Raw genomic sequence first — 144,179 nt, forward strand, 5'->3', positions numbered from 1 at the left:
TTTTTATCTGGAAACAAAATTCATTGTCAAAAATCTCTCTCTCTCTTAATTACACTACTCCTGAGATTTTTAGCTTTATTTAATGTAATAAAGTCTTACCTAATGTAAGGAAAATGTACTTTACTAAGGGGGTGGTGGCTATGTGAAACAGCCTCCCAATAGAAGAAGCTTAAGGTCCAAAGAAGCCCAGAGTATTTCATAATATAAGGGGCATTTGATGGGCGTTTTCCAGCAGTAACTGAAGTAACTTAAGGTCCACAAAACCATTTAGATTTTTCCTGTCCTTATCATTGCACCTCTCTATCTAGTGATCTGAGATAGGATTTTTTAGTATAGATATGTCTGGCCTTGCAATGGAAACTTTTTTCTCTGCTGTATGTAACCTTTTGCACCCTGTCCTTGGCAGTGTACATTTGCTAATACTTAATAAGCAGCACCTATTAGATTTATTGGACTTTGGATGCTTAACAAGTGTATCCACTTTTAACCTTGACCACATTTTTGCCGCCAAAACTTTTAATCTGGAGAAACTAGCTTCTGTGGTTGTGCCATTGTATTTTTTGTTTTATGAATAAAGTAAGTCTATATGTTTGCAAAATAATGATTTATCCATCCTGCATCATTTTGGCTGTACAACTGGATTATCTATTTAGACTGAAAGTTATTGCAATGAGCCAGCTTCGAAAATAACACTGTTTTATTCAAATTCGATTAGAGGCTTCACACAAAAGCATCAAACTACAAGAAGTACAAAGTATATTCAGAAGTAACGATAACTTTAAAATAGTGACCTCGTTGTGCCTACCAGATTTAGTCTGATACTGTAGGAAGGTCTTTTGAAGTGGATTGGTAATCTACTATTCGGATTTCATGTTAATATATATATATACATATATATATATATATATATATATATATATATATATATATATATATATATATATACATATGTATATATATATATATATATATATATATATATATATACATATGTATATATATATATATATATATATATATATATATATATACATACATACATACATAAACAACCTGTTATTTATAATCAATCTTTCCAGAGTTGGTAAAACAATAATTTATATTTCATTTCTATAATTCATTTATTTTCAATACAATAGTCAAATCGTTAGATTTGAATAAAAAGAGGTTTATTTTCTATAACAGTATTTGAGAAGGTATAACTCAATTTTATCTTCTTTTGTAGAAATTGTTTCATTAACCTTGGCAACAAATCAATAGATCTTGTATTCAAGATAAACAGCTAAAGATTCAGAAAAGGTGGATTATTACAAAGATAAAAACGTTTTGCGAATCTGGCTGGCAGATTTATTCACCCGAAAAAGAAGAAAAAATACTGAACATTAACTTAACTTTAAATTAATGATTTTTCTTGAACCGATGCATAGAGGGATTCAGTAGAACCCCATGTGTGTGTTTGCTCCATTTCTCTACCCCCAGCTGCACTGCAAGAGGTGTATTAGGCCAAGTACACTAGCGCTCATCGCCAGGCAGTTTTAGCTGTCTCATATGAGAGTTCCAGGGAGTACCTCGATTTCAAAGGGAGAGCTTTCCTACTAATGATTGGACGTTATCATGAATAGCAGAGTACAAAGGGTGTGGTATGCTATGGCTCTGGAGCTACAGTATCTTGTAGAGGTAAGTGTGCTTCTTTGTTGGTGGGCAGCATGTGAATGTAGCATTAAATCAACACAAAATTAATAGTAGGAATACAATTAGAACATGTGTAGGTGCCTGTAAAATGCACATTTTGTTTCTGCTGCACCAATAAGACTTTTTAATCGCGTGTCACTGGATAGGGCTCTAACAGTTGAGTTCTGTGCACCCCGTTATAACTGAATACTCAATGAGAACAAGAGATTTGTTAGATTTCAGAATAAGAAGAATTCATCTCTGGGGTCATGCTTTGAAGTAGGTGTGGAGTGAAACAGCTTTTAATACAGTCATTCATTCTAGTTTGTAATACATTCCTTTTCAGTCCCTTTTGATGAGAGAATAAAAACCCAGAAATTGGACATTGGGAAAAGATCTAGTTTTACATATTGTAAATTGGTAAATCTCAGGTAATAGACTTTTCATTACTATGTCTGTCTAATGTGTGCTGACATTGTGAAATGTGAGTTTTAAGCTATTATTTTAAGATGTCAGTATTTCTATTTTTATTTATTTAAAAGCAACAGAGGTCAACAGAGTCTGAAACATAATCTATAATCTAAGAGATCTAAAAAGTAGCCAATTGTCACAATGTTATACTATAAAATATTATATATAACATATATAGTCATTTGCAAGGATGATGCCCGTGGGTGCCAGCATGGCCAGAGTGGGCCCTGACTGGGCTCCCGAGTAGGGCCAGGCTTTTTTGGTGCCAGTTTTGGTAAATTGGGGGTGGGGTTTAGTGGAAGATTACTTAAGGGGTTGTGACACAAGTTTTAGGGACATTTTGTAGTCACCTTATCTTGTGTTGTTTGTCCCGTTCTCCCTCCCTGTTTATTGGGGTATGTTGGGGTATTTGTATTATGTTGGGGTACTTATGCTGTCACAGCCGCGTGGGTATCTTACCAGGCATCTAGGGGGTGTGAATGCTCTGGGGGAGAGCATTTGATGGGAGGTTCCCGGTAGGTGGTGCTGGGAGCCTCAGGTTTGGGCATCTTGGTATGTCCGTCTCTGTGTGGTGGTTCCTAGTTTGCCTGGTAGGCTTTATGGTCTTTGTTAATTATTTATGTTTATGGATGTTATTTATTATATTTACATGTTAATTTGGTAGTCTTTGCCCTGTTAACGCAACAAGGTGTTGGGCCTAAGGTTGCGTGGCATTGACTTGGTTAATAAATAAAATTGGCTGTGGCCTTTTTAACCCAAGTTTCATGTGTCTGTCGTTATTGGGTTAGAGTAAATTGGGTGGGGGGCCTGGCCCGGGAGATCGAGGGTACTTCGGTCATGGATTTACAATTGGGCCAAAGGGCCAAACATGTGCTGTTTATATGCTGCTGTGTCACATATTGGTGATATAGTGGCCTAGAAATGGTGCAGATGCTACATGAATCAGAGACGGTAGAGTGAGTGAGAGTAATGACACTGTTAAAAATTAGTTCATATGTGAATATCTCCAAACAAAGTGAACCCTGTTCAAATAGAAGGATGTATAAACTAGAATAATATCAAGGAAATGTCATCTGGAGATCTGGTAATATAATAGGAATCCTATGTCCATGTTTAATCCAGTGTTCTGCAGAATAGCCCCATGCATTTACAAAATGAACAACACAAAGTTTATAGCGACCATGCCTATGTTGGCTGGGTGTCTCTTTGGGCATTCCTATTCTGAATATACTGTAAGACAAGAACAAGGACTTATGAAGGTTTGATTCTTTAAGATGCAAATATTCTGTAGGGTTATTATAATTTATAAAAAAAAAAACACAAGAAAAGCAAACACACACCACTGGTGTAAATAAACAAACAATACTTTTCCCAATTAGGCTGCAGCACCCAAATAAGCGCTCCTCCAACAATTAATAATGAATACAACTATTCCAAATGGGGCACATTTGTGGATGTGCGCCCCATTTGGAAGAGTTATTATAATTTATTAATGGATGTGGGTGTGGATCTGGTGGCCGTGGTTTTGTTGGATGTTAGGGGCAGCATTTCAGCCTTGGACCTAGGCAGCACTATATAGGAAGCAATAGGTTAAATATTATTGCTGCCTGAATTATGCAAGCCCTGTATTTTTTACTATAAAAGCAAATACTTCTTTTCTACAGTATTACAGCTGTTACAAAGGAACTTGGTGGAATTTTCTGAAAACTCTTAAAGGTCAATGTGAAAGAATATTTAACTTTTTGGCAAATCTCCTGGAGCTCATTCTATAATAACTATGCTTCAGTACTTTTCCATGATGTGTAGGAATCATGTACCATATAAAATAAAATAAAATGCACCATATAAAATAAAGGACTGTAGTCAAAGATTCGAAAATGATATAGTAAAAAAGAAATACATAATAATCAGTGCAATACTAAAATTTTACAAATGACATACAAGCTAGTGTTATTATAACTGAGAGTGCAAAACATCTTTGTCAGATTATTGTTCACAAATAGTATGACATCACTTTGTAAAAGATGACATGTAGTTTTAAACCAAGAAAGTTTCCTTCCACGTAGTATAAAAATGTTAGATCCGAAGCCATGAGTTGAAAATTAGACGATGGCTCTCAACATTTTGAGTGTCAACTATGAGTCAACTATGTCTCTGTTTCTGGTGTCAGAATATATCAATATATCATATTAAACCTGTTCCATCACCAGCTTCAACATCAGTGTCTAAGGGTGTGTTGCAATCATGTAACAAATGCAGCACAAAACCATACAATGAAGCACTAGGAGTGCCAATTTTGTTAATTTGTACACTCTGTCATGCTCTCTCTCACTATCTCCCTACCTGACAGGTGCATAGTTGTCAGGGGTGAAGAAGGAAGGTACCGTGGAGTCTGGAATACAGGACACAAGATAGCCAGAGTCAAAGCACAGGAATAAGAGAGAGCTACTTGGTAGCCAGGGTCAGGTTCAAGAGGTTGGTGAAGTCCAGGTGAGGTCAGCGAGTCCAAGGGAATAGCCAGGTTCGGTACACGGGAATACAGTAAGAGAGAAGTCGCAAACGAAATAGCAATACTCGGCACAATAGCTGAGCACTGCTCAGTGCTGGGTTTTAAACTTGCCGCTTGGTGGACATCCTGCCTCCATGCATGACATCACCCAAGTGCGTTCCCTGCCGTCTCTATTTGGGGACGCATAAAGTTTGTTGAGGGCGCGCGCATGCAGTCACGTTGGATTCAGAGGAGGAAGCTGGAGGCGTGACGCTGGATTCGGTGGCCCTTTGAGGAACACCGAAACCTTAATATAACCCCCCAATAAGACACGGACACCAGAATATGATGGAAAATTATTTATAGGTTCACAGCTTTAACAATAGTTTTTAAAGTCAGTGTCATACAAAATAGACAATAATTTAACAAACATAACAATAAAGTGCCAAAAACTCCCATTCTACTCTCCCAATTTGCCTCTCCACCCCCGTTGCTGTGACAAAACAGGGAAACCCCCACCCCCCTCCATAGACTTAAAATAGGGAGGGAAGGAGGGACAACAACAGGTTTGAGAAAAACTGATTAAAATGTGTTTACCTAAAATGGCTACCCGTTATTTATACCCTTAGTCCATACCATAGACAAATAATAAAATTAAATAAAACCCGTCTTAGGCCCACCGCCTAGCTCTGTTAGGGCCCCCTCTACTAAGCTGTGCGTGCTCCAAGGGTTTCATTCTCAACCAACCACTTCAGTGTCCTCATCTACTTTTCCGCAGCTCCACTTCTTTTCTTGCTTTTTCTACTTTAGCAGATGTTCTTCAAGAGACCAGAATAATGCAGACAGATTCGCGGAGAAAGAGGGGTGCTGAAAACCTTTTTTGTCTCCCTGCAGATCTGTCTGCATTAATCTGACCTCTTGGAGTATTTCAATTAAACGGCATTTTAAGCATGTCAAGCAACACGGGTCAGCCTCTCCCCCATTCCTACAATCGGGGAAGAGGGTGTGTGCAGAGGTTCTGCCCTATGGCAAAGAACAAGAAGAGGCAAGACAAGAAGATGAACTTTAGAAAATTAGATGTGACATGGAAGCAGTTGGTGGAGAAGGGACAGTTTGAGAGAGTGAGAAAGAATAAGTGTGTGAGATAGTGAGAATGTGAGAAATAGGGAGAGTGTGAGAAAGAGGGAGAGAGTGTGTGAGAGAGTACAAGTCCTCAAGATTCCATCCAAGCTGAAAATGTCAGGAAATGAAATCCGTTGTACGCAAAACAAATTTACAGGAATTCTACTAGATTCGATCAAAATTATTATTTTTTTTTTTCAAAATTATTTTGGTTTGCATCCCATCATAAAAATGGTAAAGGGTATGTGTAAACTGGTTCAAGGTTAATGTCTTGTGATTATTTGTATGGCTTACACACCTAATTGGCTGCTTTGACCCTTTCTCCCTATTGAATCTCTGTTTCACCATGTGACACAGCGTTCCTTAATAATCCCTCTTTTAGAGTATTTTATGCCCAATAATGGAGTTTTGCTGTAACACTGGGTGTACTGTATGTTTGGCATTTTAGATCATTGTGTGTTACTTTACCTTTGCTTAGTTTACAGACTTTTCCTCTGGTTTTGGTGTTTTGACTGGTATTGTTGTGCTTAACCCTAGCTACCTTTGAATATGAGCGTCTTTCCAGTTGTCATAGAACCTCCTCAACTCTATGTCTCCAGTGTGTCAAAGATCCTACTGGCATTCGAGTACCCTGAAGCTCAACCGGAGTCGAAAGGTGGCTATCATTAGCCCCGGAGACCCAGAATTAGTATTTTACAACATCCATGGTTCATCCTTTATGAGAACAGCAATGTAATGAGGGGAAAAGAATGAAAACCTCCATAATATTTAAGGTTTTTTTTTAGTAACATTCATTACTGCCAAGTAGTTTTTTAGAAGCAGTTTCTGGTGATTAATATAATCAGTTTTTCGTCTGTCTTTTTCTCTTATATTTATGTGTTTTTATTTATTGTAACATGTCATAGATTAATAATATGAAAAATCTATTTAAAGACACACTTGATAACAAAATGTTGCAGTGGATATTAGGCTGCCATGGTAACCATATAGTAAGTGTTTGAAACACAAATCTAAGTGTATTATGCAGAATACATTATCTCTGTAAATACATAAATTAAATAGCTACGTAAACTGTTTTGCTAGGGTGGCTTGAGATGATATGTACTAGAAGATTTTATCAGCTTTTATTGGATCTCAGTCTTAAAGGACCAATATCATTTGAATGGAAATGCTTAATATGAATAAGGGTTTATTCAGGGGTAGGCACCAAGAATGTTTATGGAGGACATTTACTATGGTCTGTGGTGGACAATTTAATAATGTTCTATGGACCTTTATAAACCTTGCCACAGACACCTGTGTCCTTGTATGGACACTTTGCCTATCCCTGGATTTATTAAAATTTCACACAGGATAACTTTAAAATACAGAACAAGCCATAGTTAAGATAAAGGGACAGAGCTACCATCACAAAGAGGTGGAACTAGAAGAACATAGGGTTTAGGCATTAAAAGGGGCAGGAAGTGGATGGAACCTGTGGGGGGAATAGAATAGACCAAATGCTACTCCCCCCCCCCGCTCTGAGATTAAACACACTGATATGGAGGCCTGCTAATCACCTCTGATTTCCAAAGCCTCCAGGTGAAACCCAGAGAGTTCCGGTCCAGTCCGGTTCAGGCCAGAAGGTCCCTTTCTAAACAATTTCGAACCGGTCTGAGGAGACAGGAATAAGAGGTTGTTACGGCACTGCACACATACATTCCCATGCGGACACTAACATACAGAAACACGCTAGAATACCCAGGCAAACACACATTAACATTCCCAAGCAGACATGCATGCGTACTGTGTACAAAAACACATTTAGAAACTGAGGTGTCCATTTGCTGGATTACTGGATGCAGTTATCCCTTGTCAAAAACTAAATTGTAAAATTATATATTCTTACTAAAACAAATTCCAAGCTTGTAAAATGAAAAAGGCCCAAATTATCCAAGATTTTAATCTGCTATTTGTATCTGAGTTTGACAGATAATTAGAAAGACAGGAAATCAAATGTTTATGGGAACCTATTAGTACGTGTGAGAACTGCTCTAAGATGATATTTTCTGACTTCATTATAGTTGAAGAGATCCCTTCTGAGAAGTACAGCAATCATGGCTTGTCAGAAACACCATATTGAATAGATGGAACATTTAACAATTTTCTCATTTATTCGATGAACTAAATCTACAATGTCATTTTGAAAAGGTACATTGGAGCTGATATTAAGTTAAAACATTGTGCTCTGCATTTAAAAATTGTCTCACAATATAAATATATTTAAATGCCTGTTAGCTTTGCAATGGCCATCACAGTGTTATATTACAATTTCAACAAAAGCAAGAATATTTTTTCTAGATTAAAATAGAAAATCTAATAATAAAATAAGCAAAATACAAGTTACAAAAAAGTGTTAAACTGGTCTTAGTTATACATATTAACTATATGGAATGAAGAAATTTAAAGCTGGGTGAGGAAAACCTCTGAGTTGCCTCAACTTCAATGCCCTCAACAAGACATGAAAATGAGGCCTTTCTTCCTAGGGGGTTATGTTGAAAGTAGCCATAGCCACGATACAAGACACACATTTCAGTCAAGGGGCCTGCCCACAGCTTGCTAATCAAAAATAGGGAAAAGAAAAAGTGTCGGTGCGCTAAGCTAGTCTCAGGCTCAAATAATACAAATGTGTAATACGAGGCCTACCAAACAGGTGTAAGCATGCTGCAAGAAACAGTGTATTGGCTGTACAATGTATACAAGAAACAAAAACTGTCTGCGCTTCTTACCCTAATAAAGTTGGCAACAAATATATAAACATAATATAAATGAGAGGTTTTGGTTATATGAATTGGCCAAAGCATAATTAATCAAAAATACACTGGGCTTTTTTAGCAATTCACATCAGTTAAAGACTAAATGGGTAGTTATGTTATTAGCATGTTTCATGAAGTTCTCCCTTATTGATCAGAAGAAAGACAATGAGGGGAGTTAAAAAGGACAACTTGAAATCCATTAAGGTCACTCTCATTTGCGTTTATGCTAATCATAATACAGGTGCTCTTCTCCTTTTCTGTCAGATCAAATGCCCTTGCCTTGTAGGCTATGAGCATCAGACGCCTACTGCAGAAACTGCAGCTGGTTGACTAAGAGAACGATTATATACGTACTAGCAGGATGACCGTTTAGACAGGGAGTCCTGCAATGCTTTTAAGTCTTCTGTTTCGGAGCCAGACTTAGAGTGGGCACATAAATAAACTCCTGTAAGCAGGAGCCTTGGACCTGACTGGTTCACCATAACATAGTATAAACTCTTTCCTGAGCTAATATCACACCACTTCTTGATGGCCTTAAATTCTCTCTTTGGAAGGTACCGGATGCCCCAGTAGGCTCTTGAAGCCATCATTACAGTGCTAGCTAAAACCAGAAAAGGCCCTATAATAAGGGAGAGTAATAGACCAGTGTCCCTTCTAAATAATGATGTTAATTTATATATATTCCCAGGATTTTGCAAAAGTGGAAGTGGATGTGATGACTTCCTGCCACTGGATCAGTAAGACACAGCGTGCAGGGAAGGTTGCCAGCAGTTAATTTGCAGCTCTCACATTTCATAAAAGCTTAACTGTGCCCAGATTTTCTGGTAACTTTACCAAAACCCCACAATTACCGTATGTTAGGCTTTAAAATGTAACAGCTGCTTATTAACTACTGGCAATGCGCCCAGTAAATGGGAGAGAGAGGGACAGAGAGTACTGAGCTACAGGAGATGAAGAAAGCAAATGAAATAAAACTAAACATGTTGAGCCTTTCAACTGTTTTCATTTTTTCATTGGGGTCCCGGCTTGTTTTTGGAGATTCTTAAAAATTAACAACTCCAGCTGCACTTGTTAAAACTTAAATGGGTGTGTAATCACATAAGCTCATCTTAAAGGCAAGACAGGAGGCTTCATATTTGCATTATCTTCCTTTACTGTCACCTTAGCAGCAAGGATAAAAAAAGAACAGATCACAACCAATCAATAAAAAGATTAACATGATATAGTAGAAAGAATCCCCTCCTTCCTTCTCTTTCTTTGCTTCTCACCATTGAAGCAAGGTCAGCTCTGTTATTTATATTTATATTATTTATTTCCTTAAGGGTATATCTATATATCGTTTCCCTAATATTTTATTTTCTCCACCAATGAGTATTTTTGCTTTATTGTCCTTTTTTGACTTTTGATGTATTGATCGTTGTTCATTTTATTGTGATTTGGTTTTCCTACTTCTTTCTATTCCATCTCACTTTGCTTTCTTTTATCTCTATCCGGATAGCATATGATACCTCTGTTTTTTTCTTGTTTTTTCTTACCTTATTCTTTCCTGTTGCGTAATTCCCTTCATCCTTCTGAGCCCCTGTTTGTCAGGTTTGTTCTCCGTTTACCAATAAAAAAAACAAAAAAACAAAAAAAAAGTGACTCCTTTTTCCTTTGTATTTTATTCTGCAGGGTGAGCCCCTGTAGTTTAGTTTTTTGGGTGACGTTTACTTTATTATTATTTTATTATTAACCCCTGAGAGCCTTTCTACTGAAAATAAATAAATAAATATATACACATATATATATATATATATATATATATATAATTTTTAACTTCTATTGTTGTTGTAAGCCTCCTGGGAACCTTCCAAGGTATCCCTCATCATGTCACGGGTGAGCCCTGTTTACAAAACATTGCATATTATGGCTTGAGGAGAAGTTTTCCTCTTCAATTCCTGAACCAGTCTGTTCAGACTGCTGCGGCTTCCGGCCCTTCTCAATTAGTCAAAGACACATCTGATTATGACTCTGATTATGATAAATCTGAGGAATCTAAGACCTCCAAACGTCCCTGGAAAGGGAGTAGCGTTTCAGCCGGTAAGGGTAAAGGCCCTGCTAAACACCCTAGAAAAGATGTGAATTCTCCACAAGTTCAGGAGGCTAATTCGGAGAATGTTTGCCAATTATTGGATGAATGGCATGCGGCATCTTCAGATGATTCGCAACAGGCTGATTTCCTGGTGTCGTCCAGGAACAGTGAATCTTGGTTCATACATGGGTGCGCATCACCATTCAGTGGTTAATGCACCATCTGCTTCACTTCAGCCTTCTCCTGTGGATGCCCCAGTTGTAGACCCTGCTGGGACAGTGCTGTTTGAACCTCATAATATGCGTCACCCTAGAGCCACAGAATGGGCTTCTCCTTCCATTTAAGCCTTTATCTGCAGAAATGGCTCAGACGTTCTCGCCCCAGTGATCCCGGGGAAAGTGGTAGTCATCTCGGAGTTTTGACCCTAATGTGGTCTCTCTTCTTTCCCAAAAGGGTCGCGGCCCTCTTAAGGGTCTGGAACAGGGTCTTAAATCGACCCAAGATAAATTACTAGATATCATAGAACTGGCACTCGAATTTTATCATTTAGCAGGCCGCTCATATTTACAGGGTTCTTCTCTAGACCCTCAGGGACACTAATGTTGCTGTCTCTACTGAGCGCAGAAAAGCAGCTCTGATCAGAATGGATCATGGAGTTAGGCTCTAAGGAGCTGGGCATGACAGCTAATGGCCTACTCTTCGGAGATTCCTTTGTCAAGGAACTAAACCACCATGTTTCCGTGATGACTTCATGGACAAACGCGAAGACCTGGATGAGAACAGTGTTTCCTCAAGATACTCGTTTTTTCAGGGCTGGATGACCGAGGGGCCGGGTCTCCAGCCATTTTTACCCACCAGGCACTCGTCCATACCAGAGCCAGCCTTCCATGGCTCAATTGGGGCAGAATCTACTAACTACAGAAGAGGTTCAAGAGGCAAAGGTTCTGCAGTTTTCTCCAGAGGACGTTCCAATGCCGGTAAGTTCTGTTGTTTATTACCCTGCTTCCCTTCCTCCTGTGGCAAGCCGGATATCCTCCAAACTGTCCAGGGTTATCTCATTGACTTCATTTTTACCCCTTATCTGTCTCGGTTTCCTCTTCAAGTTTACAGGACAGCTGCGGATCAAGAACTCATAGACAAGGAATTGACTTCTTTATGGCAAAAAGCGGCAATAGAGAGAGCTCCATTTTTCTCATCAAGAAAAAAACAGGAGACTTACATCCAGTTATCAACCTTCGCGCTCTCAATGCATTCGTAATGTATCAACATTTCAAGATGGAAGGGATCCATCTTTTACGGGATCTCATGAAACACGTTTTCTTCAGTTTATATGGGGTCATCAACTATGACAATTCAAATGCATTCCATTTTGGCCTCCGTCCCTTGGTGCTTTACCAAGCTGCTCAAGCCAGTAATGGCTTTCTTCAGATCCAGGGGTGTCAGATCAATTATTTATCTCAAGAGTTACAGTGGTGGCTAGTCCACATGCAAGCTTGGAACGGCCAGGCAATCTTGCAAAAGATCAGTCAGACAGTTGTTACGAATGGACAATTTTTCTGTGGTTTGTTACATCAACCGCTTGGGTGGGGCCAAGTCCAAACATTTGACCGAATTGACGAAGCAGATTTACCAGTTCTGTTTCAACCGCAACATTTCTCTTCTTGCGGAATACGTTCCTGGAGTGGAAAATCAGGGAGCAGATTGGTTCTCCAGACATTTGGAGGGATTCCAGCGATTGGATGTTTAACAAGGACGTTTTCTGCGATCTCAACCATCACAGGGGTCAATTAAGGCTAGACATCTTTGCATCCCATACAAACAATCAAATTTCACAATTTTTCAGTTGGCTACCAGACTTAGAAGCTCTAGGAGCAGATGCTTTTTTAGAAACATGGCCAAGGTTGGGAGCTTATGCCTTCCTGCCTTTCACTCTTATTCCCAGGGTCATTGAACATCTTCTCAAGGCTCAAGTGAATTTGTTCCTGGTTACCCCTTATGGCCCTCTCAACCTTGGTTTCCAGCCCTTCTGGAGCTTTCCGTTCAGGATCCATTGGCACTACCGACGTTCCCATCTCTTCTTCTAGACCCGGAAGGTCATTTCCATCCTCTCATCCTAGACGGCTGCCTCTCTTTAGTTGCCTGGATGATTTCGGGGGATCTTTCTCTGTCCTTGACATATCGCAGGATGCTTGAGATTTGCTCAGAGATTCATGGGCTTCAGGTACCTACAAATCTTATCAGTCAGCATGGAAATCATTGTCTGCTTGGTGTATGGGACAACAGGTGGATCCCCATACAGCTCCTATAACGTTCCTCTAACAAATTTTGGCAGAGCTGTTTTCGTCCGGGAAATCATACCATTCAATTAATGTTTTTCGCTCGGCTATTTGCAGCGGTCTGGAAAATTGCAAATATGAAGCCTTCTGTCTTGCCTTAAAATGTATCAATTATTCTAGTCTTGATGTAGAATAATTTGAATTTTAATAGAGACAGGAGGCAAATATTTCCCTCCCTTCCCATTGTTTTATATAGTGTTTTATTACCCTTTTCATTGCATATTTATATGTATTTGATTGTTGAACTGTTTTATTCAAATGTATTTATTGTTACTCAGATTATCTTATTTTCAGTTTGCTTGCACTTTGCTGTAATGTATCTGTCTTCTTTGTTCACTGTAGTTCCTTTTGGGATCCGTTTCTTCGGTTCCAGTGCCATACTCTGTTGACTGTTGGAGATCCAGGCTACAGGTCCAGTTTCCTCATTTGAGATCTGTTTGATGAGTCAAGTTTCCTATTTCTTCTGGTTCATGTGCAGCAAAAAGAGGAGGAAGGAGGGGCTTATTTCTACTATATTATGTTAATCTTTTTATTGATTGGTTGTGATCTGTTGTGATATTTTTATCCTTGCTGCTAAGGTGCTAACAAAATCATTATTAGCCTTTGTAAAAAAAGATCTGTAGGTTTCATCAGATAAATCAACAGACGTTTCACTCAAAATCTATTTTTTTCACTCAGCTCTACCTATATGTGAATAATAAAATCTCTTTTTTTCATATTCCAAGTATACCCATGTGTAAATAGGCCAAAAATTCTTGCCCCATTCGTTTTCTGGCAATGAATTCTGTTTCCTGCCTATTCGTTTCGGATAAAGTTTGATACCACTTCAGCTTCAGTGTCTGACATCTTTTTGTTCTCTATCTTCTTGTTCTCCTTTCTCCTCTATTATATCTTTTCCTTTCTGTCTTCTTTCATCTCTGCACACATAACTTTCAGGTGAACTTCAGCCCAAATTGCAGAGCTTGCGGTGATGTCCTCTCCCCTTGGTCCTCCAATCGGGGGACTGAACCAGAAGCTCTGCCATTTAGGGGGAAGTTCACACAAGGTTATTGCAGTGCAAAATGGCACAAAATAGCCGAGCTTCACTTAACATTCTTTCCCCAATTCTCAGGGAAAAACAAGCCTTCTGGCTTGTCTGTAGATGAGTGTTTAATAATGTGTCTACTACCCCCAAAATTTTAAGTGGAAGGGTTTTCCTTCACCTTTACCCACCATAACTTATGTAAGGGTAACTTCTACTAGAGAACACAAAGTTAGCCTTTTTATTTCCCATTAAATTAGCTCCATTTTGTCCATTGAAAGTCTCTATAAAATGCACTATTTTTCCCAGAATGGAAGATATAAAAAACAGTGTATTTGCCTTGGCAAATAAATAATTAGCATAAACAATAATTTTATAGCAATAATAAGTAGTCTCAGATGTAATCTGAGACTACTAAAATATTAAATAGAAATAAATAGCACTGTCACAAGTAACACATAAAAGTGAATTGTGTCTACACTTGTAGATGAAATAAAACCAAAGATTCTAATTTTATGTGAGTGCTTTCATTATTTTATTTAAATGATTAAAATCTCAATTTGCCTATTTTGCAATATGATATTACTTTTCTAAAAAACAGACAGAATATATTCCTGACACTAATTTTTAACCATGACAAAATTGGTACAATAAAATTAAATATCTGAGATCCATAAATACTTGGACAGTGAACCAATTTTCATAATTTTGGCTTTGTAGACTGCCACAATGGATTTGAAATGAAGCAATTAGGATGTGATTATAGTGCAGACTTAATTCAAGAGTTTAACAAAAATATCATATGAACCATTAAGAATTACAGCAATTTTTATACGTAGTTCCCTCATTTGCAGATGCTCAAAAGTCAATTGGACAAATTAACATATTAATAAACAAAATTATTATTCTTAAACTTGGTTGAAAATCCTTAGCAGTGAATGACTGACTGAAGTCTGGAACCTATAGACATCACCAAATTCTGTGTTTCTCTCTAGTAATGCTTTGCCAGGCCTTTAATATGGCGGCCTCAAGTTGCTGCTTGTTTGTGGCTCTTTCTGCCTTCACTTTTGTCTTCAGCAAGTGCTTGGGTTGACTTAGCCATTCAAGAATATTCCACTTATTTGCCTTGAAAAGCTCTTTGGTTGCTCTCTCAGTCTGTTTTGGGTCATTGTCCATCTGTGCTGTGAGGCAATTAGTATTTGGCATTTTGATCCTCCTGCTACTGCAATCATATCATTATCATAATCACTAATGACACAGTTCCATTGGAAACCTTATATGCCCATGCCATAACACTGCCTCTACCACTTTTCACTGGTGATGTGGTGTTCTTCGGATCATGAACCATTTCTTCCCTTGTCCTCATATCATTCTGGTATATCCAAAAAATATTGTTCCAGAACTGGGCAGGTATTTTTGTCTAATCTGGCCTTTTTATTCCTGAGGCTTACCAGTGGTTTACACCTTATCTTGATTCTAGATTTAGACAATGATACATGTACCTCCTGGAGTGTGTTCTTGACATGACTAGATGTTTTGAAGTGTTTTTTCTTCCCCAAGAAAATATTTCTGCAAACATCCACTATAGTTGTCTTTCGTTGTCGTCCAGGCCTTTCAGCATGGATGAACTCAACAGTGCATTCCTTTTTTTTTTTTTTAGAATATACCAAATTGTTTATTTAGCTACTCCCCATGCTTCGGCTATGTCCCTCTGAATTTGTTTTTTCAGCTTAACGATGGCCTGCTTTACTCCCATCGACAGCTCTTTGGATATCATATTGAGAGTTGACAGCAACAGCTTCCACATGCAAAATACACAGTGGCTATCAAATCCTGACTTTTTAATGATTAATTAAATAAAGAGTTAACAGCCCACTCCTGGCCCTTAAACAACATCTAAGTCAATTGTCCAATTACTTTTGGTCCCTTGAAAAGGAGGGGACTACAAATAACAAGTGCTGATATTCTAAACCATTAACGAAATGTGTAAATACCCTCAAATTACAGCTGAAAGTCTGCTCTTTAATACATTTGGTTGCTTTATTTCAAATCCATTGTGGTGGTGTACAGAGCCAAAATGATGAACATTGTGTCACTGCCTCAAAAGTTATGGTTCTGATTGTACGGTATATTGCTAGGCTTCAAATATTGTTCATAGATATACATCTAGGGTTGCCACCTTTTCCTAAAAAAAATTAAAATGCCCATAGTTGTGGGTCAGTGAGGGCGGATTTACAATAGGGACTTTAACGATTGGAGCCACATGCAATGTACTAGAAGTAGTAAATATTTACATAGAGAACAGGATTACTGTCTGTCCGCTTGTGACACTGACACTTCTGGAGACTAAGACAGAGACTGCGCGCCCCTCCTCTGATGTTGGTTGCACACCTGCTCTCACCTTCTACAGCCATTTTCTGGTCTCCTCTGATCTCTCCTTGTAGAAGCAGATACCATGCTAACAGGAGAGGGGAGGAGGGGGTCAGTATGTGAGATAGTGTCCTGCTGCAGAGAAAAAATGACAGAAGAAAGGGGATTGTAATGTACTCAGTGCCTGCCCTAAATTATAATATGACACTTGTCTGTAGAGGTAAATTCTTACAGGCATTGAAATAATTTTTAGTATTTAAGCCTGTCTGACCTGTTTTGGCAACCATCCCATAAACCCCTTCGAACACTGTTGGGATGAACTGGAACAGAGATTGCGAGCCTGACCTTCTGATCCCACACCAGTCCCCGACCTTACAAATGCTCTACTGGATGAAAGGGAAAAAATTTGCACAGAAACACATGAAAATCTTGTGGAATTAAGAATGTGTCTAGAATGCTATGTCATAAAAAATCCCTTTTAAAGTAAGGGTGTCAGTATGGGGCCTGACACTTAAACTAGTATTTGTCACCATACTTATGCAGGGCTATTTGTTATTGTATATATATATATACATATATATATATATATATATATATATATATATATATATATATATATACACACACACACACATATACACATATATATATGTGTGTGTGTGTGTGTGTGAAATAACCAGATTAAATCATACATACTGTCTCAATGGAAAGTATTATCTGACCAACATGACACATACATTGCTCACAATGTTCTTAATTTCCATCATTGAGATTAAATTGGATGAGGGAATTATATACCCTTTCCTTCACCTCAAAATGTACATACATTTTTATTAGTGCTCAAAATACTTGGAAGTCTCTTCATATGAAAACTAGATATTTACTAGACTTGGGCACCGGCCAACTCTTCATGTTCATCTTCATGTTCATCTTCGTGGGGGGGGGGGGAGACTCCGCGAATATTTGCCCGTTCCTGTGCTCGGTTAGGAGGAATATCCGTGTACATTCTTCGTGTTCGGTTTTTTCTTTGTTGTTTGCTGCTTTTTGTAGAAGGGGTTAATACGGGATTAACGCGGTACGCACTACGCAGCAGCTTTGGCGCCACGATTTGGCACCTGCACTTCATTGGTTGATGGCAGACGTGCCCCCTGCTGGCGACCAATAGAGTCGCTCGTACAGATTTTCAAAATCCTGGTGCCATAACTTGCAGCGTCAGGAGCTAAAGGGCCATGCAAGTGATTCTATTGGTCACCTGCAGGGGCCTGCTCTGGCCTCAACCAATTGGTTGAGGCCAGAGGAGGCCCCTGCAGGCGACCAATAGACTCACTCGCACAGCCCTTTAACTCCTGACGGCGAACCTACCAATTAACCCCTGCGTAGCTGCGATGCTGTGTAGATAAGGTAGGCTAGATGGGGAAGGGCCAGGGAGAATAGTAGATGTCTTTGTATACGTTTTGTGTCTTCGTATACGTTTTGCCTGCACCATGTTCATATGCTCGGTATTTGGGCTGAACAACGATAGTGCACCCTTCGTGTTCGTTTTCATGCTCGCTTTCATGTTAGCCCGAATACATATGCACAAGTCTAATATTTACTGTGCTAAAGAGTTAACAAGATATTGTATGTTAACCCCATCCTATTTCCACTCATACTCTACTTTATAGACCAGTTGTTATCTTATTGATCACAATAAAAAATAGAATATTTTCAAGAGCTTATATAGGGTGCCTAGCAATCATGTTATTTATCTACTTTGCTGTGACTCATCCAAGTACTTTAAGTTAGTTATTACTGATAGATAAGATGTTTTCACCTAATTTGTCATGTCCTTTCTACACACCTCAAGATGCTGATCAAAGGATTTGAGTCAGCAGCTCTGATATTAATGTAAATACAAGTAACTGCTTACAGTTTAATGAATAGACCTTTTTGTAGTTTATATTACGGGATGATTTCTACTACAAATGTACATATTCCCAAGAAGTGACCCAAAGCGTAATTATGAGGGGACATATCATGTCATCAGGGAGGAAATTATTTTTTTAGTGATAGACTATAACATTTCTCGTACTCTTTGTTAAAGTAGACAAAACATTTTTTAAAAGCCCCCTGATGATGTCTACTCGAGCTTGCGATCCCATTATCAAGGTCAAATTTCATTGAGTTCTTATTTGGCTTGCAGATAAAAATCAGAATCCTGTTAAGTAATACCTGTCCCCTTTCTGTCAGCAATGAAAATAAACTGAATAATCTCTGGCATACTAGTTGATACGCTTTAGCTGAACCTCTTATAATCGCTCAACACACAGTTCAATTTACTGAATGAGCAGAGAGTACAAGCTTTCATCTTTACCTTTTTCTTATTAAGAATACAAAGTTATCATTCTAAAAAAGGAATCATTTAGAGAAAAGCTATTTCAAAATAACAAACTAGGAGCCAGAGGATGTGTTGATGTGATTGATGATATGATGACATACAATTTAGTTAGCAGAATTTTGAGTCAAGCTTGTTGACAGTTGTCTCCTGTGGGAGTCATGGGGACATGATAGTTTTCCACAGTTAGGGGTGTTATGCTGCCAGTTGATTATAACATACTTACATTTTTTTTAAAATGTCATAAATAGTTCAATATACAGTTCCACAGTTTTTAAAATATCTGTAGTTTTAGACAAAAACAGTTGTCTTCTGTAAGTAAATCATTTTTATTTGTATGTCTTTGGTCTACAGTTTTCTATTCATAGATGTGTCTGTTTTAAATTTTTGATACGCACTTGAAAACTTAAGGAATACCTTTGTATGTCATCAAATGTGGCTGCAGAATCTTAAAATTGTTGCAAACATATTTTTACTAAATTGTTTTTTTTATTGGCACAATTTTATCCTTTAAGAATACCATCATCCAGTCTTACTTTTTTCACCAAGCCCAGTGTTACCATAGCAATTCCTAGGACCAAGAAATGTATGCGATTAGCTTCTGCATATACAAGACCATATACAAGACCCCCCCCCGGGTCTCCCTCACCTTTCTTGAAGGAGACAGGAGAGAGAGAGATGTCTGTGATAAGGAACAGTGTTAACCAGGTCTAGGGATGGGGCTGTGCTAGAGCCAATAAGTCTTTGGGGTGCTAGGATGAACCAGGAATGAGCTTATCCTGTTTATGAGTCGGATGAACCTGTCAAGCATATCCACTTGCACTCAACAACAGATTTAGCCCTTTACAGACAAAGCAAATATAAAAATTAGATATAATTAGAGAGCAGCAAATATACAGATATGTAGAAAAATAGTATGAGCCTACCTGTATCTGGGTGGTCTGGAACTCTTTTTTGCAAATCCTCACAGGGCAGTCATATGTCTGGCTGCTCAACCACCTTCCCTGAACTAGCCCTGTAGCTAACTGGAGGTGAGTATATCGCATGCATGTAGATACGTTCAGCGAATGTATTTCCTGCATGGCATTTAGATGTCAATTATGGCAAATGCATATGCAGAATCACATGCACTTGCAAAACAGACAAGTGCGCAATGCTGCCTACTGCTCAATGACACGGTGAGCTGGGGCACGCCGGCGCAGTGATTGCAAAGTATCAATCAATGGTCATTCAATGATGGGTACCACTCTTGCAATTTTTGGAGACGTGTAGTGCACATGGCAGGGCCTTTTCACGGTGGATTTAAGAAAATATACTCCATTAAATGTAGGTTTCGGAACACACAAGTCTTACTTAATGCTAAAGCGGAGAAGGTAGATAGACAGTGAGAGTGTATGGCAAAGAGTGTGGGAGAGTAAGACCATTGAGAGAGAGTGTTATGGAACCAAGTTATGTCTATATATCCCAGCAAGAAACGCTTTTAGCTTTAATGAATATAAGCTGGCTCTGACCAGTGTAAAGGGTCAAACCTCACGCAAGTATGCGAGAGACGCAAGTAGCAGTAGTTTAGGACATTTGGTACAAGTTACATAAACACGTACTCTATATTTTACTAACCGCAAGATATCCGGCTGGCATTTTGTTCTAGATACCAGGAAATTACCCAAGTATCGCCTGATGTTTGTTTGTAACGGTTTTTCTGCCTATATCCGCATAGTTTTAAGGAATTAACCAATTAAGATGTTTTATGTGTTAAGACGTCCTCCTTTATTGGACACTATATAACCTATATCCGGATCGTAATAAAACAGAGGGATTTTGGACCAGACCCAAACTGTGTCATGTGTCTCATTTCTCTCTCCGTGCACGTACATTTATAATCATATAATTTGGAGCAGTTCAACAACTGAAGAAAGCTTTTATTGAAAGACATCCAAAAGAGTTGGCGCCCAACGTGGGGCTCGAGGAAGTCGTACCCTTCGGGGGTCCCTCCCGGGGAGAATTCGCACTGTGAGCTGACGATTGGACCCTGGGACTGCAGCCCAGTTACAAGGTAAGATTGTTTATCTACCTTGTGTGTCACTCGTTACTCACGTGTGTATTCGGAGGAGGGAACTCAGGTGGTTAACGCACCCTCGAGTGGCAATAAAAGAACCCCATGTAAATATACTGTTGTAGCACTTGTTGAACTGTGGTGCCTCCCTCTTTCTGGCAAACACACTGTGGTGGGAAGAAATCGGTAAAGTGTTACACTTCTGCACCCGATCAATCCATATATTTTGATCCCGGATGGTGCCATAAGCCTAACTGTACTTTGGACTGCCCCATTCGCCTGTCCCCAGTTATTTTGGGCAGCCTAGTCGCCTGCCCCCAGTGTATATTAGTACTGCAGTGTGTGTGTGCCTCGTATCAGAAGGTTTCGAACGGTTGCGGACAAGGTTACGATACCATTGCGAAATGGGGAACGTTAATAGTGTCCCGAGTGGGTACTGTACGCCCTCCCAAATAGTTGCGAACAGACAAGGGAAAAACTACATTAAACAATTGCCTAAGTTGGTAAAGCGATATAAAATACCTAAAGGAGGTACATTATCAATTGATGTCTGGCAAACCCTCCTAAATGATATGGCTGGGAAATTGAGCGATGGAGGGTTGAAAGATACTGTCAGAATTTGGTGGATTGTAGCAAAGAATTTAAATCGCTAAGTGGTGAAGAAATGTATGATGAGAAACAGTCAAGATATTTGTGTAAGATTGCAGTATCGCAAGCGCCACCGCCCTATGATGGCGCCGAGTTGGCGGATAGTGGGTGGAGTTGTCCAGCCTGTAATACAGTGACATCAGGTCCTCTTTGTCAGTACTGTCAGGCGCCCCGCCCCCTTCCTGATTTGTACATAAAGAGGTTAGAGAGCATGTGAGATATAGTGAGGGAGTGTGACAGAATGAGTATGAGTGAGTGAAAAACAACAAAATGCAAACAAAATTTCTGAAGCTCTGCTTCATTTTTGTTTATTTGTTTGGGGATTCTTCCTAGTTTCAAGACATTCATAGGAAAATACATCTATGAATGTGTAAGAAATTTCTAACAATTTGGAGCGACAGAAAATTAACCAACATTTTAAAAATAGTATGGATTGGCTTAATTTATATTAACCAAGCTGCAGATATTTTCACTTTAAGGTCAGTTATCGCTTCACAGATGTTTAATGTGCACACTGCCCTTATCTGAACAAAGTACCAGTCAGCAAAGCTGCAATCCAGATATTTTGTAACATCATATTCACATTTTAAAAATGTAAAAGAACATTACAAGGAATTGCGATTAAATAAAATCATGGCGATATTGTCATGATAAACTTCCTCGTTTTAGAAATCCAAAAAGACAAGCTGGACAAAACAATTCTTTAAAAAAAGCCATAAGTTATAGTTTAGCTTTTACTGCAACGATAGTCAAAAATAAGGTCCCCAGCTTTTACTGATGTACTCTTGTGCATGGTTAGGCAGCAAACGGCTTTGTGACACACATTTCAATTAATGTCCTGAAGTCATAAATGACTTCTAAGGCTGAATGGCAGAGGTTTGTAGGAGTTCTGGTTTTATAAACGCTAATGATCCATACTGATACTTAGGAAGTTTGCCAAAGTGTTCATATTTTTTTCAGTTTAGGGTAAAGCTACAATACACTACTTCCCTGGACTGTAAGGCTTTCTGGACTGTAAGGCTTATTTAATCATTGTCATACCCATACTACTGTGCTAGTCTATTTTTTTGCATTCCAGCTTTATAGGAAAACAATCATGAAATCCAGTGTTTACTAACAGTAAATTAGTAAATTACCAACAATAAGAATAGGTGACACATGTATTGCAACAACACAACTTACATCACCATGTGTGCCATTTACAGCCACAAAGTCAAACCTTTTCGTGAAATAGTGTTGTAAACAGAAAATGTCTTTTTTAACCAGCTAAAGTATTTAGTACTTGATACATTTTTGTGGTATTTGGCTTGAAATGTTAAATCCGCTGACCATTCCATCTCCATCATGAAGTTTTTTTCTAATACTTTACTCTGAAACTAAAATGTTGTTAAATTATAGCAAGTTAAACATGGTTACCCTTGACTTAAGAATTTTCTCAATAGACAAAGTCTGATTATAACACCACACCCCCTTTGAGCTAAATGTCTGATGCTAATAATGTACATTTATACAGCACGAGTTCTATGGTCTTACAGCAATGATCTTTCCATTCAAATGGTGAAATGTTGCTTTTGTGGTTTTAGAATAACTAAATTGGAAAGTGACTATAGCTTGTGTTTTTGTTTGTAAGTGTAATGTGCCAAGAATCCTACACAGGTGCTGTTCACCCTACATTAAGTTACACTTATTTATATAGAGCCAGCAGATTCCATAGCTCTTTACAATCATTGGTCGGTAGGACTAATTTAACCCCTTAAGGACAATGGGCGGTCCCTAAACCCATTGAAAACAATGCATTTTGAGCCCGTACATGTACAGGCTTTGTCATTAAGGGGTTAAAATAACAAACTGGTACAAAAGCAAAAGAGGGCTCCTGCAAACTTACAATCTAGTTGGTTGAGGAAAAGGGAAAAATTAAGCCTTAGGAAATTAAACTCAGAACCTCAAGAATCCAAGTCTAACACCTAAATCATTTCACTACAGAGACTGATGATAGATAATCTATCCTTTAGTTTTCAACTGAATGCAGTCCTGTATCTCTGGCTTCGTGTTGTGGTTAAGGTGTTGGACTTCCACCCCGTTGCCTGTAAGTTCGAATACGGTTACTGCCGGCTTGTTTCCACGCCAGTAATGTTGGGCATAAACTCTCCAAAAGTGGTGGTAATTTTTAACCATGTTGTAATTACCTTGGTGCCCATAATTCCAAGTAAAAAGAAAAAATAAGAAAAAAAAATTGTTGCGCATTATTCATAAAGAATAATAAATTGGTATGCAATATGATACCTTTTTCTGTAACACCACACATCAATCAGGAGGCTAGGGCTGAGGGAAAACTGCTGATTGGCTGAGCCTAGTCAGCTGACTCCAGCAACCAATCAGAGGCCGGCCCAGGTTCACCTATCTCTGATTTATCAGCCCTGGTCAGGTGACACCACCCACCAATCAGAAGGCTAGGGCTGAGGGGCAGCTGCTGATTGGCTGAGCTTAGTCAGCTGACTCCAGCAACCAATCAGCAGCCGGTCCAGATTCACCTCTCTGATTGGTCAGCCCTGGTCAGGTGACACTTTCCACCAATCAGGAGGCTAGGGCTGAGGAACAGCTGATTGGCTGAGCTTAGTCAGCTGACTCCAGCAACCAATCAGCAGCCGGCCCAGGTCCACCTCTCTCTGATTATGGGTGATGTCCTGGTCAGATGACACCACCCACCAATTAGAAAGCTAGGACTGAGGGGCAGCTGCTGATTGGCTGAGCCTAGTCAGCTGATTCCAGCAACCAATCAGCAGCCGGCCCAGGCTCACCTCTCTCTGATTGGTCAGCCCTGGTCAGGTGACACTATCCACCAATCAGGGGGCTAGGGCTGAGGTGCAGCTGATGATTGGCTGAGCTTAGTCAGCTGACTCCAGCAACCAATCAGAGGCCGGCCCAGGTTCACCTCTCTGATTGGGCAGCCCTGGTCAGGTGACACCACCCACCAATCAGAAGGCTAGGACTGAGGGGCAGCTGCTGATTGGCTGAGCCTAGTCAGCTGATTCCAGCAACCAATCAGCAGCCAGCCCAGGTTCACCTCTCTCTGATTGGTCAGTCAATCAGCCCATGGCTAATAGATATAGGCGCTAGCACTTCCTACAATCTGCAGTGACGGCTACAAACCAAAGGACTATAGAAAAAAATAAAAGCACACACTTAAGTAATTTGTTTTATTTACATAAAAAATAAAATATGTGAGAAGTTCCTTAATGTACCACGTCAAGTCACTTCCTAGGTGGGAGTTGCATCTCTTGGCTCAGCAAGACTCCATTTGTGATTGGGTGTAGCTTTTCCCATACTTCCATTACCTCCAAACTGGGATAGCAAACTCCACCGAGCTGGTATCGTGACAAAATAGACAATTGATGCTGGACACACTGCTTGTCTTATCCCACAGGTCTGTATCAAAAGAAAGCTATCTCTCCGTGAAAAAACAATATATAGTTTACATGGGTACACTATTCACAGGAAAAGAGAATAATCGCTGAACCAACATGGGAGGCAAAGAAGCAGTTGTATCAAGGGAACAAGAGGAAGAAGAGGGACTATGAGCAGGAGAACTGTTTGAGGGGATGAAGGGACAGAAGGGTGACATGGAGAGAGAGCTGCGCAGAAGTTGTTGGTACTTAATCAATAAAAATAAACGTACATGTTCATACTCACTGGTTGAAAGGATCACTCAAAGGGTGGTTCCACACACAATGGTGGTCTTGCAAATGCTTGCACAACTACGGACCATCTTGCCTCTGATCGCAAGTTCATGTTAGTCATAGCAGCTGCAAGGGATCACGGCATGTCCTAGAATGTCAGATCTTCTCATCATTGCCAGGGTCTCTGCCACATCTATGTGGAATCAACAGAGTCCACCAATGTCGCTTGCAAAGCAGAAAAAGAAAACAAGTAAATGAGCCACCTTAAAAGGTTCTATTGAGGCAAGCAATTTGCCTTACCACCTAGCCCTCTTTCACCCAATAGTGCACTGGCCCAGACAGTAGCCCGATGCTTAGATGACCATGCAGGAGCATCACAGACCTTAATGGCACTCACTCTTGCTTTTTTACTTGGTAAACACAAAAGCAATAGAAACATTTTCAAAATGCTAGAAAGGTATGATTTTCACAAATTATTTTGTATCTAACATTTCACACCTGAGTTATTGGTACCCACCAACTTAAAAAAAAGGGAGAGGATGACAACTTAAAAGAGGGAGACAGAAACAGGTGGTAAAAAAGACAGGGCAATTGTGCTAAAGAGGAAGTAAGAAAGGCGTCCAGCTGTGCGCATCAACAGTACCTGAATTTTATATTTTCATGTAATTATTGCATTTGTTCAAAAACAAAGTATGGAAGCATTCTGGGGATAACTTTAGAAAGAGGATACACTAACAGAAGCTTTAATATTTTGGACTTTTCCTGTTCCAATGAAACTGTAGTCTTAACATAATGTAGGGTGGTTGACAGCTTGATATGTTAGCCAAACATATGTCTCTTGTTATGAGATCTCTACCAAATCTTGTCGTAGACAATGACGCTAAATGCTTATCTTACAAGCTTGTAATAAGCAGGCCCTCATCACCAACAGGCACATTGGGACTAATGAGTATATCCAAGTGAAAGGATTTTATGTCAACTGCCACAAAAAAATAATCAGCTCAGGGTTGTGTCTGTGGGGGGAGGCAATTTGAATACAATGGTAGCCTACATGGCAACAAATATTGTAAAAAAAAAAAAAAAAAAAAAAAAAAAAAAAAACACCCACTTCTCTTTATACACAGAGGAAGATTTTTTTAAGCAGAAATATCTTACCTTTAATGAAGGGTTAAGTCTTCTCTTTAGCCAGTGCCCATGGATGGGCTGCAATCATTTCTTGCTCTATTTCAGGAAAGTATGACAGTGTTAAAGATTTTACTGTAATTAAGGTGCCAATATTCTTGAGATATTGTGGTGCCACACTCCCTTGGCTATTGTGAGCTACCCTGTGGGACCATCTACTAAACTCTACCACTTCTGATTAGGAGGCTGTACAACTGATCTACAACCCCCTGCAACAAAAAAATTACATTGTCAGAAAGAAAAATCATATACAGGATCCATGTGACTGACCAGAACAGACAGAGAGACAGAATGGACACTGACTGAAGGGAAAAGGGATAGTGGAAATCTCCAATAGATTGCAGGAGAGGGACTAGGAAAGGCGAGCTAAAGGAATATGGGAGTATGGGAGGCCGTTAGTGTGCTATGTTGTAAGCATCCTTAAAGAAGTGGGTCTTGAGGGATTTTTTGAAGGAATAAAGGCAGGGGGAGAGACAGATAGACCAGGGGAGGGCATTCCAGAGGATAGGGGCAGACCTTGAGAAATCTTGTAAGCGGGCATGAGAGCTAGAAATCAGAGGAGAGGACAGAAGGAGATCATTGGATGAGCGGAGAGACCGGTTTGGAGTGTATTTAGAGATGAGAGAGGAGATGTAGGGAGGGGAACCACTGTGAAGGGCTTTGAAAGTAAGAGTGAGGATTTTGAAATGAGTCCTGAAGCGCACAGGCAGCCAGTGAAGAGACTGACAGAGTGGAGGCATTAGTAAAGCGATGTGAGAGGAAGATAAGTCTGGCAGCAGCATTCATGGTGGATTGTAGAGGAGTGCGACGGTTAAGAGGGAGACCGGCTAAGATAGAGTTACAGTAGTCAAGACAGGAGATAATCAGGACATGGACAAGAGCCTTAGTGGCATGCTGTGTTAGGAAGGGACGGATACGGGCAATGTTTTTAAGATGAAGGCGACAGTTTTTAGAGACAGACTGAATATGGGGTGTGAACGAAAGGTCTGAGTCAAGGGTGACACCAAGACAGCGTGCATGAGTAGACGGGGAGATGATGGCACCATTAACATTGAGGGAGATAGATGGGGGAATCTTAGTTCATAATAATAATAATAAAACATTAAAATGCTAAACGAGGCATAGACAAACTGGTAGATCTGTTCCATATGGGAATCGTTGCCTAATTTCAAAAGTTACAAGAAAGGTCAGATAAAATGATATGAATGTGTTATTCACAATTGCAACATTGTTAATTATTATATGTACCCAAGATGTCCTGGGCCAAAAGAAGCTCCATATTCACATGGTTTCATTTCTATATGTTATAATATATTCTTTTAATTGCATGTGTTGTTTTTTTTTCTTTTTTAAAGAAAAATTAAGATTAAAGATTTCTTGTCCCTAAAAGTTTTTAGGTTTATCAGGAAGTGGGTTGTCAGAGGCTACATTCAGGCATTACCAAGAAAGTTTTTCACCACAATTGCACATTTTGGTGGCTACCCCTCAGCATATAAAAATTAAATATCATAGGTTACTGGGGTTCATACTATTAGGGAAGTGTTGGTGACACTCAAGCATACAGTGTATTTATCAGATGGAGAGGATGACCCAGCATATAAACCATACAATGGTTCAAATTTGATCAAACATGGCACTTACACGCATTTTGCATTTTCTTATATGTTTCAAATCTGTACTTTGACTACATTGTGTATGCTATACTGAACAACACATTGTAGAGAATAAGGGTAATAGGAAGAATACAATGTAGGAGGATAGGCTAGAAGAGTAAGAGATGCAGGCCTTGGGGAAAAGGGATGAAGACAATGGCGAAAAGTGAAGAAAAACAACAAAAGAAGAAAACGCTCAAACTGCAATTCAAAACCTATAAGCTATATGTATCTCTACATGTAAAGAAGCAACACAATTCTCTGAGGAAACTAGGAGCGCTACAAGAGTTACAGTTAAAGGAAATGTTCAGCTTACCATTGTAGATAAGAATAATGCAGGCACAGGAAAGACTAGGGAATCTCGATATGTATAAGCTTGGAGAAAATACTTGAACTCCTTAAAGGCATTTAACAAATCGCAGGAGGGATGTTTGTTTCAAAAGAGGACAAATGGTGAAACAAAGTCATATTCTGAAACTAGTCAGAGGCTTAGATGTAATGTAAAGAATTAGAGAAATGGAACAGCCTCCCAGCAGAAACGGTGGAGGCTAATAAAGTGAGAGAATGTAAACATGCATGGGATAGGCATAAAAACCAACATGAGGCCGATGACTGATTGAGGTCTGACGTTACAAAGAACATTTTGGTCAGCTTTCGTGCAGGAAGCCCAGGCTACCCTGTACAATGTATACAAAAAACAAAAACTGTCTGCGCTTCTTACCCTAATAAAGTTGGCAACTAATATATAAACATAATATAAATGAGAGTAGGAGGTGGTGAGAGTAGGTTCTCACCCTATTGAGAGTGTGCCTTGACGTGGCGGGTGAGCTTAATTATGCTTTGGCCGATTCATATAACCAAAACCTCTCATTTATATGATGTTTATATATTAGTTGCCAACTTTATTAGGGTAAGAAGCGCAGACAGTTTTTGTTTTTTGTATACATTGTACAGCCAATACACTGTTTTTGCAGCATGCTTACACCTGTTTGGTAGGCCTCGTATTATACATTTGTATTATTTGAGCCTGTGACTAGCTTAGCGCACCGACATTTCTCTTTTTTTACCCTGTACAATGGATAGTTCTATCATCTTGCACAAGCCCATTGACTCGTGTTATATTCTGCCAGCTCAGCTGCCTCCTGGAGAAAGCAGCCAGTGTTAGCCCTGGCTAACACTGACAAAGTAAGGTGAACAGCAAAGTAAGGTACCGTATTTGCTCGATTATAAGACGAGGTTTTTTCCAGAGCAAATGCTCTGAAAAATAACCCTCGTCTTTTAATCAGGGTCGTCTTATAATCAGACCTCAAAGGTCTGATTATGAGACTAAGATCCAGATCCCCCGCAGCGATGCAGAGGACCTGGATCCTCCTGTGTTAACCCCCCCCAATTTACCGGTGCTTCTGAGTCCCCGGTGCTTAGTCCGGGCTGCGTGTAGAGCTCTACGCGATACAATCGCGTAGAGCTCTACACGCTTCCCGGACTAAGCACTGGGGACCCAGATGCAGGGGACCTGGATCCTCCTGTGTTAACCCCCCTCCAACTTACCGGTGCATCTGAGTCCCCGGTGCTTAGTCCGGGCAGCGTTTAGAGCTCTACGCGATTCGCGTGGAGCTCTACATGCTGCCCGGACTAAGCACCTGGGGCTCAGATGCAGGGGACCTGGACCCTCCTGTGTTATGCGCCCCCCCCCAACTCAGAAGCAACGGTAAGTTTGGAGGAGGGAGAGGGAGTGTTAAATGGGGGGTGTAAGGCATTTCTGGAGGCAGAGTGCTCTGTGAAATGCCTTTTAACCCCTTTAATGCCACTCTGCCTCCTGAAATGCCTTAAACCTCCCTATATGCCACTCTTCCCCATAATATGCCTTTTAACCCTCTAAGTGCCAGAGTGGCATATAGGGTTAAAAGGCATATCATGGGGCACAGTGGCATATAGGGTTAAAAGGCATATCATGGGGCACAGTGGCATTTAGAGGGTTAAAAGGCATATCATGGGGCACAGTGGCATATAGGGGGTATAAGGCACTTCTGGGGCAGATGTGCATAACTGGGGGGCAAGTTGGAAAATAGAAGGAAATAAAACCAAAATATTTTTCTCAATCATAGCTTTTATTAAAAAAATTGTTTAAATGAATTAACATTTACTGGTAAAACTTTTTTCCTATAGGGTCGTCTTATATTCAGGCTTTTTCTTTTTTTCCTAAATTAATATTAAGATTTGGGGGTCGTCTTATAATCAGGGTCGTCTTATAATCGAGCAAATACGGTATTTGAAATGGAAACTCTACTACAAACTCTTGCCTTAGCAAATAAACCCCCACTGTTTGTAGTGTAGCACCTGCCTTCTAAGGGGCCTAGTATTCACACATCAAGCCAGTTAGCTACAGACACAACACAACAGAAAAGAGATTGAACAGGTCACGTTAAAGCTACGGAAAGAAGAACTACTCAAGGTAAGTGAAGGAAAATACATTAGTATTGTTGGAGACGATAGGGTCTGAGACACCTTGTGCTTTCAGGAACAGCAAAGGTGGGGGCAGGGAAAAAAATGAAAAAGAATAGGGCCAATGGCAACATAAAAACAGACGGGAAATAATATACAAAGATAAGCCCTGGCCTGGACACATCCCACTGCAGCCACAGCACTTGGATTTCTCAAAAAAAATGAACATCAAAAGAAGCAATGGCTGCAAGTGAAGCTTAAAAAACCTTGGCTCTAAATCCCAATGCCTGATTGGCTGGTGGATTCTCTTGGCCAGGTTCAGCCAATCAGAAGGCAGGAGTAAGTGCCAGCGTCTGATTGGCTGTTGGAGTCAGCTGACTAGGTTCAGCCAATCCACAGCTGGCCCTGTCTCACTACTCTCTGAAAATTATTTGGTCTGGCCCTGCCAGGGCTGTATTTAATGCGGGGCAAAGGCACACATAGTGTTGCTGGCACACTATGTGAGCAACATCTCTTGTACTGCCAAGGGGATGCTTGTTACGTGACATCACGTGAACAAAACTATGATCTACAAAAATTGAATAGTTATTGCATACCCCCAACAAAGCTCACCCTGACACTTATTTTTAGCTTAGCTAACAGATAGATAAATACTCCTAAAAGAAATTTTAAAAAAGAAAAAAATACAGACATCCGTAGCTCCTGGTTGCTGTTTATGACTATTCAAGATTTCAGTTTACAGAATAATAATATATATATATATATATATATATATATATATATATATATATATATATATATATATATATATATACAAATTTGTGTCAGGCAGCAATATACTAAGATTGTGTAAACATCCATTTTCAGTAATTGTATGAAAATAATGTAAAACAATATAATATATATATAATAAGAATAAGAATTATTATAAAGATAGATTCTCAGATATTATCATGTGTGTACATTTTTGTTAGGCTTACTTTAATAAAAATGTCAATATTATTTGTGCATGAGCCTATTGATGTATACAGCATTAAAAATAACCCAATCCATCAGGTAAATTCTATGCGTTTAGAATTTGTATTATAATTCCTGAAGTTACATGACTATACTTCAGTTTCATATACTGCATTTGCTCGATTATAAGACCCCCCCCAAATCTGAATATTAATTTAGGAAAAAAAGAAAAAGCCTGAATATCAGACGACCCTATAGGAAAAAAGTTTTACTAGTAAATGTTAATTCATGTAAACTATGTTTGCTTTTTTAAATAAAAGCTAATATTTTTTTTGTTTTTATTTACTTTTATTTTCCAACCTGCCCCCAGTTATGCACATCTGCCCCCAGGCTTGCCACTCTGCCCCAGAAATGCCTTATACCCCCTATATGCCACTGTGTCCCATGATATGCATTTTAACCCTCTAAATACCACTGCGCCCCATGATATGCCTTATACCCCCTATACGCCACTGTGCCCCATGATATGCCTTTTGACCCCATATGTGCCACTCTGGCTCCAGAAATGCCTTATACCCCTATATGCCACTCTGGTATTTGGGGGGTTAAAAGGCATATTATGGGGCAAACTGGCGCATAAGGGGGGCAAAAGGCATATCATGTGGCACAGTGGCATTTAGAGGGTTAAAAGGCATATCATGGGGCTAAAGAGTTTTTAATGATAAATGACAAAGATGAGGAGAGACTTAGGCCGGTTGTGAGGTCTTTAAATAACTGGTTGCAAGCATTTTGTATTTTTTCCAGTGTTATTACGAGAAACATAAGGAAAGCAGTGCAGGTCTTTTTCAGCATCTTGATGCTGTATTAGAAGCATACAAAAATTGCGGTGGTCTAGCGTGGTTTCATTATGATGAAACTTTTAGACAGAAAAAAGTCGGTACATAAGAATTTGAAATGGGGAATGAAGGATGTGGGCTCGTGGGTCAGCATTATGTTGCCACAGAGGAATGTTAATAATATCAGGACAGCATGAAAATGTGTCACAACATCCTAGACAGAAAGGGATTTATTGGGCTTTCAATGAGAATCAATGCAAGTGGCCCAATAATTTAAGCATGAACTAAATAAAAGTGCACGGCCTGATTCATCCAAATACAGTGTGTTGTGTTTTTTTTATTAATGGTTCTATATGTATGTATATATATGTTTTAGTTATGTGCTTTATGTCCCTTACAACCTCATGACGTGACGGCACAACGCGTTTCACTATGACAGCTTCTTCACGAAAGTTTTTTGAATATTTTTGTGGTGGGTTCTTACTGATAATTGTGAGCTTTTCTATGAATTATTATAGAGTGCATGAATTATGTTATGGAGTTATTTTTCTTATTGTTAGATTTATTGTGCTTTTACAACCAGCCAATATAAATCATGTTTGCATTATACAAACATTATTGTATAAAATGATGCAATTAAACCAAGTAAAATAAAGTAAGATATAGTTTTTAAAAAGTGTTGTATTTAGGGCAATTGCTGTATTTCATTCAGTGTTAAAGTGAATCATTATTATTTTCTAACTACTAAGTAGGCCACCTTAGCCAGAGGCAAGCAAAGCTTGCTCCCTGGGAACATGACTTAGGATGGCCCCACAGTGGTCTCTCCACTAAGTGAACTTGACTGACAAGACATACTATGACATAAACCAGTGTTCCACTTTTCAAGCACCTACAGAAACCATGAGCCTTGCTTGCCTCCAAGGGGCAAATTCTCTTTTGCCCCAGCCCCACAAACCATTTTTTTTAAAATATGTTAGAATTCTTTAGAATAAGAAGAACATTTTTGGTTACTTAAGAAAAACACCAGTGGTTTGTAGTTATTTCTCCGGTTATTTAAAAAAATGTGAGACATTTATAAAATACATTAAAATATTTCCCTGTGTATACAATGGCAGCATGCCAGTTGATAAAGACTTGTGAGTCAGACACTTGATTTCTCTAATTGTCCACTGCCAGCACTTGTAACATTGTATTGTAACATTGTATGTACACATCATCTGTAACAAGATCATATTACAAAGACTGACCTTTGTTTGGATCGTGCTTGTTTTCTCCTCAGCTCTTTAAAAACCGTTGTCCACCGCCATACAGATGTTGATGCTCTTGGGAGGGTCCACACAGGGCCCCTGATCCCGATCTCGGTGTTGCTGAATGCCTCAACATTGAGGCATTACAGGAACACCATTTAAGCGAAGAAATCAATCATAGATCGCTTTCTAAGCTTGTTTAATGCCATGACGTGCCAGGTACGTCATTGGTCGTTAACTGACTGGTCATTAAGGGGTTAATGACCATAGTTTTAGACTAAGATTTCCAACAAGCTAGTGTAGGTACGATGGTCAGGTACCCAGTATGTAGTATACTAACTATAATTAGTCGTTTGTCTCATCTTAGATTCAGGATATCCATATGCTTATCCCATGTATGTTTGTGAGGCTCAGATACACCAAGAAAAGTTCAAATGAACATAACTGCTTTGGCAAAGGCAATAATGAAAAGTAACTTTACCTCTGGCTTAGAGAATACAACATTCAAGCAATTACACATTAGACAATGGAAACAGCACTCTAAGCATGACATTTTTCTCTTTAAGATTTTAATCATTTAGTAAATTATGAACATTTTCAAGGTCTCTCGTATTGTATCCTTTGTATTTATCGGAACATCCGAGTAGTTATATAATGCCAACAGAACAAATATACACTCGGCCCTTTTTTGGATTATGGCTTTACGTTTTTTTTTATTTAATAAATAGCACAGACAGAAGGGATGCATACTTCTAATGGCTCATTGTGTGATTCTGCAAGAAAATATTTTCACTGAAATGGAAAGTATATTGGAAAATGTTACCATGATTTAGAAGTAAGAAATATCTCATAGATGGAAAACAGTTCCTAACAATGTCACATATTTTTCCTCCAAACAGATCAATATAAACAGGCACCTCTAATATAATTCTATAGTACAATTCTCACCTCTAATGAAAACCAGACTGTACATACGCAATTTAATTTTTGGTTCAGGAGCCTTGTTAATGCAAAAAAAAGCATTTATATTTTGTCCTTTCCTATCTTTTATTGGGAAGTGATGAAAAAAATGCAAAGTACCCAGATGACAAATGCAGATTACCAATGTTAAAGCGTAGCAACCAATCTATACTAATGTCATGAGACTAGAACTGCAACATTACTTTTTATGGGATTCCATGCTAAGTAAATTGCATTTAAAATGATTTCAAATAGTTTTACACGCTGATAGAAAATGGAAGACTAAAATGCTTTAGGCATGTAATTTTTCCACAGAAAGAATTGCCGGTCATGGGAAAGCTACATAATATAAATGTGTGTTCATGTATATTGTTATTTTGAGCAACTGATTTTCTTAAATGTTTAACATTTTAAGGAGAATTAAATAAACTAGCTTAAACTAGTTATCACAGCTTGGATTAGTTCACGTTGAGAGGTTTTTACAATTGTAGCTGGGAAAGTGTATGATAAAGCCGAGCCAGACCTCAACTGGGGGGGGGGGGGAACAAAAATTGACTCAGGTCTTCAAAAAGGATGTCATAAGGATCAACTGCACGGTGTGGGGGTGTCTTGAGCGATTTTCTAGTTCTCTACCGCTTACTAAAAGGACCCTTCTTGATGGAAAATCTCTCATCAGTTGACCATTGCCAATGCATGCCAATTGTTGAGATTAACTTTTTTGTCTAAATGCAACTCAACGTCAACTCCTTGTTTACAGACCAACCCCTATACCCGATTAGACGCTTTATTTTCTTCCCAGTATTGAAGTTAGGTAAGATTTTTTTTTTTCCCTTCTGTTAATTTCAAAAGGCAATGGCCACCCCATCTTCCACAAAGACTAATGAATACTGTAAAAAATGATTGAAAATAAATATTTAAACCTTCCAATTTCACGAAGGTGTGCTGCAATTTAGAATGTGCCAATAAGCTGAAGGCCGAAGTCTGCCTACTCTTTGTGTTTGCTTAGAATTACAAGACTGCATAACGAAATCCACCTCAAAATCACTCTAATGTTCTCCAAACATATTTCCACTTTAATAATTGTGTTATTTCATATTATTTACGTAGGCATTCCTGCTGTTCAATTAAAACTATATTTACATAAAATATTAAACTTGAGTAGTGCTTAAACTGCAAAATTAGGATAACGCAAACACTCTATGAAACCGATGGTCATGCACCATTAACATTTAAATCATTTTTTACATTTTACCAACGTAATCACTAGCTCTCCCTTAATCGTTATCCATCACAATCCATCACTTTTAACATTTTAATTAGACAGAATTCAATTTTGTATGATGTGGATGTGACATAATAAAAATAGTTCCACAATATTGCCACAAAAAAAAACACGGTCATGTACAATACTATGCAAATGTACTGCAGTTCTAAGAATAAACTGTAAAACTACCAAAGTATAGTTACTGAACCTAAGTAACTAGCTTGTCACCACAGCAATTTTAAAACAATAACAGCACTACTGCTCATGCATTTTATATAGTGCATAAAACATCCTATTCATTGTAAATCCATCACCATTAGTAGAGGGTGGGGCAGAAGGGGGTATAAATGGTCATGTAACCCCCATGGTTGTATGAGTCTGGTGTGAAAGAATTTGATTGACCTCAACCCCATCAAACATCTTTGGGATGAACTGGAACGGAGATTGTGAGCTGGACCTTCGTGTCCAACATCAGTGCCTGACCTCACGAATGCTCTACTGGATGAATGGGCACCAAATCCCTCAGAAACACTCCATAATCTTGTACCTTCCCAGAAGGGTGGGATGCAATGTCATCAAAGTCCCTGTTGGTGTAATGGTTAGGTGCCTCAATACCTTTGTCCACATAGAGCATACTGATAACATTTTAGATCAAATATTACAATAAATGACAATAGTTTTTTGGGGTTTTTTTTTTATAAAAAGGTCAGGTAACAGATGGAACAATAAGACACCTTAGTAAGCAGATCGATGATGGTTTTACAGTAGAAGTTCTCAATAAGAAATTGGATGCATCTTATTTCACCCCTCTCATCTATAAAAAGTTGCAAGTATTTTCTCTAAAGGGCAAATAATAGATAGGGATATGGATGCCAAAGTTATACCTATGTAGGGGGGCGGGGCCGGCGCTGAACCAAGATGGCTGCATAAGTTTGCAGCTCCGTCTACCGTCTCGGGACTATTAGCCTTTTTTACGCTCCCGCGATCATGGGGAAGTCGAATCGCTCTGCCGGTACCCCTAAAGCCCCTGGCACTCGGGAGAGACCGCCGGCGTCGTCGGTACGCCACTTCTTTCGGGGCTCTCAAGACTCCGAGACTCGCGGCCATGTGTCCAAGATGGCGCCGTCTCCATCGAGCCGAGCGAGCGAGTGCTCTGACGACGCCTCGCTCGACCAGGATCCCACGCTTTCGGATCCTTCGGCGGTGTCACTTACCTGGCAGGACGCTTTGAAGCAGCTTCCCACGAAGGCAGATCTGGTCTCCGTGATCGACGCCGCCCTGGACCAGGCCTTGCAGGGAGTTCGTGCTGATCTTACGGCGATTAAGCAGGACGTTCAGCATATTGGTGATCGGGTTGCAACGCTGGAGGAGGACCATGCTAAGACCATTGAAACGGTGGATGCTTTATCCGCGATGCACCGGGATCACTCTGAACTTTTCCTTGCCCTACACAGACAGCTTGAAGACCTGGATAACAGGGGACGTCGTAACAACTTGCGCGTCCGGGGCCTACCCGAATCAGTGTTGGTCGATGATGTCCGTATGACGCTACAGACCCTGTTTAATCGGCTCCTTCAACAGCCCGACGATACCCCGATAAAGTTTGATCGAGCCCATCGGGCTCTTCGTCCGAGAGGCCCTCCCTCGGCTCCTCCGAGGGACGTGGTCTGCTGTCTACATGACTATTCCGTCAAGGAGGCTGTGCTCAAGGCATGTCGCCTCTCGGGCGACTTGGATTACGAGGGGGAACAGGTCAAGATTTTCCAGGACTTGTCCCCGATCACCCTTCAGAAACGCCGGGCCCTCAAACCCGTTACTGCCGCGCTTCGGGAGGCGGGTATCCCCTACCAGTGGGGTTTCCCGTTCGTCCTTATTGCTCGTAAGGACAAGGATGTCTTTACCCTTAGGCACCACGGCGATTTGGAGGACTTCCTTACTCACCTTGACCTTCCAGCCATTCGCCTTCCGGATTGGGAACTCTCTCTGGAGGTTCCGAAACAACTCACCAACCCTGCTATGTCCTGGACGGCTCCGATGCAGCGTAGGAAGAGGTCTCGGCGGGCCGCGTCTGCCGCGCCACAGCCTGAGGGAGATGCCTGATGGATTGTCCCCGCTTGCGACGTTCCGTCCCTCGTTGGTTCCTGCGTCTTGGCTGGCGGTCTCCCTTGCCTAAGGTTTTTTCGCCGGTTCGGGTGGTGAATTGGTGGAGTTGCGGGCATTGGTGTTTGTGCTCCTGTTCGCCCCTCCGGGTGAAGAACTTTGGACGTTATTCTCCGGACTTTTCGGACTTCGGCATTTTTGTTTTGTTTTCTCAGTTCTTTTTCTTTCGCGCCCGCCCGTTTCGTTCCGGTTTTTCGCTATGCACACGCCGTCCCTCGTACACCACATTATACTATTGTTGTTCGCTGCGCCGTGACTCTGCAGTCTCCGTATTTTTGCCATTGTCAGGTCCCTTGTTCTATGTGGGGTTTGCTGTCTCATGGCCCTGTGATTTCTCTGCTGCACTTCACTTTGTTTGTTTCTTTTTACTCACCTTTTTTGCCTTTTACTTTCATATATATTGCAATACTTACCTGCTGAGCGCTTATTGCCTTTGGCGACCGTCAGTGAACGCTATAGCTCTTAGGTCTCCCTTCCTCTGAGCGGTTCATTTATTTTAGCTCCTGTCCCGTAGACGGGGACGTTTGGTTTGGCTCCCGCCACCTTTGTTCCTTGTGACCGATACGGTCCTTTCCTTTGTGCTCTTTTTGGCACCCCCCCCCAGAGCTTTCCTGTCCGTAGGTGGACAGTTGATTTGGGCCTGCTTGCAGTCCCCGTGCTCACCCTTCATATTGCTACAGCAATATTACTAGGGATGTTTTCCCTTGCATCGCACCACACCTTACACACGTTTCACACAGTTTGGTTTATGTTTTGTTTTCTTATGTTTTTTGCATGTCCCAAGGGTCCCGGGTACAGGTTGTACTCTTTTTGGTGCTCTCTACTTACTTTGTATGGCTCCTCAGTCTCTTAACTTGGTCTCCTTGAATATTAGGGGCCTTAATAAACCTCAACAGCGTTCTAAACTCTTAACGTTTTTTCACTCCTTTAAGACGCATATCGCCTTCGTGCAGGAAACGCATTTTTCTACTAACAGGGAATTTCCTCTTTTAAATAGGCACTTTACCCACTCCTTTCTGTCCAGCTCCCCTTCCTCTAAAACCAAAGGGGTAGCTATCCTCATACATAAGTGTATCCGCTTTCGTCCCTCTGCGACGTGGAAAGATGACGAGGGGCGAGCTGTGTTTGTTAAGGGCTTTGTGGGCTCTCATAAAGTCACCTTGGCGAATATATATGCCCCTAATAGTAACCAAGCCCGCTTTGTTGTCTCGACCCTATCTAAATTGGCTGATTTCCAGGAGGGTATCACCGTCTTGGGGGGAGATTTTAATATGGTTTTGGACCCTAAAATGGATACTTCCTCTGGGAGTTCCCATATCCCCTTTTCTATGATCCGTAAAGTATCCCACCATTTGCGCTTGAACCAGCTGGTTGATGTATGGAGGGCCCTCCATCCTACGGTGCGGGATTACACCTACTTTTCCCCTAGCCACTGTAAATATTCGCGTATTGACGCCTTTTTCCTGTCTCACTTTCATTTGACGGTCCTGCGTTCGGCTAGCATCGGTGTGGCAACGATTAGTGACCACGCCCCGATTTTTCTGAAGCTCGCCCTCTCTGGTCTCCCTAGGACTTCTTGGCATTGGCGCCTCAACGAGAATTTGTTGAGCGACCCTCACCACATTTCTCAATTGACTTCTCATATTAACCAATATTTCGCTGAGAATGCCACCCCGGACGTTTCGAAGCCGATTCTATGGGAAGCCCATAAGGCAGTTTTGCGAGGTCATCTGATCAAGTTAGGTGCTTCAGTTAAACGGTCCCGGGCGGCAACTATTTTAAACCTTACGCAGCAAATTGCACGTCTGGAGGCCCGCCATAAGCTGACCCTCCTTCCCTCCGCCCAGGTGGAGCTCTCTGCATTGCGTACGAGATTGGCGGCGCTTCTGGATGATAGGACTAGGCGTAATTATCTTCTGGTACGGCGTCAGTTTTACGAATTTGGTGACAAGCCTGGCAGGCTCCTGGCTCGGGCGCTGCGGGCGAAGCGGGCTCAAACTTATGTTCCGCGCATTAGAGACTCTGCTGGCCGTCTTCGCTTTCGTTCGGAGGACATTGCCGACTGTTTCAGACGGTACTATGCCTCCTTGTATAATTTGCCGGGTCCGGGATCTCCCTCCTCTGAGTCGGAAGCGGCCACTGCGGCTTATTTATCTGAATTTATTTCCACTACTCTACCGCCCGAGGCCAGAGCTCTCCTTGACCAACCGTTTTCCTTGGCTGAGGTAGCCGAGGTTGTGAAGTCTTCTCCCGCTGGCAAGAGCCCTGGTCCGGATGGTTTTACCATTTTATATTATAAGAAATTTCTCTCTGTTCTGGGCCCTCATATGGTTTCGTGCTTTAATGCAATCGCGCAGGGTGTTCCGTTTGCCCCGCAGGCTTTGTCCGCGCATATTGCGGTCATCCCTAAACCCGACAAAAACTTAGACCTCTGTAGTAGTTTTCGCCCTATCTCCTTGATTAATGTTGATTTGAAGCTGTTTTCCAAAATTTTAGCCAATCGCCTGTTACCTTTTTTACCCCATCTTATCCATTCCGACCAGGTGGGTTTCGTTCCTGGGCGCGAGGCCAGGGATAATACAATTAAGGTGATCAACATAATAGCCCATGCCCAGTCCTGTGACCTTCCGTTGGTCGTGGCCTCGATGGATGCCGAGAAGGCGTTCGATCGGGTGTCCTGGTCCTTTCTTTTTGGAGTGTTGTCCAGGATTGGTGTCGGTTTTAATTTTTTGACTTGTGTCCAGGCATTATATGGTTCTCCGACCGCCCGGGTGGCTGTTAATGGCTTGTTGTCGGATCCGTTCACGCTGGCGAACGGCACGCGGCAGGGGTGCCCCCTTTCCCCTCTCTTGTTTCTTCTAGTACTTGAGCCCTTTGCGAACGCCGTCCGAGCCCATCCGGATATCACGGGGGTTCAGATTGGACCCCGGTCTTATGCCTTATCGTTGTTTGCGGATGATATCCTCATGACTCTCACCCATCCTATTCGGTCCCTCTCGGCTGTCCTGTCGGAGCTTGGCAGGTTTCAGGAATTGTCCAATTACAAAATTAATTTGTCCAAATCCGAGATTCTAGGGTTTCGCATTCCGGCGCGTCTTCGTGACCGCATTCGGACTGAGTTCCCTTTTAAGTGGAAGGAGGACTCTATAAAGTACCTTGGTTTATTTATCCCTGGGGACCTCTCGAGGCTGCGAGTTCTTAATTTTGAGCCCTTACTCTCCACGTTGGAATCGGACTTGCGTAAATGGGCGTATCCTCATATTTCATGGTTTGGGAGGGTGGGAGTTATAAAGATGAATCTATTACCCAGATTCCTATACCTTTTTCAGACGCTACCCATCGCTCTCCCGAGATCCTTTTTCCGGAGATGCAGGAGGGTCTTCCTGCGATACGTTTGGAGGGGTAAGCCGTCCCGCCTGGCGTTTTCCTATCTGATTCGGCCAAGGCTACAGGGGGGGATGGGTCTTCCAAGTTTGGAACTTTACTGGCAGGCGTCTCACCTACGCCGCGTTGTTGAATGGTCCGTAGATTCTGTTAAGCAATGGGTATTAGTGGAGGGGTCTTTCCTGACGTGTCCGGTGTCCGTGTTGCCGTGGATCCGTGTCCCCGCGAGGTGCGTCACGTTCTCCGCCCATCCTTTCCTTCTCCCTACCCTACGGGTTCTTCGTAAATTGCTGGGAGACGGCGTGGTGGCTAGGGTCCCCGGCCCATTGACCCCCTTGGTTGGTAACCCGGACTTTCCCCCGGGTTTGGCGGGGAGGGGCTTACAAGCTTTCCTCCCTCCGGGGATTCGCACTCTGCGTCTGTGTCACGTGGTCGCCGGGACTGCCTTGAAGCCTCTGGAGGCCCTGTCGGGTCCGGGACCCTGTTCTTTCTCCCTCCGGTTCCTTTATCATCAGATTAGTCATTTTGTCTCGTCCCTGGCGGTCCTGTCGCGCATGGACCAGCCACTCTCTCCTCTGGAGAGGCTTTGTTTGGATTCGAAGGAATCCCCCCATCTTTTGTCTAAGCTGTATTTACTTTTGCTCTCCCCTGAGCCGGTCGCTAAGCCGTATTATTTTAGCCTATGGGAGAGGGACTTGGCTTGCTCGTTCGACCCGGAGGATTGGTCCAAGATCCTCTCTGTTGTCCACAAGGGAACGGTGTCTAGCCGGATGCAGGAGACGTCTTTTAAGATACTTACGAGATGGTATAGGGTTCCCTTAGATATTCATAGGTTCGCTCCCCAGGTTTCCCCATGCTGCTGGAGGTGTGGGACTCACCCGGGCTCCTTGTTACATATTTGGTGGTCCTGCCCCGTTATTAGGCCCTTCTGGGATTCCGTTATTGCGGTGATCCGTGATGTGGCCGATCCCGACTTTCCGGCTTCTCCTGAGTCTATTCTGCTCCACCACACACAGCTATCTTATTCCTGTTATAAGCGGTCCTTGACATTTCACCTTATTAATGCTGCCAATGTGGTTCTCCCCCGCCACTGGAAATCAGCCACTCCTCCCTCCTTTGTGGCCTGGGTGAACCAGGTTGAATTCGTTTACCAGATGGAGGTTTTGGTGGGGTCCGCTAGGGGTGCGGGGCACAGGGTTGAGCTTCGGTGGTTTCACTGGAGGACGTTTGTCACGTCCCTGGAACACCGCCCTTTACCTATTTCCATTTAGGGGGTTGTGACTCACTCTCTCTGGGTCGTTCTCTCATCTTTTGTGTTGGCTCTCAGTATCCTTCATTGGGCGACTGTGTATTGGAGCTACCCTATAGACCTTGGGACAGACATGTTTTATTTTGTTTTTGTTTCTTTCTCATGTAATGCAGTATGGCACTGTGATTTTGGGTACCTTGTTCTATCCTTGTATTACACTGTGCTGTCTCCCTGGGGGATGGCTCTTTTCCGCTGATGTACCTGCTTGGTTCTACTATTGTTTTTACCGTGTGCAGTATCCTCTTATGCTGTTTGGTAATCTGATCACTTGCTGTGACTCTGTACTTCTCACTTTGTGCCATGCGTTTGTTACCGCTTATGCAATAAACTGAGAATTGATAAAAAAAAGTTATACCTATGTAAGCCAACAAACTTCAAGATCACTATGAGTTCCAAATTTTTGTACATAATACACTGCATGAACATACAATATTATTTTGCTGATAAATTGACAGTGTGATAGTGGTCTCGAAAGAATGAGAATCCAGCAAAATAATTTGTCCATTTTTACACATTACATAAACCCACTAAATTCCCACCTACGAGAGTGAGCTGGCCCTGTTTAAGAATTTAAACTGTTGTCTCCCAGGCCAAGCCTCCACGATCTAATATGTTGAGGTTTAATCGCTTTTCCCTAAAATAGGTTTATCTTAACCTTACCGTTTCAGTATTTCCAATCAGCATTTCATTACATACAGCATACCAACTGGTGTCAACTTTGGTTAGGACAAGAGCTTTAAGCAAATATGCCAGGTGGGGCTCCATTTTAAATAAATCAACCATCAGGATGTTTAAGAGAGACAAATCTATGCAGTTTAATACTGGTAACAGCTGAGAGCTCCCTTTAAAATTTCAATTGGCTACCTTACGGGAAGGATTCTATATATATATTTTAAAGCAGCAGCACCAACTATAATGTGGAAGTAGTTGTCAGTGAAATTGCAGTGTGCATTTCATTTTACATTGAGCATTGTGGAAAAGGCATAGATTTTTGGCTTTTGTTAAAAATATACTCCTTTGTGGAGTAGCTTTGCTTTGTGGAGAGGCTATCAAGTCTAATTGTCACTTGCCAAAGGCATATGACATTACAGCTAACAGAAGTTATGATGAAAGCCCAAAGTGTATCCACTCAATTTAATTAAGCTAAAAAAAAAAAAAAAAAAAAACCCCACACAGAACCTGGTCATGTGTTGCTCCCTGAGCATGTGGACCTGTGGTCATTCTTTCACAGAGATCTAACACCCCCCCCCTTCCCGTAAATCATCTTGTTGCAATAGAGAGTTATACAATTGTTTAAAAAATTAACAACTTACAGCAGAACGCCCCCTTCAGGGATATGCAGTTTGCACCACCTATTGGCCACTTGGAGTATGGCATGTTACTTCCTCCCTAACCTATTGTTAAGTTTATACTTGTGGACAACACTAGCTCAGTGAAAGTTAAACAATCCGACACTTAAGTAGCTCACACTATTACAAGCTGCTGCTTGGGACAGACGCAGACAGGAATATATAAAGACAATCAAAAATGGTATAGAATGTTTTCTACAATATTACACTTAGCAGGTACAGAAATGGGGAGAATGCCAAGTGGGAAAAAAAAAAAAGTAGCAAATTTTAGTAGTCACAAGACAAATAAGCATATCAAGTAAGATTACTATAGTTGATTTTTCCATTAGGAGAAAATAAGGGAACATTTTAGTTTTATTCAATTTAACAAAATAGCACATGGCTGATCAGCTACTTTGTAGTGGTAAAAGTCTTAACGTGGCAAGCAACTCAATACTGCAACACTGAAGACAGGGATATATTTGTAAACTATACAATCTTGGTGTTATAATAACCAGACACATGAATGTTAAAATGCTTTTTATTGTCAGTAAAATCAATACAATGTCTGAGTTATGTTAAACCATTCCTTACTAAAAAAACAAATGTAGTTATCGTATACTGCTCTATATACCAAGCAAGAGGAATTATCCATCATAGGATATTGAGACCGATGAAAATATCTTAACTGCACGTGGTTTTCTTAACTTCATGTGTTCCCAGCCAAGGAACACTATACACTGTAAATAAGCAGTTCACAGCCTGCAAGACAGAAAATAGGGTTAAAATTAAGATTACAGTTCACAACATCAATAAAGACAAGATAATTACTCCCCAGTATGTCCAGACCAACTGATGTAATTGTAGCACCCAAATCTTGAGTAATGTTTCAAGGATTCCCTAGATTAACAATGTGCTAATCATAAGTATTTTACTCTACTTAACTGTTGTAAATGCGCGAGTAGTAAAGAGATCAAGTGGTCTGTTTATAATTCTTTCCATTTATTGTTTCATAATTGGATTGTTTCGATCTACAGAAACTTCATTAGAGTAGGGATGCAATTTCTGGCTCATTTTCCTAAGGAACGCAATTAACACTAAATACATGGACAAGATATGTTAATATATTTAAATCCTGGCCATGGATCTTTACATGGCACTTGCAGACAGCAATAAAGGAAATATTGTACATTAGCTATAGAAAATGCATATCAGCAACTGCATTTGGCATCTACAAACACTCATGTAGTACAATACCTTAGACGAGCCTGGATCGGAATAAGATTCACAATTCGCCAAGTCAGATGTTGGCTTCCTGCATTTAGTACGAGTGATGTCAACATCAAACACGTAATTAACTCCAGAGACAATCTACATAAAAGGAAAGAAAGTAGAAAGTGTGCAGGAGCTTAGTAATTATTTTTTTTAATTTCCATTAGATATATCTATAAACACATGCATATTACAATAGGCACACAAGAGCAGGGGCATCTTCTATATCAGTATTTGAACAGGTTGATCTTATGACATTGTAATAGCACTAGAGATGCTGCATTGTAAGAAAGTATAATATATAATGAAATTGGATTCTATATAAGCTTTTTGGAGGGGGGGGGAATAAGCTGCCATTTGAAAGTCTACTTTTGGCTGGACACCGAAGGGTGGCAGCAAAAAGTAACTGCATTACTATACCCTCAATGCCATTGCCGCAGGACTAGAGAAATTCTTCTAGAATGGAAAGTAACAGCAGATTTAAAAAAAATTGAGAAAAAAAAAATATTGCACAATCCTCTCTTGGAAGTATTTGAACATTTATATTATATGCAGCTATACACTGCCATCATACTCCTTACCACTATACATAAAACGTACCACAAGCGTGCACACACAGAAGAAGAGATCCCTGCGCAAAGGAGTTTAGGATCGATTGACAAGCCAACATGGAATGTAGGACCTTCATACCGATACATAGAGATATGTTTTAACGTGTGGCTTAGTTAACCCACCGCAAGAAACAGTAAATGCGTATTATTCCTTAGACATCACGCAGGGCCTGGGGAGGGTAATTTTCCCACAAACTTAAGTCACCCATCACATGACCCCTAGAAGCCAAGCGGGGGGCTGGGGAGGGGAACGGTTGCACTTCGAATGCCGCCTGCCCTGGTTGCCGCCTGCTGACTCGGGAGTAACAAGCATCTGTACAGACACCCGCTTTACAGAGCACTACGCCGCCCGCTTATCCCATAACACCCAGCCAATTGTGTCCCCATCACCGCACGAACCTGTTTCGTCACGCTGTTGATCTTCTCTATTTTGTGGGCGTACATATCGTTGCTGGCTTTGTTATATTCATGGAGGGCGAAAGACATTGCCCTACGTACACCCTCTTCGCTGGGGTCAGCATTAGCCGGGGCCCCCAGAGGCCTCCTCTGGCCAGTAGCCACAACTGCAAGGGCACACAGCCCGACCACCAATATCAGCTTTATCATGATCACTGCTATGAACTATTGCGCCGGCGGCACCATATATATAGGTACCCGGTCCCGGAAATAGTTCTATGAAGGTTACGGCGCCATATTTTCTGTGGGCACCATAAGGTTGGGTATCGTTTGGATATTATTAACGGTATAAGGTGGAGGCGGAGAAAATTCATTTTGTCATCACATACAAAAGCATACATTCAGGAAAAGAGCAGCACAGATCCCGGATGACCTGAATCTATAAATATGTGAGACATGCCCTGTTCAAAAATGTCTCCCATGGTGTTTAAAGATGCCATGAGGTCATACAGAATAAATCCCTCCCTTTCATTTTGTCCAATCAATTATAAGTAAACAAGCTGCCTGTGATTTAACCCCTTCAGTCCCTAGGGTATTTGGTACCTTAAGTTGCAGAGCATTTTTGCAGTATGTGGGCTCAGCTATCATTCCCCTATTCTTGTGAATAGTGTGTCCATGTAAAACATATATCTTGTTTTTTCAAGGAGAGATAAAGCTTTATTTTTTAACCACAGTTACGTGATTAGTCGAAAATTTCGGATGAGAAATTTAGTAAAGACTAGAGAAAGATAGAAAAAATACCGGTATTTTCTAATGTGAAAACTCACAAAATCCCCTCAAGATGTATCAATTCAGGTGTCCAGTCAAAAGTATTTTTCTCTACTTAACTGTTGTACTGGAATGCAGAGTGCCACTGTAAAGTTTGGTGCAGCAGGGATAATGGTTTGGGGATTTGGGGTTTAACAAGGTTTGGGCTACAATCCTTAGTACCAGTGAATGGTAATATTAATGCTACAGCAAACAGAGACATTTTCGACAATTGTATGCTTCCAGACCTTTCCTGTTCCAGCATGACTGTGACCCTGTGCACAAAGCAGGGTCCATAAATACATGGTTTGCTGAGTTTGGTGTGGAGGAACTCCAGTGGCCTGAGCAGAATCTTAATCTTAACCTAATTGAACACTTGATATAAACAGGAATACTGATTGTGAGGCAGTCCACATGACTCACAAGACCTTAGAAGGGTTTTGTGCCAGCAGCTGCAACTGTGGGGGCTTTTAAGGAGGTCCAAAGGCAGATGATATGGGCCCCCTGGGGCCATGAAAGCTGCCCCTTTTGTCCCGCTGACGTTGGGGGCGTTCCCACTGACGGCAACTGGAAACACCCCCATTTAAAGGAAAAAAGGGCGGGGAGTGGGGCATGTCAAGCTCCCGCAACCCAGAGGATTCGAGTCTTGACCCGTAGAACCGAAGAAGCATCGCTTACCCGGCAATATCCGGGTCAAACCCAGAGAGTTCCCAGGTATGCTTATGAGCAGTGTTCCCTCTAAGCTGTGCGCTTGTGCGCACGCACATAGCTTTCAGAGGGAGCGCACACGAACAAAAATTGTGCGCACAACCAGTAGCGGACCGCCCCCCTTCGGTTGTGTGCACAGCACCCCTCCAGAGACGGACAGTAATGTCCGCCACTAGAGGAGCAAGCTCGGTTGGGGAGATCAAGGATCTCCCTCCAACCGGCTTACAATTTTGGCTCTGGGAAAATTTTTGCACAAGAGAAATTTTCTGCGCACACCACCTAAGAAAAATTAGAGGGAACATTGCTTATGAGCAGTAGCGTACCTAGCGGGGGGCGGGGCAGTCCGCACCGGGTGCCGCTCATCAGGGGGGTGCCAACTTGCCGGCACCCCTCCAGAGACGGACAGTAATGTCCGCCACTGGAGGAGCAGGCTCGCAAGGGAGCGGTATCTGAGGTTTTTAACAGACCCCTGGCTCCCTTGAGTGATTTTAAGCCGGTTCAAGGATCTCCCAGCAACAGCTGCTGTGCGCCGGGGTTTGTTGTCAGATCCCGGCGCACAACACTGAAGCCGCGCCCACCGCTGTCCATGCCCTCTGAACCGGAAGAAGACAGAAGAACTGAAGAAGAGGAGCGAAGAGGAGGAAAAGGAGCTGTAGCGAGAAAAGAGGAAAGGTAGGAGAGCATGAGAGTGACAGTGACGGTGAGAGTGGATTAGTGTTTGTGTGGATTAGTGTATGTGTGGATTAGTATATGTGTGGATTGGTATATGTGTGGATTGGTATATGTGTGGATTGGTAAGTGTGTGAGAGTGATGGGTGTTATGCTGTACCATTTCCAATGTATTTTTCATTATATAATTATGCTCTAAAGTACATCATAACTCCCATCACTCTATACTGTTCCATCCAGTGGCAGAGCTGGGAGACAGAGGCCTTGCACCCCCACCGCAGGACTCCTGAAAGGTAAGTGAACTTCAAAGAGGGAGAGGGTAGATAGTTAGGAGGGGGTAGATAGGGAGAAGGGAGTGAGACGGGGGATAGGGGGTAGATAAGGAGAAGGGAGTGAGAATGGGTAGATAGGGCAATCATACTTCTATCATGCCAAGTCTGCAAGTACATCCTGGAATCTGGGTATGCCTGGGCATGATAGGAATGTGATTGCTGTTAACAATCACATATATATATATATATATATATATACCGTATTTGCTCCATTATAAGACGACCCTGATTATAGGACGACCCCCAAAAATCTAAATATTAATTTAGGAAAAAACAAAAAGCCTGAATATAAGACTACCCTATAGGAAAAAAAGTTTTACTAGTAAATATTAATTTATGTAAACAATTTTTTCATATTTAATAAAAGCTATGATTGAGAAAAATATATATTTTTTTATTTCCTTTTATTTGCCAACCTGCCCCCCCAGTTATGCACATCTGCCCCCAAGGTTGCCACTCTGCCGCCAGAAATGCCTTAATCTCCCTTTATTTGCCACTCTGCCCCATGATGTGCCTTTTAACCCTCTATATGCCACTCTGCCTCCAGAAATGTCTTATGCCCTCCTATATGCCACTCTGCCCTACGATATGCCAGAGTGGCATATAGGGGGTTAAAATGCATTTCTGGAGGTATATATATATAACTGCTAACAGCAATCAAACTGCTATCAAGCCAAGGCAGCCAGTACATGCTGGAACCTGGGGATGATAGGAGTTTGAGTACAGCCTCCCTATGCTATGCTACCACCCCCCCCCCTTACACATCCATGCTATCACACACACACTCATTCACAAACATTTAAATACTCATTCATTCCATTAATCACACATACACACACACTCAAACCCCCCACCCCCTTACCTGAACTGCAGATCTCCCACTCGCAGACTTCTTCAGGGGCCCGGCTGTGCGAGCAACTTCTCTGGCCCCGCCCCAGAGGAAGGAGGGGGAGGCAGAATTATGTGACACTCGGCTAGCTTCCTGCTGCTAATAGAAGAGACGCTGCTTGGGACCAAAGCACCGATAAGCAGCCTGGCCCCAGCAGACATTTTTTTGAGGTCTAATTAGAAGACGACCTCGATTATGAGACGAGGGGTATTTTTCAGAGCATATATATATATATTGTTATTTAATTGTTTTGTCCTATTTTGGTGTGTTACTTACTTTAAATACAAGTGTTAGATTTTTTTTTATGGTGTGTGGGGGGGTCATATTCGGTTTCGGCCAGGTAAATGCTGCATTTTCGGTTTCAGTCCAGAATTCGTTTCAGTGCATCCCTAAGCCAGACAATGAAGTGGTAGGCCTACGTTATGCTGCACTATTGTCAATGTCTGGCTCAATGTATAGTGATAGGGATTACGCTGTACCACCGTCAATGTGTGCCTCAGTATATAGTGATAGGTGTTATGCTGTACCACCGTCAATTTCTACCTCAGTATATAGTGATAAGTGTTATGCTGTACCACCGTCAATGTCTGCCTCAGTATATAATGATAACAGTAATGCTGTACCACCTTCAGTGTCTGCGCCGGTATATAACGGTAGAAGCTATGCAGTTTTAAAGTGTGTCTCTGTGTGTGTGGGGAAGGGTGCCACATATAGGATCCGCCCCAGGTGCCAAATACTCTAGGTACGCCCCTGCTTATGAGTAAGCGCTGATTCAAGCATGAAACTTGTTAAGCTGTTATATTTTCCCCTGTAATCCACTTGATTCACTGGAACTTTGTTAATCGTAATAAACACAATTGAAGTATACCTACTTCCCCAGCAGCTTGTTTACTGACCTCTAGAAAGAGATGGCTAATAGCTACAACTGGTGATAATACAAATACCTTACTCTATTGATTTCTGCCTGTCAGTAAATAGATCCCTGCTGGATATTGATGGCACCCAAGTGGGCATTTATTACAAAGGTACCTTCTACTGACACATCAGTCCTCTGTATTCACTTAGAAAATAATTTCATTAAAAGCTGAGAAATTGCCTTTAATGTAGTATCCTTTATTCTGACATATAATGACATACAATTTAACACTTCTCTGATAGTTTTCACAGCGTACTATAATCTGATAGCTAGCATGCCCTATTTCATTATATTTAACACCTCCCATAAACACAGTTTTTCCTCAATTTCTCAAACATTTTGTTCAGAAGAAGCCTTTACTTTTAGCCAATTAAACAAACATTAACACTAACATCTGATATCTTCTGATAAAATACAGACACGATGAACGCAGAAATCTAAGATGACCAAGTAAAAAAATAAGCACATCCATTTTTGATCATGATTATATTTTTGTAGGTTTAACAAACACATTTTTGTTAGGCATAGAACATTATTAGTTATTAACTAAGTGCATAACATTAGTTTGCAACTTTTTTAGGCATATGATGCTATAAAAACACATCTTTCTGGTGGCTTTCACAACATTTACTCTCAGCACTTTTGGTGCCCCTTGAGTACATAAGCAGTCAACTTCAAATTGTTCAGAGAGCCTGAAAAGCAGTTTTTTGAGATAAATATAAGCATAATGCACTTCAAGCACTGCTTCTCTGAGACCTGAAGTCTGAGATCTTTTACATCAAGCACCCTTTGTGTACCAGGTAATTCAACGATACTGTATGTTGTAACATCTACAGGCACAATATATATTTATTGGCCCTTTTGACATTTAGCCTTCTAAGGGACGTATTAACTGCAGTCTGCAGTACTTCTAATTAGCGGATGTAAATTTAAATTGTGTACTGCAGAAGACCTGAATGTCAAATTACACTTTAAAAATGTACTCTTTAAATATAACATCTGTTATTTTGGATTGGTGTTCCATCATTACGAATAGGTTGAATATTTGTGCTATTACGTGAGCATTAAACACTAAACAGTGAGCAGTAGGGGAGTTAAAATGGAGCTAAATGTCTTCTCTTCTCGGCTTTTTGGCTAAGATCAAGAAAATATTTGTGAAATAAGGAAAGCTCAGCCTTTTGGTCTCAATGTTGAGTGGGTTCTTTGAAGCCTGAGGTGCGCAGAGAGCACCCTCCAGGGAGGGAAGGAAGGGCCACATATCCCCCTGTGGGGAGTTTAGTACTGTGGCCCCAGGACAAAAACGTCCCGGTCAAAATGTGTTCCTCATGCATTAGTACTACAGTTGCAATAGAAGAAGGGCACTCAGTCTCAGCAGATTATCTATTTTTTGTAAATTCTATGAGTGAGGGCTTCTATACAGGGTCAATAGCCTCCTGATGATGTCAGTGTGGCTGAAGCATGGATATGCACAGCAGCCACATCTGGGAACTTTTAGGCTCCAGCTACCTGGAGCCTACCCTTGCAGGATGGGACCAGGACTACCAGCTGACATCAGATGTCCCAAATAGGACATGGAAGCAGGCTGACCAGATTTGAAACAACAATACAATACTTGTACTTACTGCCCAATAACCTGCAACAAAACATAAAAACATTGGGCATTTCTAAACTCGGGACAAATATTAGAATCTATTTGGCAGCAAAAGATTTTTATAAAAAAAGTGAAAAAAGTGTTTTTTTTCCATTTCTCACCATACTTTTATTTTTTTCATAGTAAAATAGATATGATCAAAATAACAGGAAAAAAATAAGAGATTTACAGATAAAAACGAACATTGCAAAGATGTCAAAACAGCCTTTGTTACTGAAGGTACAAGGGGTTAATTCGTGTTCAGAGTAAGTTTTATTTAGCAGCAAATAAACCAGTTAATCATCCACCATAATCTTATATGGAAAAATGTAAGTGGTCCGTTGTTTTTTTTTCCCCTTCCCCAAAACGTTGATGTTCGTGGACCGTCCGTGTTAGTTGCCAATATCGAATACTTGCTGTTCTAAACGGTTTCCGCTAACAACACTTTTGGTTCTTCTCGCTTTCCGTAGTCAGTGAGCTGACGTGTGTATCAGTGGAGAACACTTGAGTTTTTGACAAGAGCCATGTCTGCAGACTGGGACGAAATAAGGCGGCTGGCAGCTGACTTCCAGCGAGCCCAGCTCAGCGATACAGTACAGAGGTAACCCGGCAGCATCACCGAGCTGGGGAGTTAGGAGGACAGCCTGCAACGCTACGGAAATGGGGGCAATGCACTCTATGTTAATGTGGGCCTTGCCCTGTCAGATGCACATTAATAGCAGTTATGGCATTACAGAAGTGTCGAGTTTTACTTAAATAAGGGGCTTTGTTCTCTCACATGTAAGAACTTATGCAACAGGTAACTCTTCTGCTACTATGGAACAGAATCTGCACTAATTCTTACGAACACTGGTTTTCTTATAGGATGCACACTGCATCATGGGAGTTGTAGTTTTAGCATATGGATAACCCTAGGCTAGTCTGTTTATAAAAAATCGTGTTAAAATGTGAAACTATCTTTTAATATGAAAAAAACAATCTTCTACAGCAAGGTAGAATACTTATAGCACAATACAATAGAGTACAATAGCATAAGGTACTAAATCCTACCTTAGGTTCTGAATGCTGGCACCAATGCATTGTTAAGCCAAGTACTGAAATCAGAAAATGGGTTATTTAAATGACAGGTTAATATTTTAGTGTATTATAAACACGCTATTCTCTGTGTGTTACCTGCCAAAGGTCTTCTTACAGAAGTTTGAGAGCCCTGCCTCCTAAAGTCATCATTCCACCATATGTTTTTACAATGTGCTACTAAATTTACAGGTGAAGCGTTATATTATTATTATTTATTGTTTTATATAGCACCATCAAATTCCGTAGCGCTGTACAATGGGTAGACAGGACACAACAAGTAGTATGTAACATAACAAATTGACTTACAGGTGATATAGTATCTATAATGTTTTAGTTTTATCAACGAGTTTCTGGCTTTTTCCAGCAGTTAAATAAGAGCTTCAGATATGGTAGCCGGTTAGTGTGGGCAGAATACCAAGTGTAAATTTTAGTGCAGATGTGTGCCCTCAGCCACACCACCAATGTCTTTCTGGCTCATAAAGAGAGGAGGAATATGAGGTTTAGCCTCAGATGCTGAAGATCTAGCTTGCTCCCCCAAAACCGCTGCTGCCTGGCACTGGCAGCTCACTCACACAATGTATGAAATGTAATATTTTCCAGAATCCACACATTTGTGGCGGACAGGACCAGTTTCATTTGTTTAAATATATAGTACTGTGCGAAAGTTTTAGGGAAGAATGAAATAAATGCTGTAAAGTCAGAATACTTTAAAAAATAATGGTCATAGTTTATTTTTAGGATTTAAGAAAATCCTAGGTGATAGAACAGAAGAAACATCTAAGTCAAATCAATATCTGGTGTCACCAGCTTTTGCCTTTGAAACAGAATCAAATCGTATGCTTGCATGATGGATAAATATCTGCATGTACTTCACATCATTGAGTAGACCATTAATTCCAACTAAATCCCCAACTCCATTTGCAGGCATACAGCCTCAAACTTTAAAGGAACCTCCACCATGCTTTACTGTAGCCTGCAAACACTCATTCTTGTTCCATTCTCTACCTTCTGCTACACCCAAATATTTCAGATTTTGACTCTTCAGTCCAGAGCACTTGCTGCCATATTTCTGCACCTAGTTCCTATGTTTTCGTAAATAGTTGCTTGGCCTTGTTTCAACATCAGAGGTATGGCTTTTTTGGCCACAAGTCTTCCGTGAAGACCACTTCTGACCAGACTTCTCCGGATGGGTGTTCCAGGGTCCCACTGTTTTTCTGCCAATGCTGAGCTGATGGCGCCGCTGGACGTCTTCCTATTGCGGAAGGAAGAAAGCATGATATGTCTTTCATCTGCTGAGCTGAATTTCCTTGGCTGTTATTATTTCCTGTTTCTTCGTGCTTTTTTGAAAGAGGTTGGGCAAAACACCTGGAAACTGCCTGCCCTGAAATTTCTGCCTGGCAGAAACCTTGCTGATGAAGAATAAATACCACGTGTCTTGTTGCTATGCTAAGTCTTGTCATGATGTATGACTTCTGACATTAAACTGTCATTATTAATGAGTTTGGCTGTTCCTCACCCACTTTTATTCCTCCTACACAGCTATTTCAGTTAATGATTGTGTTTTAACCGCCATATTAAATTTATTAACATTAGCACATATTTGGTATAATTGTTTAATCATACACCTAATTATATGCCTGCAAAATCCCTGACTTTGTGCAAGTGTAACTAGAAGAATTAATGCTGTTATGAAGACAAAGGGTGGTCACACCAAATATTGATTTGATTCAGATTTTTCTTCTCCTTACTCACTTTGCATTTTGTAAAATGTTAAAATAAACTGTTAATATGTCTCATTTTGGAAGTATTCTTACTTTACAGTATTTTAGCACCTGCCTAGAATGCTTGTACAGTGCCGCACCTCTGTTTTCTCTTATTAGTTCTAATATCATGCTAAACGATAACGATGCAGATAGAGAGCGGTGCTTGCTAACGACCGTCTTGTGTTTAGCCTATTTTGGCTTATCTGTAATTTTTAGTAGTAGTTTTGTCTGCCTCATGATGTGAGCTTAAAAGGTAGTTTAATTAAATTAATATCTCCTAGCCAAAACAAATGCTTACTAATCATTAACAATAAAGTAGGGATCAGGCAAAAATAATGTGTGGACTATACTTCCCTTTATTTGTTTCCTAACTTATAAATGATCCAAATCTGCCTGGCTACATGTATTTTTACATGTCTTTGACTAGTTGCTTTAATGCAGAAATGGCAATTAGAGGGGAAAAAAGATATGCTGATCATATTAATACATTTGTTAATTATGAGCAGTTTATTAAAGTGCAAGGTATTATATTTATTACCTAGAAACCATAATGAAGAAGCGCAGAGCCTGGCTATACATAGTTTGTTTTTTTAACCTGAGAAAGCTCATGAACAGCAGTTGAAGTTAATTATTTTTTTTGTATGTAGGTTGTCTGAGCGTAACTGCATAGAGATTGTTGCCAAACTAATTGCTGAAAAACACTTTGATGTCGTGCATACACTTGATGGGAAGGAATATGTGACGCCATTACAGATCACCAAGGAAATAAGGGATGAACTTCATGTTCGAGGGGGTAAGTTCATTTCATACATGTCTTAAGTAGGTATATATCTCCTCCGTTTTTTCTATTGGCTGAAAATGTTATAAATTTTTTTTTTATTTATTACAGGTCGTGTGAACATAGTGGAATTACAGCAGGTGAGTTCCGTTGTAAAATTGTATCGCTTAGATATAGGGCTGCAACTAACGATTATTTTAATAATCGATTAATCGGCCGATTATTTTTTCGATTAATCGATTAATCGGATAAAAAAAAACAATATGCAAATTTTTCGTTTATTTAAAAGAATTTAATGAACTGGATGTTAAAAAACAACTTAAAATTTACATTAACATTCTTATTTTGTTATGATGTAATAAAAAACAATATTTTCAAAGTACAAGAACCCAAACACAATATTTATGAAACAAAATAACCCCAAACATTCTGAAAAGAGGTGGACTATTACTGTTCAAGAAACTTTGCCCCAGCACTTTGCACTTTGCACCCAGCACTTTGCACCCAGCACTTTGCACCCAGCACTTTGCACCCAGCCCTGGCACTTTGCACCCAGCACTTTGCACCCAGCACTTTGCCCCAGCCCTGGCACTTTGCATCCAGCACTTTGCACCCAGCATTCAGCACTTTGCACCAGCACTTTGCACTTTGCACCCAGCCCTGGCACTTTGCACCCAGCCCTGGCACTTTGCACCCAGCACTGGCACTTTGCACCCAGCACTTTGCACTGTGCCCCTGCACCCAGTCTCTAACTCTGCCCTGCACCCAGCCCTGCCCCCACATTCTGCCCTGCCCCCACACTCACACTCTGCCCTGCACCCACTCTGCCCTGCACCCACACTCACACCCTGCCCTGCATCCCCACCCCCACTCTGCCCTGCACCCAGTCTCCCACTCTGCTCTGCACCCACACTCACACCCTGCATCCCCACCCCCACTCTGCCCTGCACCCAGTCTCCTGCCCTGCACCCCCCACCCCCACTCTGCCCTGCACCCCCACCCCCACTCTGCCCTGCACCCCCACCCCCACTCTGCCCTGCACCCACACTCACGAACCGCTCTGTGCGAATGGAGCCACTCGCACAGAGCGAACCGCTCTGTGCGAATGGAGCCACTCGCACAGAGCGAACCGCTCTGTGCGAATGGAGCCACTCGCACAGAGCGAACCGCTCTGTGCGAATGGAGCCACTCGCACAGAGCGAACCGCTCTGTGCGAATGGAGCCACTCGCACAGAGCGAACCGCTCTGTGCGAGTGGAGCCACTCGCACAGAGCGAACCGCTCTGTGCGAGTGGCTCCATTCGCACAGAGCGATTCGCTCTGTGCGAGTGGCTCTGTGCGATCCGTGCACATAGACATGAAGAATACTTACCTCCGGAACGCGTCACATCCGTCACGTAGCTAAAAGAAGGCGGAGCGTGTAGCAGAAGCGGGGAACGCTCGCGGAGGTAAGTAAAAGGAGCCGAGTGCTCCAACAACGAATTGATCACTCGATTAATCGATAACGGAAATCGTTATCGATGATTTCCGTTATCGATTATTATCGATTTTATCGATTCGTTGTTTCAGCTCTACTTAGATATTTAAGTTATTCTCTACATGTTAACTTCTGATATTTGATTAAACGGAAAGTAGCTCCGTGTATATGATGTAAATATTTAACATAAGTGTTTTACCCTCTTTCCTTGATGTGTAATAGTATGAAGTCTAATATTGCATGGGCTTTTCATGATCAAAACAGATATATTAGATATGCTATGACAAGAGATTGTGGAGCCGTGTAACAGTAATAAGTAAAAATAATAATAAAAAAACCCATCAAGATTAGGTGTACCTGGGTTTGTAAACCCATCAAGACTAGGTGTACCTGGGTTTGTAACTATTGGGCAAAGTGCTAGAGCATGCTAAATTTAATTGTTAAACAAAAATGTCCAGGTTTGCTGACTTAGCAAAAAGAATAGATTAACACAATATTAAGTGACTTTTAAAAGTATTTGAAAATCTTTCTTTAATCTAAACATGATTCATGCCAACGTGCTTCTGAGCAATTTGTTATAAAAACATCTAGCAGGGTGGTCGGCGAATATCTGGCAGTGTACAGTAAGTCTTTTGGAGCTGTCTGGAAACTCAGCAAACTTTTAAACAATATTTATGATATGTCTTATCTTGGTGTTATTTTATCTGTACTGACTATGATGATAGGTTTTCCAAGGACAAAATAAACAGTCTACAAATGTAGCAGTAACATCGGATGTGCTGTCTCATAAATAAAAGATTGGTTTTCTAATAGCATATCAAGGCAAATATCGTTTTCATATCGATCTTGGAATGGGGCTACTAAAGAAAAGTAATGAATATTAGTTTGAAATGTTCTTGTTATTAAAAAAAAAACCTCTGAAAAATAAGTGTGTAAAGAATATCAGCACTTCACTCTCTGTATATAAAATACATATGCAATTTTTTTATCACCACAGTAGGAAAACTATGCCTTTTTTTTTTTAAATAATGTGTTCTGTCATGTGGTCATATCAAGTCTAAATTAGTCTTTTGATCTGTTTAAAACATAAGAGATACTCTTCTTTAACTATATCTGCTTAAAGGAAAACTCCCACCATTATGTAAAATGAGTTTTGAGGAACATTTTTTAAAGTTTTTACATAACAACATGCTTTCTGACAAGAAGGACTTCATAAGCATTGCTATAAAATGATCCAAAGTACACTATATGACCAAAAGTACGTGGACAACTGACCATCATAGCTATGCATGCTTGTTATGCTTCCCATTCCAGAACTGTGGGCATTAATATGGAGTTGCCCCTACCCTTGCGGCTATAGAATTTGTACCCGTTCAGCACTGATGTTGGATGAGAAAGCCTGGCCCGCAACTGATATTCCGATTCATCCCAAAGTGTTACTGTCAGAGGTCTGTGCAGGCTACTAAAGTTTTTTTCCCCCACACCAAACTCATCATACCATGATCATCCTTGCTTTATGCACAGTTATGCTGGAACAAGAAAAGGGCCAACCCTAGAGTCGGAAGCATACAGTTGTCTAAAATGTGTTTGCATGCTGTAGCACGTACCGTTCACATGAACCTGAAAGGGTACATGGAAGGGGCCTACCCAAACACTGAAAAAACAGTCCCAGAGTATTATCCCCACCTAACTCTTCGTCCACTCTACAGCAGGCAGTATGCAATCTATCAGGTAGCGGTCTCCTGGCATCTACCAAACCCAGATCCATCCATCAACCTTCCAGATGATTACAGAGTCCAATGTGGTGTTCTTTAGACCCTCCAGCTGACGTTTGGCATTGTGATCTTTGGATTGTGTTCAGCGGCATTGCCGTGGAAGTCCAAAAAAGTGCGAGGAAAGCCTTTTTGTATCTTCTGCCCCCCCTCTCAACTTTTGTCCTATCTATGAATTAAATCACTTTGCTTGTGGTCTGCACTTCATATGAGGATTGCTTTGCTTTTCTTAGACAAAATGTTGCGCCTTCATATTTTTGTTGAGAACTGACATGAATTTAGATTTAATCCCTGCTAGTGACACAAACAAGGAGATACCTTTTTCAGTATGATTCCTAGCGTTAGGGGGAAATGCCCAGGAAGCAGAAATTATATCGTAGATGCATTTTTTTTAAAAGAAATGATTTAGGAAGTTAGAACTTCTTGTTTGTGAGGAATGGACAATTTAGTACAATTTAGTACCCGATGAATGATTCAGGTAACACTGCATTGACTTATCTATCTAATGGGGTGTTTGACAGGATGCTTGTGTGTAAATACTTGTAATTACGGTTGTTATGAGCATGTTTTCTTATGTTTAGGTGGTGAACGTTGACCTGACTCATATTGAAAGCAGGGCCAATGAGCTTATAAAACTAGACAAAAGTATCCAGCTCGTGCTTGGACAGTTAGTGGATTGGTAAGTAGCAATAAATGCATGGGATTAAAAAAAAAAAAGCTATAAATTTAACATCAAAAATAATAGTTTGAAACTGAAAATAATCTACCTGTTCAACATGTGGTAATTACTCATGTCCACATTTATCAGTCTTCTGAACCTCTATGTTTTCTTTCCTATTCTTTGCTTGTTGCGTATAATGTGAGCTGAAAATATTTTACTACAATATAGACCACCACTGTAACTGCCAACAGTCCTGAATGTACAATGACAGGTCACACCAGCCCCTGCACCATTATAATTGTCCGGCTGCTATAAGTAGTTAGAAGCAAGGATAGCTAACAGATGTATGTGTAGGTTAAAATAAACGAGCAAGCACTTCAACCAGAAGAAAAAAAATAACACACACAAAACCAGAATTGCATTTCACTGCTTCCCGCGGCTTTGTCACGGGAGTCAAATGAAGCGATCATTTGTCTTAACATCTAAACTGTGAGGTGTTCCTGAAAAATCTCCTAAGGGCCGGCCTACATTTTTATTGAAAATCCTCAGGTACGAGCAGAAACGTTCAGCGCACTCACTCATCCAACGCGGGGGAAAAAGTAATGTAATGTAAAAAAAAAACCAAACCCTTGATTCAGTCTTAGTTAAAATCTCCATGAAGTGAATGAGAAGACCAAAGGGAAGGTGATATGCATCTTACACGTTTCCCCTGAACATTTCTTGACTCCATTGCTGGAGTCGGCTGGCCGTGGGTATGCAAGCTGAATGCATATCCTGCAATGTAAATAGCTGACTGGTAGGGAAAGAATGCATATTTGTACACAAAAAAACTAAATTTAAAGGTGACCCACAGGTATCATTTCCAATAAAGTGCATATGGTGGCTGGAGTGTCCTTTAAACTGATACTGAATAAATATTTTGCAGAAGAGCCGCTCTAATGGCTTCTTAACTTTAATACAGTGTAAACATTTTTAGTAAAGACAAATAAAAGTGTAATCTTGATGGCAGCCTCAATTCAACTTTGGGAACATACTGTTAAGGGGGCACTTAAATGTCCGTGGGACCCTGAGAATGTATATTAAAGTGCTTTGAGTACTTTAACCCCTTAAGGACCAGAGCTTTTTTTACACTAAAAGACCAGGGAACATTTGTGTTTTTGCTATGTGTTCAACTGTGATTTCCCTCTCAGTGTACAGTGCTGAGTCAGTCCTGTATATTGAATAGCCTAATTTGTGAGGAGAGTTTTAAGAAATCTTTCACTTTGCCTATATATTACACAGGGCCAGCTGAGACCTTCTTGCAGGTAATTCCACTTTTGCCCATTGTTAATCTGCTTCTGCCCAGAGCCCCCTGATCTGATCATAGGTCTGTGAATAAGCGCCCTTAGCATTTGTAATGTGTTTTGCTGTTGGTTTACGTGTCTCCCCCTGTTATAAAGTATCTTACTTCAGTCTGCTGCTTTCTCCTCTTGAACCATGCGGGAGCATGATGTGAAAACACTGAACCACGATTTATGTGCTGCAGCCGCAGCACGGCACGGGATTACTTCTCCTGCTACTCCTGTCTGCTTTTAGTGCTAAACATTATTTAGTGAGGTTTTGGTAAACAGCTGTCAGATATACATTCCTCAGCCCAACTAAGTGCTGCAGCTCATAGGTTTTTAATGTCTCACCTGAATTCACCTTCCAAAACGCAGCTTTTAAAATGCTTCTAGACCCGAAAGCTATGTATGTTTGCATTAGAACAGCTGTTTATGTCGGAAGTAAAATGTGTACTTTATTATTCACTCTGGCAGTACAGAAAAGTTGTCTTATAATCGAGCAAATACGGTATAAATATATGCGCGCTGGCACTGATTATGTTGCAATTAAACTTATTTTATGCCAGAGACACATATATACATAATTCCAAATGCACTGAAATCTCTAATTCAGTAAAGAAACAGCCACAAACCATTCTACATTTTTTCTTTATTTGTTAGCAACTATCTGGATCAAATAGCAGAAGAAGTGAATGATAAACTACAAGAAGCTGGGCAAGTGACCATATCAGAACTGTGCAAGTTGTATGACCTTCCAGGAGACTTCCTGATAGAGGTAATAAAGGATTCTTCATTAACTGCAATTGCTTATGGTCAGAAGCTCCCTCTTTCAATGCATTGTAGGTTAGGAGGCATCAGTGCTGCATTTATCTAAACCAAGGCATTACTACTGTGGCCTACATGGTCCTTAATGCTGAGCACTAGAATAGGATGCCATATCCCAGCGCTGTGCCTGGCAGGTGAAAATCAGCCATGAAGGGTGCCTGACTTGGCGTAATTTTAATGGGTAGATTGGGGTGATCAGTGATATACTTTTTAACCGGTATGAGTATTGGTGCTACAGGGAAGCTGATCGCCAAAAGAGCAACTGGCTCCCTGTTATGAGGCAGAAGATGCCGTCTGGCTGGCACATAGAAGTTGAAGTATTTATATAGGAGAATCCTTTTTATTGTCAGTGTTTTAATCCCTTGACCCGTGCAAGAAGAGATGAGCTGGCCCTTCTTAATGGACAGTTCGATCTGTGAGATGATTTTCAAAACATTTTCTGCTGACCGCTGATATTGCAACTCAATGTCTACCACAAAAAATTGGTTTTGTCATATTTGTCAAAAAGAGGTATTTTTTTTTATTTTGGCATCGCTTTAATTGGGTCAGCGTAAGTTCAAGCAACCTTTACACTATTCAGTAAGTGTAATGGTGTATTCCCTACCAATAATGAATAATTCTAATTATAATTATTTACACCTTCTGTTAGGCTGTTTTATGCACTCGACATTGTAAATACTTTAAAATCTCTCCTTCTGTGTGTAGGGGAATCATAAGATAACTTGGACCATCCACACTTTCATCAGTCAAAACAATACTGATAGTATTTTGTAAAGTGACCTCCAAAATATAAGCATACCTCCCAAGAGTCCCTTTCATCAGGGACAAGAACCTCTTAGGGACATAGATATTTGAAGGTTTAGTGGGTGTGAAAGAATCACAGTGATCTGCAGCCCTAAAGGTGCCAATGTGTATGTAAAAAATAGTTTAAAAATGAAATAGTATATCTAAAATACAGTACTAAATGCATTTGTTACATAAAAATGCTATCAGTAGGTCTCCTGATAAAATGCCTTGATGCACACCTGCATTCTAGATAAAATTCTATCCACGCCATCTTTAAAAGAAAATGCCCTTCTTGAAATGTTGAAAGGTATATACTTCCAACATCATGATATATTACAATGTCATCTTATGGCAGCGCATATTTGTTCCTTGACAGCATGAATTGATTAGAAAAGATAAATTAAAGGGTGATAAATTAAAAGTAATTTTGCAAATATGAACGTATGCCATCCACACAAAGTGTAATGTTTTTTTCTCCACAGTCCTTGAGTCAACGCCTTGGTAAAATTGTTCAAGGGAAGATCGACCAGAGCAACAACAGAAGTGTGATTTATACGGAGACCTTTGTGGCCCGTCATCGGGCACGCCTCCGTGGCCTTTTCACTGCAATTACCAAGTAAGAACCGATGATTTTGTACTTTTTGGAGGGGGAAACAAAATGTTGATAAAATAGAATTCAGAGAATCATCGTGTGAAGCAGTGTGTTAGAGAAACATTATCTGGACATTAATTCACATGTTTGTAAGGCTTATAGTGTGCATATAGAAACCCATAGGACATCCTGCTTTTGGACGGATTTTGTAGGTTCTGCAAATTATTTTTAGTAGTTTTCAGGTGTGGCAATAAAGGATCAACGAGTTCCTTTTGCTTGTCTCTATGCCCTTCTTTACAGTTTCCTTCCACTTTTTATATCTTCCTTGTATAAAGCAAGTCACGTGATATCGTTTTCTAGCACGTACTGGGATCTGGGTGGGCTCTGTTAACCATTGTTTTGCCTATGTAGAACTTTTCCTTCCACTTTAAACACATTATTTTTAATACATTTGAATCATTCCCCTTTCCCCTACCCTCCCACCAAACAGCCAAACCTTTTCTTTTTTTGTATTTAAATGGATTTTTGTTTTTGCAACTTGGGTGATGCCATGTTTTGCCACTGGAAATTGTCATCAGTGCTGCGGAGGGGAAGCACATTGAAGCTAGTGAATGCTCTCTATGTGCATCCACCCATAGCAGATACAAGCTTGTCTCTTCTCCATAGTGACAATGACAGCCTCCCATGTCACAAGTACACGTATATTAGCACTCATGCAGAAGTGAAGATGATCTTAGGAAGATAAAATCTACGAAAGTAGAATTATTTTAAACTCCGTGATCCGCCAGTAATCTAATATAAGTATGAACTTTAATGTGTAAGTGTATGTGATAATCAACTTCAAAGTTTGTAAACTAGATCTAACCAGAAGTGTGTATCTCTTCTTGTTGCAGACCAACACCAATCATCAATTTGATCACCCAATATGGTTTTCAGGAACACTTGCTTTATTGTAAGTCTTTATTGTGTGTAATACAAACTCTTTCGTTTAGTATATTAATACTTACTAACACTTTATAACCCATTATAACATTTCATCATATAAAATTTATCTTCTAAACCAATATGCACACATGCGTACCGTGTATAGAGTGTGCTTATATAGGAACATTTGATTGTTGCTCCTAAACTTTCACTGCTCTTGCCTTACTTTATGTGCTTACATGGATCTGTAGAGAAACATTCCCCCTTCTAGAAAAATCTCTTGACGTTTCTTATTGAGATATAAAAGCACAAATTTCTTCAAAATGATATGTTCCGTATTTTAATATTTTGTGATGTTGTGAGGAACAAGCTGTGTTGCTTTGGCAAAAACAAGGAAGGTCTCTGCTGTGTTCTCTATTGCAGCCTGCTATGGAACTGAAAAGGTTACATTTAGACATTCTTTAAAAAGGCTTGCTGCTTTCATCCTTTCTTGCAGCCCTGTTGGAGGAGCTTGTTAACTGTGGACGCTTAAAGGGCACGGTAGTCGGCGGGAGGCAGGATAAGGCTGTGTTTATTCCTGACATCTATGCCAGAACACAGAGCAATTGGATAGACGCCTTCTTCAAGCAAAACGGTTACCTAGGTAACACATCTTTTTCTGCATTTTGCAAACAAGGAGGTCTTTGTGAATCTTGTTTTCAGCTACGTTAAGGTGTAGCTTAATTCTGTTTTGGAGCATGTTTGGCAGTAATTTTATATGTAGTGTTTATTTCCCCGAGAAAATTAGTGTTTTCTGTTCCTTTTTTTATTTTTTTTATTAATAATTTCAAAAAGTTATGAATTCGGAAAGTAATACGGTCTGGAAACTGTAATGCTCTGGTAGCAATGCTTCAAGCTTACCTCCTTTTCTCAGTTGCCACCCCTGACCAGTCAGTCTCCTTAAAGGTCATTAATTCACTCCCTTTGATTTCATAGGAACTTTAACATACACTCACATTTCTGAGCCTTTCCTTTTGAAATGCATTTGTTCTTGTAGACGAAGGATTTGTTGATGAAAAAAAAACAAAACACATTTTTTGTCTATCTTTATAGAGTTTGATTCTTTGTCTAGACTGGGAATCCCAGACCCTATTGGTTATATAAGAAAAAGGTACAAGTCTGCCCATTTACTATATTTAAAGTCGGCTTGTGTTGGCCAAAGCATTGTTGATCAAGTGGAGGCTTCAGTTGAAGAGGCAGTAAGCTCAGGATCCTGGCTGGATATATTGGTATGTTTCCATTATAGAAATACAAATGTCACTGTATGTTAGATCTGCATCAAATAAATAGTTCTTTTAAAAAAAATACCCACGCAGATGTATTACTGATTGGTATAAAGGTAATATGAACAAAAGTGGACCTCACGTGTACTGTGCAGGACATGACCTTCAATTTGGCTAAATAGGACATGGGGGTAGGATGACAAGATGTCAAAGTTGAAAAGCTGAATTGCGCATTTCTCAAATGTGGCTTTTACCCCCCAAACAACCTGACAAATCCATGCATGGGTGGTATCGCTGTGCAGAAGACATATTGGGATGTTTTAAAACGACATACCAGGAGCTGTAAAATCATACCTGAAGTACAATTTGTGTGAAAAAAACGCAAACAAATTACTACCAAAAAGTTTGACAAAGCCTGATGGTAAAATTAGTGCATGGAAAGATTTAAAATACCCTGGCGTGCCTTTTTTAAACACAAATGCTTTGATGTGTGTAAATTTAATTGGTTGGCTTCAGAGATGTCACTTAGCAGAATGACCAGATTTGAAAAAATGTTTTTGAAATGGCAAAACACTACTTGCACTTATTGCACTATAACTTGCTAAAAGCAAAAAAACTTTTTCAAATAAAAGTAAGAAAAAGTGTTTTATTCAGGTTTTCACCATATTTTATGATTTTTTTAAAGTTAAAACAATATGATCAAAATAATGGTATCAAAAGACAGAACTTCGTGTCCAAAAATTAAAACAGCCTCGGTACAAAAAGAAAAAAACAGCACGGTCCTTAAGGGGATAAGAAACATAACCACTCCACCTCTTTGGACCCCCAACTTCACCGCGTAACATGTCACCGACTTCTCTCCAAAAAGCTTGTCAGTGCCATCTTTTCCCCAAGCAAATTACCAGTGCCATGTTTGTGCCCAAACAGTTCATCAGTGCCATTTTTCCCCCAAATCGGGTGGTACAGCATAACTCCCATCAATGTATACTGAGCCTAACTGTGCTACAGTATAACTCTCAGGGCCGCCAAGGGGGGTGGCACCAGGGAACGGAGGAGAGGGATACCGAGTGGGTCGCTGAAAATGTTTTTCACGAATGAGCCCCTCGTTCTCCGTGACTGATCGGCACCTCTCTCTATCCGCTACCCCCTGTGCACCTGTCTTGGCACAGCTCTTTCACAGTTGCTTTGTAGTTTACCTCTTTTCTTTTTTGTTCAACAAACAAAATATTAACTGAGCAGTGGTTGTATTTTGCATTTTTTTCTATTTGTTTATTGGTCTCTTTTTTTTTTTTTTTTTTTAATTCCTAGCCCTTGCTGCCGAGTTGCCTATCTATGGAAGATGCTGGGATGTTACTCCAGCAAGCGATGAGGACACTGAACAAACCATCTTCTGCTCGAATCTTTGGAGATACCATTGTTGTTAGTGAAAAGTTTATAGCTGAATGCATGAATGTGTTTAATGATCTCATGCATCACAAGGCTGAAAAGGTACACAATTGTATTATATATGTATATATATTTTTAAAGTGTATGTATTGCAGTACTTAATTTTATTTATAATAGATTTGGCACTTGTTAGTAATGTTTTTTTAATTTTTCAAATCAAACATTTCAGTTATGCATGTTAATATTTTTTTTCTTTACTCAGTTTAAGATAAAGGGTTTTTTTTATACATTACCAACATTTTCTAAGAACAGCCATAACATGGATTTAAGATATGGATTTTTTTGTAGGAAATGAAAAATAACCCTGTTTTCTTGGTTACGGAAGAAGACCTCAAACAAGCGTCTGTATTGGAAAATGCAACTGTAGGCAAAAAAGACAAAAAGGAAGAAAGAAGGAAGAAGGCATCAGGTTAAAAAGTTGTTTAATGTATTTCCTCATTTTTAGGTTTACAAAAGCATTACTGTTGTCAACAGTTATATATTATGTTTGCATTTCAGCTTGGAAATAACAAGTAAAATCAATCTGTCACCCAAAAGTATTTTCAGCTTTTGTAAACAAAAAAATCATAAATATATTAAGATACTTTTGATAATCAAGCAAATTTCCACTGATCAAGCTAGTGTAGACTTCTCAAGCTCATGGATCCAGTTGGGTAATTTTTATATCCGCTTCAAAATAATAACCCTTCTTATAGTCTATAACAAAAATCACTGTAGATCTTCCTTAACCCATAACTTGTTTGCACTGGAAAAAAAATTGTTTTATTTTAAGACATTTGTAAAATACTGTTGTAATTTTCAGAAAGTGAAATTACCAAACGTTGAAGCCAATTGACATCTGATTATGTCATCTGCAGGAGAAGCCAGTCTCTATTGGAGCCTGATCTCTGCGTGCAGACCACTTAGAGAACATAGCTCGTAATGTCTAAAGTACAAGTTGCTTTTTCAAATTACTCGGGCATTGTAAAAAAAATAACCGTATTCTTCAAAAGTAGAGGTTTAATTATAACATCAGTATACTGCATGAGAGATTCAACTCCAGTTAGTCCCTGAGTTACTTATTATTGGCTAATGCCACAAAGAACACACCACGTGAGGAGAATTGAAGAGTGACATCCACTGTGGACTCCATTAATTGGCAAAGTTAACAAATATGTTTGAATGTAAATTAACTACTTTTCGAAACAAAAACGCAAAACATTATGGACACTCAGGATTTGTGAAGTCTGTCTCCAGTTTTTTTGTGTCTAAATGCTAACATACTTTTCTTCACCAGAGGGCAGTGGAAGCACCAGAGGAGGAGGTTGTGGAAATGCAAGAGAAATAAAAATTAAAAAAACAAAGAAGAAATCAAGGAAGGATGAAGACAGTGATGATGAATCCCAGACAACTAACACAAGTAAGATAAATATCTTGGAACGCTGTTTTTCTTTCTCTCCTGCAGAAACCTAAAACAAAGCAGTGAAACATCCACAAAAAAATGCATTTACCTTATTCGTCTGTAAACTAGTGTTGCACACAATTGAATGTTTAATCTCATATCTTAATGCTTGTAAATGACATGACAGAGGTCATGCTTGTCTTTGGCTGGTCACACTGCTCAAGAGTTTTCATTGTACCTAATTTAAAGATGTGTAGAAAAAATGCATATACAGATTTCCCGAACATGTATGTATACAAGGAGAGTATGAACTTTTTTTTTAACACGTATGATGGCAAATATAATGATCATTTTAAAGCATTGGGTATATTGTTCTTCTAATTATTAATCTAATCAAATTTTATTTTAGGTTTCAAAAAAGGAATTAACTGAAATGGACTTTCATGTACAAGTGCTGTGATTTACTTGAAATAATTAAGCACAGTGTACCTTGCTCCAGGAATAATAAAAATGATAAATAGTGAGCACTCTGCGCTTGTAAAGGTTGACAGTTTAATGTTTTGTATTCTTCACTTGCAGTTTAATTACTGGTTTTCCCTCTCCCAATGCCAGATAAAGCAAAGGAACGTGAAATCCCATTTATGTCTTTAGAGGAAATTCAGGCCATTTTAAGAAAACATGCCTCTGACTGCCCAGATGAGCTGATTGTTGAACTCTCTGAAAATCTAATAAGGTTAGTTACACCATAAGAAAGGGTTGTATATATTTTGCATTAACCATTTGAAAGCCAAGTAACTCATGAGCCCACTCTCAAGCATTCCATGCCACTGTGAAACTGACTGAAACATTGTCTAAGACTAGGTATTTAGGAACAGTTATACTGTGCCGTTAAACAACTCTTGTAAAAGTTAAACAGTAACTACCTCTGAAGGGAAACACAGACAATTTAGCGATTTATGATTTTACCAAATTGAATAATTGGCAAGTACTAACATACTATCCATGCCTGTTGAATTATTATGTAATTGTCATTTCTATTTAATTGACTGTGGTGAGGTTTTTATGGTATTCTTTTAATACTATTTAAGGAGCTGAATAATTTCAGAATGGGTTTAATGTTTGCTGTAAATTATGATACCTGAGTAAGCCTTGTTAATGTAAATTTCATGTAGCAGTTAACAATATTAAGTCTTCTGCATATAGTAACTTTCATTTTCAATCAGACCTCGTTTGAGTTACACTAAATGGACAAATGTATTGGGACACCTGACCATTATACCAGCAAGGACTATGTGCATTTTAATTATAAACATTAATATGTAGCCGGTCGCCCATTTGCAATTATAACAGCTTCCGCTCTTCTGGGGGAAACGTACCACAAGATTTTGGACTGTTTCTGTGGGAATTTGTGCCCATTCATCCAGTATTTTATTTTAATATAATAAAATAGCCATTGTCTTGAAGGGTATAATTTCAAAAATAGTATGGTGACAAAGGGGTTAAGGAACAAACCTGATGGAATATTCCTACTGACGCTCAACTTTTCCTTCTTTGCACCATAATTGTTCTTTTGTTGCACAGCCCAATTATATCAAGTCCTACAAAGCCAATTTCCTCTGATGCCTTCTGTAACGGGTTCACCAAGAGAGCTGTAGTAACTCCCAGAGATCACCCACATGTATCCTCCTGTTGTCCCCGGAATCACTTCCAGCACCAGTTAGCATGCGCACCGTGGAACCCTGCCATGTGTACCCAATAAGTAAACACAACTACCTTGAATTGAGTACAGCAGGAATGAACGGTTTATTGATGTAAAACATAGACTGATATAGCCACAGAACTTCATTAACATAAATCAACATTGATAAACATGTAGACAACCCAACCTTTAATCCCCTTTAGCTACTGAATATCCCCCTGGCAGCCATCCTGTTATGGGATTACTTTACACAATGGAGTTCCTGCCTGTTTGGCAGCCAGGCTGGAGCCATCTCTGACTACCTTGGGGCCTTGTATGACAGGTCATTCTGCCACACCTTCTGTTAAAGAAAATGTCTGCTTACAGAAACCTTGGTTTATATATTTATTACGCCAAGCTCATGCAATTGCATGATCCAAAATACTTCAATGATGCTCTTTAAGATATGGCATTTCCCTTTAGTTCAATAAAATCCCCATTGGATTTAGGTTTATCTACTGCTCCTTTTCCTAAATCATTTTTTTATTTTTTAATTTAGCTGCTTTAACATGTCTCTCATCAGAGATATACTTTTGGTTGACATTTGTAGAATGATCCTGCTACTTACCCTGCACTGTGTCTGTCTGTCAGTCCTAGGTCCCTACTATGTTGGAGCAGAAGCTTAAGTATTTTTTTATGTAAATAACAAATCTCTCCCATTCAAAGTGGACCTTTAGCATATGCTTCTGTTGGTGGGTTTTAGTGAGCGTTTGAAGTTAGAGTACGTAGGAGAAAGTTTGGGAATTCTAGACAATAGGTTCAGCACAGGAACAATCCTGGATACCCTAGTTGGAAGAGATGATGGTAACAAGAGAGATGCAAGTCGTGGGAAGAATGAAGTTGGCATACCAGTTCACTTTTGGAATTTAACCTTCCTCAGAGCTCTGCTTGCATATATGAACATTGTTTTAAATTGTTTAAATCTCTGTGTTTTGTAGGCCTTTAACTAAATGTTACCAAGAGGTGGTAAGATCAGTTTTTATGTCTTCAACTTCATCGGCATCTGGGACTAGCAGAAAAAAAACCATGAAAGATTTCCAAGAAGAAGTTTCCAACCTCTACAATAACATTCGGCTATTTGAAAAGGGGATTAAATTGTTTTCAGGTAAACAGCATTGTTGCTTTGGGTAATGGGGCAATGTATGTAAAAGACCAGACTTTGCTTCCAGGAAAATATTTTTTTAGGGGTTGATGATGATATATGTACTCGGCATATTGTATGTAAAAATTATCATTTGTTGCTCATATTTTATTAAAGCTAGTTGAAAGCTGACGGGAAAATACCTTAATTTAGCAAACTAGTTCAGATCCCGATTTAACATAACACCAAATACGTGCAATTGAATGTGATTTATTAGTTAACAAGCGTAGGGAAAACCCTAGTCAACGCCTTCGATCCAATATAGGGTGGTGATGACACAATCATAAGTGGACAGTGGTCCATGATCCAGCAATCTCTGTGTGCAAATGCTATGCCTTAAAACCATGGCTGTGTTCCAAGAAACCAGTAAAGCAGGTGAAAAATAAGAAAGAACAGCAAGGAGAAACAGCTGCATGAGCACTAAAGAACCTTAGAAAAAAACAATTCCCATCACGCTATTGTAGAAGCCCACTTAATAGAAAGATTTGGAGATACTATCTTAAAGGTTCACCTCGGGAAGCTAAGATTTGAGTCTTAGTATGAGAGAATTAACACTGTCTAATTCCTGGTTTGAAGTTGCCAGCCTTCTCCACAACCCATCCTTACTAAGGCTGTCTGATCCAATTAACAACAATTAGTAACTTAACAATAAGTAAGACTAATCATGCAAATATTAAGAAAAGGAAGTGACTGCTCTCATGAGTTTAATATTAGTTGGTGTCTGTATGTATTACAGATGAAACTCAAAGTAACCTTGCCAAACACCTGTTGAAGACTGTTTGCACAGATATTACCAATGTTATTTTCAATTTTCTGGCTGCTGATTTCATGATGGCAGTTGAAGATTACACTGCAATTACCAGTGAGGTATGCTTTTTGTTTGTTTATTCTTGATAAATGTGTTTTTATGGATTTAATTTCCATTTCATATTTTTCTTTAAACATAACTCAAAAAATAAATGTCTGCATTTTTTTTCCTGCGATTATTTTTGACTACCTCTGAGGTTTAGAAAAAAAAAACAAGTCTCCTTTCCACTATATTAACATACGTTGAATCTGCATTGTAAATCAATATTTAACCATTTGTCTTTTAATTTAAAATATTTAAAATGTAATTTAACACACAAAAAAGCTGTTAAATCATTTGGAGCAACATACATAAAAATATATTTCTAAATATGGGCCTGTTTGTCTTAAATAGATAATGTACAATAAAACATATGCGCTTACAGTACAAAGAAGTTAATAATTATTACCCAAATCACAAGTTGCTACACTCCAGGTTTTTGTATGACTCAATCCTAGAGTTTTTGCATGCATAATTAATTTAATGATATCTGGTCACCATACCTGTGTTTGCTAATGGTATATTACAACAGTTTGACAAGTCTTTTGCAGATGTTTTAAATAACCAGATTATTTTATGGGCAGTGAAATACATTAGATCATATACTTTGTTTTCCAGGTTAGGAAGAAAATGTTGAACAAACTTCAAGAGGAGACTAAAGGTCCATTATCCAAACTTAACAATTCTTTGTCTGGAAAGGTAGGCAATAAGGAGTTAAGACATTTCCAATATTTGTATATACAGGTTGAGTATCTCTTATCCGAAAGTCCCTTAATCTATTTGTTTTTTTCAGCTAAGGGAAGTTAATTTAAGGGACGATCTTAACTGAGGGGAGGGGCAGGAAAGAGGTGTCTGATTCTTTCCCAGCCTGATTTTCACACATGTGAGAAGAGAGATCCGTTATCCGAAATCAGGGCCGACCCAAGGCAAAATGCCGCCTGGGGCGAATTTTAAAATGCCGCCCCCCCCCCCTTTACTACCCTTCCTCTCCCTCTGTCCCTGCCACCCACCCCCCATTATCTCCCCCCCCCTGTACTTACCTTTCAGCAGTCCTGCGGCGAGTCTCCCTGTTCGGTCTCGGTGCCAGCTTGTAATGCTGAGCGCCGGAAATCTTCCGGCACTCAGCATTACAAGCCGGCACCGAGACCGAACAGGGAGACTCACCGCAGAGGAGAGAGAGAGAGAGAGAGGCGCTGAGCGGGTACTGACAGCTTGGTAAGCAAAAACCACTCGGCGCCCCTTTCTCTCTCTTTCTCTGCTCCATTGTCGGGCCGGCCCTGTCCGAAATGATCCCTTATTCGAAATACTTCTTATCCCAAGCATTTGAGATAAGGGATGCTCAACCTGTAGTAGAATCTCTGTAGCATTGCTGCCACTGTTTTCTCAGATGATCAGTACAGCCCTGCAATAGTTAATTAGTTAATTACAGTTTGCTGGTGGCATAGGTTTTTAGAGGTCTTTCTAGCACCTACCTGATTTTCAGCCCTATGAATGCCTATATGCTCCCATTTCAATAATCGCAGTGACATTCCCTTCCTTTAGCGATATTCTATAACAGACTTTAAATATGTATGCTTGAACAAGAATATACATTTTGATGAAAATATTCTAATGTAAAGTCTAATAGCCTTGTACATTTGAGCAGCTTGTTGTAACCATGTTTTATATCCATAAACAGCATTAAATGTGCAGTTTGACTTTATTGCCAACATTTATTTGCCTCATTAATTGCATAAAGTCAGCCGCATTTCATCATGGTTTATTATGTGTTTCCAATACTTACTGCTTTTCTCGATAGAGTGTAGAAGAATTTCTTACATCTCTGGACTCGGCAGTAGAGGCGTGTGGTATTTTAATGAAAAAAGGAGATAAGAAGAAAGAAAGGTATTGTTTTCTTTTGTAATCTAAATATTTCTTTCTTGAGCTTGTGACCTTTTCTAGATGAGAACAACCTGTTAGGGTAGTGGGAAAAACACAGGTGCACCAAATAACATACAAAAGTAAGCCAGTATTTTTTCTCATACACCATAAAAGAAATTTAAAATTGGTCTCTGTTGCTTATACAACTCCAGTATCAAAGCCTTGGATTTTTGGGATCTACATGGATAATATATTTGTGACTTGCTGTAACTATAAAGACTACTCAAGTCTATTCCCACCTCATTGTGTCGCATCCATACAGACAACGCCTACATATATAATGTGTGTATATATATATATATATATATATATAATATATATACGTGGTAGAGTAGAGGTTGTAGCCGTATTAGTCCAGCGGTGTCAATATCAAATAACAGATGGAATAAGTATCTTGTGATTCCTTGAAACACAGGACACCAAATTCCATGACTCTTTTAACGCATTCCACCCGTCAATTAAACTAAAAATGGAGTACTCCACAAAATCTGTAAACTTTCTGGACGCTACAGTAAGATGTACCAATGGTACAACCCACACCTCTCTTTACAGAAAACCCACAGACAGATGCAGCTATCTCCACAAATCTAGCTTTCACCCCTCCCATACTGAGCGGGGCATCATCTACAGCCAAGAAACAAAAACTGTCTGCGCTTCTTACCCTAATAAAGTTGGCAACAAATATATAAACATAATATAAATGAGAGGTTTTGGTTATATGAATTGGCCAAAGCATAATTAAGCTCACCCGCCACGTCAAGGCACACTCTCAATAGGGTGAGAACCTACTCTCACCTCCTACATAGTGGGCACACAAAGCAGTTTATACTGCTACCAAAACCTTATTAATGTGTTGGGGGAGGTGCAATTAAACCTCCTCCCTATTAACCCCTGGACATCATCTACAGCCAAGCAACCAGGTACCATCGAATATGCTCTGACCCCAACAACCGCAACCTGCATCTAAACGACCTCTCCAAATCTATGAAACGGGCTACAAATCAAAAACTATCAACAAACAAATCAACTCTGCTCTCAAAGTTTCATGCACACACCTGCTACAATATAGAGAAAAAAGAATCTCTGTGCTTGTACCACTTGTAGTCACCTATAACCCAGCGCTTGAAGAAATCCAGAAAGTCATCAAAGACCTACAGCCAATGCTAGCAGAAGATGAGACACTAAAAAACATCTTCCCTGAAACCCCCATTTTGGCCTTTAGTCAACCCCCAAACTTGCAGCAAAAATTAATTAACCGCTGACAGAATGAATAAAGAAAAAGAAACCACACCATGCAAAAAGCCCCACTGCAAACTTTGACAACACATATGCACAGACAACATAGCCACCCACAACAGCAAGACCTACAGTATTAAAGGATCATATACCTGCACATCTAGCAATGTAGTGTATATGATACAATGCACTAAATGTGACCTAGGATGTTACATTGGAGAAACCAGCCAGCAATTAAATGGTAGAATGAACATGCACAGACATTCCATTAAACACCACAAGGAAAATTCCTACTGCACCCCTGTGGGACACCATTTCACCCAAAATGACCACTCAATCAAGGTCCTAAAAATCAAAGTACTGAAAGGGGACTTCAGTAATACCAAAGAAAGACAAACTTTTGAAGTCAGAATGATTCAACTGTTCAACAGCAAGAATAGAGAACTCAATACCGATTTGGGTTTCCTGTCCCACTACACAGGTTTTACATAACCCCCCCACACTATATGTACTGTATTTTTAAGTGCACCATCTATCATCTATATTTACCTGTATATATGACTAATATGTAGACATATACATTCCCACCCCTATAGTCATCACTGCATTCCTATTCCCTATATGTGAGCACTAGCATCTTAATTTTTTTTTTTTGTCAATTTATCTTCAGCAGTGCTCCCCCCCCCAATTCCCTACTCAGAACATTTATGACCCTCTGGAGGGACACATACATTTACAACATCTCACCCTCCCTTATCAGATCTGGGCAGTAAGCCCCCATCCCCTCCCCTGCCACACAACATTGAATTCTATGTGTCGTTTTGCTCAGAAATGTTTTAGACTTGAGAAAGGGAGAAGAGCTCCCGAAAGCTTGTCATTCCAAAATTCTGTTAGTCCAATAAAAAAGGTATTATCACAAGATACTTATTCCATCTGTTATTTAATATATATATATATGTGTGTGTGTATATGTTCTAATTCATGCAGGTAATGCAAATTATCTGGATTTGGTTTTTGTTTTTGTTTTTTTTATTAATCTTCCCACTAGCTTGCATTGTATTAAATAAACAACTTCTTTTGCATCCTTATAGGCAAGTTTTGTTCCAGCATCGACAGGCTCTTATAGAACAACTAAAAGTAACAGAAGATCCGGCTCTAGTGCTACATTTGACATCCGTTCTGTTGTTCCAATTGAATGCACATTGTATGCTTCATGCCCCAGGAAGATGTGTCCCACATATTATTGCTTTCCTCAGCACAAAGATTCCTCAGGTATTGTACTAAGATAAAAATAAACAATGCGCAGTATCCTACTAAGCCAAAGAACAATTATAAGAAACTTTGTAGGGACACACAGTTAATAAACACAGATTAATGTATACTATAAACATCCATATTGTACTACAGTAAAGTTTGTGTTTAAAGAAACAGCACATCTTATATCAGGCATGTCCAAACTTTTTTCGAAGAGTGCCAGATTTGATGAAGTTAACATGTGCGAGGGGCCAACCATTTTGCCTGACATTATTTGAACCATTAAAATTAAATGCAAATTTAATTGGGCAACTTATCCGTGGGGCCTTATCAGTCCGGAACGCGGGCCGGACTTTGGACATGCCTGCCTTATATTAATATCTGTGTCTGTGTGTGCTAATACAGTCACCCGTTGCTTCAGACTTCTGAGAAGGATCCACTGACTTTAGGTGCATGCAAGAGGAAGGTAACTGAGCGGCAAATTACACATTTTAACCCCTCAATGACAAAGCCCGTACATGTACGGGCTCAAAATGCATTGTTTTCAATGGGTTTAGGGACCGCCCATTGTCCTTAAGATTAAAATTTGTGACCAAACATAGTTATGCTGCCAATCAGCGGTCACTGCAATATCCGCAGTAGTGTGATATTGCCAGTTTTAATAAAAGGTGATTTTTTGCGTATGATGCACTCAAGTTATTTTAAGCACATAGAAAGTCTTCCATCATGTACTATAATTTTCCTTAAGGACGGGGTTTGTGTAAAGCAAGATTAGACAAAGTAAGATTTAGCAAGGCTATAGATCAATATATATATATATATATATATATATATATATATATTTTGTATTAATCACATGTCTGTGGCGGTATGTACAGTGACAATACAAAAATCATTGAAACCTTTGGAATTAAACAAGGGCTTCGGGTATCAACAGATAAGACGTACATAACGTTCACGAGGAATTTTGCTTAAGCTCAGTCATATCCGTAGGATGTCTGGTGTGAATGGTTCTCTTGAGGTCATTCCACAGCATTTCTAATGGGTTAAGGTCTGGGCTCTGACTGAGCCACTTTAAAAGGCGGATTTTGAGGTGGATTTGAAACCATTCTGTAGTGGATTTACTTGGATGTTTAGGGTCATTTTCCTGTATGATACCTTGATGAACTTGGGAATTCATTGTCCCCTCAATGATGGTAAACTGTCTGGGTCTTGAGGCAGCAAAGCAAACCTAAATCATGACGCTTCCTCTACCCTACTTCACAGTTGGGATGATGTTTTTATGTGGATGCACTTCTTGCGCCATACGTAGTGCTGGTTGTTCTTGCCATCTTTCTTTCATCAGTCCACAATACCTTTTCCCAGCAGTGTTGTGTAGTGTCAGGAGGTACTCTTTGGCAAACTTCAGACTAACCGCAATGTTAAATTGGAGAGCAGTGGCTTCCTCTGTGGAGTCTTGTCATGGACTTTTGTTGTGTTTTGCACAGAAATATTAACCAGTTCCCATGATTTCTCCAAGCCTTCTATATTACCTTATTGTGCATTCTGTGTTGTGCCCTTGGGGTCATCTTGGCCCACTTCTAGGGAGTAGCCACAGTACTAAATTGTCTCTGTAAACAATTTGTCTAACTGTGGTCTGATGAATATGTAAACTCTTTTAAGGTTACTGTGTAACTCTTTTCTTTATGCAAGTCAACAATTCTTGATTGTAGGTCTTCTAACACCCTAGGATCCACATACTTTTTCCAACCCACACTGTAAATGTTTAAATGATGTCTTCAATATGTACAAGAACAATACGATGATTAGTATAGTGTGATAGTGTGTGTTCATTATTGTAACTTAGATGAAGGTTATATCATATTTAAGACACATTTATACATAAATACTGGTAATTACAAAGGGTTCCCTTACTTTTTCTTGTCACTGTATGTGTGTGTGTGTGTGCAGATATATATATATATATATATATATATATAATGGATAAAAAGATGAATGGATTTGATGAATATTATATTCATAAATGGAAATAGCAAATATGCACTATTTAATACATTTAAATGTCATATTGTTTCCTTCATAGGATCAGCTTAGCCTTCTAGCGAACTACCAGAGTCTTGTGGTAAAACAGTTGATAGAGCAGACAAAGCACAATGATAATGAAGATGTGGACACCTTGGGAGACACAGCAGAGGACACTCAGAAAGGAAAGGAGAGCATTAGAAAGGAGCTTCAGGATCTATCAGCTGCTGTGAAGGATCTTGTTCTTAGACCAAGAAAGACCTCTGGAACAGAAGAGTAATGGTTGGAATAATGACCCCAGATGGACTTGTATTTTGTTTAATTCTCCTTGACCTAAAAAGCCTCTAGGCTTTGAAAATTAAAGTATTATTGAAATACCTGCGTTGACACTGTTGCAGAAAGGGTAATATCAAGTATTTAATTACGTGTACCATATTAAAATAGTAGGGCAGAATTTCACTTGCAGATCACAAGATGGTAAGATCCCAGAGGTTACATTAGCAAATGATATTATTTTTAATCAAACATGATACTTTTCAAGAATGCAGCTCGGCATTTGATTACCACATTTAGAATTGGACCATGCATTCTACAGTAATCATTATTTAATTACAGATTATTATTGCAGGTTATTTGACTTTTTACTGGCCATTTCAATTTAAAAAGTAATAAAAATAAAATTTGGTGTTTGTATATGTAATTATGTTTGATTTTCTGTCGTGGGGCTTGATCACGGTTCTGTGACATTGCATTAGCAAATTAAACTTGATTAATCACAAGTAATAAGCAGTTTTATTTTCACTTTAGTTTTTATTTTCAACTAAAACTGTAATTTTTACAATCCACTGGTGATCCATCACTAATTTTCTTTATGTTGTCCATGCCCTATTTAATATAGAATGTGCTGGTAATAGTTTGTTTAGAAGCACTTGTATTTTTTAATTAATAAAGCAGTGCATTTTTTCATGTATATTTTCAATTTTTGCACAGGTGCTACAGTGATTTAAATGGAGTATTCTTGTAACTTCTGTGCAATGATTTGGGGGCATACCGATGTTTATGTAGTTATATAGCACTTCATTTATATGTTCATAATTACAGAATATGGAACAATTTAACAAAGTACAGGAGGACAGTTTATTCCAAAGGAGGAGAATTTTGTAGGACAAGGTATAATCTAAAACGAGAGGTCCAGAGACCTAGGTGATTTTACTTTAGAGTGTGGTAGATAAATGCAACCACTTCCCAGCAGAAGTAGTAGAAGCCAACACATTAGGCATTATAGGCGTTAGGCTATCCTGAATCCTGAAAGACAAGAACAAGGAATGATTAAGGTCTCTGTCCTTACATCAGAAAAAATGGGCAGACCAGATGGCCGAATGGTTCTTATCTGCCATTTAATTCTGTGTTTCAATGTAGCTCTATAAATATTTCTCCTTGACCAGTACTTGTCTATGATATGACTTGTCCTCTATTACAGTGCTACTGTTATCTGAGAAATGTAACACTCTAACACTCTTACATGCTTCAACCATGTGTTCTAACTTCTGACTACACCAACAAACATGGTAACCTATTGTGACAATATAACTCTCCTTAGGTTAACCAGTCAACGCCAAGCAGTAGCATGGTTTTCACCGTGTTATCTTGTTAACCAGCACTCATTGCAGATGTTTACGTGCCCTGTGTGGAACTTGGAAGCGATTCACACTGCTAGTAAATAAACCAAAAAAAATGAAAATATTTTCTTTAATAAACTGCTCTTTTTAAAAATAGATTTTATGCCTTTGTTTGTTTGTCCTTCTACTCCCAGCTAGCCTCAAGCATTTGCAAATGTTCATAAACTAATTAGACCAATGTACTTGATCTTTATTTATCTTGAAAATAGTCCTGGAAAATTAGATACCCCGCTAAAATTTGTTTTAACTATTTATAGGGGCTGAAAAGGCTGTTTTTCATGGGTAAATGATATATATAACATAAAAGATTTTTGTAGATGAAAAATGTTGCTAAAACCTTCCTTCAACTGATCCAAGTGCATGGACATTAGGCATTTTCTGTGTTTTGTCACTGCTAAAAGGGTGCAGGATCTAACTTTTAACCCCTTAATGACAAAGCCCGTACATGTACGGGCTCAAAATGCATTGTTTTCAATGGGTTTTGGGACCGCCCATTGTCCTTAAGGGGTTAAACCAGTGTTGGGTAATGGTGGGAAATGCCAGAGTCTAAGTAAAAGGCTGCATGCACCTTGGATATAATTGAAAATTACCCAGAATCTTTGTGGTTTATTTTGCATAGGAATCAGATCGTAGTAAAATCATATTGCGGTTTTGGCACAGGTGGTAGGTACTATGTTAAAATAAATGGGCTGGATTTAGATAAATTGCAATCTTCCCATAAATTGCAAAGAAAACTAACATAGACAAAGATGTATTTGCCCAGATTGCGTAACAGAGATAAGATCTATCACTTTTAGCCCAAGTTTTTCATTTCTGTCTGTAGGTGGACTGTTGTTCAATTGATTGTAATAGATTTATCGTACAATCTAGCTGTTGTCTCCATGGATTGCTGACATTTATTTGAGCCTGAGACCAGAACATCTGTAAGCAAGAAACACTTTACATATTTTTTTCTCCTTCTTAAAAAAAAAAAAATATCAGGAATCTTTTGCTTAAGTGTATTACTCAAAGGTAAAGATTAGCAGTACATTTCGAAGTGGCTTCTTGGGGAAAAATGTTAAGTCAGTGAACTACCCTACTGATCTAATTATAGTTATATATTCCGTTGTATATATTGAGGCCAGAAGAAGATAACTTGGAAGTAAACCAGGATACATTTAGTTGCATAGACAAAATGATAAAGCTTTATTACTGCTCCTCAAAGAAAGTTTCTACATCCTCAGATAAAGTCTAACTGGTGCTTACTGTATTCCAGTTCTCTGGTATGGGAGTCAGGGAGGATACGCTTTGTGCTCATGTGATGATCATGTAGGCACCTATGGATTGAAACACATTTTCCTCTTGCCAAGTCTGGAATAGGGTGAAATTTGCACTTCCAATCTGTAATGAATGTAGTCATAGGACAGACCCACAGTACGAAGGGTGACTACTAAACCTTTACTCCCTGTAAACCTTTGTCTTCAACTGCAAGAGCACCTTTTCTCCACAGGTCGGACTTGTGACACCAAGAGAATAGACAACGTAACTAGCTAGCAGGGTTGGAGCAGATGGAGTACAATCAATTGTCAAAAATAAGTCAAGGTCTGGTACATGGAAAGCTATGGACAAAGCACACACCCAATGTATAGCATTGTAGCTCATTGAATGGTTTGAACTGGTTTGAATACACATACATACATCAAAGCAATGTCTCAAATAGCATGAAATGCTTATTGTGTTATATGTGTGACAGATCCACTATAATAGAAGACTTTAGGTGCGTAACAGAATATGTGTGCTCATGAACATCTTGTCTTCTATGGAAAAAATGAAAAATAATACGTCAGTGGACCGTGATCCAGGTACTGGCAGGTAATGACAAGACACCATCATCTAATATATAAATATATAATATCCCTCATGTGAGAATTGTTGGTCATGCTTGGCGGGGCTAAAACTAAGTTCCAGTTAGAGTGCACATGCTGCAGTCTGAGTGTTCCCTGTCCTTTCCAGCTTTTCAAATTCCCACAAGGACATGTGACCTCTGTTGCCCTCCCTGGCCTTTGGCCAACTACTCCTGGCAGTCTCTTCCCAGCCCCTTCAAGTACCCCTCTTATCATCTTAGCCCCTCTCTGTTCTTACCTACTTTCTCCAGCATCCCTCTGCTCTGACTCACTACCTCCCATTCTCATCTGCTGATCCTTTCCCACCCCAGTTCTCTGAACTGTCCCTCACATATTGTTCCAAGCCTCAAACAGTAAGCCAATATCCAACCTCATGCAGATAAGTCCCATTAAGGACAAAATGGCTGTCCATGAGTTGTGAGCTGGCTTCTGGACCGCTGTCCCTCTGTAAAGACTGTCTAGTGCAGCAGACGGGGTTCATGTATGAAGTGAATGAAGAGGCAAAAAGGTGGTCATTGTTGGGCTAATTTACATACACCTACCCGGAGGGGTACAACAAGTTTTCTGTGAGAAAAGCAGGTCTTCTGGCTTGCCTGGTGGATGTTGATGAGTGTTTATAAGTGCCTATGCTACCCACTTAATTTTAAATGGAGGTGTCTTTCATCACCTGTACCCCACCACAACTTATGTTTTGTGTGCTTTACACGTCATATTTTCATATTCCTAGAGTAAGATAACGTATATAGCTATTTTGAATATGTCAAATGACCAATGAAGGGACCTTTGTTTTAGGGCACATGGTAGGAAGCAGGGCTTTACCAAGACTATTTATGTGACTTTGTGACCGCTAGATATTTAGTAACTTATATAACCAAGTAGGGCTCAAATTTAGGGCTGTAGAACACACGGATAAACTCATCCCCAACAAACCTTTTGGGATAATAGAAAAGAGGAAAGAGGGTGGGAGTAGGGCTAAAACAGGGACAACCATAATGTGTGTCTATTAGCCAGCACGTAATTGTTCTATGTAACTTGTATTATACACTCCAATTAAATGAAACACGTTTGCAAGTACAACTATCCCTTTAAGAGTAAGTGAATTCTGTTTATGATTCTGGCATCATATACCGGTCACAACTGTGAACTGTCTGCTCCACATTCCAGGCATTTCTTCAGCCACTGACATTCCATAAAGTTAGCCCTTTGGGTCCTGGCTGTGGTTAAAAGGAGGAAGCATGAACTTTGCCTTTTTCTTAAAGCTATTGCTTTCATAAATTTGCAAACTTAGATCTCAAATATAAACATCCGTTGTTACAGAGTGATGAGAGCCAGCCATTTGGATGTAACGAATCGGAGAACAACAAACCAACTCGTTGTAAGTGCCAAATTCTAAGACGCCTTCAAATATAAGACTTCTGTGGGACGATCTTGTTACTCACAGACGTCAGTACTTGAGCGTGAAGCATCATTAACCTTCATTTACACCGATTCAGCACAGTGAGTATGTGTTTATATCAACTTCTTTACAGGCTTCAGGGATTTTATCCTATGTATCTAATGTTTGCACCACCCTTTCATCAAGTTTAAAGTTTTAAGTCATGGTTAAGTACGCAATATAGATCCTCTAGCTTGTAAGATTTTCAGCATGGCCCTTTTTACCTAATGTATCGGTTTGTCTTAGTCTGTCAGTTTTAGTTTTGTTATACCCTTTGAATGCAAGTATTGTAAGAAGCTCTGAGTAAATTGTGAGTGCTATATAAAATAATAATGACAAAACATATTTTTATCTCATCAGTAGTTTCCGCCCTACGCTACTTTGGAGAGATCTGTGAATATACTTTCTAGGGCAGCCAGGAGGAGTTTTATTAAAATGTTAATCTTGTGATCTTATAATTCCATATATGTAATAGAGCCGTAATTGTAGATATCCCAATGGTTTTAAAGAAATGTATCACTCGAAGAAGTAATCTTGTCACCATTAAAAGGAAAGCTGAGGAATATTCTTCTTGGCTAATTGTAATTCAGATATTTAAACAGCTTTGTGGAAAACAGTGTTACCCTTTGCCAGACAAAAATCAAGCAAGTCATCATACTCAACCAGTTAACATAAGGCATTAAAAGTTCTGTCTACCAAGCTGAATTTAACACTTTAGTAACTGAATACAGTATTGGTGAAATGCAGAAATATTTGTAATCGTGTAGAACTTTGCAAGGATATGATTGATATGTGAGACAAATGCAGGTACTAAAAGGTTGACGGCATAGGACCTGAACATGTTTTGGATTGGATTTTCAATAGAAAGAATAAAATGTTTGATCTGCTAAAAGTTACATTTTAATCATTCTAACTGGAACAGCACCTTTAACAAACACATAACTTTAAACTGCATTGCAGACAGCGAAATGTTGGTTGCAGATAACAAATAATCACATCAAATATCTAACCAGTCCTTGGCTATTAAAAGGATAAACGGAATGTTTTATTTTTGTATATGTTTGGATTTTCAAGTGCGCCATAAAAAGTTAAAACTATAGAGATTGAGGATTACGGAGCATGTAGTATCACAATTTGCCATATGTTACCGAATGGTGGGACAGCTACGTGTGGAAAGGCTAAGCTGTAAAAGATTTGGTCATTACTACTAAAAAACACATTTAAATCTGTGCAACAGAAAAATCCATGGTGATGAATTAAAAAAAATAATCCATGGAACGGTAAATGCTATAGGTAGAAGTTATTCACAACATAGTCAGGTAAAGGATGATGAGAATTGTTGCATATCAGCTACCAGGGGACCCTTATTGTCCTAAAGTTTTAAACATACCTGGGCACTGGATATATATGAGTTTACCCTGATACCCCTGAAATATTAACTCTTCAATTGCCCATCAATATGATTCTATTGTTGTAGTGACTTGTTAATGGTCACAACCAAATGGTTTTAATATGAGTTCTTATGAAAGCCATTACTTATCAGGGAGTAAACATATTGTGAATTGTCTGATATAGTCAAGCATCTCCTAGTGGCTTCCAGGTTGTGAGAACCGGTGTCTCAGGGTCAAGAGTCAGTAGGTACTCATGCCACACAGAGAACTAAATGATAAAGTTACTATTTTACAGTATTACATACATATTCCTGACAGCTATGAGACAATAACTAAAGGATATAGGAATTTGGTGAGGTTTCATTTTAAGTACATTATGCTCTTGTGAAGCTCATGCATACCTAATTGAGACCAAGAATTGTTGGTATAATGGGTTTAATCCAAGATTCGTATGTGTGTATAATATACACCTTTTCCTTAGGTGATCCAAAATGTATAATTGCATGATATAAAAAATGGTGGTCTCTTTCCAGGGAAATTTGCCTCCACATTCCTTTTTGTTGCCCACCACCGAACTTATGAAACTTGTTGATTTTCAGTTTGTTTTCCTTACTTTTGAATTTGGCTCACATTTAAATTTTTGATAAGGTTCCCACAATTCACGAGGGATCTTAGTTCTGTGCCTTAACTTTTTTTCTCAACAGTGGGGGAGCATCTTGTGTTTGCAAGTATATTTACATATTGTGTTCTGTTAAGAAGGTGTAATCAAGGAAATTAAAAAAGGAGGTTTGTATTTGTTATTGCAACATATCTGGTGGAAAAAAAGTGATGCAATTAGCATCAGAAGACTTTGACACCCAATTATCTGAGATCTATCACTTTGTGTTAATCTAGCAGCCAACTGCTAAGCTAGTGTTATTAACAAAGAATTCTACTATTTAAAGTTTGGTCATGGGATTTTAGAAATCAATTCCTTATGTCATAAGATTTTTTTTGTGCACACCAATTTATGCTTTTTTCACTCATCCTATTAGCAATCTGGCTAATGTTATTATAGAAGTTTTGTGATTTCTGATAAAGCCATAATAATTAATGCAGGGAGATTTTATAGAAATATGTTATGCGTCATCTTTTAAAAGCATGAGAAATTCTTAACCTGAAATTCCTCCCATAGATTTAAAGGGACAGTAAAATGTCTCTGATAGCCTCATCAAAAATAATGAATTTTAAGGTACTGACCTTAGAGAGAAGCTGCAGCTCCCCTTGGATTATGTTTGTCACTACCGATTAGATGCTTGAAGCAGGTGAAATGATGAAATACACATGTGGGATTCGCAGGGGAAATTTTAAGGGACCTGTCAGATACATTAAAGTTACATACACTGATCAGCCATAACATTTTAATCATCTTCCTAATATTGTGTATGTCTGCGTTTTGCCGCCAAAACAGCCCTGAGGCGTTTTGTGGTATCTGGCACCCCTTTGAGGCGTCCTGTGGTATCTGGCAAAAAGACGTTAGCGGCAGATCCTGTAAGTTGCGAGGTGAGGCCTCCATGAATCGGACTTGTTTGTCCAGCACATCCCACATATGCTCGACTGGATCGAGATCTGGGGAATTTGGAGGCCAAGTCAACACCTTGAACTCATTATTGTGTTCCTGCTTTGTGGCAGGGTCCATTAACCTGCTGAAAGAGGCCAATGCCATCATGGAATACTGTGTCAATGAAAGGGTGTACATGGTCTGCAACGATGTTTAGGTAGGTGGTATGTTTCAAAATAACATCCACATGAATGGCAGGAAACAAGGTTTCCCAACAGACATTGCCCCCAGCATCACATTGCCTCCACCTGCTTGCCTTCTTCCTATAGTGCATCCTAGTGCCATGTATTCTCCAGGTAAGTGACCCACACACAACCGCACCCGCCCATCCACGTGATGTATAAGGAAACGTGATTCATCAGACCAGGCCACCTTCTTCCATTGCTCTGTGGTCCAGTTCTTATGCTCATGTGTACATTGTACAGATCTGTAAAGCAGCAGTTTGGTCTTCATTTCATACCCTTGTCAAGCATTATCGTCTTAATATTTCATCAGCTGAAACATTTATGTTTGGCAGATGAGTTTTGAAGTCTTTGATCTATTTACCATCCTTTTTTGCTTGTATAGCGCTGTCTTTAGTGCTGCTGGGGATCACAAGGGAAACTTCAAGGGATTTTTTTCCCTTGTGAATACTGCAGCAGCGCTATTTATTCCCTCCCAATAAAATGTATTTCTTTTATTGATTTCCTGTCCTACCTGAAGGTGGAGGCGCTGCATCTAACTTGTTAGTGCTGGTGCAAGATACACAACAAAAATAAGTTCCTAGGTAAGAACTTAATGTTTCCTGCCACTGAATAGCTGCTTCAAGTAGCCATTCAGTGGCAAGAATCGTCGGACCACAGAGGAAAAAGGCAGCTGTAGCTGTAGGTCTGCACCTTCTACCTCAGATAAGTGCTTTATTTTAATATGGATGATTCTTTAGTGGGGATGTCAGGGTCAGAAAACTGTCTCTTTAACTGAATAATTCACAGATATTTTTTCATAGCTGAAAATCTGGATGAATATGTTTTGGAAACTCATTTTCCAAGAAAAGATTTTAGGAAAAACATTAGGACACAGAGCTGAATATAATCCCAGGGGTTTGGTGTTTTCCCTCAGGTCGTACAATGGTCATGTAATGGTTTATACAGTTCATATCTAACATTGTTCAGATTTGTAAAAAGATTTATATTTCCTTATGAGAGGGTCCAGAGGAAAAACGTTTTACTTCGAGCATTAAAGTGTATGGCCTAATATACAGAGTCTCTCTCTATCTATATATATATATACTCACTGGCCACTTTATTAGGTACACCTTGCTAAAACCGGATTGGACCCACGTTTGCCTTCAGAACTGCCTTCATTCTTCATAGCATACTTTCTACAAGGTGCTGGAAACGTTCCTCAGAGATTTTGGTCCATATGGACATGATGGACTCACGCAGTTGCTGCAGATTTGTCTGCCATTGGAGTACAGTGAACTCATTGGTCAGCAAATATACTCAGGTAGGCTGCCCCGTTTAAACGATGCTCAATTGGCACTAAGTGGCCCATTCAAGAAAATGCCCTCCATACCATTACACCACCAGCCTGAACTATTGATACAAGGGAGGATGGACCCATGCTTTCATGTTGTTTATGGCAAAAGTCTGATCCTGCCATCTGAATGTTGTAGCTGGAATCGAGACTCATCAGTCCAGGCAACGTTCTTCCAGTCTTCCGTTGTCCAATTTTGGTCAGCCTGTGCAAATTGTGAGCCTCAGTTTCCTGTTCTTAGCTGAAAGGAGTGACACCCAGTGTGGTGGTCTGCTCCTGTAGCCCATCTGCTTCATAGATGGTATTCTGTATACCTTGGCTGTAACAGGCAGTTATTTGAGTTACTGTTGCTTTTCTGTCATCTCAAACTGGTCTGCCCATTCTCCTCTGACATCAACAAGGCATTTTTGTCCACACATCTGCCGCTCACTGGATATTTTCCATTTTTCCCTAGAGATGGCTGGGCGTGAAAATCCCAGTAGATCAGCAGTTTCTGAAATACTCAGACCAGCCCATCTGACACCAACAACCATGCGACGTTTAAAGTTACTTAAATCCCCTTTCTTCCCCATTCTGATGTTCATTTTGAACTTCAGCAAGTTGTCTTGACCACGTCTACATGCCTAAATGCATTGAGTTGCTACCATGTGATTGGCTTATTAGCTATTTGAGTTAACCAGTGAATGTATATATACTGTATAAATGCATCCCTACTGTTGATACATTAAAGGTAAGTCGGTTTTGTTTCTTCTTTTGTATTTCCCTGACTTGTTGAATACAGGGCAGGGGGCGGTAGTCTGTTCCTCCACAGCAGCAATGATTCGCTGCTTCCCAGTTTCCCGGCTCTCATGTAATGAGAGTTTCAGAGACTGGATGCTGATTGGTTCAAGGTACAGGATGCTGATTAGCTCAAAGTAAATAATGTCTGCCGACTGGCTGGCAGCATTTTGCACTTGGATTTGAGCAATCTGTCACTGTCAGAAGTGGCTAGCAAAGTGGGACAGAGGTAGGAATAGGTGGACAGCGGGACAAAATAGGGACTGTCCTGCCCAAATCGGGACAGTTGGGGGGCATGATATATACCTTCCTAAGTGCATGTTGTGGATGCTTGATCATACTTAGGAGAAGCACAGCTATTTCAGTTGAGCTGAGCCTCTATTCAGTTCAGTAGGATCCTAACTCAGGAGTAAAGCCTTGGAGGAATCTTGGAAAGTTGGTGTATTATCAATGCTTTATATGCGGACCTGAGTGCCCAAAATGCTAAAGTGGGCACCTTAACCATGTATGATCGTAATAATGTGTGATCAATTTGTACATTAATATGCATTTTTTAAAATGTAAAAAAAATAAACATTAAAAAAATCACTTTCTCTTAAAGATAGCGTAACATGCATGTAGGGGGTAGAGTATCCCTTTAAAACCATTACAGATCCAGAACTGGACACTGGGGCCTTCTACATTTGCCCCTTTAATGTTTTATTTAAAAGCATGTAAAAAATAGCCACAAGATGGTATACCTTTTTTCCTAGAAAACTGACTAGGATTTGAGATATTTCTGTGTAATGAAAAGTCAGCCTGACATGTACAGGGTAATTTAGAAAAGAATTGCTTTTGTTGAATCCTGTTTATGTGCCAGCAAATATTTCTCAGTTTATTTCCATGCTCAGTAGTTGGAAAGCTAGGTCTAAAGTGACATTCACATGACTTAAGAAAACTTCTCGACCCTGTTTCTTTTTTTTATTTCGACCTCCATGAAACCAGTGACCTCATCTGTAAATAAAAGTATTTGGTCTGCTTTCCATCCAAACAAAGATATTCTAGTTCCAAATATACCAACAGTAACTTTTAAGTTTCTTGATTTGATATATGTATGTATGTAAATATATATATATATATATATATATATATATATCTATAGTAAGATTTAAAAAAAAGTTTAAGTCAAAATATATCCAGAATAAGATAAGACCAAGAATTGAATACATTTTAAAGTTTTTACAATAAGTGAAAATGGACTGGCTTGATAGGCCAAATGGTTCTTACCTACCGTCAAATTCTGTGTTTGTTTATTTCTATACAAACTAACTTGGAATTTGAATGGCTAAGCACTGTTATATAAGTGAGATGATTTTTAGGAAGTCTCCCTGCATTACTTATGCATTATGCCAGTTCAGGCCTTTATAGGAGAAGCCCACTGTTCTTGGGCATTACAGAAAAGCAGTAGAAAAAGTACTAATAGCAGACCCGCCATTAGGTGGGAATGCCCAGTACTGGTGTATTGGCTGCGACCCCTTGCTTGGCTGCAGTGTTGCCCTGACTGAAGCATCCAGCAGGGTCATGTATCGCCCATTATGCCCCCAACACGTGCTCCACCAACCTACCCCCGGGCATACTAAGCTGTCGCTGCAGGTTGTACTTCCTCTAGCTCAACACACTGTCAGAGTCTGACATTTCCCTACGCTGAGACACAGCATGTGAGGACCTTGATGACCTTAAGAGCTGTGGCACCAGCCTACCCTTTCCGGAGTCAAGAATGGTAGGTTGCACGTGTGCCCGGTCCCAAGGTTTCTGATGGCGACCCTGATTAATAGGCTTTAGCCCAACATCTAAAACATACAGATCATTTATGTTAAATATGAAAAGATTTAGATTACTATTACCGGTACTCTGCTATTAGACTACTATTCATCATTTTCTAATGTAATACTATGATTACTGAAACTTTATAAAAATTAAGTAGATTTTTAAAAATATCAATTAAAGATAGTATTTACCTCTCAAACAATTATTTACATGCAGGCTCTGATTGATAGACTTTGATGTTATTGGTTCCAGTCACACTAAAGAGTTACCCCTTATAATATATCTCACATATTTCATAGCAACAGAACCATGAAACTGACAGACTCCTGAAATGATCATTTTGTTGTATGGAAATACATGTGATTACATGTGAAGTAATTATGTCTTAAACCAGAACCATTCCAAATAAAATGATGGTGCCTCAATTTGCAGTTCCTTTGCTCCTGCTTAGGTGTCATTTTTCTGCTAATCGGGTAATAATACTGTATGTCCCTGTGGAGTTTTTTCCCCCCTCATCAAGTATGACCAAAAAAGAACTTTCCAAATGCATGTCTTTATATAGAGCCACTCGTGTCTCTGACATATTAACATTGGTTGTCAACTATTTTTATCAGTGTCCAGCAACAAGTTGTTCTTTTGTTAAAAGGAACAGAATGTCTTTTGGAAAATGAGTAATTAATTAGCAAAGTTACAATAACCCTGTCTCATCGCACCCATTTTTAAATAGTGTAGAAATGCTACAGAGAGCCATGGTAATATAGATCTTTTCAGTATTTAAGAAACATTGGTCATTTAGCACTATGGAAATGTATAGAAGCATATTTGGCAATGGTTACTACTGAAACTTGCTAATTTGCTCAGTTTTTTGCTCTCTGTTCCCTATGGTTTGTTTTTCACCATGACCAATCTACTCAGTGTTTTAAATATTTTACCATTTTGTGTTGATGTCGTCCACCTTACTACTATTCTTCCTTTTTGGACCTGACACAAAACCACGTGGGATTATATCTTGCTTGAGTCTATCACATTGATGTGTTCTACCAGGCAGATACAATTTTATCAGTTCTCCTTTAAAGCATCTCCCATTTGAATGCTTTGTAATACTTAACATCATGGTTAACAACAACACAGTTCTATCTATAGCATATCTGTAGAGTATGGCAGCAACGGTCTCTTAATGAGTTAACTTCATCTAACTTTCCACTCTCCAGTGCAATATCTCATGTTCTAGTGTTTCGTGTTCCAGATGAAAGTTCTATCATTGCTGTTTTCCTGTCCTTTAGCACTTGCCACCAGTGTCCACAATTCACACAACCAATGGTTCACAATCATCCGCCATTCTGCTTCTCCTGTCTCTAGCTCGGCCATCCATGGTGACCCTTGTCTCCATGTTTCTTCTGTGCCATTATACGCAGTGTGGTTCCTGCATCGGTCAGCAAGAGCTTTGTTTGCCAATGGGGTCCAACTTGTCAGCCCTTACCCAAAGGCTTGATGTATTAACTGAGTTATCCTCGTTTCACCATTTACTGCACTCCCAACAGTGCCCTTTTGCAAAATGTGTTGTCATTGACAATTTTTTTCTGACTCTCATAGACTTGCCAAATCTGCGCTTTCTAGGGAAAAGAACAGCAGTAGACTATGTGGTAGACTTTTGTCAATAAGCAATGTACATGGGTTGGGATGGAATGAGCCCGCACTCAAAGACTAGCTTGTTTTTCACACTTATTATGTGCCCTAAAATCACTTTCTATCCAAATTGATCAGCAGTCCCAAGAAAGGAGGGCAGAAATACAGTATTCCTGGTACTCCAGCTAGTATCCAGATCCTGTACAAAAACCCAGTATGGTCCCAGAAATTTCCTCTGGATATAGACTTAATTAACTTGAACAGTCATGTTAATAGAATACTTTTCACATGACTGTTTTTTTAAGGTTTAGCATTTTGAGCGTTTAATATCTTCTACACTTTCATTGGGCTTTGATCTGATTGCGTAATGGAATTTGCCCTATAGTAAACTTAATGCATGATTTGAGCCACTTCACTTGTTGAATTTTGTTTTGATCTCAATATACTAATTAAATACATAGCATCTCACGTCTCAATGTAGGTGAAGAAGTCATTTTTTTCAAATGGCTTTGTATTATATGATCTAAATCATATTGTATTCAACGCTGTTATGTATCCTCACTGACATCACGTTTGTCTAGCACTCCAGCTGCTGTTAGCTAGGACTATCATCATGCTCAGTCATCACCTATAGTCCACAAAAGCTGACGTTCAGTTTAATTACCCCTTTCAAATGTATGGAATAATGCGGAAAATTTTATCACATTCAAGATCTAATGAAGAAAATGTAATGGTTTATTTTATTTATGCTCAAACGCTGCAATTTTGTAATGTTCTGGGGGGGAAAAAAAGGATAACGAGGCATTTCAGTGACGGTGTTTTTTTATAATTAGGCTGCCATGAATATCTTTCCCTCTTGGAAGATTTTCTACCTAACCTCAACGAGGGTTGGATTTAGCGGAGAAACAGAAAATTGTTTGCTACCCATGGAGTCTTCAACATATGCTATGGAAACCAGAATAGGGTGCCTGCGGAAAGTTCATGTTCGTTTTTGTGCTGTTTTTTTGGGAAAACTTTTCTTTGTATTCGTCTCAGTCTTCACATTCAACGAAATTCAGCCAACATTTTCGTTTTCGGAAATCCTATTCGTTCGTCCGGTGGCCATGGACATAAGAAATAAACTCATAGAAGAAGTTCAATAGGGAATTTGAGACCAATGGATGGAAGAAAGAGGGTCAAAATTAGCATAGAGTTATAGGGTTAAGGTTAAGGATAGTAGCAGACTTATCTTAATAACACGAATTAAATTAATCAATTTGATTAATTCATGATCTTAATTAAATCAAAACTTTAGAGAGAGTCTGAGAGGCAGGCTAAGGCTCCAAGTCTCACACAGAAGAATCTCTGTAAAATGCTCAGCTGCAGCACAGCAGTGTCACATAAAGCAGTCACAATGAAATTAACACATCCTCTGCCTGCTCTGGCAGCTGTGGTGATTGAACGAATGAACAAAGTTTTTTTGTATTACGCACATTTGTTTTTCGTGTCTTTCGTCCAATGTTGCATTCATTTGTTTGTTATTCTGATGATTAGACGAAACGGTAACATTCAGCACAAAAATACAATCATCTGAAAATGAATGCTTAAGTCTAATGGAAACCGGTTATTGACCATATTCACAGAGGACACCTAGCAACACGTCAAGTACAAATTGCTGTGATCAATTAAATGGAATAATTAAATATTATTCCATACTAACTAGACTTTCGCACATTTGGACACTTACCAAAGAAAAATCCTTGCAAAAGAATCAGAGAGATGAGGTCAGTACCTCTGTAGGCACAGCAAGCAAAACATCTGGACTCCTTGTATTCCCAGAGAACCCCAAAGATGCAATCCATGCTCAGCCAACAAGCAAAGCTTAATAGGGTGCTCCCTGCCTTTGGAGGATTGGTCTTCTCATACACCCAGGTTCCTACAACAAAGTAATTCAGAAATATTTTACACTAGGCCATTAAACTATCTTTGGTGTTGATTTAAAATTAATGCTAGCAAAGTTGAATGCAATCACGCTCAGACTTATTTGAAGTCTACTTTGTGTTGCAATGATGTTGCCGTCCCACAAATCTGATTAGGCAACTTGTGGCTTTGTAAGCAGAATTGAGCAAAAAGAAGCAGCACTAAAGAAATATATGTTTGTCCCCTATTGGTAGTTTTTATTAATGTATGGAAACCACACTGAGATCAGTTTCAGAAAACATAGTTTTAGAATCACTGAGCAGAGGAAACTTTTTGACATCAAATCCTGCACTCCTTAGATTCTTTGTATAGTCAGCAATTAGCATTTAACCAAACCAACGTGACTCATAATCACTTTTATGTCAGTATCATATGTGTTTTCCACTCTGAAAATAATTAGAGCACGAATAGATTACAAACTAAATATAATTGCAAAGAGCTTCTTAACAAGATACTCCTGTCACAGGAGTTAGAGTCAAGATTGAAAACATCAGATGCTCTGTCCTAATCCCAGCCTGTTACAAATAAAATACAAGGTCAACAGATATCAAAGGGTCCAAAATAGACCTTTTTTCCAGGCATCATTAAATCAAACACAAACTATAGGTAATGTTGGTGATGGGGCTACTGTTTTTCCCTCTAGAGTAATCTGCAGTAAATTGTCCTCTGACCCTCTTTGTTTGCCACACCTTTGTCCAATGACATTACACATCACCAGTCCAGCATTGCATTTTCCAATGTATTCTACGCAATTATATATCTCCTGTAATGTTTTCAAATATGGATGGATTGCCATTTATGAAACATTTTACCTAAGATGAATTAAATCATTGAACTACTTTAAGTACTTTATGTGCATCATTATGAGTGTTTTCCTTTTTAAGCAAACTTCAAATGTTCTGGCAGGTCTAATTATATATTAGAACGTAATCTTCTAATATTCAGATTAAATATGCAAATGAGAGGCACTGATTGCGCTGACACCTTAATCACCTCTCAAAAATTCACAGTATTTCAAAACAGAACTGTTGACAGTACACATATTTTAGTGCGCTGCTAATTGACGAAGATGTGTTTTAACATATCCTAATGATGTTCGGTGTCTGAGAGTTTGCCATGATCCATATATAGTGGCAGATGCCATGCTAAAGGTTCTATTACAGGATGTTTTCCTTTGGAAACTTTATGCATATCATGATGCGTTTGTCAGTCTGTATCCCATTACAAAAGGTCCTTACCAAAATACAATGAAGGAAAACAACAAAACTATCATATAAGCATATAGTTTATGTCTCATAAGAGTATCTCTCCTTAGATTTCCTTAAGGGTATTTGGATATTGGATGCACTTATTTTGTATCATTCACCACCAGTGCTGATGCATCTTCTGACTCCTGCCACTGCTGTCTCTTTAAACTTTTTTAAGGTATCAGTGACACCCATTCCTTTAGATGGCATGTCTCTTAGATTGCTTTCTCATTTTTTTTTCTCCACTTGTCATTCTGCTGTCTGATACCCATGCTAAAGATCACTGGGCCAGGTAAAGCTTTCTTGGTGTCCTAAGGAACTATGATTTTGATCCCCATCACATGACCAAATTAAAGGCAGGCTTACCATGTGCCATGTGTTTAGTAAAGTTGTGAAAACCAAAGTGGGTGATGCTCAAAGGTTGCACCACATGTTCCTGTCCTATGCCACTTCGGGGCCTATTTTCTCCATACTACCCTTCTATTTATGACTATTACCTCCTACAAACCATAATACAGAGGCCATTAGCAAATGCTAGCTATGGGCTAAATGTTATCTAATATAATTTGTTAATATTTACTGTACTGTAAAATGTCCTCAATCAGATTGTCCGCCACAATAGGCAGTTAGTGTGGCTTCATGGATGGGCCAGCCGTGCATGTTCTTGGTTTCTTCTCCCATGCCTCAGGTCAACTGTCAACCATTTTTTTCCCCATACATCCAATACATGCATTCACATTTGGTGTTTATTATTATTATGCTAATGTTTTTTTTTTTTTGTTTTTTTTTCCCCAGCTCTTGACATGGAAAGTGATAGTTTTAAATGCCAGTACTGTAATGAATCCCTTTATGGAAAGAAATATACTGTAAAGGATGACAGTGCCTACTGCGTCAAATGCTTTGACAGCCTTTTTGCAAATATCTGTGAAGGATGTAAAAAGTCAATTGCATGTGATTCCAAGGTATGTATCACCATAGTCCTTCTAATGAGTGTTGACATGATTACGTCTAGAGTTAGTATTATTTATTGATTTATATAGAATAAAAAGGTAAGTAGGGCCTTGCACAAACAAACTTACAATCTAGAAGGAGTTAGGGCATATTACACAAGAGATAAAAGTGGTGGACCAGCCACAAAAATATGCTTGTATTGAAGGAGAGGGACAAGGAAATGTGAGCTAGAGGTAAATGGGAGGAATGTCAGGTGTCCTTACCTAAACAAGTGGGTCTTGAGGGTTATTTTAAAGGACTGAAGTCAAGGGGAGAGTGAGATAAGTTGGGGCAACTCTTGAGAAATGTTGGAAGTGTGCATGAGAAGTAGAAATCAGAACAGAGGACAGATGAAAATCAGCAGATCCAGTTAGAAACAGATGTAAGGCAGTTAGTGACCCATCTAAGAGGGAGGGAATTTGGGGGATGATAGGTAGATCTAACTGTCATCCTCATACAGGTGGTCCTGTGTACCAAAGGATAAAATTCGATTGGCAATAGAATACCTAGCCATTATGCTTAAACATACCTAGGCAAATAACTGAACAAAAATGTGCTATGTAGGAACACAAACAGGTGTAATTTCTAAACTCAATTTAGGTCTAAGAAAATGGCTGTACACTTTGCTTAGCATCTATAAGGGTTTTATAAATGAGCTTTTCAGAAATTGTAAAGAAAGCGTTGACATTGATTAATGCATATATGTGTATATTCCTATATTGATCTATATATTTATTTCCATATACCAATGTATAGCTACAGATAAATAGATACACACAAACACACACTTGTGTTAACATGATTATATTTTTAAGGACTTTTCATACAAAGACAGCCACTGGCATGAGGCTTGTTTCAAGTGTGACAAATGCGCACAATCTCTGGTGGAGAAGCCTTTTGCTTCCAAGGATGACTGCTTACTGTGTACTGAATGTTATTCTACGGAGTATTCATCAAAGTGCTTCAGCTGCAACTCCACTATAATGCCTGGTAATGGTTCATTACATTGTTTTAATATTATTTTTTCCATGTTGTTTGGAAAATGTGAATTTACATGACAACTTGATGATTACGTTTCTATTTTATATGCATTGGCAATATCAATTAATGAATAATTTAGCACTATTTCAGGTAGCTGTACAGTATAGAATTATATTGTGAGCGACCTAATACTGTGATTCTAAAGTCCATGTAAATCTGTTGAACTTCTGTTATTGACAAACATGTATAAATCTCCCAGCACGCAGGAGCAGATCCAGATCCTCAGGAGGGATACTCACACTCTCACACTAACACAACCAGACACATTAACTCCCATGCTCACAGACACTAATACCAGACACTCAAAACTAACACGCATACACACACTAACATATCCACAATAACATACCCACAATAACATACCCACATTCCCACTAGAACACACAGACACACATAGAAACTCATACTACCACACCCATCCATTAAGTCACACTAACACCCCAACCCAGACACTCACACCAACATACCCCCCCTCACATACACACACACATATACAGTCACCTCACTGACATACACAGACACATACCCTGGATCCGCCCATCCCCTCGCTGGCCTCCTTGAGGTCTCCCTGTCTGCTCTTTATGGAAGGAGATAATAGACTTAAAAGGAGCAAGTTTTCATACATTTCCTTAAAAAAAATCTGTTCTCCTTATATTTTTATTTTGCTTTGCTCTTACACAACTTCATGTTTTTTTAGGATCACGCAAAATGGAGTTTAAAGGCAGTAATTGGCATGAAACATGTTTTGCTTGTCAAAACTGCAGACAGCCAATAGGATCCAGGCATTTTATTCCTAAACAGTCAAGCGTATATTGTGTACCATGCTATGAGAAGCATCATGCCAGCCAGTGCAAGTCCTGTAAAAAGGTAAAAGGTTTGAGCACATAATACATATTAAGTGGAAGTTGCCATAATATGATGTCTTTGATGTTCTTTTACAGCTATTTGTCACAAGTGTGGAAACTGAAACTATTTATGTAAGGTTCTTCCCAAGGCCTGTCTTATGGCAAGACCCAAGAAAAAGTTTAATTAAAAATCCCCCCACTACTTGATATCCCATTATAAGCAACAAATATTGATTGTACTGTAAAAAAAGATTCTATTAAAATAACCATGCTTCGCAGATAATGTGTCATTCAATTTTTTTTTTTTTTAAATAAGGCAATCACCACAGGTGGAATTACGTTCCAAGACCAGCCTTGGCATAGTGAATGTCTGAGATGCAATGGCTGCAACAAAAAATTGGCAGGGGAGAAGTTTACCTCCAGAGAGGATGCACCATACTGCATGGATTGCTATGGCAACCTGTATGCCAAGAAATGCACAGCTTGTGCTAAGCCCATTACAGGTAAGCAGGCGAAAGTGATAGGTAGATATTAGAAGTCTTGACTTAATTACTACTTATTGTAAATTGTTTGCTAAAATAACTGACATGTCCTTCTCTCCTCAGCTCAAGGAGGTGCCAAATATGTCTCATTTGAAGATAGTCAGTGGCACAGTGATTGCTTCACTTGTTCAAAATGCACCATATCACTTGTCGGTCAGAGATTTCTTACGCAGCATGGAAAAATATTTTGTCCTGCATGTTGTAATGACATATAGATTTCTTATTGAAATAACTACCTGCATTTCATCAAGAAGCTATTTACTGATCATTTTAGTATTCACCTTTGGCACATCAGCATACCTGGGAACTGCCAGGTGAAGCACCACTTCTCCGGTTCTCCGGATGAAGACCCGAATCCTCCGGGTCGCGGGAGCGGGGTCTTGACACGCCCCACTCCCCGCCCATTTTCCATTTAAATGGGGGTGTTTCCCCTGACATCAGCGGGGCCACTCACTGACGTCAGGGAACTCCCACCGACGTCACGGGACCGTCCGCTGACGTCAGTGGGCAGTCCTGGCCGCAGGTAGCCAGAGCCCAGATGTTCCAGGTATGCACATCAGTTTGTAATCACAGTTATATTACTTTCTTTCCAGCCATCATAATGGCGTGTAAACGTTAAATAATAGTTTTTTCGCTCTCTGCATTTGTGCTTGCGGGAGATGCACTTGGCCGAGCTTATCACCAGTTTTCCACTATGCATGTGTGCTATAGTCACTACCAGACAGTTCCAGAGCTGACTTGCATGAGAGTTCTGGAGGGTGTAAAAAGACCCCCACAAGCATGCACAAAAAGTATACCCATCCATTTCAGTCTAGCACTTTCCTGGCACCACTGACTAAGCGGCTAAGAGTGGTGTGAAAGGCGGACTGCGTGTCGTACATTTAATAAATGTCATACATTAAAGAGTACTGAAGAAAAATATTCCTGTATTTATGTATTTTTTTGAACACAGTGAATTAATGGCATGGTTTGTATTAAATGTATAATGTAAATGTAAGCATGGATTATGTCAGAATATCAGTTTATTGGCTTTATTAAAATGGCTGTCCTGCATGAAGACCCAACCTAAAAGAAACATAAAACACCTTAATTTTACAGTTACTATTGTGTCTTGGTGACCACAGAATACTAATTGACATGCCTATGCCAAAATTAATTGATGTGGGTACAATTTGTACCAGCAGAGTTACTGTGTGTTCCTCTACATACATACCCACGTGTATGTCTCAACAGAGTGAAAATAACTCAAGTATTAGTTTACGTAGATAGATGCAGTGTGAATGTTATTCCACAGGTTTGTTTATGAACGCTTGCTTATGTCTCAAAATGAGTAGTTCATTATGATTAACAGTGAGTTTTAAAATATGTGCCCATCTTAATATTTTTGTTGGCACATGAGCTAATTGTAATCATTATGTTTGCTAAACAGAATCCTAATCATACACTGTTACTATTCTTACTATTGTTCTGCCATCAATTCAAATTCTATATGTCCAGTAATGGCCCAAAATTTGAGTACTCTGATAATACATTTCACGCTATAAATATAAACAATGCATGTTCTTGGATTTAATTCCGTTGCACTCTGCTGCTGTTATCGCAATATGTTAACATTAAAGCGACACAATAAAATGTTTATGCCAAAGACATGATTATTTCTTTTACAGAGGGTGTGCTAAAAAGTGTGATCTAGTAGAAAAAACTAAAGTTAATATTACATTCTTCAGAATATCTAATATAGTAAAGAGTTTTCGTGAGTTGCAGTGGGACGAAACATTTCCTCACGCTATCATAACTATGCATTCTGCAGAGACACTTCTGCTCTATTGCAGGAAAATCCTTTTTGGACTTCACCATCCTTAGCCACAGATATAATGCAACAAAATGTTCGAGTGTGAGGCATATGTACATATACCCTGTCTTAATATAGTCATCATTACATGTCACTGTAGATTTTGGTTGGCTATAAACATATTTTAATTTGGTCTTCCACTAATATGTACCAAGGTAACATTTCTCCACTCATTAAGGAAACCAGGTACCAGTGTGCCAAAAAGCTAAATCATTTATTGTTGTGCATGTGTGTGTGTTTTTTTTTGACTTGAAGAAACTACATGTGTCTTAGGAAACACATGCTCCGAGAAAGTCCTTTTTATCATTTCTGTATCTAGTGATCATCATTTTTTGAGGGTCAGTATATAACTCAACTGCAAAATATTTTTTTATGGAAATGTATAATCCGTAAACCTAGGATTTGTTTTTAAAGAACATGGACGACATTTAATCAGTCAGGCCTCTATTCCGAAACCACATAGATGTAGACATCCATTAGCTGATTAGTTATGTACCCTGAATATATGGCAAGAGAACATCTTCTGGGAAAAAATTATTTTTGATCACATACAGGGATATACTGAAACGCAAACTCACCACACCTCTGAACATGACCCATGCAGAAATATGGTTAAATTGGTGTTTATAGTATTTACAGACTTTATGTTAGAAAAACAAACTCATTTAAAGGTTGCAACCATATGCCCCATGTTGCCATTGTAGTCTTGTTTGCCTTCTGTAACAGAACCAATGGGTTCTTTTTTAAAGAACTACCAGTAGACAAGATTTGTATTTGTAGTAAGTCACAGCCTTGCACTTACCCACTCTAGGAGAGTTCATAGAGTAGAACTGCACAAAAGTAGACTAAGCAGGGTGCACAGATTTTAATGAAACTATGTAATACATATCACCACAATCTAGATCTCTCTTTTACCTTCTACTTGACCACCATGAGATGAAATGTGCATTTTCTATGGCATTCTACAACCTGTGCCATAACCAGATCCCATTCCATGTCCCATGTCTAGACGATTTCTGATGGCTATTGGAATGCTTGGGATGTCTTCTTGGTGGAAATATGCTTTTCCTGAAACAACTGTGATTTCGTACAGGGGGCATATAGTATCCTATCTCCATTTATACAAGTAATATAGTTTTTGTTTAATATATAGGTTACAGTGTGCTTGTGTGATTATTTTACGGCCTTCATTTTGTTGAGCACTCCTAATTTCTCAGATTTTGAAGATCAAGCCATATAATTATGGATAGCAATAGGTACTTTTTACTTCTGTGCAATCAATATATATCAATATTTTTTAATAGGAAAATGAATTAATGGAATTTTATGTTCCTTAAACTGGGTATGGCAGAAAAGCAGAATATGTTTTGTAATGATAAAAGGGTATTGTTTGTTTTTTTAGTAATGTTGTTAATAAGAATACAAGAACATAATAAACTGAGAAGGCTCAAAGTATTAAATGCATCTCCAAACATTTCTATTACTTTTAAAAATACTAGTTGAGAAAGACTTTTAACTCTTTCAAATGTGAAAGAGATGCAACTGTTTCTCAACAGACCACTGGGAGGCAGTAAAGGCAAGGTAATTACTTGATTTGAAATCATATCTAGGCCTTACTATATTACTATTCTAATGGCATTACATTTCTGAGAAATTGTGATTTTCATACATGGATCACTGGAGTTAAGAATATCTGTAATTATTCTAATCTATAATACTGAATTCTGCAAAAAGTAAAATAGTAGCTGCAGTATATGTATCAAAATGTAAAAGTAATTCATTATTTATTTTTCTATACAACAATGGACCTAGGATAACTGCAAGGTTAATAACGAAGTAATGCAGAGGGATGTAATAAAATGAATGTCAGCGATTGATAACACAAAGAGGCACCCTCAGAATCTAAATCCTATACATCTATTGATTTGCAGCAATCAATATACCATTCTAGAATACTGATTTAGATTAAGGATATGCAACATATCACTATATTTTATCGATTATTGGAATAAAATGTCCACCACTGCATCACAACACTGGTGAATATTATCCAATGCGGTGTAAATCTATATTTCAAAAACTCCCGTAGTTGTTCAGGTGTAAATTATTTTAAACTGCAAGGAATTATATTTGAATTGTTTTGTTCTTTCCATATTTTAAATTGTATATTTGAACAACCAACGAACACGTCTTTCAGATTGTAAATCTTTCTGTTACCTACTATAAATTTTCTAGAATTTTTCTAGAGAATGGAAAAGAGAGGGCTTTGTGTATGTGCGTGTCCATTCGATGATGCATAAAAACAGTTTTGTTTACAGGACTCAAGCAACCCTCATGCTTTTCCTAATTCCTCTTCTCCATTCCTGTTCATCCAGCCTTTTGGGTAAGTCAGGGTCCTTCGGGTAAGCCAGGATCCATCTTTCACATACCCCTGCTGGCTGCCACACTTTTCTCATGCTCCTGACCTCTCAAGGAATTATCTTCATTTTAACCTCTTTACCTTCATAATTCACCACAAATATAGTGGATAGAAATACACATTCCCTGGACCCTCCTACTGCCATAGAACATCATTAAATTGTCCACTATTGTCAGGACTCGGGTGATCAGGTCGGGTAGGAGCCCATGCGCAGGGGATACTTGGGGTTCAGTATGTAACCCACGGTGCATGATTATGCAAACAAAGACACCACAAGCAGAAATCCAGGTAATGCAGTGTGTTTTATGTATATAACAGGACCAGAAACTAATGGTAATACAGTCAAAGCAAGAAACCGGACGTATGGCAAAATAAATACCGGTAATAAGTCTTTCGGCAGGTAGCCCACTTGGAAGGGTATGAAAGACACACAGCCCGCTTGGAAGGGTACGAAAGGCACATAGCCCGCGTGGAAGGGTACGAAAGGCACATAGCCCGCTTGGAAGGGTACGAAAGGCACACAGCCCGCTTGGAAGGGTACGAAAGGCACACAGCCCGCTTGGAAGGGTACGAAAGGCACACAGCCCGCTTGGAAGGGTACGAAAGGCACACAGCCCGCTTGGAAGGGTACGAAAGCAGGGAGTCCACTTGGAAGGACACAAAAGCAGGGAGTCCACTTGGAAGGACACAAAAGCAGGGAGTCCACTTGGAAGGACACAAAAGCAGGGAGTCCACTTGGAAGGACACAAAAGCAGGGAGTCCACTTGGAAGGACACAAAAGCAGGGAGTCCACTTGGAAGGACACAAAAGCAGGGAGTCCACTTGGAAGGACACAAAAGCAGGGAGTCCACTTGGAAGGACACAAAAGCAGGGAGTCCACTTGGAAGGACACAAAAGCAGGGAGTCCACTTGGAAGGACACAAAAGCAGGGAGTCCACTTGGAAGGACACAATAGCAGGGAGTCCACTTGGAAGGACACAATAGCAGGGAGTCCACCTGGAAGGACACAATAGCAGGGAGTCCACCTGGAAGGACACAATAGCAGGGAGTCCACCTGGAAGGACACAATAGCAGGGAGTCCACCTGGAAGGACACAATAGCAGGGAGTCCACCTGGAAGGACACAATAGCAGGGAGTCCACCTGGAAGGACACAATAGCAGGGAGTCCACCTGGAAGGACACAATAGCAGGGAACCAGGAACAGTACAGGTGCAGAGCCACAGCAGGAAGGTCCATAGACTTCAATACAAAGGCCGTGACTGAAGGGCAGGGCAGGTTCATAAAGGCAGGGCAATCCAGGTAACAAGGCCCAGCTGGATGTATTCACTAGGGCTCAACCCAGGTAACAAGGCACACCTGAGTTCTGAGTGCTCCAGAGGGCAGAGGGTGGCCACTAGTGGTAGCAGATGTAAATGGCACAGGTATGAAAAAGCCATGGTTCAGGCAGCGAAAAAGTGGTTCCTGACAACTATAGTAAATGTCCATCATGGGAAATGTTGGAGTCTACCACTGTCAGCCACTCTGTCTACCTGTAAACCCAATTGAAGTGATTCAACCCAGAAACCACAAAACAGGGCACAATCAAATGAAACCTCTTTCTCAGAAACAAAGGTTGGAATACAGCACTCAGTAGTGAGATGGCGCACGAGCCAGGGTACCACCAAGTCCTTCAATAAATCCAAAATAAAGAAGCATGCTTGAGAAAGACCTGTGTGTCGAAACGTTGCCTGTGTGAAATAAACTCACCTTACCATTTGAGTGCAGAGCCTCTGCTTCTTTATTTTGAAACCTCTTTCTGTGATCCCCATAAGAACTCACATCGTTTCCAAAGAACAGAACAAGAAAACATGGGTGTAGCGTGGTGCATACAGCAATGTTTGTTTGTGGGGTGCAGTTGGGTTAAATTTTGTTGGTACTTCGTTGTAGGAAGTGGCATATTCTGTGTGAGAGAGAATGGGGCTTGAATCAGACTGGGTTTTTTGCGGTACGTTTTAATGTTTGGGTCGCCCTAAATAGGACTGTCAACACTGCTTGAATATAGAGAATAAAACATATGAAAAATAATCAATACATTGTGTTAGCAAAATAGCCGGCAATTGGATAAAATAACAAACTAAACTTGTTTTATATATGTCTGTGGTGTCTCTTGCTAATGACATAACCTCATGGCTTGATATGCAAATGACACACTTCCCATTGAAATTAGTTAATTTGCATATCAAGCCAAATATGCTTGATACAAAAATATTACATTACAGCCTCTATTTGGTCACCTTTCAAAACTACACACAATTTTTTGACTGGCAGTCCTATTCTCTTAAAAGCAAGTGCAGCAACGCACAGATGAACTTACACAAATTCCCATGACTACTCATAACAAATTAAAAAAACAACTCAGATGCACTCACTCAAGTATATGTGAGTAGACAACTAATTAATTTGTTTACCTGTCATTTACCTGCGACTCTGGTATTTTAGCCTTGTTCCAACACGGAAATTTCACATCACAACCCTAGCGGTCTTGCATGTCCCCACCTACTACTATGGTTTGGAGATGACTGTTCTAGTTCTTCCCCCACCTGATGTTTTTTTGGATGGGGGTAGTTAAATAATCCTTTGGGATTGTATTAGCCTAAGTAACTCCCTTTCCTCCAAACCTTCTGCTGTTTGGGGGTAATTAAACCTGATTGGGGTATTTTCCCAACCCCTGCTGAGGGGGGAAAAGTTTTGATTTAAGTTTAAAACTCCATATGGAAAGTATGGAACGCAAGCTATGCCTCCTCCTCATCCCCATATTGTTTCAGGTGGGATGGAGAGGGATAAGCTCCAAATAAATAAAAGACTTTACTTAGCTCATTCTACCACAAAGTCCCCCTAGTGGGAGGGGGGTCCATCCAAGCACCCTTTGGGTGGCACAAGGTTGACATCCAACCTTTATGAACAAAGTGATGACTTACCTAATAATGGCCCATACAGAGTTGATCAAAAAGACACTAGATACAAATTTTTTGTACCGTCAAAAAAACATAGGTGGGAAAAAAGCCAGTCAAAAAAGAAAAAAACAGCCTGAAAAAGTAATCATTTTTTGCGTGTTGGCCTTAACTTATCAGTATCTCACAAAAGTGAGTACACTTCCAAGACGACAACTGCCTTGCTAAAGAAGCTGAGGGTAAAGGTAATGGACTGGCCAAGCACGTCTCCAGATCAAAACCCTATTGAGCATCAGTGGGGCATCCTCAAACGGAAGGTGGGGGGCGCACCAGTGGAAGAGTACTCCAGTGGCAACCTGTGAAGCTCTGGTGAACTCCATGCCCAAGAGGGTTAAGGCAGTGCTGGAAAATAATGGTGGCCACACAAAATATTGACACTTTGGGCCCAATTTGGACATTTCCACTTAGGAGTGTACACACTTTTGTTGCCAAGGTTTAGACAGTAATGGTTGTGAGTTGAGTTATTTTGAGGGCACAGCAAATTTACCCTGTTATACAGGCTGTGCACTCACTACTTTACATTGTAGCAGAGGGTCATTTCTTCAGTGTTGTCACATGAAAAGATATAATAAAATATTTACAAAAATGGGGGTGTACTCACTTTTGTGAGATACTGTATGTAGATTAGTCTTCACTGTACTAACATCTTCAACTTTTCCTGGAAGGCTATTCAATACATCCACTACCCTTTCAGGAAAGTGGTATTTCCTGATGTTACTTTCAGGGCCGGCTTTTGGGGTGTGCGACCTGTGCAACCGCACAGGGCGCCACACTCCAGGGGGCGCCGCCGCAGGGTCCGCCGCCGCCGCGGGGTCCGCCGCCACCGTAGCGTACCGCTGCCGCCAGCAGCGTACCTAGCGGGGGGGGCGGTCCGCACCAGGTGCCGCTCATCAGGGGGGCACCCGGCACCCCTCCAGGGACGGACAGTAATGTCCGCCGCTGGAGGAGCAGGCTCGCAAGGGAGCGGTATCGGAGGTCTTTAACAGACCTCCGGATCCCTTGAGTGATTTTAAGCCGGTTCAAGGATCTCCCTTGAACCCGGCTTAAAATCACTCAAGGGAGCCGGAGGTCTGTTAAAGACTCCGATACCGCTCCCTTGTGATCTGCGCGGCAACAGCTGCTGTGCGCCGGGGTTTGTTGTCAGATCCCGGCGCACAACACTGAAGCCGCGCCCACCGCTGTCCGTGCCCTCTGACCCGGAAGAAGACAGAAGAACTGAAGAAGAGGAGCGAAGAGAAAGAAAAGGAGCTGTAAGGAGAAAAGAGGAAAGGTAGGAAAGCATTCCGTGAGAGTGGATTGGTATATGTGTGGATTGGTGTATGTGTGGATTAGTGTATGTGTGGATTAGTGTATGTGTGGATTGGTATGTGTATGGATTAGCGTATGTGTGGATTGGTATATGTGTGGATTGGTGTATGTGTGGATTGGTATATGTGTGGATTGGTATATGTGTGGATTGGTATATGTGTGGATTGGTATATGTGTGGATTAGTATGTGTGGATTGGTATGTGTGTGGATTGGTAAATGTGGATTAGTGTATATGTGTGGATTGGTAAATGTGGATTAGTATATATGTGTGGATTGGTAAATGTGGATTGGTATATATGTGTGGATTGGTATGTGTGTGGATTGGTATGTGTGTGGATTGGTATGTGTGTGGATTGGTATGTGTGTGGATTAGTATATATGTGTGGATTAGTGTATACGTGTGGATTGGTGTGCGTGTGGATTGGTGTGCGTGTGGATTGGTGTGCATGTGGATTGGTATGCGTATGGATTGGTATGCGTGCGGATTGGTATGCGTGTGGATTGGTATACGTGTGGATTGGTATACGTGTGGATTGGTATATGTGTGGATTGGTATATGTGTGGATTGGTAAGTGTGTGAGAGTGATGGGTGTTATGCTGTACCATTTCCAATGTCTTTTTCATCATCTAATAATGCTCTAAAAGTACATCATAACTCCCATCATTCTATACTGTTCCATACAGTGGCAGAGCTGGGAGGCAGAGTCCTTGCACCCCCACCGCAGGACTCCTGAAAGGTAAGTGAACTTCAAAGAGGGAAAGGGTAGATGGTTAGGAGGGGGTAGATAGGGAGAAGGGAGTGAGACAGGGGAAAGGGGGTAGATAGGGAGAAGGGAGTGATAAGGGGTAGATAGGGCAGAAGAGAGTGAGAAGGGGTAGACAGGGCAATCATACTCCTATCATGCCAAGTCTGCGAGTACATCCTGGAATCTGGGTATGCCTGGACATGATAGGAATGTGATTGCTGTTAATCATATATATATATATATATATATATATATATATATATATATATATTGTTATTTAATTGTTTTGTCCTATTTTGATGTGTTACTTACTTTAAGTAAAAGTGTTAGATTTTTTTATGGTGTGTGGGGGTCATATTCGGTTTTGGCCAGGTAAATGCTGCACTTTCGGTTTCAGTCCAGAATTCGTTTCGGTGCATCCCTACTACTAAGCCAGACAATGAAGTGGTAGGCTTACACCACATCAATGTTTGGCGTAGTATATAGTGATTGGGGTTTTACAATTTTTTTGTTACAATTTTTGTTACAAGTTTTTATTCCTTTCTTTTTTTGGGATGGGGGGCGCCAGAGGAGTAGTCCGCACAGGGCGCCAGAACACCTAAGGCTGGCTCTGGTTACTTTTAAACCTTTGCCCCTTTAGCTTAAAACTATGTCCTCCTTGTTGTGGTAGTATTTGAGTAGTATGAGTGTTTATATTTACCATCGTTAGAAACCTATTTTGCATCCTACATTGAATTCAATCCTGCCGTTAAACTTGAATGGCACTTAAACCTTAGTAGTTCCTAAAAAAGAAGGCCGCCGGGTGAGAAAAGATAAAAAGATTAGATTTCCAAAGAAGGATTGTCCCTTCTAGAAAAGGAATCATATGAAACACGCTTTTTCATGTTTAAAAACTTACGCCCATAAAAGAGGTTGGGAGGAAGAAAAAACTGGAGACAAAGGGGAAATACTCCCAAATACTTAAATAATGGGCTAGATTAAACAAAAGAGAATGCGTTTCTGCTGCGAACTTAAATTCTATAAATCAGAGCAGACGTTGGTCTTTTATGCAAAGTTATTGCAGTATTTACCAGAGAACACGTTTTTTCAGGAAAAAGTAATCTTTACATGTTCATTTTTTATTGCTGATTTAATGTAAATTAGCTTGTTTACTATCAAGTGCATATTGTAACCATTTCTTCTGCTGTTTATATTGGTTATGTGGTGCTCTGGGCTCCTTGTTGTCATGCCAACATAAATGTCACTACATTATAAGGTTCATTTGCAGATTATTTCCATATCTTTGTGAAAGGCATGACTCATAATATTCTATTGTGAGCGCCAGTACAAATCCCAACTATATTAGAGCTTTATCTCAGTCTTCGTGTAATGAGGATTCATTTTCTCTTCAGAGGACATATAAATTGTCATTAATCTAAAAAAAAAAAAAAAAAAAAAAAAGAAAGAAAACGATTAAACAGAGAGAACTGATTTGAACACGAATTAGTAAATATGTTGATTTTTGGTATAATTCACTTTTCATTTATTGGTCTTTTAAGGATTGTTTTTTTAAAAAACAAGTAGTGTAAGAGCGATTTATGAGGCATAATTTAATGTCCCCAGTACATAAGTAAACTCTACATCTTGGCCAAAATGTCTCCTTTTATTATAACGAACAACGAGGGACAATTTTCCATGAATGGTGGATCAGTAATCCAGAATCAGTAATATCTACGTATGAAAGCCACCACCCAACAAACAAGTTGATAATCACTGGTGAATCGCTGAATACTTACAAAATGTTTTATATAACGAGGCTACTGGAATATTGGGGTAGGCAAGGTTTATAGTTATTTATTAAAAAATATTTTAACCATCAGGTAAAATGTTCCAGCTGAAACACTACTTAATGTTCTTAGCTGCCATTTTCAACTCAACTCCAACTTGCCAACATGCTAAGAGCAAATATATGAGTTGGATATTTAGGTCAACTCAGGCAAGGTTTCTTCTGCAAACCTGACTCAACTGCCTACTCAACTGCACTCGATTTTTTGTGAATTAAATCAATTTTGTGAGCTGTTTCAGGCTTAGCAGCTAAGGCCCAAATAAGCATGATGTCCCTTTTAGCTGACAAAATTGTTTCCTCAGAACTCTAGGAGTTGAAACAACACACATTACATTACTTAACATGTTCGAAAAATCCAGCATGTGAAAAAAACATTTAGGGATTAATGCTACTAAGTATTTTTCCTATATATTCTGTACATCTTTTTTCCACTGGATAAAATGTTTCGGAGTTCTGTTGCCCTATTAAATTAATAAGATTATACAGCAATCATTTACTCATGAATGCTAAAATCGAAAAAATGTATCTTGAGGCAGGCAGATTGCAGAATTTATTTTTAATTCAGCCTCAGGGTGCAGAATCAGCTATATTTAGTTCCATAAGCTGCCAAGAGAAAGAGATTTAAAGCTATAGATTGTGGGGTTATACTTGGTCTTTATAGAAAACAGAACGTGTGATACATAAAAAATAGAAGTCATATTTGTGTGGCCATGTTCATTATGTTGTCACATTATCAAAAAGCATGTTTTTCAGTAAGGAGTATGTATTAGTTAGGTACCACATGGGGTGTCTTTAAATGTGCCAATACCTGCTACATTTAGAAAGCTAATATAATTTGGAAGGATGATTTTTAAAAAGGAACAAATGTGTATTACATCAAATGTTTAGCAAGAAAACAAATGATATCACTGTGGACTGATTCTTTTTTTCACTGTCCAACTTAAGAAAGGACAATCTGATGACCAGCACTTGCCAATTAAGTCAACTTGTTTTTGTTTTTGTTTTGTTTTGCTTTGCTCTTTTTAAAAAAAACCTCTGCAATCTACAATCTCAACAGTCTGCACAATGTGTATTCATACAATCTACCTTTTAGACCAAGAAACATTGGTAATCCGCCTGTAATTTGTAAATAAAAAGGGAGCCAGATGCTTACTGGCCACATAAAGAAAAATATCAAATAAAAACTGCAATTTGTCTGGGAGCAATCCAATAGACCCCTGAATATCCAAGATCAAAATGAATGTTATTTAACAGTGGAAAATCTAGGTAGAATTGTCTCTATTACAGTTAGCTTATAGAGACATCTGTCTTTCATCCTTTTGGGGAAAAAAACATGTCTCTGTTTAATTATTCATAATTTTGACAAGTAATATTATCAACCCCCTCCTCAAAAAAAGAATATAGCATTATATTATAACATTTGCATTAATCTGCTTATGTATGATTGCCATCACAAAACATTTATTAACAACAGCTTTAGGTCTGCTGCTTCAACAGACTTGGGTAATTTTAAGCAGAAGACCTTGAGTTCAAGTGGATGCAACCCCAGAAACATGTTTGTATAAATCCGTTTTAATTGTATAATCCTGAATAACCTGCTTGTCTTGAACCAAACCAGTGGTACATATTGTGCATGGTGATTATATCCACTATTGGTTGGTAAGCAACGGGTGGTATGTTTCATAGTGTATGCCCAAAACATGCATGTTTGTACAGGTGGAATAATTAGTGATAGGCTTTCACACCTTTACATGGACATGAGGTGAAACAGAGAAAAATATGAGGTCCTAAATTAGGTGAAAGGATGTGTTATTCAAAATAACTGTAACTAGTAGACAAACAGTTTCCATCCAACAGTTACCAACTCATGTGGATCTGAAGTAATAGTGGACATTCGAAGGGTTAATGGTAGCTTTTTCGATTGTTCTTTAATGTTCCATGAATCTAATGCATAAGCTTCTAATGATACCACCCACATAGAAAAAACATTACAGCTGTATGTAAGGAGATAATTGCCCATAATGGCATAAAGGCTTAGATGAATTAGTAGTTATGATACATTTTAGTAAGAATCTAGTGGGAATTGGTTCCATTTCTGTCTTTCTTGTATTTATCTCTCTTTGCCTCTATCTATATACACTGTATGACCAAAATGATGTGGACGCTTTACCATCACACCTATAGCAGCTTGTTAGATATCATATTCCAAAACCATGGGCATTAATATGGACCCCCTTTTGGTGCTAAAATACCCTCCACACTTCTGGGAAGGCTTTCCCCAAAATTAAGACAAGAAGGCATTCCAGTTCATCCCAATCAGCATTCCAATTATTCACAATGCATTCCAAAGGTGTTCAATGTGCCAAGGTGTCAGGGTTCTGTGCAGGCTACTCAAGTTCCTCTATACCAAACGCATCAAACTATGTCTCCAAGCATCCAGCTAGAGTCCTGCGCGGGACTGTTTTTTTAATCCCGCTCCTGCTGATTTTGTGACCATTGCAGCCCGCTGCGGCAATGTGTGTGTCCTGCTCCCGCCACATATGTGTCCAATCACGCCCACTCCCGCCACAAATATGGTCGATCCCACCTACTCCCTTACCAGAATTGCAGATTTCCCGTGCACTCCCACAAGGCTGCCTTTGCGTTGCTCCCTCACAGCGTCTCTTCTTTTGTTCCGCCCAGAAACCCAGCGGAGTCACGTGAATTTATGTCACTTCACGTGACATAAATGGTGGTATAGATGCAAACATGTATGACCATTGTACTGGTCAAGAAGTGAAGCCACACACACAAGTCTCCCTTAATACTCTTAGTAATATTGATGCAATGTACCAGAGGCATTAGTAATGCAAAACTGAACTCAAAGACGACCTCTTAACCACAACCCATTCCAGAAACGTGGCAAAGACGTCAAAATAATAAGAAATTGAGCAACCTGTAGGCAAACACAACTTCTTATCTATACCACCATTTACTGACTTACCAACTGGATATGATAAATAATGTATAAGGCTGTATTTTCCATTTGTTTTTTTAGGAATAAGGCTTAACTGAGAAATTCTAATATTATGAAAGGGAGGGGAAGGGAATGGGTCCGCTATCTTACCCGCAACTTCTTACTTATCTGTTACAATTACCTCATTATCACATATGGAACTCAAATTGCAGTTTCAGCAAAACTAGGAATATCCGTAGGAACGAACAGAATCCAAACCCACAAAAAAATCCATCTTCCAACAAAAGAGCATCTCGACTTCTATGATACTGTGAGCTCCTACCTGAACCATCCATAGCGGCCGATTTAGCTTCTATACCTCCCTCCCTCCCAGAGGTGTACCTTTCTCACTACCATTGGAAATACTTGAAATCCCTAATTGAATACATATGATATGTACAACAATGCCATTCAGGTCCCAAGTTAAGGTTTAAAAGAGCAGGTATTGGACAGTCCCCAATCATTGCTGTGATCTTTGTTAAAGGGGTTACCGTGTTGCAGAAAATCACAGTGAAACAATTTGTAAAGATCTTGGGTATGGATATTTGTAGGGCAAACCTGAGAGAATTATATATTTTTTTCCCATTCTTCTTAGCCGAAGGAGTTGCCCTTATGCCCACCTTACATAGTACAGCTTGCATTTGTTATTAACATATTCACTGTGTGATTCACATGATGTGAGTTGACTTTTGCCACTGGACAGACGTTTGCCCTCAAGTCATTCTATGAAGCTGTTTTATGTACCATGTCAAACTGATATTAACTGGCTTTTACTTTGATTTCTTTTGTGTTTATTTAAAGGTTAAATGTCTTGCAAAGGTACTTTCCTAAGGGGCAGAGGAGGTGAAATGTGAGTTCTCTGCTTTCCGCACCTCATGTGCAGTGGGATATGGGGTTAAAAGAAATATAATCTTTGTAGACAGTCAAATCTTAATGGAGTGTTTTTGTTATAGGATGAGTATGTTGGCAATTGAGGTGAGCTTGTAGTGGTCCATTTACACCGTGGGCTCCAAAGGAAGAGAGTCAAATACAAGTTTACACCACTGATTAAACAATTAAAACATAAAAACATAAATACATAAATAAAAAAATGTTAATGTTACAGGATTTTACAATCCACTGCCATCAGCCTGGATCAGACATTTTGTGATGTCTTTTAAAGGTTGGGAGCGTCTGGAATCATTGATGAATAATATATAGTATATATACATATGTATATATATATATATATATATATATATATATATATATATATATAGTATCTCACAGTATCTCACCTTTTGTGTTGTTTTATGTTTTATATCACCATACAAATGAAAAAATATTCTATTATGCTTTCTCTATGTAATATTAAAGAATTTGTATAATTCAGCCTATACTGAACCCACTGAAGAGCAAACAGAACCCAGAAAATGGTAATTATGCATGAGTTATGAGTACAATTTGCTTCTCCAGATGAATTCCCTTCATGTTTCTAGTGGGTGGATAGTTTCAGCAATCTGTGACCTGATATAATCCTACCTGAGGACATAGCCTGTCATTGTTTGCTAGAAGAACCACGGAATCCAGTATTGCCATGACAACTATAAAAAAGTTAGTTTTGGAAATTGTCAAAAAGTAATTATTTTCCTTACACTGACAGGAACAGTAATTCTGCTTTTTCAAACTTTTACGAAATATTGAATATCACAGCTACAGTAAAGATTATTGATAATAAGTATGTATTGCCATAGTTCTTAAGCGTACAAAAGTAAATGAGAGCATTGATTCAGATTTGTTTGATTCAGACATCTCACCGGTTTTATCATGTCTGGAAATATATATATATTTTTTAAATTTTTACTGCTAAACTGCATAGTGTTTTAATTGTTTTCTGAGTGTTCGTGTGTGGAATACATGGGTCAGATCCAATTATCATGGGTCAGATCCATATGCTCTGAAAAATACCCTTCGTCTTATAATCGGGGTCGTCTTATAATCAGACCTCAAATAGGTCTGACTATGAGGCGACTAAGATCCAGATCCTCCGCAGCTGCAGGGGACCTGGATCCTCCTGTCTCCGTCTCTAGAGGGTCAGGCTCGGTTGGGGAGATCAAGGATCTCCCTCCAACCGGCTTAAAGTTAATCAAGGGAGCCGGAGGTCTGTTGATGCAGACCTCTGATCCTGCTCCCTTGCGATGCGCGCGGCAACTGATGCTGTGTGTTGGAATTTGATGTCATATCCCGGTGCACAACACTGAAGCCACGAGGAGGAACAGTGACAGAGAAAAGGTAGGAAAACATTCAGTGAGAGTGGATTAGGAAGTGTTTGAGAGTAATGGGTGTTATGCTGAAGTTTATGCTGAATGTTTGTGAATAAGTGTGTGTGATAGCATGGATGTGTAAGTGTGTGTGTGGGAGGGGGTAGCATGGCATAGGGAGGCTGTAATCACATTCCTATCATGCCCAGGTTCCAGCATGTACTGGTTGCCTGGGCATGATAGGAGTGTGATTGCTGTTATATATATATATATATATATATATATATATATATATAGTATTGTTGATTTTTATGTCTATGTATATATACATATACATATATATATACATATATATACATATACATATATATATACATATATATATATATACCGTATTTGCTCGATTATAAGACAAGGTTTTTTCCAGAGCAAATGCTCTGAAAAATACCCCTCGTCTTATAATCGGGGTCGTCTTATAATCAGACCTCAAATAGGTCTGACTATGAGACGACTAAGATCCAGATCCCCAGCATCCGCCTGTCTCCCCCCCCGCCCCATTTACCGGTGCTTCTGAGTCCCCGGTGTGTAGCCGGGGCAGTGTGTAGATTCGCGATTCGCGTAGACAACTTACGCTGCAGCCGGAAGGAGGTGTGGCTAGCAGCGGGGGTTGTCTGCGTCCATCGCGCAGACCTTCCCCGGCTGTTAGAGATCAGAGTTCCCCCCCGGTTTGGGGGGGCGGGGAAGTGTTAAATGGGGGGCATAAGGCATTTCTGGAGGCAGAGTGTTCTATGAAATGCCTTTTAACCCCCTTAATACCACTCTGCCTCCAGAAATGCCTTTTTAACTCTCTATACGCCACTCTGCCTCCTGAAATGCCTTAAACCTCCCTATATGCCACTGTGCCCCATGATATGCCTTTTAACCCTATATGCCACTGTGACCCATGATATGCCTTTTGATCCCCTATGTGCCACTCTGCCTCCGGAAATGCCTTATACCCATATATGTTACTCTGGCATTGAGGGGGTTAAAAGGCATATTATGGGGCAGTGTGGCATATAGGGAGGTTTAAGGCATTTCAGGAGGCAGAGTGGCGTATAGAGAGTTAAAAAGGCATTTCTGGAGGCAGAGTGGTATTAAGGGGCTTAAAAGGCATTTCATAGAACACTCTGCCTCCAGAAATACCTTATGCCCCCCCAAACCGGGGGGGGACTCTGATCTCTAACAGCCGGGGAAGGTCTGCGCGATGGACGCAGACAACCCCCGCTGCTAGCCACACCTCCTTCCGGCTGCAGCGTAAGTTGTCTACGCGAATCGCGAATCTACACACTGCCCCGGGTATAAGGCATTTCTGGGGCAGATGTGCATAACTGGGGGGGCAGGTTGGAAAATGGAAGGAAATAAAACCAAAATATTTTTCTCAATCATAGCTTTTATTAAAAAAAATAGTTTACATGAATTAACATTTACTGGTAAAACTTTTTTCCTATAGGGTCGTCTTATATTCGGGCTTTTTCTTTTTTTCCTAGATTAATATTCAGATTTGGGGGGTCGTCTTATAATCAGGGTCGTCTTATAATCGAGCAAGTACGGTATATGATTGCTAACAGCAGTCACACTCATGCCCAGGCAGTCAGTACATGCTTAAACCTGGGCATGATAGGAGTGTGATTGCTGTTAGCAATCGTGCTGCAACGTGACCAGGGTCTACACGTGGGCCGCACATTGAAGTTCAGCGGGCCTCATTTGGGCCACGTGTGTGTGGGGGTGCCACATACAGGATTCGCCCCAGGTGCAAAATACTGTAGGTACGCCCCCTGGTTTTAGTATTTATAATGACTCCACATAATGATTTTATATTGTTTGTAAAATCTGTAACATCTATCATGAATATCAAGTGCTGGTTTTGCATTTATATTCAAACCTTTGTTTCTGCTGTTGATTAAGCAAAGTGGATCTCTACACATGTTTATGGCTAGTTTAGTCTAATTAAACTCAATTTTTCAATTACTTTGATCGTAATTGGTTGCCCAGAGGTTAGTTTTTATCTCCTTAGATGTGTTGTTATTCTTAGCTGAAAACATTGATCTCTGTACCATAATTCTAAGGTTTGCTCGCTAAATGTGTACATGAGTTTGAGAAGTTAGCACTCATTATTTGGATATTGATTCCTTCAAAAATCTGAGATGGCTCATTGAATCATTTGTTGGTTTATGGGCACAGTGCAAGCAAGGGGCATCAGTTCTCATGGTACAAAACGGGGGGCAATCAAGCCTCAAGGTGTCCTGCTGCGCAATGAGCCAGTTACAAGGGAGATCTTTATTTCCCCAACTGTTCTATTTACGCTGTGGAGACTGTGCCTACTCAGCATAGCCTCCTTGGATTTTATATCCCTGCACCTTATGTGGCCCTAAGGTAAATACCGTCCATCACTGGGTGGCAGTAATTGTACCTTTTTCTTGTATATGCCATTGGGAAGAACATAAAATATTCATGTTTCAGGAGAACTAAGAATGTGGTTAAATAGGCTGGATGCTAATGAGAAGAGTAGTGGTGATGCTATGAAGTGGGTGTGATTTTCAAAAGCTTACGCAAATAATATAAGACAATGTGTACTTAGGAAGCTTAGTCATACCGTACTGTATTATACGCCAGCACCCAGGCCAAATAAGGGAGCTTTGCCTGGCATATTACCACTCCCTCTACTGTAAAATATAACTTCCTTGTTCTCTATTGAGTGCAATGGTATCAGCAATTCCACATCCCCCATACTTTACTGTGGAGCTACAAACTCCTTCATTGACTAGTCTTTTGTTTCCAAATATAAGGTGCCCTTTTCCACAGTATCTCTGCCTATTGCAGTTTCTGCTATTGAGGGTCACCCCTACACTCTGCTATCATCATCCAGCAAACCACTCCTCTGCGCCTATGTGTCGGACTGCTGCTCTAATAATCTCCGACGTTTCATTTCTCCTAGATGGCCTATAGCAGGGGCGTCCAACATGCGGCCTTTTGGACTTCGAGGTGCGGCCCGCGTAAGTGAACAGGATCCTTGCTGTTAGCAATCACAATCCTATCATGCCATGTCAGCCAGTAAATGCTGGAATCTGGGTATGCCTGGGCATAATAGGAGTGTGATTGCTGTTAGTAATCATATATATTTAACATAGCAATGAGACTCCTATCATGCACAAGCAGCCAATACATGCACATAACCTACAGCCTCCCTATGCCCTGCCCCCCCTACTTACACATCCATGCTATCACATGCATATTTATTCATCACAAACATTCATTCCCTCATTCACGTACACTCATTCATACACCCACCCTTACCTGAACTGCAGATCTTCCGGTGCCGCTTGCAGATTTACGCAGGGGTGATGTCTCCATCTGCGTTGCATGCAGTCTGTTTTTGAACTTCTCTTGACCTGCCCAGGGTAACAGAAATGGAGCAGAGTCACATGAGGGGACGCACATTCACGTGACTCTGCTGGGTTCCTGCTTCCCCTCGACGGAAGCAGGAACCCAGCAGAGATACTGCTGGAAGCAACACAGAGGGAAGCAGCAGGGCCCCTGCGGATGATTATTTTCGGGTTTTTTTTTTTGTTTCGGCATTTTGCCAAATTAACCCTGTATTAATATGCATTATAAAGCTAAAAGGCCATATTTTCTCTCAGTGAAAAATGAGTGCGGCCCACACACACATACATTTCTGATGAAGTGGCCCACTGCAGAAAAAACTTGTACACACCTGGCCTATAGCTTTGGGCCTTCCTTGGTTGCAGTTACACAACCTCTTAATCAATTGGCAGGTGATATCCAATCATGGAGTGATTCCTGTGTTTTACATTACCTACAAAAATATTTAGTCAAGTGTACATCCAAGATTTGGAATTATTTCCTCTCATTCTGGCCTTAATTCTCCATGTTGTGTTGTGACAGATTGTTATGATTTTCTCCATATAAACTAACTTGACGTTAGTTCTTTTGAAGTTCTTCATGATGATTCAAGAATGATTGATCCAATGCTTCAGATGATAAAAAAAAAAACAGTTTAAAAGTATTACGCCCAGAGAGCCCTGAAATCAATAAAGCAAGGCTCAATGATCTAGCCTCCAGTGTACTGATTCATCAAGTGATTAAATCATTGACAGCCCCAATCACTTAGAACTCTCACACCTTCCTATCATACGTGATCAAAATGCAATATGGTCAAAGTCATGAGCATTTCTAAATACAGAAATGTGTCTGTATATATTTATATTTCATGGTGGAAATTCAGACATATTATTTAATGGCAATATTCATTTTACAATAATAGCACAACACAGTAATCACCTTTGCTAGGGCAAATGCTTCACATCCAGTGTGTGTGTTAAAGCAATTAGGCATGTATTCAGTATAGATATGAATGTGAGTGACAACCCTGTGACCTCATGTTCACAAACCTTTATTTAGTAATATAGTTGACCGGCAAACCCGGAGACTTCCCAAGTATGGTCACAGGCAATGCAGAACATATGGCCACACATCCTTTCTAGAGAGGCTGTGTAGCCAGAAATACACCTCGTACATTCTAAGTGCTATGGTATAGTGGAGTTTATAGTACAGCCTGTTAACAAAATGTATTTCACGAAACTTAAAATCTGTCCATAAAAAAAAGTAACAGATGAAGTTTAACTAGCCCAAAGTTAAAACACTACTATGAAAAGAAGTAGATACTTTTAAGCTCTTAACAATATAAGAAACGATGACCCTCTTACAAGCTTTGTTCTTATGGAATGTGTGACAAATAAAGCACAAACACAAGTGTATAGGAAAATGTATATTGATATTGAATTACCGTATTTATCGGTGCATACCACGCACAGGGGTATAACACGCACCCCCACCCAGACCAGAAGAGAGGGAGACACGGCTGCAAATCATGCAGCTCTAGGATTTATCGGTATATAACACTCCACAGCTCTCAGATACACTATGGCCACTCCTCTCAAGTATATCCTCCTCCTCCTGTCCTGAGGACACAGCTACAGCTCAGTATCACCATACACTAGCCTCAGCCCTAGATATGGTTGTCCCTGTAACTGTACGCAATCCCCCATGCCATCCACCTCAGACATGGCATTCCACAAAGACACGCCTCCTTCAAAGGTGTTCTCGTACCGCTGAGCACCTGTGGAGGAAGTCTTGTTCACCTGAAGACTTCATTCAACACAAATTCTATCTCCGCTTAATTAATTAATTAATCACCTCTCTTTCCTATAACCCTAAACGTCTATTCTTCACGTTTTACACCCTTCTCAGGCCTGCAGCACTTCCCTTGCCCTCCAACTTCTCTGCCCAAGAGCTTGCCACCTACTTCAAAAACAAAATTGACATAATCAGGGATAACATCCTCCCCATAGTGTCAATCATATGCTACCTCAACCTCCCTCCTCACCTCAATCCATCCTCACCTGCTTCAGCCCAGTTACACCATTCAAAGTTTCCAAGGTCCTGTTGTCTTCTCACCTCACCACCTGTCCCCTTGACCCTGCACCTTCACATCTCCTACCACCCCTCTCTAGTGTCCTTACCCCAGTCCTAACCCACATCTTTAATCTCTTCTTTTCCTCTGGTGTATTCTCATCCTCATTCAAACATGCCATTATCTCCCCCATCCTAAAGAAACCTTCCCTTTATCCCACATCCCCATCAAACTACTGTCCGGTTTCACTTCTCCAGCTAGCTTCCAAACTGCTGGAAAGATTAACCTACAACCAACTAACAAACTTTCTCTCGTCAAACTCTCTACTTGACCCTCTACAATCTGGTTTCCGTCCATAGCATTCAACAGAGACTGCACTGACAAAGATTACTAATGACCATCTCACAGATAAAATGAAAGGCCAATTCTCACTGGTTGTTCTCTTGGACCTCTCAGCAGCCTTTGACATAGTCGACCATCCCATTCTCCCACAAACTCTCCATGCTCATGGCATCCGTGACATGGCTCTTTCATGGCTTAAATCTTACTTTTCTAACCATACTTTTAGGGCCTCATTTACTGGAACTTGCTCCTCTCCCCTACCGCTATCTACTGGTGTTCCTCAAGGCTCAGTTCTTGGGCCTCTGCTATTCTCCATCTACACTCTACCGCTATCTACTGGTGTTCCTCAAGACTCAGTTCTTGGGCCTCTGCTATTCTCCATCTATACTTCTTCCCTAGGACAACTTATTTCTTCATTTGGTTTCCAGTACCACCTATATGCAGATGACACCCTACTCTATTTTTCTGCTCCTGACCTTTCCCCCTCTCTTCTAACTCACCTAATTGACTATCTATCAGGAATTGCATCATGGATGGCTTCCCTCTATCTAAAGCTCAACATCTCTAAGACCAAAGCAGTGTTTTACTATGCAAAGGTCATTTACCTTACATTGTGAAACCAGATTGAGATGTCATGTACAAAAATATATACCCTTTACAACTGGTAGTTATATTTATGTAAAGTGTATAAATGACCCTTTAATTTCTTACAGGTTTCACTCATATATCATAGGACTCATGATATCATAGGACTAGCAAAATCAAATACTTAATCAGAATGCTTAAAATAAACCCTATCGATTTTATTCTGGCCTTTCCAATGACACTGCTGTTGATTGATTGTGCTCTGTTTATCACTGCTACAAAGCTTAAATCATTATAGCATTCAGAGGCAAGCAGCTGCAATCAAATGTATTGAAAAGCAGAAAAGCTGTGATATGAGTAACCATGGGCAAGTGAAATGTGAGAAACTGCGAACTCAAATTATTTTTAAAACTGCAGTCTTTTATGTAGTCTTTCATTTTGAAGGTATTGAGAAGTAGGCCAGTAGCTTCAAGTCAGTCTGGCCAAATAGGACTGTTAATCCCTAAAGCAGATTTAATATTACCAACCAATTCTAGTCAGGTGACAACCCACACTTGTACAAGTATGTGAAACAGAATAGATTAGGTAGGATTCTCCAAAACTTTAAGCAGTTGGTCAGCTAGCCATTTGATAACATTTTCTGCCCTGAAATACATTTTTGGTAATAAACTTTCTATCTGGTCAACATTAAGGTAGCACCAATTGATCAGTAAACTATGTTTGCCTTGCTGATCCTGCTTTCACTGCAGTCTCAACAACATTTCAAAACACATCTTATTGTAGAGGCAATAGGGGATAGGTGCCTCGTGACATCAGTCACATTGCAAAATCAAGTATGCATTCATGCATAAAGCTGCTTCACTTGCTCCTAAAATATTTCCTACTTGTGGCTGGGGAAAATTTCGAGGAAATTCTCATGATACGGCATGACAAGGTTTTTAGTGATCCCTAGGTATTTCATGCGTGACGGGCACCACCAGTATGGCAAATAGTACAGATAGTGGAAGTCTCAGTGGGCAGTGATATGTCTAATACCACAGATTTCTCAGAGCTGATTTTGACGTTTGAAAGAGCGTTTGATTTATGTGATGCCCCAACCACCCTGTTGTGTAGTTATACCCCCAGCCACACCCCTTTTGTATTTAATTGTTGTCCCAAGGCAGCCCCCCCTTGGAATATGGGTCCCCTTCCACCTATCACCCCATTTTTGTAATACTTTTTTTGCTACCTTCCCTACAGACTGCTCTTCCAGCTGTCACAAGGAGCTGCTCAGTGTGAGCCCGCCCCCTTGAGCGGCATGTCGCGTCTTCAAAGGGGAGGGATGAAGAGTCTAACTTTTGCCCCATATTACAGACGGCCCTGGTGTGGTCGAATCGGCCACTTGAGTGGGTGGCCCGGCAGCCGTTTAACTTAGCCCTGGCTGTTAGTAGAATAAGTGCATGGAAAGGCTTCAAATACCAGCATTTAAAATACCTTGGGGTGTCTAGTTGGTTATACCGCATTGGCCGGCTTCAAAAATAATGAAATAGCATATGGGGCAGAATGACCAGATTTGGGAAAAAATGGAATATGTTGCACTGCGCCCAAGTGCCACTAAAATAAAGGTGCCTCCGTTATTTTGTAAGACTTGATTGGCTCACCAACTGCAGCTTACCCTTTGCAAGTACTCTGCAAGCATTGGCAGATCCAGGGAGAAAACAAAATGACAATTGCCTTGAAAAATGATGGTATTTCCAGGAGGAGGCTGGGTTGAGCGGGCTCACATAGTGTTTCATGACCCTGCAATAATGTGTGTGTTGGTATGATAGTGTGTTTGCGTGTTATTGTGTCTGGGTGTGTGTTTAGTGTGGGAGTGCGTGTGTTTGTGTGAGTATGGTCATTCTAGTGGATGTCTGAAAATGTTAGTGTCAGTGTCTAGGTGTGTGAGTGATTGAGTGTGTGTTTGTGTGGGTGGGAACAGGTGGGAACAGAAGAGTGTGGGTCATCACATGAGGGTAGGTCAATGTTATGACTACGCCTAACAATAGGGGTGCCAAGGAAATCCTGCACCCAGGCGCCAGGGACCCTAGACTCACCCCTGTAGAAAGCATTCATATTGTATTCCAGCTTTCACTTCTGTACAAATGAATTTGTGTCTTTTCACAGAAAATCAAATAATCCTGTACCGCCATCTGCATGTTAACAATTAAGATGTATAAAAAGAACATTATTTGCAATATTATGCAAAATTGTATGTTACTGTCCATTTTCACATTGCTTGGGTTGTTGTAATTTCACACCCTAACAATCAACAGGGAAATGAAAACAAATACGTTCCTGGCATGCTATACTTGAAGTGCATTAGGAATAAAACACAAAGGGGCTTATGTTCTTATTGTCACTGGTGTTCTGGATTATCCTTGCCACCAGACAATAGGGAGCAGTAGGAGGCTATGTGTGGGTTTTACAAACCCTGGTGCGCTGCGGGTGGTACATCTTTTAGCAGTTTAAAGATTGACGTGGTTATAAATACTGATATGTATCTATTATCTGTGCAGAGATGATTTTTCAGGGTGACATTAAAAACAGAACAGTCCCCCGGAGACAGAAACAGTAAAAAGGAAACCTAAGGCGACAGTTTTGTTATTGTTTCTAGGTTGTTATTGTTAAAATCTATCCAACAGGTTTTCTAAAAGCAAATACTGTGCACTCTCGGCTCTCATATCAAACTAGATGTATAACCACACCATGTAGTTCATTTAGGAATGCATTAGAGGATTTGGTTTTAGAAAAAAAGGGGAATAATAGAAAATAGAAAATGTAAAAATGCAATTCCAGCAGTTTCTTAGAACAATGTATGCCATGTGCAAATATACGGTTATTTTTAGCTTGCTGCATTGTGTAATGGGGGCACAGTGTCCCAGTAGTCTTCCCGTTTTAGTGCTATACACATCAATTGTATTTACCGTATATTTTAATTCATTTTCATGCAGTGTGCTTTTTCCACTTTGTAAGGCTGGCTGGGTACACCAGAGAATAGCGAATGACAGTTTAAATGTTCTGATGGTGGAACAGCAGTATCAGTAGTATGAGGCCATATCAGCCATAGCCCCCCTTGTAAATTAGAAATTGCCAAACCTGGGGTACTTTGACATAGTGGCAGGCTAAGCAATACATGGCCATATAGTGTGATGGAATACCCAAAACTGGATCTTACTATTGTAGTCAGACCTCTATTAGGAGGTCTGGTTAGAAGACAACCTTGAATATAAGACCATGGTTATTTTTCAGAGCATTTGATCTGAAAAAACCTCGTCTTAGAATCAAGCAAATATGGTATTTATCAGGGAGTGCATGCCTACACCAACTAAATCAGCTGCATTTATCTTTATTGGGTTTTTTTTACATTGAGGAGATTGTACAAATTGCATACATGTTGTTTTCTTTGCTGACCAAACTCGGCAATCAGGGTTTCATTTCTTGTAAGTAGAACTACACTGCCATAGCTTTCTGGCTGTAAGGACACATCTTTTAAATTCAAATCATCTAGAACGGGACATGCAAAAATAGGCAAAAATTATGATTTTCTAACCTATAGTTATACTTAGTAAGCTGTCATGCAGAAAACTCTTTGGATTTTATAAACTTTGCCTGCTCCTGGGTTTTTATTAAATGTAGCGCAAACAAATTATACAGCTCTCAGCAGCACGTCTCGTATGATTGCTTCAAATGAGTCAATTGCTAATGTTGCCGTTTGAAACATAACTCTGTAGCTATGGTATCGAAAGGACTCAATTGACAATCCATGGACCATGTAGCTTAGCTGAACTCAAAAGTAAATCTGCTGAGTTTAAGATGCTCTTGAAAGTGCAGTACAGATTTTAAGGTGAGCTAACTTACTTGCTACAGTATGTAAGCTGACCTTCTTATAAAAATGACCAGGTAATATTTACTGAAAGGAAAAGTTTTTTTTATTTACATAAATATTTACATATTTTCATCATACTACTCTTACACCAGTGCTTGTCCCTATTACAGGTCTCAAAAAATGTATTGAAAATAAAGGAAAGGTAATCAGAAAAAAAAACTTGCTTTGTCTGAGATGTAAACAAACTATTTTTATCATGTTTATTATCAAGACGTCCCTTTTAACCCCTTAATGACAAAGCCTGTACATGTACGGGCTCAAAATGCATTGTTTTCAATGGGTTTAGGGACTGCCCATTGTCCTTAAGGGGTTAAAATATTAACTAAAGCAAATTACGGTAAATTGTGCGGATTTTTAGAATGCCATTGACTGCTTTTAATAGAATTTAAAAGGGGGCAATTAGAATTACCCCATGCATGTTCAAATTCCCTTTACTATATTAACCTCTGCCACCTCCTCAGAGAGTCTGTTCCAATTATCTACCACCCTCTCACTCACAAACAACTCATATGCTAGAGAATATGTGCTGTGCAAAACCGAGTTATGTTTCAAATGTAGTTAATCCTTAACTCGACTGACCACTTAACTGTAATAGACCTATTTGTATTTCATTTTGCTCACATCCATTAACAGTTTGTGCATTTTTATTTTTGAATGCTCATAAACATTTACTTTACATCTTCAAGCTGATATAGTGCCATACAATTTTTTTATTTATTTCTTTTCCCTGTACACGGTAAATGACACTGTGTGTGTAGGTTAGGTAAGTAACATACATAATATTATGAAAGCCTACCTAAATGGTAGAATGCCCATATGTAGAGAGCCATGCAAGGGTGAGATATACACCGATTAGCCATAACATTATGACTACTGACAGGTGAAGTGAATCTTGATATCATGGCACCTGTCACTGGATGGGATATATTAGGCAGCAAGTGAGCATTTCGGCCTCAAAGTTAATGTGTTAGAAGCAGGAAAAATGGGCAAGCGTAAGGATCTGAGCAACTTTAACCAGGGACAAATTGTGGTTAGACGACTGGGTCAGAGCATCTCCAAAACTGCAGCTCTTGTGGGGTGTTCTTGGTCTGCAGTGGTCAGTACCTATCAAAAGTGGTCCAAGGAAGGAAAATCAGTGAACCGATGATTTGTTCAGGGGTGGTCGAGGCTCTTTAATGCACGTGGGAGGCAAAGGCTGGCCCGCAAGGTCAAATCGAACAGATGAGCTACTGTAACTGAAATAGTTAATGCTGGTTCTGATAGAAAGATACACAGGGTAGTTTGTACGGGGCTGCATTGCTTCAGACCAGTCAGGGTGCCCATGCTGACCCCAATCCACTGCCGAAAGCATATACATGTGACCGTAAGAACTGGACCACTGAGCAATGGGAAAAGTTGTCTAATTAATCATGTTTTCTTTTACATCATGTGGATGATTGGTTGCCTGTGCGTCGCTTACCTGGACAACACATGGCACCAGGAAGCACTATGGGAAGAACTTAAGCCGGGGGACGCAGTGTAAGGCTTTGGGCCTACCATTCATGTGGATGTTAATTTGACACATACCACCTACCTAAGTATTAGTGTAGACCACATAACTCTTTCATGGACATGGTATTCCCCGATGGCATTGGTCTCTTTCAGCAGGATAATGCACCTTGCCACAAAGCAGGAATACAGCAATGAGTTCAAGGTGTTGACTTGGCCTTCAAATTCCCCAGATGTCAATCCAATCGAGCATCTGTGGGATATGCTGGACAAACAAGTCTGATCCATGGAGGCCCCACCTCGCAACTTATAGAACTTAAAGATTCTGCTGCTAACATCTTTGTGCCAGATACCACAGCACACCTTCAGAGGTCTAGTGGAGCCCATGCCTCGACACTGGACTTTGACACTGTCTCACACAGAAGACTTAGAAGAACAGATGAATAACTAAACTGCAATCGCTCAGTTTAGATCTCAGTTGAATGGATTAGGCAGTGGCTGAGTGACAGACAACAGATGGTTGTAGTCAATGGAGAATATTCAGAAAAAAAGTCTTGTTACGAGTGGGGTACCTCAGGGATTTAAACTTGGACCAATTTTCTTTAATATTTTTATCAGTGATATTGCAGAAGTATGGTTTGCAGATGACACAGAGATTTGTAAAAAGATTTATATTCCTGGAGGGAAAAGTCAAATGGTAAATTATTTAAACTAGAAAATGGCCAGAGCTGTGGTGTTTGCAGGTAAGTGCAAGATAATGCACTTAAAGGTACCTAAAGGTATGTGGACAATGTAATAGAGCAACTGGGAATGCTAGCAGAATGCTTGGTTGTGTTGGGAGAGGCATTAGCAGTAGAAAGACAGAAGTGCTCATATCATGGTACAGATAACTGGCGAGACTTCACTTGGCGTATTGTACAAAGAAATGACCATCAATAATGCCTTCAATCCCTCAATACTCTCAAGGCTGCTCTAGTATTCAATATAATACCAAAGGTGGACGACATAAAAGTGTTGACTGCGGCCAAGTGGTGACCAGACCGTCCTTAACAAAGGGCAAAAGGTGCAGCTGCCCTGTGTCCAAGCTTACCTTAGGGGTCCACAGCAGTTGTTCCTTGGGCCCCTTCAACAGCCATCAGCTGCCATATCTACATATAATCTCATGACATATTACACGGGAATCAACGAGCTATACATAGTCCACAAAACACCATAAAAGAAAGAAAAAAAAAATAGAATGCAACAATGAAGTAAAGTTAACACAATTCTCTGTGAACGTTTACAAAAGATACATATTATTAAATAGAAAATGTTGGCAGATACCGAAGGTAAGTATAACAATCATAGTGGGATCAGGAAACTCACGATGCAGAGATCACCATACAAACTGATGAAAGGTTGCAAAAATTCAAATGCAAATGCCAAATATAAAGAGAATATCAGTCAACACTAGGAAGTTCTCTTTACACATGGAACAGTTAATTAAGTAAATATTACCCCCCCCTTGCATACAAATCCTGGTATGACTGTAGTGTTTCATACTAGGATGTTGTATATACTTGTCAAAAGATTAAAACAAAGATATTTTTAAAGCTACCCAGGAAGTAAAGTGTTGAAACGGTGATCTTTTATGAAGGAGTCAGTTTTTTTAGTTGGCCTAGATTTTACATGAAGAGCTTGATAATGGAATTATACCATTAGTCTCTTGTTGCAGGATGGAGTTCCCTGGAACCTGGATAAGCTGTTCACTCTTGGTGGCAACTATTATCAAGATTTTGTGTTTCAGATGTGTCAGGGGTCTCTGGACTAAGACTAATTAAAACATACCTGTCTCAGATACAAATTAAGACATGCCAACTGATGTAGCTCCCCATGGACCAGTTCCTCAGGGTCAATAGCAATAGTACACCCCCCCCCCAAAAGAAACTGCACTGTTGGTGTGACTTGAAGACTGGGTTGGAACCCACTGCCCTAGATTTCCAATAATGTCTTAGCAGAGTAACAAGTATTCAATAATTCAGGCTGGTTTGTTTCTTACTATATTATAAAAAAGGCTTTTTGATATAGCAAGCAGGGCTGGACTGGATTGGGTCTTGGGTCCAGTCTACAAGCCAGTTCTTTAATTGTGACAGGCCACCAAAAAAGCATAATTTGTGGAGAGGAGATGGAGTCCATACATCTGGATCGCTGTAGAGGACTTCTGCTTATCATTCTGTCAGCTGTCATTGAGCTGGAATAAGGAATCATTCTAGGAGGTGAATGCCCAGCGGGGTCATACAATGCAACCTGGCACTACAAGTGCAGCAGGATCATACGAGAGTGAGTGGAGCCCAGTACGTGACAGGTAAGCAGAGTGTGAATTAAATCATCCCAAATCATACATGATTTACCTTAAAAAAAACCCACCCATGTCATCTTAAAGACAAATAATCAAGAAATCAATTCATGCCCACGGTGGCATTTCTACAAAATAAATAAAAGGCAAAATAAATACTAAATACATGCACAAGGATACAAGGATGGGGTAAATTTCAGTGAAATTCTTCATTTCTTTGAATACTTGATCTCTTCTGCATTTCCAATATAAGCTTAATTCACGTTTTTGCAAATATCTTTTGCTCTTTTTTGGACACTACATTAATGATTCTGTTGGATTGATGTGTAGTCCATTCTAATTATAAAAGGTATAAATATGACCACTTCAAGGTGGAAAGGATTCTGATGGATGATAAGAACCATTTGACTAATGTTCTGCATGCTGTAAGAGATCGGTCTTTATTCGCTCTCTCGTTTAATCCAAAATTTAAGTTAATGCTATTGCGTGCCCTCACTATATTAACCTCTGCCTGTCTTGGGGTGCAGTAAAGGATGCTTCATTCTTCTGCATGATAGACCTATGGTGGTCTCAGACCTGAAAGTGATCAGTATGTTTGAGTTTGCTTATGTTTAGCTGTGAGTGGTCAGTGTTTTATGTTTAGAACGATGGGGCAAAGAGTGTCAGCGTGAGTGTGAATGTTATTAAGAGGATGTCAATTAAACTGTATTATATATTTATTGAAACATTGATAATGATCTTGATTGTAGTGAAGGCAATATTAAAGGGGGTGGAGGCATGATGGTGGTTGGGTGGATAATCATAGCAACATGAAATAAAGAATTCCTGCCCAATTTTTATTTCCACGCCGTTTTTTTGGTGCCAGTTTGGGCCTGCTAGCATGACACAATTTGTACCCAGATTAAGATTTAAAAAATTCATTATTAACCATCTGAGTGCCAAAGGGTTTAAATGACTGTTCTATTTTGCCAATATCTGAAAAGTTAAGGTGACTTTGGCCTAAGAACCTTGAAGAACATGAATAAGGATGACTCATCCACAGATGAGTTACTTAACTTAATTCTGTCGCATATTCGATATTTTATATTTCATTATATAGTTTATATTAGATCTAGGGCCTTGGTTTTGCTAATGTTTAAATTCCTCACTAAATGAGTATGAAACTATTTTTTTTTAACTAAAAGGTAACTTATGAGAACATTGTTACTAGTATTAGTTAAGTACCTGCTTACATAGAATAAACACCAAAAAAAGAGTTACCTGCGCACTATCCCAAATCCCTCTGCTTATTTAAGACAAATGGAGGTTTTTGGTTTCACTCCAATAGCCATTTAAAGTGGAAGCTCGCCTGCCACATCACAGCAAACCTCTTAGGCGAGTCCTACACTGAACACTTCACCTTCCTGCTTTGAGCTTAAGGTAAAAATCTCTAATGAGACATAAAAGGGATATTCTCTGAACCCCTACACACTTATTAACCCTTAATAGGGACCACATGGGATGGGCGGCAGCATTTGTAACTTGGTTGTCCAATACAAAATTGAAATACAAACACAGAGGAAAGCCCTGCGCTCAAACTCCCATCACTCTTGAGCGACAGCAATGGCTATACTATTCATCAGCCCAAGGTAACAATTTTTTGGGGTATTTTGGGCTGATGAATACTATAACCATTGCTGCCGCCCAAGAGTGAGGGGAGTTTGAGCGCAGGGCTTTCTTCTATGTGTTTGTACCTGCTTACATAGCTTACCAATGGTATATTCTTCATACCCCTGTATAACATTGACACATACTTGTTGTGCTGGTGCTGCTTCTAATTGGACAGTAGCAGATCCGGTTGCTTAGTAATCAGTTTTGCCTACATTAAACACAACTTCAAAAGCACAAACAGATCTCCTTTTAATAGCTGCCTTCAAGATAATGAAGTCCTGCGGGAATGCTGATTAGGAAAGGGGGAAAAAAACTTCTGGCATCATTACTATCATTTTTTTGATACCGCTAACTCTCTGAAACATTTAGATAAACTTAAATGATTCATAGCTCACAGGATTTATCGATGCGCAATTAGTGGACTTTAAAGCCCAAAGTATTTTTTTCTTCAAAGGCAATTTTTTATATTTCACATAAAGTATCAACACTCTCAATCTTAATGCCAATTAAATGCTAAAATGTCAACAAAAAATGTTGTGCCTGCAAAGAAGCCATCAACAGATGATGCCTGCAATTGGCAATGTGTAAGAAGTCCATGCTTTACCAAAAAAAATAAATAAAGAATATTAACAGGTAGCTACTAACCAAGGAATTACATGGTTTCAGAGAGGGAAATATTGGTTTATCATACTTTATGAATGCAAATCTGTAAACAGTAACTTTTTAAAACATGTCATGTCTGAAAAGTATATCTTATAATATGTTCTTCTCACAATATCCGAGAAACATTGCAAAGCCCACAAGGCAGGTTGTAGGACTAAAATAAGAGCTCTAACCTATGAAAAATGAGTGCATACCCTCAAGAATACATGTTAGGGGTGAGCAAACCAATTAAAGGAGGGGTCCCATGGGAAAATAGACAATTTTAAATATCCCAAGTGCGTTAAACACAGAACTTTATATGTTAATGTAGTTTAGTATTAAAGAAATTGTAGTTTTTTGTTCCAATAAGCCTCCTTTATTCGCCGTCATGATGGTTGCTGGTATAGACACGAAGCTATGGTCAGACTAGACATGCTGAATGGTACTTATATGCTGTTGAATTTTATGTTTCTATTTTATTATACTTTTATATTTTCCACTGTGCAGGGCAGTTTAAGCATGGCAAACAGTTTAGCCACTAAAGATTTAGTTGGTATATTTCACCAAAGCAATACCAAGCAATTTCAAAATGGCAACGGCCTATATGCTAGCAAAAGCATGGATGAATTTCTGACCCCATTTCAACCTCAACAATGACTGCTGAGTAGCATAACTATGTACGGTCACCATGTATGAGAAAAAAAGGTTAGTATGTTTTCATCTACACTTTACCCAAGTGGTTACACTGATCTGAACAGTTTCTTAAGAGTAGATTCAAGAACTTACACAACACTGAATATGATTCCACAAAATATTTTTTGTTCATGGCAGCATGACTTAATCAATGTACCAATGTGTCTACCCATATAGCTAAAACACTTATTATAGACACAAATAATAAAATCAGCTTTGATCAATAGCTTGTTCAGTAGCTACTTTTTTATTGTTTTACATGGGCCGTACACCCAGTGGTGGGATGCATCAAAAACAAATGAAACAAATGAAACATTGTATACCAAACTGAGATCCATTATATACTTCAGTATGGGTTAACAGCGCAAATTCCATATTTACAAAAATAAAATATTTAAAACTATAGGATGTTAGGAAGTATAAATTAAAAACAGAAAAATATGTGTCAAACTTTATACACTGTAAATAAGTTTACAAAAAAAAAGCTTAGACTCTTAAAAACCATTATTTCCAGAAAATGCAGAATCAAACCAACATTTAAGAAACAATACTACGACATATTGGTGTACCTGTCTGCATTTGTCTGGAGCTTAAAGTACCAGTAACATTATCTATCAAGAAAACATTAGTCCTATTAAAAGTAAGGTTTTTTTTTTAATTAGAACAAGACTACAACTTACTTCTGGATGTACTTGTATTTGAATAGATGATCCTACAATTAATTATGGAAACTGAAGGAAGTAAGCTTTAGTTTTCTTGTTTTAATTGATCTCTAAAGACAATTACTGTGAAAACCTTTTATATATGTTATGTTTGTTTTAATGTTTTCTTATGAAAACGCAACAAACAAACAAAAAAAACATACTGGTACTTTAACCACCAATTATCTTTCTTAAAGAACCCATTAGTTTCATTCATAATCATTACAGCTTACGTAGCCTTACACACAAAATAATACATGGTAAGAAACTTCAGTGCCTATTGATCTTTTAAAAGCTGATCTAACATTTTGTTTTGTTTATTACATTTCTATCAGCGAGTAGACTGAAAACAGAATTCTGAAACCAGGTCTTATATTACCCGATAAGACAAAAGTTTAGCAATAGAAATGTTAAGATACATCTGAATACAAAATAAAATAGAAAATATGTAGGTGTATCCATTGAAAACCAATGTTTTCTACCACTTGTAAACCATCAGTGTTGAGACCATTTTCATATTTTATTAACACACTACCTTTAAAATAAATATGGTCAAGGAATATAAAAAGAATAATAATAATAATAATAATAATAATAATGTTTACACAAAGCAAGAGGAAGAATCAAATATAAAATGATCACACTAATATTTTGTCCCCATATTGTTTGTACTTGAATTGTAACACGGGTAAGGCTATCCCCTCTCCTGAAAATACAGATGCACATTACATAGCAGCTTAAGTGGAGTTGTAATAAAATAATTTTGTATTTACAGAAGGTATCCAATAAGTACTATCCCATAGTCCCATAATCCACCTGCTCCCCTAGTAACACACTTTTAAAATAAAGCATTGTATAGGTAACTATTATTGCTTTAATTGTGCCTAATATTCATGGAACTTAATACACTGCAGTCTGTAATTGTATTTTTTATGTACTCGCTTGCAGAGTTTTCTATTACCGTATTTGCTCGATTATAAGACAACTCCCCAAAACTTGAATATTATTTTAGGGGAAAAATGCCTGAATATAAGACTACCCTATAGAAAAAAGGCTTTGCTAGTAAATATTAATTCACATGTAAACTATTTTTTCATATTTGATAAAAATATATATGACACACTGCCTCCCCCAGGCTTACCAATGCATCGGCAGACTTGCCCCGTGCATCAGACTCCCTGGTGTCTAGTGGGTGCTGCTGGTGGACATCTGATTGATGCGCATAGACAACCTCTGCTGCTGTCTGGCACTTCCACTGGGACATCTATGACGGAGCACCGGAAGGTCATGTCACGCTGGCGCTCCGTCACAGAAGCCCCAGTGGAAGTGCCAGGCAACAGCGGAGGTTGTCTATGCGACGTCTGCCGGCTAAAAGAAGGATCCAGGTTCCCTGCAGCACTGCAGGGGATCTGGATCTTAGTCTTATAGTCAGACCTCTATTTGAGGTCGGATTATAAGACGTCCTCCAATATTTGCTCTGAAAAAAACCTTATATTTGAGCAAATACGGTAATTCCAATCTGTTCATACTGCTTTCCATTCTGCTGTTGCATTGTGCAAATGGAAATGGACACAGAGTGGGCTTCAGATGCTTTATAACCATAGCATCCTTTTAATTTACATTTGTGTGATCAGGAATCTCTTGTAGATTATTAAAATAAAAATAAACCTACTCCATATATTTATCGTATAAGGCAAATATACGAGATGCAAAAAATGAATAAACATTTTATTCAACCGTTGGGGTTTAGTACTGCTAAAGTATCTGACAGCATCCATCATTAACACTGTACAGAGTAACACAAAGAAAACAACAATATTGGGTATGTCTAGAAACAATCATGCTTGGTTCAGGCTTCAAAACAGGAGTGTTTTTAGTTATGCATTATTGACATGTAATTTATCTTTGTCTTTATCAGGCATCCACAAACTCTAGCATTTGGAATACCAACACTGGAAGCTACTATTGGCCTTCATTTACAACTCTCCTGTAAACTCTCCTGACAACTTTATTGAATAAACTCCAAAGTTTGCAAGCACAACCTTTTACTGATCCCACAATTTTCAGAAATCCTTGAGGGACTTCTCATGGAAAGGGTATGGATACATTGATCTAAACTACCCACTCTTATGTAAACATTGTTACGTTTCAAAAAGACCATTAAAAAGTAATAAGGATAAAACAATACTTTCTTTAGTTAGTAAAAGTGTTTACAAAAAAAACAAGCAGGTGGAAAAGCTTTCCTTTAATCGTACTCATACAAAGAAGTGAACAAAAAATATTATTAATTCAGTAACTCAAAAATGCCAAAAACAAAGTATAAGGAAAAATTCCTCTCCAAAACTGATTGGCATTAGCTGGGACCTTGAGATTTAAATTTCTTAAAATGTGGAATTCACATATACATTTTGTATGTTCTGTGAATAGAAATTAAATCATCTTTAGGCTCCATTCTAAAGGCACACCATGTAACTATACATGCAGAACTCAAATTTGGCAAAGCTGTAGTCAAACGTTGTAGTATTACTTAAGACAATAATTATATGAATAACGTTATCTAAACACCATCAAATGGTCAAAGCCTGCCAGTAATGCTACTGCATGGGTTTCAATCAGTAACCTGCAACTATTTGTAAATCTCCTGAAGGGAGGTGCTGTGTGTAACCATCAGAAAGAAAATATAATGAAAAATTACCCCCCCCCAAACAAAATACATGATCAACATGGCAAAAATAAATATTTAAACCCTAAAAAAAAGCATCTTCCCTAAGACATTTTCATAGTAGTTTATTCATTAATTAAATGTAAGATAAGAGATCCCCGTATTACAGTAGTTGGTGTGTGTGTGTGTGCATCCCTCGTGTACTGCAGGAAAGATTGCCACAATATGTAATTAGCAAGCCACATGTGTCTCAAACAAAATCCATACTCCAGAACAGAAAGCAAATTATGGTAGTTCACAGAGCTGGAGAAATCGGTATTTTGTCACATAGGTATGTATGGGGCCCTATAAACTAGATACAGCACTTGAAAGTGGCTTGCAAAGGACCAAAGGAGGGATTCATTCAGCCCAAACATAAGCTATTGCAACCAGTACTTGCAATTTTCATTTTCTTTGTTTTAGTTCTACTGCAGAAGACCACTGATACCAAGCGACAACCAAAACATTTCTTAATCAAGGTGCCATAACTGAAATGGATGAATCGTCCCCTATTGTGTATACTGAGATATCCTGAGATCATTATTTTCTTTTTGCATGGAATTAAACATGCAAAAATGAAGAGTGCAAACAAGTTTAATAATAATAATTGAAAAAAATAGTTTGAGAAGTTACCTTTTCGCAATCAATGGTATGATCCAAATAGCAGAAACTTCACTGTTAATAGAACCACTTTTCAGACACAGCACCAAAAATGTTTTACCACAGTTCATACAAATGATAAAAAAAAACAATTTCAAACCCAGGGGCATTGAAAATAAGAAGTATACTTGTCCTATGTTGTAATGAGCATAGGTCTTTTTTACGCCTGAACATATTTGTGCTTTAACTCTAAATTGCCAAAGTGCAGAGCCTGCTCCGTAGGCAGTATCAAACACATGAACTTAGAATCCATTAACTAGGTTCTGGAAGTAGCAAAAAAGCAGATTTAACAAGTTTTTCAAGTCTTTGTATTTATTATGTAAAACCAGCTATTTAGGAGGAAAGCAATCCAACAAAGTCAATTAATCTCTTACATGTCCATAATAGCATTTTGTTTTCTGTATGTACAATATCTTGTGCCATTTTCTTCTTCAACACAAGCACTTTTTTTCGAAGTAAAGATATTACTTCACAATAAAAAAACTTTTAAACTAATACATTACAATCAATATGATTTATCCAGAACTGGGGACAAACCACAATAAATACTTTGTCCAATATAAGCAATTAGTTATGCAAAAAATAGATATAATCAACGAGACAAGCTATTTTAGGTTTACAGATCTGCACAGATGAAAGTTATTCGTACAGAATTCAATCTAAGCATTTTCATATTGTGATGTCATGTGCAGTAAGATCAAGTTAATTGGGATACCCAACTTACAAGCGACAAAGTAAAATACATTTTTAATGTGGAAAACTGAGAATGCACACATGATATATGATGGATGAGCAAGATAGGAACGTGATACGCCTGCAATTGAGGGAGAAAGGAATTCAGCCACAAAAAACAAGCAGGTGGTTCAAAGCAGTGGCATATTCAGGCTAGGCTGACTAGGCTCAGTATATAACTCACATGTATGCAAGTGTACACTTAGCTATTAAAATTACTTTAATATATTTTATTTGCCATTTAATAAATTACACCTGCGCAAATACTACAGAGTATTTTATTATTTTGAGTGGTCTGTCCTAAGATGTGTCCTAAAGCTCCTCTTTCTTGTCTTACATTTTTTTTTTTTTATTTATTTTTTTTACACTTTGGTGCTATATGAACACACACCCACACACACTCTTTCACGCTATTAACTCTTGGCATAACACCGGAAGTTACAGCCCATTGCTAGGACATGATTACACCTTAATATCAGATAATATATAAATCTTTCATAGAGCTGTACATTTGTTGATGTAGTTATATTTATGTATCAAAAACTACCTTTTTCAGTCCTTAAATTTCCTCTCCTATCAGACTAGAAGAAAACAGAAACAGTATTTTATACATTCTTATAAAGTGCACAAAACATTTTGCCCATCCTGTAGGAGTATAAAGAAACATATTGAGAGCAAATTCACACAGTTCTGGAACTCTCAGTAATGGGTTTAAAGAAGGGATCTAGGTCTCTCCAACTGTGGGTTATCTACCATGAGTGCTGGGAAATTATTATGGGAGATATAGGTTAATCACAGGTGGAGAAACCCATGTTGCTTACCTCTGAATTAAAGGAACACACTAACAATATCAGAAATTAGTTTGCAAAACAAAACAAAGTATATTTTGCAAATCTCAGCTACACAACATTTTTGGCTCAACTATCATAGCAAAAAAGCAGCAAAGAAATTGATTCAGAAACAAAATGACACATCCACCGAATGTAGCAGCATACAGACTGCCTGCAAATACAGGAACAGCAGGCCTGGTAAGCATTAACCTGACAAAATATTTCTCAAATAAGGATTCACCTTATATCTTAGAGGTATCGTGTTTTTAATTTACATTGCTTTCCCGGCGGAGATTTTTTTCTCAACTAATATCACTTTTTTGTAGCACACAGGAAATATTTCACATATAAGTAGTAAGATTCATGGCAGTCACCCTTTGAAGGAAAGTCTATTAATTTTTACACTACAGATCTGTGTTCTCCACATACATATATGGAACTAGGCCGAATTCGCCTCCTTGTGTGGCCTGGTAACTGCGGTAAAAATTTGAAGTACTTGGGCATCAGATCCAAGCATGCGTCACGGAATTTCTTTATCCTCCAGTAGTAAATTATTGGGTTTAGTGCAGACTTGAGGTAGCACAGCCAAAGCAGCCATGTACTGATCTCAAAAAAGTTGTGCTTGTTGTAGAAGTTACTGTTAAACGTAGCAACAAGACTGTATGTAGTGAATGGTGCCCAACAAACTATAAAGACTACAAACAAAATTAAAATGGTAGTGAAGGCACGAGTTTTAAAGCTGATGTCAATGTTCATTTGAAAAGGCCTTTGGAGGCTCATAAGGCCTAACTTGCTGGCCTGGCTGAGGCATATGCTGTCCGGATGGCTATGTATACGAACTGCATTGTGGCGCACAGTGTTCAATATGCCCATGAAAGCATACAACATCACCATGAAAGGAATACAAAAGAAAATTAATACCAATAGAATCACGTAAGCTTTATAACCAGAGTTTGTGGTATAGCCAAACACGCACTGTGGTGCTCTAGAGGGTACTTGCAGATGGGGGTTTCCAATGGATAGAGGGAAAGCTACACACAAAGATGTGGCCCATGAAATCACAATTAGAATCTTTGCACGGTAAGGATTTAGTTTGTCTTGCTTTTGAACAATAATGAGGAATCGGTCTATACTTATTATAAGCAAAATTGCAACACCTTCCATTACAAACAACCAGAAGAACATGGCAGACACTCTACAAAAAATGTCACCAAAAATCCACTCGGTGATGATAATTGTCACTAAAGCAAAAGGCATGTTCAGAATAGAAAGTAATAAATCGGCAAAAGCCAGGCTAGCAAGCAAAATATTAATAGCGGAACGCATGGCAGCTTTCTGGTAGACCATGAGACACACTACAAAGTTCCCAAGGAATGAGAGCAAAAGTATAATAATCATCACTGAAGAAAGTATAATCTGAAGGGGTAAACTTAATGTATCGGCTACATATTTTGCGGGTGGCGTTGTAGAAGCGTTCACTTGTAAAGGATTAATCTCAGTTGTAGGCATGGCAACCGGATTATACTTTGGTGGTATATCCAAGTTACCACGAAACGAAGGCTGAGGTGGTGTTAAGTTGCTGTAACCATTTTCGTAGACAATGTGAGTGCTATAAGAAGTCACTGGATGAACAGGTGTTAGCATTGCTGAGAACACCATCATTGTAAAAGTAAAGAATTTTCTCAAAGCAAGTCAGCACGCTCTGTGATGTGTCATGTTCCATGGTGACACTTGGACTGGAAATTCAGATCATAAAACATTTTCATGGCTACTTTCCAATTCATTCGTTTTGACCTGAAAAAAAAAAATTAAAAATAAAAAAATATTACATTGCAAACTTAAAAAAGGAAACCTAAAAAAAAAAACTTTACATAAACTGTTAATGAAGAATTACATCATTATAATTTAATACAAATATTTTATTAATCTTTGGCAATTGTGTATTTTTTTTATTTTTTATTTAAATGCTTTCTTGCCAGGAAAATATTATATATATAAACCCTAAGGGGTTGTTTAATGCTGAATAAGCAAATACCGTGAGGAAAATCATACTCTTAGGTGAAAAAAAAAGAGAAAAGGAAGTGAGCTGAAAATAGAAAAACAGGTGGAGCTGTGGGAGACAAACAGAGAAAGACAGGTGACTAAAGACAGAACGGATCCAGATAAGTAAGGTGAAATAGCAACAGTAGAGTAAGTAAACATATGCATAACATAGAGACAGCAGTATGAAGGGAAAGGCAGCAGTTACAGAAAATAGAGCCAAAGAAGGACTCCAAATAAAGGAAGATAAACACTGGAAACTGTTTTTACACAGAAAACTAAGAGGTCTTTTGGAACAAACACACTGCGGGGTTCATTCACTAAAGGGAGAGTTAACAATATACGTTATGAAGATCCAAGCACAGAGAGCTTCGGTTGCATGAAGAATTGGATTACTCTGTATAAAATCAGGGAGATTTCTTCAAAATCACTTATGTAAATTCACCCTATAACGAATAGACCCCAAACACATAGTTACAGCCAGCAATAATCAGGAAAGATTACATACCTACCAGGTATGTAAGCTACAGTACTATTATTTTTCAGTTAGTAGTTGGAACAGTACCAGCTAAACAGGAACTTAAGACCGTTCGTTATACTCTAGGATTGGTCTGAGTGGCCATTCCTTACTTTCCTATGCACCAACAACAAGCATACAAAACAAAATACATCCTTGTAGAAAAAAATGGAATGACTAGTGATCCATTTATGAAATGTAATGTAATTCACATAGTAAGAAAAAAAAGGGATTAACATTACATGAAGACTTGTTATTTAGTCCCCACACCATTTACTTCTTATTCAATTCTGTGCATTGCTTGTTATCACTATAGGCACTCTTTTCATTCTCCAAAGTATAGTAATTGTATAAAAATACAGGAAGAGGAAAACCACAGGCACAAAATGTACAATGTACATACTGTAGTGCTATCAAACAGTGAAGCTCTGAATCTTGCCTTTAATAATTAGAGATCTTAATAAAATATTATTTGAACGTTACATTTTAAATGTGAATCCACAGTACAAGTATATACCCAAACTAAAATATACTCCGCAGTAAGTTAAGTAAATAATCATATTGCACATTTCACGAAGAAGTAAACTGGGTTAATAGAGTATATCACATTTCTTACACTGAATATACTGAATGGCTTAAGGGAACGTTCCAGCCGATATCCAAGTAAAAGCACACCAAGGTACTTGTTGCATGGTCATCTGTGTATTTTGGTGCATGAAAATCAAGACTTCTATGACATGTTTTTCTTGTCAGATGAATTCTCATATATAACTTAAGCTGCCATAAGTTCCAATACCCAGTGGCGTTGGCAGAATGGTAATGTCACATCAAGTAATTGTGGCCTATATCTGTTTCATCTAGAAAGGGTTAAATAGTAGCTTTAGAGAGCTCTTTGATATGACAGACACCACGGCTTGGACCTTATTTGTGGGCCAACTCTGTTTCCATGACAACCATATAATCTATCTAGCAAGAGGCTCCTACATTCTAGTCATTTCAATGTGTTATATATATATACACACACACACGCACAAAAATAGGAAACTATGATTTTTTTTTACATCATTCTGCTGATGAATGCAATCTTCATTTATAATTGAGCAGTTAGGGCAAGGGAGAAACAGACTACAAAGCAAACATAACAATCATATGTTGCAACAAGGCCTCTTCATCTCTTATCAGGATAATTCTGTGCAAAGCAAGCAGAGCTGACAAATATTATTAGTACAGCCAATATATATGGTATTAAACAAACCAAACATTTAGTGTTTCTGTGTAAAAGTAAGTATAGCCACTTCGGTCTACTCATTTAAAAACATAAAAAACATGGGCATGACTACAGCTTTAATAACTTGTATAAGAAAAAAAGACAACATAATAATAAAACTAAAACTGAGAACCCCTTCTGTGGGACACACACGCCAGTAAACCTGAAGCTACTCACTTTTTCAGATATGGTCATCCTTGTACTTTATTTGGAATTAACAGCATACCAACCCTGCAAAAATAAAAACCGTAGAATGAACCCAACATGATCTTATGGGATTTTTATATTTTTGTTGTGTTAATATTTTGATATATTTTTTCTGCACTAGTAATTTTCCTAGCACAATGCTGAACCTGAATGTATAGAAGAATATATTTAAAAGAGAATAGTAAACATAATACAGATTTTAAAACAAATTTAAAACAAATACTTCATGTTTCCAAGCAGGCTATTTAACTAATTATGCCCTGATGGATGTACTTGTATGTCCACAGAAGAGTATCAAGAGGACCCTTCTGACATATTAGTACTTCCAATGTTTTTTGCAGCGACAAGGAGGTGGGAGGACTGGTACAAGTTTTTGGGAACAAAAAAAGATTAAAAAAAATTCAAATGAAAAAGAAAAACAATGCAATAAAAAGTAATCCATCTGTGGTCGACAGCTGCAGAGAAATAGTCACTGATTACATGGAAGCATTTATATATATGCACCACTGACCCCCAGAGATTGGAAGCTGCACTGCATTCTCCATAGCACCTATAATATAAAATTTGATCCTATCTACATCTAACCTAATAATACACAAACAATGTTAATCTTTAATGTCTTTATTGAACACACCCATTAAACATTCACTGTGCTGGTGGAAAAAGTAAGTGAAGTCTTGGATTTAATAACTGATCAAACCTCCTTTGGCAGCAATAACCTCAAACACGCACCATTCTTCTTTAGAGAGAGATAGCTCAGAAGGTAAAAGCCCCTAACGGCAGAGCCTATTCAAACCTCAGGGTTGCAGGCTCGAATCCTGAGAAGATCAACTCAGCCCTTCATCAGAGGTCGTTATATTGGTAATAACAAACAACTATTATTCAGCTGCCAATTTGGTTAATTCTGAGAGCGTGACTAAAAGGCACTCTATAATTACTAGATGTTGGGTTATGTTATTAAGCTCAGCCATATTCTAAGGATGTCTGGCGTGAACGGCTCTGTTGAGCTAATTCCACAGCATCTCTAATGGGTTATGGTCTGGATTGTGACTGGGCCACTCCAAAAGAGGATTTTTCTTTATTTTAAGATATTCTGTAGTCGATTTACTTTAATGTCCTGTTTTACACTGTCCTGCTGCATTACACAACTTCTACTGAGCTTCAGCTGCTGGACAGCCATCCTGACATTATCTCATATGCTATTGTGATAAACTTGAGAATTCATTGTCCTCTGGACTATAGCAAGCTGGCCAGGTCCTGAGACAGCAAAGCAGCCGTAATATGATGCCCATTTTTTATATCATAAATAGAGCTGTGTGTTCTTCCCAAATAATCCAATAATCCAAACATTTTCCCAGTAGTGTTGGTAAGGTGCTTTGGCAAACGTCAAGTGAACAAGGATGTTAAATTGGAGAGCAGCAGCTTCCTCAATGGTGTCCTGCCAAGGTCTTCATGCCTGTTTGATAATTTGCATACGACACGGACTCATGAACAGAAATGTAACCAGTCCCAATGATTCCTTCAAGCCTTTAGCTGCTAGGGTTCTTTCTTACCTCATTGAGCATTTTGTGTTGTGCTCTTGGAGTCAACTTGGCTGGGCACTCACTTCTAGAGCGAGTAGCCACAGTACTAAATTGTCCTTATTTATTTATAAACAATTTGTCTTTCCAGCTTTATGCAAATCAACAATCCTAGACTATAGGTCCTTAGAGATTTATTCTTTTGTGAGGTATGGTTCACATCAGCATAAGCTTCTTTCAATCACGTTTCATTGATCAGACTCCAGGTTGGCTAACTCTTGACTCCAATTAGCTTTTGTTGAAGTGATTAGCCTAGTGGATCACATACTTTTTCCACAGTATGAATATTTGAATGATGTATTCAATATGGATAGGAACAATACAATAATGTGCATATTGTTAGTTAGAACAGATTGTGTCTGTTCATTATCATAAATGAAGATCATATCATAAGACAAATTTATACATAAATACTGGCAATTTCAAAAGGTTCACTTACTTTTTCTTAACACTTTATATATATACACATACATCTATCTTCTTTGTGTTCAGTTTACTTTTACAAACAGGACCAGGGGGATTTGAGTGGAAGAATACACTGTACCCAGGAAGAGGTGATGTCAGCAAGAAATGATAGGATAACAGTACAATCTTTTAAAACTATGGTTGTTTTATTTCAAATGTATATAGGACAGGGACATAAAATTACTTATTTCAAACTATTGTTATGGCAGTTTTTTTCTCATAGGAGGTGTCCCTATATGACCCCAGGCTATAAAACTAAAAAGACACATTCCTAAGCTGTATATTAATTAGGGGACCATACTGCTAGCCATTTTGTTAGCATAAATATTAAAAGGGAGAGTAATACCAGTATTATTTTTGCTTCTTACTACACCGAGTCAA

At 39.3% G+C, this 144,179-nt stretch overlaps 4 protein-coding genes across 4 annotated transcripts in view; 2 read left to right on the forward strand and 2 right to left on the reverse strand.

Annotated features, from left to right (window-relative positions):
• Positions 1-44,340: 44,340 nt before the first annotated feature.
• On the reverse strand, positions 44,341-46,334 carry LOC128482692 (cystatin-like). Its single transcript, XM_053458549.1, has 3 exons — positions 46,101-46,334; positions 45,076-45,189; positions 44,341-44,580 (listed from the first exon to the last, which is right to left on the reverse strand). The coding sequence occupies exons 1-3, from the start codon at positions 46,305-46,307 to the stop codon at positions 44,503-44,505; spliced, it is 399 nt and encodes a 132-aa protein (XP_053314524.1). The 5' UTR covers positions 46,308-46,334; the 3' UTR covers positions 44,341-44,502.
• A 6,188-nt stretch (positions 46,335-52,522) lies between these two features.
• Positions 52,523-79,185, forward strand: UFL1 (UFM1 specific ligase 1). The gene is made up of 19 exons (XM_053458811.1): positions 52,523-52,649; positions 55,536-55,681; positions 55,778-55,806; positions 59,496-59,593; positions 61,558-61,672; positions 62,991-63,124; positions 63,994-64,052; positions 64,521-64,667; positions 65,117-65,292; positions 66,595-66,774; positions 67,021-67,141; positions 68,009-68,131; positions 68,726-68,846; positions 70,790-70,956; positions 71,729-71,859; positions 72,458-72,538; positions 73,638-73,723; positions 76,087-76,267; positions 78,333-79,185. Exons 1-19 carry the CDS (start codon positions 52,573-52,575, stop codon positions 78,549-78,551), a joined length of 2,391 nt encoding a protein of 796 aa, XP_053314786.1. The 5' UTR covers positions 52,523-52,572; the 3' UTR covers positions 78,552-79,185.
• Positions 79,186-95,991: 16,806 nt separating this feature from the next.
• Positions 95,992-99,134, forward strand: FHL5 (four and a half LIM domains 5). The gene is made up of 5 exons (XM_053460139.1): positions 95,992-96,151; positions 96,995-97,169; positions 97,918-98,087; positions 98,382-98,568; positions 98,671-99,134. Exons 1-5 carry the CDS (start codon positions 95,993-95,995, stop codon positions 98,820-98,822), a joined length of 843 nt encoding a protein of 280 aa, XP_053316114.1. The 5' UTR covers position 95,992; the 3' UTR covers positions 98,823-99,134.
• A 38,528-nt stretch (positions 99,135-137,662) lies between these two features.
• The window catches only part of GPR63 (G protein-coupled receptor 63), a 20,469-nt gene continuing 13,952 nt past the window's right edge, over positions 137,663-144,179 (reverse strand). The window contains exons 2-3 of the mRNA XM_053458456.1: positions 141,724-141,777; positions 137,663-139,516 (exon numbers count right to left, since the gene is read on the reverse strand). Of these exons, the coding sequence (XP_053314431.1) occupies positions 138,122-139,384 (1,263 nt within the window). The 5' untranslated portion in view covers positions 139,385-139,516; positions 141,724-141,777 and the 3' untranslated portion in view covers positions 137,663-138,121. The remainder of the gene's footprint in view (positions 139,517-141,723; positions 141,778-144,179) is intronic.

Source organism: Spea bombifrons, chromosome 3, assembly GCF_027358695.1.
Source record: "Spea bombifrons isolate aSpeBom1 chromosome 3, aSpeBom1.2.pri, whole genome shotgun sequence".
NCBI lineage: Eukaryota > Metazoa > Chordata > Amphibia > Anura > Pelobatidae > Spea > Spea bombifrons.

What these genes read in the sequence shown, in the direction of transcription:
- UFL1 (XM_053458811.1), top strand. Translation starts at nt 52,573, where the DNA reads ATGTCTGCAGACTGGGACGAAATAAGGCGGCTGGCAGCTGACTTCCAG. An exon ending in AAGAAGGAAGAAGGCATCAG is followed by an intron (nt 67,142 to 68,008) that starts GTTAAAAAGTTG and finishes TTTCTTCACCAG; the next exon opens with AGGGCAGTGGAAGCACCAGA. An exon ending in GGGGATTAAATTGTTTTCAG is followed by an intron (nt 70,957 to 71,728) that starts GTAAACAGCATT and finishes TATGTATTACAG; the next exon opens with ATGAAACTCAAAGTAACCTT.
- FHL5 (XM_053460139.1), top strand. Translation starts at nt 95,993, where the DNA reads ATGGAAAGTGATAGTTTTAAATGCCAGTACTGTAATGAATCCCTTTAT. An exon ending in AGTGCAAGTCCTGTAAAAAG is followed by an intron (nt 98,088 to 98,381) that starts GTAAAAGGTTTG and finishes TTTTTAAATAAG; the next exon opens with GCAATCACCACAGGTGGAAT. An exon ending in TTGTGCTAAGCCCATTACAG is followed by an intron (nt 98,569 to 98,670) that starts GTAAGCAGGCGA and finishes TTCTCTCCTCAG; the next exon opens with CTCAAGGAGGTGCCAAATAT.
- LOC128482692 (XM_053458549.1), bottom strand. Translation starts at nt 46,307, where the DNA reads ATGATAAAGCTGATATTGGTGGTCGGGCTGTGTGCCCTTGCAGTTGTG. An exon ending in TCAACAGCGTGACGAAACAG is followed by an intron (nt 45,190 to 46,100) that starts GTTCGTGCGGTG and finishes CCTTTTATGTAG; the next exon opens with ATTGTCTCTGGAGTTAATTA. An exon ending in CCGATCCAGGCTCGTCTAAG is followed by an intron (nt 44,581 to 45,075) that starts GTATTGTACTAC and finishes TCTGTCTTGCAG; the next exon opens with GCTGTGAACTGCTTATTTAC.